The 144179-nt window shown below is 45.4% G+C and overlaps 3 protein-coding genes and 1 pseudogene across 5 annotated transcripts in view; 3 read left to right on the top strand and 1 right to left on the bottom strand.

Moving 5' to 3' along the window:
- The first annotated feature begins 22726 nt into the window (after positions 1–22726).
- LOC115136298 (clathrin interactor 1-like) lies at positions 22727–113177 on the top strand. Its single transcript, XM_065023913.1, has 12 exons — positions 22727–23050; positions 53313–53417; positions 53533–53629; positions 56797–56905; positions 59210–59386; positions 96447–96627; positions 96932–97166; positions 101055–101136; positions 101838–101915; positions 103999–104204; positions 111357–111525; positions 111831–113177. The coding sequence occupies exons 1-12, from the start codon at positions 23010–23012 to the stop codon at positions 112166–112168; spliced, it is 1818 nt and encodes a 605-aa protein (XP_064879985.1). The 5' UTR covers positions 22727–23009; the 3' UTR covers positions 112169–113177.
- A 5353-nt stretch (positions 113178–118530) lies between these two features.
- On the top strand, positions 118531–122592 carry LOC115136297 (transcription factor SOX-30-like; annotated as a pseudogene).
- A 737-nt stretch (positions 122593–123329) lies between these two features.
- On the top strand, positions 123330–139169 carry tcerg1b (transcription elongation regulator 1b (CA150)). 2 transcript variants are annotated; one of them, XM_065023910.1, is made up of 21 exons: positions 123330–123409; positions 124138–124363; positions 124531–124683; positions 124997–125252; positions 125449–125712; positions 126899–126961; positions 129173–129367; positions 129481–129587; positions 129706–129791; positions 130093–130256; positions 130334–130409; positions 131325–131463; positions 132612–132701; positions 132909–133027; positions 136178–136328; positions 136492–136656; positions 136881–137063; positions 137330–137509; positions 137721–137804; positions 138087–138187; positions 138416–139169. In XM_065023910.1, the coding sequence occupies exons 1-21, from the start codon at positions 123363–123365 to the stop codon at positions 138615–138617; spliced, it is 3051 nt and encodes a 1016-aa protein (XP_064879982.1). In that variant the 5' UTR covers positions 123330–123362; the 3' UTR covers positions 138618–139169. The 2 variants fall into 2 exon arrangements, with proteins under 2 accessions (XP_064879982.1, XP_064879983.1); XM_065023911.1 differs by lacking the exon at positions 126899–126961.
- The window catches only part of LOC115136218 (serine/threonine-protein phosphatase 2A 55 kDa regulatory subunit B beta isoform), a 172052-nt gene continuing 167033 nt past the window's right edge, over positions 139161–144179 (bottom strand). For both annotated transcript variants that reach the window (XM_065023912.1, XM_029671794.2), the window contains exons 5-9: positions 142662–142839; positions 141929–142093; positions 140569–140738; positions 140288–140379; positions 139161–140035 (exon numbers count right to left, since the gene is read on the bottom strand). In XM_065023912.1, coding sequence (XP_064879984.1) covers positions 139756–140035; positions 140288–140379; positions 140569–140738; positions 141929–142093; positions 142662–142839 — 885 coding nt within the window. In that variant the 3' untranslated portion in view covers positions 139161–139755. The remainder of the gene's footprint in view (positions 140036–140287; positions 140380–140568; positions 140739–141928; positions 142094–142661; positions 142840–144179) is intronic.

Here is a 144179-nt window from a genome sequence, read left to right as displayed (position 1 = left end):
TATATCTCTCTAGTCACCCCCAAAACCAATTCTTCCTTTGGCCGCCTCTCCTTCCAGTTCTCTGCTGCCAATGACTGGAACGAACTACAACAATCTCTGAAACTGGAAACACTTATCTCCCTCACTAGCTTTAAGCACCAGCTGTCAGAGCAGCTCACAGATTACTACAGCTGTACATAGCCCACCTATAATTTAGCCCAAACAACTACCTCTTTCCCTACTGAATTTATTTTATTTTATTTATTTATTTTGCTCCTTTGCACCCCATTATTTTTATTTCTACTTTGCACATTCTTCCATTCCAGTGTTTTACTTCCTATATGGTATTTACTTCGCCACCATGGCCTTTTTTTTGCCTTTACCTCCCTTATTTCACCTCATTTGCTCACATCGTATATAGACTTGTTTCTACTGTATTATTGACTGTATGATTGTTTTACTCCATGTGTAACTCTGTGTCGTATCGTTGTGTTAATCGGCTTAAAAACGATTGACTCCATCAGATCTGCTGTGAGAGAGATAGAGAGGAGAGCAGAATTGGCATCTATCCAAACACGTGTAGTGTATTTATTAGCTGTAGTCTTACTTGGGTTATGATTAGTAATGCTTGTTGACGGTGCTCTGAGGCACTGTGTTCCCTGTTAGGGTACCATTCTCATCACCATGGCGGCGAGTGGGAGACAGAGAACGCACACGAGGGCCCTGATTGGCCTAGACAGCTGATGCATATGCCACATAAAATATTAATGCTCTGTGAATTCAGTGTTGCCGTAGTTGCTCTTTTTTAGGTTCAAGTTTACTAATGCTGAGAATTACTAACGCTTACTAATGCTGAGAATACAGCAACATCATGTTCTGCAGGGTTGTTTTGGGATTACCGTGGACACCATCAACAAGATACAGTATTTGAAATAAGTTTATTAAGCCCTGTTGACATTGGCAGTTTCAAGTGAATCAAATCCTATTTATTTGTAAATCCGATCTGCGCTACAGACACTGTATCGGTCTGCTAATACAGGACTATTAAAGCTCCACTACTCTTGGGATCAAAACAAAAACACACAACAACAACAAAACTATATAGACTGTATATACATGTTTCTTTTTATGGGCTGCAACATCCTCAGCACCCTTACTTCTCGCAGCTATGCCGTTGTTACTATGACAACTAGCGTAACATTGTAAGCAAATGACTTCTGTCTGAACGCACACAAATCCGATTTGGTCACATGTGACTTGCTGTTTGGCCAGTTAGTATTCCACAACTGATTTGAGCATCACACTGCAGTGTGAACAAGGCCGTCTCTCACCTGCTGGCACTGCCTCAACTGCTGCCAAACATACCCTCCTATCCTACCGATGCCATTTTACAAAATAGTCTCCAACACTCTACTCAGTAAATTGGATGTAGTCTCACAGTGCCATCCGTTTTGTCACCAAAGCACCATATACTACCCACCACTGTGAACAAGGCTTTTCGTCTCTCACTCCTGTCTTATTGTACTAGGCTGACTACTCCGCAAACCTATAAATACCTAGGTGTCTGGCTAGACTGTAAACTCTCCTTCCAGACACACATTAAGCATCTCCAATCCAAAGTTAAATCTAGAATCGGCTTCCTATTTCGCAAACAAAGCCTCCTTCACTCATGCTGCCAAACATACCCTCGTAAAACTGACTATCCTACCGATCCTTGACTTCAGCGATGCCATTTACAAAATAGTCTCCAACACTCCAACTGGCCTACCTGTTCTCAACTGGCCTACCTGTTCTCAACTGGCCTACCTGTTCTCAACTGGCCTACCTGGCCAACTGGCCTACCTGGCCAACTGGCCTACCTGGTTAAATAAAGGTGAAATAAAATACACTTAAAAATAAGTATAAGGCTTAAGCAGACAGGCAGGCAGGCAGACAGACAGACAGACAGACAGACAGACAGGCAGGCAGGCAGACAGACAGACAGACAGACAGACAGACAGGCAGGCAGACAGACAGACAGACAGACAGACAGACAGACAGACAGGCAGGCAGGCAGACAGACAGACAGACAGACAGACAGACAGACAGACAGACAGACAGACAGACAGACAGACAGACAGACAGACAGACAGACAGACAGACAGACAGACAGACAGACAGACAGACAGGCAGACAGGCAGGCAGGCAGACAGACAGACAGACAGACAGACAGACAGACAGACAGACAGACAGACAGACAGACAGACAGACAGACAGACAGACAGGCAGGCAGGCAGACAGACAGAGAACAAGAAGAAGCACAGAGTGATAGTAGAGAAGATGCTGAGACAGACAGACAGACAGACAGACAGACAGACAGACAGACAGACAGACAGACAGACAGACAGACAGACAGACAGACAGACAGACAGACAGACAGACAGACAGACAGACAGACAGGCAGACAGACAGAGAACAAGAAGAAGCACAGAGTGACAGCAAAGAAGATGCTGAGACAGACTAGCACAAAAGGGAGAAAAGACAAATGGCTAAAGCAGAGGCCCAGTTATAGTGGCGAGTTTACGTTTGAATAATTTAGCAGATGCTCTTATCCAGAGCAATTTACAGGAGCAATTAGGTTTAAGTGCCATGCTCAAGGGCACACAGGCATATGTTTCACCTTGTCAGCTCAGGGATACAAACCAGCAATCTTTTTGGTTACTGGCCCAACGATTCTAACCACTAGCCTACCTGTTGCCCTAAACAGTGGTGTTTTTACATATTGCATTTGTTTTAAACATGAGCTGGTTAAAAAAGAGGAGGATGACCACGTCTCACCAGTCACTGGTACAGAAAGGGTGTATGTGTGGGATGGGATGTGTGTGTGTGGCTGGTGGCCTGCCCGGAGGGGGGAGTTGGCAGTTGGCAGTGATGTGGTCTGGTGTGGATAAAATGCCATGACCAAATTCTTGTCTCATACCCCCCCATGATGAAAGTGCTCTCCCTATCTGAACTCCCTGAGCTCCCCTGCTCCGATCACTCCATGGCACTGAGCTCATCAGTCATGCTGCAATGGGATGTGAAGTGGGCGTGTCGGGGACTTGTGATTCCATATGTGAAACAGTTAAACCCCTAACAGCTCTCAGATGGTGAGATGGGGGAGGGGAGATTGCCAAAGGCTCCCTCTCTATCTCCCCCCAAGCTCATTCCGCCATGACACCATCGCAGTCCTTCTGTTACTGTAGTAGTGCCTGGGATACACCATGGAACAGAACCACAGGCTCTGGAGTCCTCACAAACCTCTCACATCTCTCCATAACGGAACATGCAAACACACCGACTGTCCAACGACATAAACCATCACCCCCCCCCCCCCCATCCTCCTTTCTCTCCATCGGCCCTAACCCAACATGAACACACACCACCCCACCGTTTATTCACTATGGCAGGTCTACAACCAAGACGGTAAGCCTTACAGTTTGGCCTGGAGGCATTATCCAATTCTGCACTGTTTCCTATACTAACTGTCAACCCTGAACATTTTCACTTCTTTTTTTTTTGCAATCAAGTACTTTGAGCTTGGTGGTGAAAACCTAGGTATCCTCTGGGGTGCAGTAGGCTGGAGGAAGTGGTTTGAGAGGGTAATTCCAGACGCCCAGCTCCAGTGCCTAAACTGCCATGGTTCCACAAACAACACATTCTCTCCTGGGTTTCTAGTGTTTCACTATGGGACATGTTGGCTCTCGCTCTGCATTTCACTATGGGACATGTTGGCTCTCGCTCTGCATTTCACTATGGGACATGTTGGCTCTCGCTCTGCATTTCACTATGGGACATGTTGGCTCTCGCTCTGTATTTCACTATGGGACATGTTGGCTCTCGCTCTGCATTTCACTATGGGACATGTTGGCTCTTGGTTGACTCTTTCCCTTTCACTTTGTATTTTCCATGTTTCCATCAGTTCCTAAGCTTCTACTCAAACAGCCCAGAACAGAGGAGAACAGAGGAGAACAGAGGAGAACAGCCCAGAACAGAGGAGAACAGAGGAGAACAGAGGAGAACAGCCCAGAACAGAGGAGAACAGAGAACAGCCCAGAACAGAGGAGAACAGAGGAGAACAGAGGAGAACAGCCCAGAACAGAGGAGAACAGAGGAGAACAGAGGAGAACAGGAGGAGAACAGAGGAGAACAGAGGAGAACAGAGGAGAACAGAGTGGTGAAAACATGGGAGTGATGTTTCTGCCGACATGTTTGTCATACTTCTACACTGCTGCTTGTATACATTAGAGCTTTAAATAAATGACATGGATTATATCCAGTGTGTACTGTACAACCAGAGAGTTAGAGTATATAGCTGTATCATATTCAATATACTGTATCCTTACACTCTTAGAAGAAAAGGTGATATGTAGAACCTTAAAAGGTTCTTCGACTGTCCACATAGGAGAACCCTTTGAAGAACCCTTTTTGGTTGCAGGTAGAAAGAACCCTTTTTCGGTTCCCTGTAGATAGAACTTTCTACAAAGGGTTCTACATAGAAACCAAAAAGATTCTACCAGGAACCCCAAAGGGTTCTCCTATTGGGACAGCTGAAGAACCCGTTTGGAACCCTTACAGCAACGCTGTAGCTGTGTCTCTTCTAAGTTCTCAAATAGTCATCATGTCCACGGAATCTGTAGTGTACTGTTGCATCCTGTCCTACTAGAGGTTAAGTGCAGAGTCTATTTAACCTATTACATCTCTCTGTTGTTCCATAGATTTCCTCTCTCCGTCCCTACTTGTATTCATATAGAGCAGGCCCAATGATCTATGAAGTCTGTTTTCCTTTATACTTAATGACAGCTCCTCACATTCCAGAAAATGCACAGGGAAAGATGTTCCTTCAGCAGGCTAAGATTTAAACCTACATAAACACAATCGCCTTAATTTATGTCAAAGGCTCTTTAAGTTGACAGCCTGAAAACAATGAACACCTTTTCTCCAACATGTCTTGCTTTCCCTCTGGCATAAGAAGCAATAATATTTATTTTTGCCTGCAGCGTCATGGGTCACATCAACTCGATTAGAGATTACTGCTCTGGCAAACAGGGTTTTCAACACCTAGTGTGTGCGGTGAGGAACCAGCTTGACAAGGCAGTTAAGAATGTATACTCTCTGCTTTGGGAGAGATGCTGTTTTTTCCTCTCCCGGAGCAATTCCCATGCCTCTGAGGCTGTCTGCCTGCCCGCTTGATGTAAATCGTATGCAGGGAAAACGTCTCTCTGCACAGCGTACAGGCAATGAGACGATGTACACACAAGATATTTAGGAATAGTTTTTCAATGACTTCATTCTAGCTGGTGTTGAATCAAGTTCAATATTACTTGTCTTATCTTTGTATGATGCTGATGTGTAGTATCAATATTTATTTACATTGTAAACTTAGCAAAAAAGGAAACGTCCTCTCACTGTCAACTGCGTTTATTTTCAGCAAACTTAACATGTGTAAATATTTATATGAACATAACAAGGTTCAACAAGTGAGACATGAACTGAACAAGTTCCACAGACATGTGACTAACAGAAATGGAATAATGTGTCCCTGAAAAAGGGGTGGTCAAAATTAAAAGTAACAGTCAGTATCTGGTGTGGCCACCAGCTGCATGAAGTACTGCGTTGCTTCTCCTCCTCATGGACTGCACCAGATTTGCCAGTTCTTGCTGTGAGATGTTACCCCACTCTTCCACCAAGGCACCTGCAAATACCCGGACATTTCTGGGGGGAATATCCCTAGCCGGTGATGTCTGGTGAGGACCTGCCTTACAACAGACCTACAAGCCCTCAGTCCAGCCTCTCTCAGCCTATTGCGGACAGTCTGAGCACTGTTGGAGGGATGGTGCGTTCCTGGTGTAACTCGGACAGTTGTTGTTGCCATCCTGTACCTGTCCCGCAGGTGTGATGTTCGGATGTACCGATCCTGTGCAGGTGTTGTTACACGTGGTCTGCCACTGCGAGGACGATCAGCTGTCCACCCTGTAGCGCTGTCTTAGGTATCGCACAGTACGGACATTGCAATTTATTGCCCTGGCAACATCTGCACTCCTCATGCCTCCTTGCAGCATTCCTAAGGCACGTTGACGCAGATGAGCAGGGACCCTGGGCATCTTTCTTTTGGTGTTTTTCAGAGTCAGTAGAAAGGCCTCTTTAGTGTCCTAAGTTTTCATAACTGTGACCTTAATTGCCTACGGTCTGTAAGCTGTTAGTGTCTTAACGACCATTCCACAGGTGCATGTTCATGAATTGTTTATGGTTCATTGAACAAGCATGGGAAACAGTGTTTAAACCCTTTACAATGAAGATCTGTGAAGTTATTTGGATTTTTACAAATTATCTTTGAAAGACAAGGTCCTAAAAAAAGGTTTGTTTCTTTTTTTGCTGAGTTGATGTTTTACTTACACTCTTATAAAAAAAGGTGATATGATGTATCATGACAACATTGCATTTGGAAGTCATTGTTTATTTTCAGATTTCAATCGCACTGCAATTGAAAGAGAATTCTTGTTCTCCATCTATAACTGAAACCATAAGCCACTGGAGAGAGAAAGTCCACTGTCCACCAGTTTGTTTGTTTTAAATATTGTGATTTCCACAACTAAATCCAGTGGCAGTGGATGATTCTACTCAGTGGATGATTCTACTCAGTGGATGATTCTTATTGCAGACCCACAATCAATGCTTTATCAGTGTTTCAGTCGTGTACATGTACTGGAAACTCTCGGCGGAGGCCAAAAAGGGACTTTTGATAAGTGCCCAGACCTCTAAATTTCATTCACGTGTATTTAACAGCATGTTACACCACTCTTTTAAACAGCTCAGTGTGAGCCAAGAGCATGGTTTTCATAACGAGGCTCCCATAACAGCTCTAATAATCAACGTGGAGTTCATTATTACAGGCTGGTTGGGTTAGCTTACAGCAGGACTCTCCAACCCTGTTCCTGGAGAGCTACCCTCCTGTAGGTTTTCACTCCAACCCTGTTCCTGGAGAGAGACCCTCCTGTAGGTTTTAACTCCAACCCTGTTCCTGGAGAGAGACCCTCCTGTAGGTTTTCACTCCAACCCTGTTCCTGGAGAGCTACCCTCCTCTAGGTTTTCACTCCAACCCTGTTCCTGGAGAGCTACCCTCCTGTAGGTTTTCACTCCAACCCTGTTCCTGGAGAGCTACCGTCCTGTAGGTTTTCACTCCAACCCTGTTCCTGGAGAGCTACCCTCCTGTAGGTTTTCACTCCAACCCTGTTCGTGGAGAGCTACCGTCCTGTAGGTTTTAACTCCAACCCTCTTCCTGGAGAGCTACCCTCCTGTAGGTTTTCACTCCAACCCTGTTCCTGGAGAGCTACCCTCCTGTAGGTTTTAACTCCAACCCTGTTCCTGGAGAGCTACCCTCCTGTAGGTTTAAACTCCAACCCTGTTCCTGGAGAGCTACCCTCCTGTAGGTTTTCACTCCAACCCTGTTCCTGGAGAGCTACCCTCCTGTAGGTTTTAACTCCAACCCTGTTCCTGGAGAGCTACCCTCCTGTAGGTTTACACTCCAACCCTGTTCCTGGAGAGCTACCCTCCTGTAGGTTTACACTCCAACCCTGTTCCTGGAGAGCTACCCTCCTGTAGGTTTACACTCCAACCCTGTTCCTGGAGAGCTACCTTCCTGTAGGTTTTTCAACCCTAATCTAGAGCACCTGATTCTAATAATTATCTGGTTGATAAGTTTAATCAGGTTAGTTACAACTGGGGTTGGAGCGATAACCTACAGGAGTGTAGCTCTCCAGGAGCAGGGTTGGAGAGCCCTGGCCTAGAGCCTACAGCCCAGAGCCCAGTTCCCAGGGCCAGGGGACATAGAGGAGAAAACACAGTGTCCCTGGGGAGCTTTAAGACGACTCTCTCTTTCTTTCTCTCTCGCACACGTTTTCTCTTTCATTCTCCCTTTCTATGTTTTATTCTCTCCATTTCTATGTTTTATTCTCTCCATTTCTATGTTTTATTCTCTCCATTTCTATGTTTTATTCTCTCCATTTCTATGTTTTATTCTCTCCATTTCTGTTTTATTCTCTCCATTTCTATGTTTTATTCTCTCCATTTCTATGTTTTATTCTCTCCATTTCTATGTTTTATTCTCTCCATTTCTATGTTTTATTCTCTCCATTTCTTCCTCTGAGGGACATTAGTTCCTGTGAAACGAGAAGTAGCCCTTTTTGGGAATCTCTAGTCCTACCAGCTGCAGCCTGCTTCTCTCCCATGCTTTTTGTAGCTGGAGAGGATAGACCCATGGACATGAAGCGTAGCATGATATTGCATTTTGGTAGTTGCATGCAAGAGCATTTTTGGCATTGCTCACCATCCCATGGGAGAGGAGATAAAGCCATGAACTGACAGGGCTCTTAAGTGTCTCGCTATAAAATCTGAACTGTCCTTTTTCATCTATCATTCTATAATGGCCTATATTACCCTCTGATGGTTCCTGAGCTGTCTATTCTTCAAACGCGTCTATTCTTTTGAAATGTAAAAAATAAATGAACAAGCTATTGATATTTAGGTGACTGGGGTTCATCTGGGGTTTAATCTTCGCTAACTAAACTGTCAATTAAATTCTGATGTCGGTGTCACAAGTTGTACTGTTTAATATTACGCTTTATTCGCTATAGTCTCAGTCGATTTACAATAGACAAATAATTAGGGTAAAAAAAATCACCACTTATCAGCTTGACTGTGGCACAGACCTGTTTTATCATGCATGTCACGCAGAAAGCTTCTGTCCTTGAAAGTTTCACATTTTCATCCTCTCCTTTCCCTTCATTTCCCACATTAACTGTTAATGACTCCAGATGTTTGGCCTTGTTTTCACTTTCCTTTTCAGCTAAATTGTCCATTGAATCTGGCCATGAAAGAGTAGCTGCTTTTCGGGAACAAAGACAGTGTGTGTCAGGACGGAGAGAGTGACCAGGACAGTGTGTGTCAGGACGGAGAGAGTGACCAGGACAGTGTGTGTCAGGATCGAGAGAGCGACCAGGACAGTGTGTGTCAGGATGGAGAGAGCGACCAGGACAGTGTGTGTCAGGATGGAGAGAGCGACCAGGACAGTGTGTGTCGGGATGGAGAGAGTGACCAGGACCGTATGTGTCAGGATGGAGAGAGCGACCAGGACAGTGTGTGTCAGGATGGAGAGAGCGACCAGGACAGTGTGTGTCAGGATGGAGAGAGCGACCAGGACCGTATGTGTCAGGATGGAGAGAGCGACCAGGACAGTGTGTGTCAGGATGGAGAGAGCGACCAGGACCGTATGTGTCAAGATGGAGAGAGCGACCAGGACAGTGTGTGTCAGGATGGAGAGAGCGACCAGGACCGTATGTGTCAGGATGGAGAGAGCGACCAGGACCGTATGTGTCAGGATGGAGAGAGCGACCAGGACCGTATGTGTCAGGATGGAGAGAGCGACCAGGACAGTGTGTGTCAGGATGGAGAGAGCGACCAGGACAGTGTGTGTCAGGATGGAGAGAGCGACCAGGACCGTATGTGTCAGGATGGAGAGAGTGACCAGGACAGTGTGTGTCAGGATGGAGAGAGCAACCAGGACCGTATGTGTCAGGATGGAGAGAGCGACCAGGACAGTGTGTGTCAGGATGGAGGGAGCGACCAGGACAGTGCGTGTCAGGATGGAGAGAGCGACTAGGACCATATGTGTCAGGATGGAGAGCGACCAGGCCAGCAGGATGAGAGGGGTTGTCCTGGTTCCCACATGACGCTGCAGCTGGCTTTTCACTGCTCTTTACTGACCTCTAAAGTCTCTCCATTCCTTTCTGTTTATTCCATGAGAGCGGATCTCCTCTACCTGTGCCGTTACACTGCTGTCATGAATCTGCATGATGCCAGTTTAGGGTTGTTTACAAAAAGAAAATGGTTGACAGAAGCCATGCTCACAACCCTATTTGCTGGCTGTCCTTCACAGTGTGTGTGTGTGTGTGGCAACGGGGGTGGGGGAGCTTTTTCATCCGCGATAAGAGGCCTGATACAAGTCTTTAAATGCACAGGAGCTCTCCCATGAGGTTATGTCCCAGTGCTCCACGGTTGTTCCTATCCAGATGTGTGCTAAGAATAAGGCCCTTTATTTATCGTTCTCCAGTTTATTTTTGGAACAGCTCTGGAATGTGCTCCTTCTGCCTGTTTGTGCCGAACAGAAAAACGTAAGCATCAGTAAACGCTGCAGCAGCTGATGATAAAGAAACTGCAGCATGTTTGGAGCATGACTGGGACTAGGAGTGGGAGTGGGAGTGGGACTGGGATTAGGACTGGGACTGGGACTGGGACTGGGACTAGGAGTGGGAGTGGGACTGGGAGGAGTGGGAGTGGGACTAGGAGTGGGACTGGGACTAGGAGTGGGAGTGGGACTAGGAGTGGGACTAGGAGTGGGACTGGGACTAGGAGTGGGACTGGGACTAGGACTGGGACTGGGACTAGGACTGGGACTGGGACTGGGACTGGGACTGGGACTAGGAGTGGGAGTGGGACTGGGACTAGGAGTGGGAGTGGGAGTGGGAGTGGGACTAGGACTGGGACTGGGACTAGGACTGGGACTAGGAGTGGGAGTGGGACTAGGAGTGGGAGTGGGACTAGGAGTGGGACTGGGACTAGGAGTGGGAGTGGGACTAGGAGTGGGACTAGGAGTGGGACTGGGACTAGGAGTGGGACTGGGACTAGGAGTGGGACTGGGACTAGGACTGGGACTGGGACTAGGACTGGGACTGGGACTAGGACTGGGACTAGGAGTGGGAGTGGGAGTGGGACTGGGACTGGGAGTGGGAGTGGGACTAGGACTGGGACTGGGACTAGGAGTGGGAGTGGGAGTGGGACTGGGACTAGGGAGTGGGACTAGGACTGGGACTGGGACTAGGACTGGGACTAGGTGGGACTAGGACTGGGACTAGGAGTGGGAGTGGGACTGGGACTAGGAGTGGGAGTGGGACTAGGAGTGGGACTGGGACTAGGAGTGGGAGTGGGACTAGGAGTGGGACTAGGAGTGGGACTGGGACTAGGAGTGGGACTGGGACTAGGAGTGGGACTGGGACTAGGAGTGGGACTGGGACTAGGACTGGGACTAGGAGTGGGAGTGGGACTAGGAGTGGGAGTGGGACTAGGACTGGGACTGGGACTAGGACTGGGACTAGGAGTGGGAGTGGGACTGGGACTAGGAGTGGGAGTGGGACTAGGAGTGGGACTGGGACTAGGAGTGGGAGTGGGAGTGGGAGTGGGACTAGGACTGGGACTGGGACTAGGACTAGGAGTGGGAGTGGGAGTGGGACTGGGACTAGGAGTGGGAGTGGGACTAGGAGTGGGACTGGGACTAGGAGTGGGAGTGGGACTAGGAGTGGGACTAGGAGTGGGAGTGGGACTAGGAGTGGGACTAGGAGTGGGACTGGGACTAGGAGTGGGACTGGGACTAGGAGTGGGAGTGGGACTGGGAGTGGGACTGGGACTAGGAGTGGGACTAGGAGTGGGAGTGGGACTGGGACTAGGAGTGGGACTAGGAGTGGGAGTGGGACTGGGACTAGGAGTGGGAGTGGGACTGGGAGTGGGATTGGGACTAGGAGTGGGAGTGGGACTAGGAGTGGGAGTGGGAGTGAGACTAGGAGTGGGACTGGGACTGGGTCTGGGACTGGGACTAGGAGGGACTGGGACTGGGACTGGCAGTGGGACTGCAGCTTCCCCGTGTAAGGCCCTGTACTGTGTGGCCATACTGGGACTGTAGCTTCCCTCTGTAAGGTCCTGTGCTGTGTCGACATCCTGGGACTGCAGCTTCCCTCTGTAAGGTCCTGTGCTGTGTGGCCATACTGGGACTGGGACTGTAGCTTCCCTCTGTAAGGCCCTGTACTGTGTGGCCATACTGGGACTGTAGCTTCCCTCTGTAAGGCCCTGTACTGTGTGGCCATACTGGGACTGTAGCTTCCCTCTGTAAGGCCCTGTACTGTGTCGACATCCTGGGACTGTAGCTTCCCTCTGTAAGGTCCTGTGCTGTGTGGCCATACTGGGACTGGGACTGTAGCTTCCCTCTGTAAGGCCCTGTACTGTGTGGCCATACTGGGACTGGGACTGTAGCTTCCCTCTGTAAGGCCCTGTACTGTGTGGCCATACTGGGACTGTAGCTTCCCTCTGTAAGGCCCTGTACTGTGTGGCCATACTGGGACTGCAGCTTCCCTCTGTAAGGCCCAGTACTGTGTCGACATCCTGGGACTGTAGCTTCCCTCTGTAAGGCCCTGTACTGTGTCGACATCCTGGGACTGTAGCTTCCCTCTGTAAGGCCCTGTACTGTGTCGACATCCTGGGACTGGGACTGTAGCTTCCCTCTGTAAGGCCCTGTACTGTGTCGACATCCTGGGACTGTAGCTTCCCTCTGTAAGGCCCTGTACTGTGTCGACATCCTGGGACTGGGACTGTAGCTTCCCTCTGTAAGGCCCTGTACTGTGTCGACATCCTGGGACTGGGACTGTAGCTTCCCTCTGTAAGGCCCTGTACTGTGTCGACATCCTGGGACTGTAGCTTCCCTCTGTAAGGCCCTGTACTGTGTCGACATCCTGGGACTGGGACTGTAGCTTCCCTCTGTAAGGCCCTGTACTGTGTCGACATCCTGGGACTGTAGCTTCCCTCTGTAAGGCCCTGTACTGTGTGGCCATACTGGGACTGCAGCTTCCCTCTGTAAGGCCCTGTACTGTGTCGACATCCTGGGACTGGGACTGTAGCTTCCCTCTGTAAGGCCCTGTACTGTGTGGCCATACTGGGACTGGGACTGTAGCTTCCCTCTGTAAGGCCCTGTACTGTGTGGCCATACTGGGACTGTAGCTTCCCTCTGTAAGGCCCTGTGCTGTGTCGACATCCTGGGACTGTAGCTTCCCTCTGTAAAGTCCTGTGCTGTGTGGCCATACTGGGACTGCAGCTTCCCTCTGTAAGGCCCTGTACTGTGTCAACATCCTGGGACTGGGACTGTAGCTTCCCTCTGTAAGGCCCTGTACTGTGTGGCCATACTGGGACTGGGACTGTAGCTTCCCTCTGTAAGGCCCTGTACTGTGTGGCCATACTGGGACTGTAGCTTCCCTCTGTAAGGCCCTGTACTGTGTGGCCATACTGGGACTGTAGTTTCCCTCTGTAAGGCCCTGTGCTGTGTCGACATCCTGGGACTGTAGCTTCCCTCTGTAAAGTCCTGTGCTGTGTGGCCATACTAGGACTGTAGCTTCCCTCTGTAAGGTCCTGTACTGTGTCGACATCCTGGGACTGGGACTGTAGCTTCCCTCTGTAAGGCCCTGTACTGTGTGGCCATACTGGGACTGTAGCTTCCCTCTGTAAGGCCCTGTACTGTGTGGCCATACTAGGACTGTAGCTTCCCTCTGTAAGGCCCTGTACTGTGTGGCCATACTGGGACTGTAGCTTCCCTCTGTAAGGCCCTGTACTGTGTCGACATCCTGGGACTGGGACTGTAGCTTCCCTCTGTAAGGCCCTGTGCTGAGTCGACATCCTGGGACTTCTTATGGCACTAAAAATGGAGGACGTCTTGTGTCCTTTCACCGTTCCCTTGTTCCCTCTCCTCCATGAACAATGACAGGCTCCACCGCAGGCTGAGCCAGAAAGTGGGGTGCACACATTGTTGTTTACCCTCTAGGAATGCACGCTGCCTCTATTGTGGGGGGCAGAAGAACGACAACAGTTTAGACAAAGGATTTTGAAGGGAAAATGAACATTTAAAGTGATTGTGGTGAAGCCAGTTCAAACAGTATATAAAGGAGGCCTCAGATCTGATTTTCTTCATGGGGAGAAACATTGGCAGCATACCCAGATAGCAGAAAATGATCTGCTGGGCAGTATGCCCGCCCACTGAAGTTGGTGAGGGCTCTGGTCCTTCCCAGCCCACACAGGCTTTGTTAGGCCTGATTGGAACCACCACAGTGGACACCATGAACATGACCCAGGTCAAGGTGCATCATCAAACCTGGTAAACATGTGCTGTTCCATCACATAGACAGACAGCTCTCACAATGACAGGAGGTGACTGGTCAGGAGTTGGACTGAACGTTCCCCGAGATGAAAAGGAGCAGACCTGTTTACGCAGCTGAAATTCCCATGACTGATCGTCATCTGCAGTCCTCTCCCACTTCATAGTTTAGCAAAACAAAAAAAGAGCACAAATAAAACAATCCAAATTTCCCATTATTCTTTTTACATATGGATCCAATTAGTTGAAATACTGTGAAACCATGCGAGTGAGTTCTGTTTTTCTTCCATTTCCTTTTCTTTTGAAATACAATGTTCTTTGTTCATTGATTTAGCTCTAATGTTACATACCCATGTCCATGACTTGGTTCTCAGGTTTGTAATCTCTCTGCTGGACGGGATATCTTTCCCTCTCTCCACTGTTTTATTTTGAGTTGTTATTTTTGGCTACCACTACCACAGTCAGACCTTAGGTTCTTTTCCCAAGCGATATACATGTCATACACCCACATACCATACAGCATCTGATCCTGCCCCACATGCAAACCCATTTTCACCACAGCTTCTTTCCCTGGAAAAAATCATATGTAAACAAATAGAAAAAAGGTTTATTCCTGTTTCATGGAAATCTATTTACTTTATGGGACATTTTGTAAGTGGAACGCCATTTTCTACAATGTCTTGATAATCTGTCTTTTATAAATTCCTTAATATTTACACTGAAAACTATAGTCAATAATTGGTTATTTATTACAATTATTATTATTACTATTATATCATAAAATGTTACATATGCTCAAAATAAAAGCTATAAATATATATTATGATTATAGTAGTGACTGTTAAAAGAACTCCCCACTCAAAGAGATTTATCCGTTCTCCTGTTTCCATCCATCACGGTTTATCTGGAGACACAGTGCCACCTATTGGAAAGACAGAATATTACATTTACATTGAAGGATTGTGTAGTGACCAGGGTGAACTGTTGGAAAATATGTCCTGTCAATATTGACCAATCGACTGTTCATACAAGTATGTGGAAATACAATTAAAATGCAATTGTGTGATCATCAGTAATTGGCACAATGAGTATTGGTAGTTTACCGACTCAGAATCGCTTGTACACCTACTCCGTAGCTCCTACCCTCATACACACTTTTGTGGACCTGAAGTTCTGAATTCATAAGGTACAGATCAAAATGTACTGTGGGAGGGAGGGGTCTGGTCCAACTTAAGGTGTCATAAAATGCAAAATAAAAATGCATCCCCCTCACCAACGTAACAAAATATTTTCACATGACACTCCCCCTTGTACTGTAAAATAAATTGAACACCCTTCCCTCTCATAGAATGAACTCTAAATATGGTTAATTATCACAAATAACAATAACTGTAGCGACCCTGTCTTTATATTCATGGATATCGACTTTGCCACTTCAGCTGTTGTGTCACAGTCGATGCAGGGCTAGGGGCCAGAAGGTTGAGGGTTCTCCAACCACTACAGACAGAATCACTCTCATTGCCTGTTTCATTACTGTCCGATTAGAGCCGTCTGCAGACAATGGTCAGCTCGGGGGAAGTCTGATTTAAAGTTATATCAAATATATGCAACACATTTTCCACCAATAGGTTTCTGTGCCAATGCACCACACAACCATTAAACAAAGCATACCGATATGGTTTGTGTTTTCAACACCACAATAAATAGACTGTCAATCTTAACAAACAGAAAACACACCCCTTCCTGCTTTATAGGCTTACCCAGTATCGAATGCTTGGCTTGACAATCTCTGAATGTTATTCAACTTTTGGTGAATTTCCATTTATTAAATTGCCTCTGCACAGTTTGGATTAATTTATTGATTTTCTGTCAGTAAAAAAAACCCACACACATACATATATATATATACACACACACACACACACGCAAATATTTTTTTTCAAGTAAATGTGACTGCACAATAAAGTCAGAGGTGTATTTACATTGTGGTATCTACATTTGCTGCAGCATATGATATAGTAATATAAGGACTGAATGCACATCTAATTTACACATCTCCATCTTGCTTCCGAGAGTCACCTTATTTTTTAACATACATTATATATACAAATGTATGTGGACATCCCTTCAAATGAGTGGATTCTGCTATTTCAGCCACACCCGTTGCTGACAGGTGTATAAAATCGAGCACACAGCCATGCAATCTCCATAGCCAAACATTGCAATCTCTATAGACAAACACGTCTGTCCTCGGTTGCAACACTCACTACCGAGTTCCAAACTGCCTTTGGAAGCAACGTCGGCACAATAACTGTTTGTCTGAAGCTTCATGAAATGGTTTTCCATGGCCGAGCAGCCGCACACAAGCCTAAGATCACCATGCGTAATTCCAAGCGTCGGCTGGAGTGGTGAAGGCTCGCCGCCATTGGACTCTGGAAATGCGTTATCTGGAGTAATAAATCACACTTCACAATCTGGCAGTTCGACGGATGAATCTGGTTGATAAAGAAATGGTTTGTCGAGATCAGTGTGGAAGAACTTGATTAGCCTGCACAGAGCCCTGACCTCAACCCCCTCGAACACCTTTGAGATGAATTGGAACGCTGACTGCGAGCCAGGCCTAATCGCCAAACATCAGTGCCCGACCTCACTAATGCTCGTGGCTGAATGGAAGCAAGTCCCTGCAGCAATGTTACAACATCTAGTAGAAACCCTTCCCAGAAGAGCAGAGGCTGTTATAGCCACAAAGGGAAGACCAGCTCCATATTAATGCCCATACATTTTGGAATGAGATGTTCGACAATGCGTAATAAAATATCTTTAATGTAGGGCTCATAAAATATCTTTAATGTAGGGCTCATAAAATATCTTTAATGTAGGGCTTATAAAATGTATTTCATGTAGGGCTCATAAAATGTCTTTAATGTAGGGCTTATAAAATGTATTTCATGTAGGGCTCATAAAATGTATTTTATGTAGGGCTCATAAAATCTATTTAATGTAGGGCTTATAAAATGTATTTCATGTAGGGCTTATCAGACTCAGGTAGCATCAGACTTTAATTTTCATAGCGATCAAAGCTCTAATCAAACCTAGATATTAATATGCTTTAAAATGATACATACAGTTTGGGCACGAAATATCGGGTTGCCAGTGAGAAAAGTGATTATTCTCTGGATGGAACATTTGTAAAATACTGGGAAAATATTCAATCCTAGTCTGAAGCTTATTCTTTAGATGTTTGTGTGTGCATGTGAACCATGATGTGCAAGCATAATCAGTGACACTGGACCAGCGCACTTTCCAGAATCTTTAGGGTGTCTATAGGTTTCCATCCAATTGGTGACAGATTTTCATGTGAATATTTAAAAATCACCATAAAAACAATATGCATGTTGCGAGGCAGGAAGGACGTACTCCCAAATTCTCTAAAACAACGCTGAAGGCTTCTTATGGTAGAGAAATTAGCATTCCAATTGCACACTCCCTCCCTCAAATCTGTGGCATTGTGTTGTTTGACAACCCTGCACATTTTAGAGTGGACTTTTGTCCCCAGCTCAAGGTGCATCTGTGTAATGGTCATACGGTTTAATCAGCTTCTTGATATGCCACAACTGTCAGGTGGATAGATTATATTGGCAATGGAGAAATGCTCCCTAACAAGAATGTAAACTAATTTGTGTACAAAATTAGAGAAATGTTGGTCCATATGGAACATTTTGGGGAGCTTTTATTTCAGTTTATGAAACCAACACTTTACATGTTGCGTTTATATTTTTGTTCAGCACAGCATTAGTTGGAACTTAATATGGCCAAAGAAAAAGGCTCAACAGAATGAAACGAAATACTTGCAAACTGGTTTAAACCTTCAAATGTTTCCAACAGGCTATATTGCAGCAATTACCAACAAAGGCAAATAATTACCGTACCCAACAAATGACAGAAATAGGCTAATGTTATTTATTTTTTCAACAGACCTACTTATAACCGATCTTTATTTAAAAATGGAGCACACAAGACAGATCGAATTTAATTTAGCAAATGTAAAAATGTCTCAGAATTCAACAAAACAGGTTTGGCCTATTATTAAATAGGCTTACAATAATAACAATGATATACAATAATGATAAAACAAATGATAAATGTAAGTTTCAAAATTGCATCCTGCCTGAATAGAGAGTTGCAGTTACCTGTAATTCTTCTCATCTTAGTCCACTACAATATTAAAACATATAATCAATTCCCCCTGTAGGCTGTTCATTATAGGCATATACTTTTTCCCTCTAACTTTTGTTTACCTCCATTTTAGCAATAAACAATAGCCTAGGCCAAGGCCTCCTCTGTTATGTACCTTCTCTCATGTACCTAATAAAAAAATACAAGTTAAATGGGTTTCCATCCCATTTTCAACTCTAGGCGTAGATGGTTTTGTCCCCCCCAAATATGTTTCCATAGGTATAGCGAATGTGCCCACTTTGGTATTGGGACATGCACTCTAGCCAACAGCTTGCAGTTACAGTGCATGTCCCAATACCAAAGTGGGCACATTCAAGGGTTTTTCTTTATTCTCACTATTTTCTACATACATAATAGTGAAGAATAAAGTACCCCAAAAGTGTTAGAATTTTAGATTCTAGCCACCCATTACCTTGACGACAGCGTCGCAATCTCTTGGCATTCTCTCAACCAGCTTCACCTGGAATGCTTTTCCAACAGTCTTGAAGGAGTTCCCATATTTGCTGAGCACTTGATGGCTGCTTTTCCTGCAATCTGCGGTCCAACTCATCCCAAACCATCTCAGTTGTGTTGAGTGATTGTGGAGGCAAGGTCATCTGATGAAGTATTCCGGCACTCTCCTTGTTGGTCAAATAGACCTTACACAGCCTGGAAGTGTTTTCGGTCATTGTCCTGTTGAAAAGCAAATGATAGTCCCACTAAGAGCAAACCAGATGGGATGGCGTATCGCTGCAGAATGTTGTGGTAGCCATGCTGGTTAAGTATGCCTTGAATTCTAAATAAATCCCTGACAGTGTCACCAGCAAAGCACCCCCACACCTCTCCACCATGCTTCATGACAGGAACCACACATTATCCATTCACCTACTCTGCATCTCAGAAAGTCATGGTGGTTGGAACCAAAAATCTCAGATTTGGACTCATCAGACCAAAGGACAGATTTCCACAGGTGATATACATTGCTTGTGTTTCTTGGCCCAAGCAAGACTCTTCTTATTGGTGTCATTTAGTAGTATTCTTTGCAGCAATTTGACTATGAAGGCCTGATTCACGCAGTCCCCTCTGAACAATTGATGTTGAGTTGTGTCTGTAACTTGAACTCTCTGAAGCATTTATTTGGGCTGCAATCTGAGGTGCAGTTAACTCTAATGAACTTATCCTCTGCAGCAGAGGTAACTCTGGGTCTTCCTTTCCTGTGGCGGTCCTCTTGAAAGCCAGTTTCATCATAGAGCTTGATGGTTTTTGCGACTGCACTTGAAGTAACTTTCAAAGTTCTTGACATTTTACTCATTGACTGACCTTCATGTCCTATAGCAGGGCTGCCCAACCCTCTTCCTGGAGATCTACTGTCCTGTAGGTTTTCAGTCCAACACTAATATAGCATATCTGACTCAGCTAGTTAAACTAATTAGTATAATCAGGTGTGTTAAATTAGGGTTGGACTGGAAACCCACAGGATGGTAGATCTCCAGGAAGAGGGTTGGACAGCCCTGTCTAATAGGAATGATGGACTGTTGTTTCTCTTTGCTTATTTGAGCTGTTCTTGCCATAAAATGGACTTGGTATTTTACCAAATTGGGCTATCTTCTATATCACAATACAACTGATTGGCTCAAACACATTAAGAAGGAAAGAAATTCCACAAATTAACTTTTAACAAGGCACACTTGTTAATTGAAATGTATTCCAGGTGACTACCTCATGAAGCTGGTTGAGAGAATGCCAAGAGTGTGCAAAGCTGTCAAGGCAAAGGGTGGCTACTTTGAAGAATCTCAAATATATTTTGATTTGTTTAACACTTTTTTGGTTACTACATGATTCCATATGTGTTATTTCATAGTTTTGATGTCTTCATTATTATTCTACAATGTAGTAAATAGTACAAATAAAGAAAAACCCTGGAATGAGTAGGTGTGTCCAAACTTTTGACTGGTACAGTATGTGAATGAAAGAGGATACAATTGAATATACATTTATTAATATGTTCAACATTCAACTTCCTTGTATAAAATCCATCCAAACCAGCAATATGAGGTCCTGAGGAGAAATAGTGAAGCCTGAGGTATAGTGAAGGAAGGCGGGGGGGGGGGGGACAGTCAGGAGAGTGAAGTGTTCGATTCATGCCTGATGGCGTTGACAGAACTCAGCACTCCTCTTGGCAGCCCACTGACGTAGTGCATCTAAAATACATTGTTTACTACTTATAGCCTGTCCCTGTGACCTCAACACTCCTGAATACTTTATTAAGAGGCCAGGAACTACTTCGTAAAGAAGGCCCTCTCAATCTCTGCCACTCCTCCGTGTCAAAATGATGAAAAAGTTTTTGAATGTTCTTATTTCTTCTGCAGGCCTGACAGTCTCTGGGCTGCTTCTTCATTGGCCGTTCAGTTTTGATGGGTTGTGAGCTCTCAAAGGGCACAGTACAGATAGGGACAGTGAGTGCTATCTCATGTCATGCTTTGTTTGAATTAAAATCGTCACTTTTTCCCCCCCATCTGTATTCAGAACGTTGTCATTTTTCCCTCTCACTTATTTCCTGTCTATGCTTAGAAGGAGCAGAGGTCCTCTTGCGGTTGAACTGGGTCCCCTGATCATGTCAGGAGCAGACGGTATCCTGAGGATTGACGCCGACGCTGGGACGTCCTGCACAGCTGTCTCCTGTCCGTCATGGAGACCGCCATGATGGATTCAGGATGACAACGTGCGAACTGTGCTTAGGTATGTGCATCAGATCAGGCCTCACTCCTCTGCCAGACTGGATTTGGAGTAAGAGCAATGACGTTGTTGTTGGCTGTCACCACTGTTGTTGAGGACAGCACTCTTCAAGCTGAATGTGTACTCATGCAGATGGCTGCCTGCACCAGAAAATCCCATGACCTTCTCACTTGTCCTCCACAATGAGGTCTCTTCTTGAATCATTTGCCACTGACACGGAGATACATGAGCCTTCAAGATCCAAGGAGGTTGAGGTCCTATAGATCAGTCAATATAGTAATTGTGTATAATAATGATGTAGCGAATGGTGGAGCAGGGAAGCAAACCTGGGTTCACTGGCATGAAAGGCAAACACCCTACGCATCGCACCAATAGGGTGTACCCCACTTAGTAGGAATTGTAACGTGGCTCATTTAGCAAAGATCGCTACACTGCCCCCTCCGAACGGGAAGACACGTCCTTATGCGTCGACCTACCGCAGTCACTCACGGCCGCCACCCACTTTTAACACCAATGTAACAAACAGTGAGGCAGGGAAGCGAACCCGGGCCGCTGGCGTTATAGGCAAACACCCTACACACTGCATGGGAATTGTAACGTGGCTCATATAACAAGGATCGCTCTAATATTTATGTTTAAGCATAATGATGAGTTTATTTGTTTTGGGGCTATTTTTAAATGTCTTTGCAAGTTACAAACGTTTCTTTCTTAGACTGTACAGACAAAGTGGTCTTTGACATATTTTCAGCATGCCTTGCTGTACAAAAACTCCTCCCACTTCCTACCTAACTATTGGTCGCCACACACTTAATTTAATGGCCGGATTCGATTATGCTAAACTACGGGGCACTGGTCGATGGCCCATTCGTCATCGGGCGAAAGCGGGGAGGGGACACGCTGTAATTTTGTCAACAAGGCAGCATGGTGCATCGTCCAGAAACATACATTTCTTTCCATTAAATAAATGTTAGAAAAGCAAACCATTTTGCAAGGGAAAACACAGAATTCTAGTACTTACTACATGTGCTTAATTACGTCCCTTTTGCACCGGCTTCGCCGTGGGCTTTGAACTCACGCCCGGGAAAGCACGCCCGCACGGGTGGGATTAATATAACCCTCTCAATGTAATCAACCAGATCATGTCCACCTAAAAGAGGCTACCCCTTTAAATGCCCCCACTTGCAATCATTAGCCTCTTTCAAACCAAACCAGCATGGAATCCTTGCGATTTGTCATTGACTTTAAATAATCTAAAATATGTTACCTGAATCCATCAATGAAGCCGTAAAGACAAACCTGTTTAAATAAAAGGTCACAGGTCACCCTCTCCTTGTGTTCGTACAGCTGCACCCATCCCTTACTAGTTTCTTTGAGCTATTTTTCCACTTACAAATATACAATCATTCTGATCATGAAAGAAAGAGTCCTCTCAAGACTTTGAAATAAGGTGCAGTCCCATAAATTCAATTTCAACAAGAGAAAGGTGTCAATTGTTTGCCTGAACAGTTTGTGGGGTGTGGCCTAACAGAAAAAAAGCAAACTTGAAAGTAGAGGAAAATAAAAAGGGAAATGCTGCACATTGCACGTTTCCAGGTAGATTTTACTTTGTTGCATTACCACAAGGGACAAAATCTACACAAAACTGTAAAATATAACAATTAACATCTGCATACAAAAAGAAGCAGAGACAGCTATGCAGCCAAACAGCGAACAGTTGTAACTATTCAATTCATAGTTACAACATCAAATCTCATACTTGTGTATTTTACTAAAGAATGATTGGGCTGGCAGAGGTCTAGGAAGTAGGAACATAAAGATACCTCTCCTATGTTCATATGCAGATTGGTTCTGAGAACAGGCATAATGAAGTAGGTGAAATGCTGCTTTCCTTGACCTTTTTAGGCTAAATAAATCCCAAGCACAACCTGTCCGGGTGAAATACACTGACGTTTAGAGGTCTCCCGTAGTAACTTGCCCACAGAGCTGGCTAGCGGAAGGGACTCGGAATTCTGTTGTCGGTGACGCAAGTCCATCTGTGGTTGGAAACGGGACTGGACGACGCATTATTGAGGCGGCGAGCCACTGATAGAGCGTCTACATGCTAAACATGTGGAAAGTCAGGGAAATGGTGGATAAAGCGTGAGTATTCCTGCTGTTTTCGTCCGCTTGTCATTATGTTGCAAGGCCCGTTAACTGGCTAGTTTACATTTGACAACCGACCAGGGAAACACTGATCTCGTGACGTCACGCCGTTTTCAGCCTTGTGTACAAAATGTAACGATATATATATGCATATATATATATATATATATTCCTCTGATCTTTTCTGACATCCTACTGTCCATTATAAACATACAGACTCCAATAATGCAAAGTAACACCCATTTATTCCATAATAGCATTATTTTGGAGGAAAGTATTATTAACCTTAGTCTAGCCAACTAGCTAGTTGTCTTACCCAATAATGACCTCGTATCGTTCAATAACAATACGACGCCCTCGTTAACTCACAGCTAACGTCAGTTAGCTACAAAACTGTCTAACTTAATTTATCATTGTTCGCTCACTAGCTAGCTAACGTTAGCTAACACCACTAAGCTAGCCACAATGTCTGTCAAGACCTTCATCAAACCTGTCATTTGCACTTTTTCGTTTCATTATGTTCATTACAATACTCACTATAGAAGTTGAACTTCATGACCATTTTTATTGTTTTCTGGTTGAAACGTTTTTACACGACCACAATGTAACGTTAGTTAGCTATCTGAGCCATCAACTAGCATTTGTCTGTTCCTGGTTCCCGTTAGACGGAAAACGTTGCCGCAGCGCCTGTCTGCCGAATATTGGTCGTACCAGGCTCGTGCCTCTCATCAAACGCCTGGAATGAAAGGGGACCTGATCCACGACTAATGCAGCATGACATATCTCTTAGCTAGCTAAGTTGGTGTATTGCAAAGGATCTGTATGTGAATGTGTATGGAATTGTTCACTACATCATGTGCATAAGATACATTATTTAAATGGATAGCTCGAAGGTTTTGACGTTTCCATACCCTGGCAACATTTAGTTATTCATGTATCAGTATTGGAAAATTGCACATTTCTTATTACAACCATTTATATAAAGACTGTTATGATAATGAGTGAAAGACGCTGTGTGTGACACACAAGTCTAATAGTTTTCCCGATTTGCAAGCAATGGCAGAAAAAGGTTCCAGCCGAGTGCCTGATTCATGGACAGAGCTTGCAGTCAGGTTGCAGTAACTGATGCTGCCTGAGCCGGTGCCACCTGTTAGGCATGCATGATTTCAGCTGAATAGGGCCTGTTATTGATACAGCTGGCGAGAAGGCCTTCTCCTGCCACCCTGGGCCCAGAGAGCTCCCTGCAGACCCTGAGCTTTTAGAGAATAGACTATGTACCGCCACACCTTGTGGATTGTGTCACTGCCAACAGTTGTTTGGGAGGGACATTGCTTCAGTGGGTTAGCCAGTTGAATGGTATTTTTGGTGGGGACTGGTGTTTTTTCACATGTCTGGCAGAATATGCATTTAGGCTAGATGTATGTTTGGGTATATTGCCCCTCCCATAAGTAAGGAGGAGAACCCATGGTCATCATGGATTGTTCTGTGGCTGATCAATACTAGCTGTCTTGGACTCAAGATCATAGCTGGCTGGGAGGGGCTTTGAGATTGGTCATCTAGTCAAAGCAACCTTTATTTGTCACATGTGCCGAATACAAGTGTAGACCTCACTGTGAAATGCTTACTTACAAGCCCTTAACCAACAGTGCAGTTTAAGAAAAGTTAAGAAAATATTTACCAAATAAAGTAACACAATAAAATAACAATAACGAGGCTATATACAGGGGGCACCGGTACTGAGTCAATGTGCGGGGGTACAGGTCAGTAACGAGGCTATATACAGGGGGTACCGGTACCGAGTCAGTGTGCAGGGGGAACAGGTTAGTTGAGGTAATTTGTACATGTAGGTAGGGGTGAAGTGACTATACATAGATAATAAACAGCAAGTAGCAGCAGTACAAAACAAATGGAGGGGCTGTCAATGTAAATAGTCCGGTGGCCACTTGATTAATTGTTTAGCAGTTTTATGGCTTGGGGGTAGAAACTGTTAAGGAGCCTTGCTGGATGGGAGGGGCTTTGAGATTGGTAGTATTTAGGGATACACAATATATCGGTGAGCATATCGGAATCGGCCGACATTAGCTAAAAATGCCAGCATCGGCCCGATGTCTAGTTTAAAGCCGATGTCAACGCTGACGTGCATACCTATATAATGTAGGTAGATGACGTGCATACCTATATAACGTAGGTAGATGACGTGCATACCTATATAACGTAGGTAGATGACGTGCATACCTATATAACGTAGGTAGATGACGTGCATACCTATATAACGTAGGTAGATGACGTGCATACCTATATAACGTAGGTAGATGACGTGCATACCTATATAACGTAGGTAGATGACGTGCATACCTATATAACGTAGGTAGATGACGTGCATACCTATATAACGTAGGTAGATGACGTGCATACCTATATAACGTAGGTAGATGACGTGCATACCTATATAACGTAGGTAGATGACGTGCATACCTATATAACGTAGGTAGATGACGTGCATACCTATATAACGTAGGTAGATGACGTAATGACGCAACGTAAAATACAGCGCTACACAGAACAAAAGCAGAAAAAAACTAAGCGCTACACTTCCAACAACTGAACAGGTTCAAGTCGATCAGTCATTTGAAAGAGTAAGAAAATTTCAGCGAGACAACTTAGGCGAAATCCCTTAACGCCAAGATAATAGAATTCATTGCCCTTAACAATCAACCGTCCTCTTTCGTGGATGATGTTGGCTTTCGCCGACTGGTCGAGCCCCGGTACACACTATTTTTCAGATGTTGCCCTACCGGAGTTAAACGGTATTGTTGAAACTCACATCCATGAGCTTCACGACTGACATTTAGACCAGCGATGTCAGCCTCATGAGCATTATGAGTCTGACAGCACAGCGGGTCGATGAGGATTTTGTACTGAGGAAAGCCGTATTGCTCAAGAATGTGCTGGGTCTCATACCGCTGCTGCCAATTCAATTGCATTTGAGAATATGTTTGAAACTAGGAAACATGAACGCTCCTTTCAAACAACTGACTGGAGAAATAAGCCCACCTGTGTCTGCAGCAGACGTGATACCCTCTGTCATGGCATTGAAACGCCTGCTCAATAAAACTGCCCACACAGACTGTGGGGTTAAAACTTACAAAAGTACTTTAGGCTGTGAACAAGCGATTCGGTGGCATTCTTTCTGAGCCTCTTTACTGTGTCACAACCATGCTGGATGCTAGGTACAAGGACCGCTACTGATTTATCAGGCATTCTCTCTGAGCCTCTTTACTGTGTCGCCACCATGCTCGATGATTGGTACAGCTACTTCGATGCAGACAAGAAACAGGGTTTACGTGAAATGTTAGACACAGCTGGACAAGATGGAAACGGGCACAGTGAAAGTGCTCACCGAGGAAGAGAGGCCACGGACAGACGGACACAGTGACAGTGCTCACCAAGGAAGAGAGGCCACGGACAGACGGACACAGTGACAGTGCTCACCAAGGAAGAGAGGCCACAGACAGACGAACACAGTGACAGTGCTCACCAAGGAAGAGTGACCACGGACACAGTGACAGTGCTCACCAAGGAAGAGAGGCCACGGACAGACGGACACAGTGACAGTGCTCACCGAGGAAGAGAGACCGCGGACAGACGGACACAGTGATAGTGCTCACCGAGGAAGAGAGGCCACGGACAGACGAACACAGTGACAGTGCTCACCAAGGAAGAGAGACCACGGACAGACAGCTGAAACTTCACTGCTTGACATGCATGATAAAATCCTGGTTGAGAATGAAACAACGAAACAGCACAGCAAGTAAGTGAAAGAAATAGGTTTTGATTATGTTTTACTGGTAATGGGGACACACGTAAATGCCAACAAAGTAACTTTTTTGTGTGTGTAAACTTTATTTAACTTGGCAAATTCTTATTTACAATGACAGCCTACCCCGGTCAAACCAGGGACTGTAGTGATGCTTCTTGCACTGAGATGCGGTGCCGTTGACCGCTGTGTTTGTGTGCGTGTGTGTTAACTATTTAACTGTACTAGAATGCTTAAAAGGCCTCTAAAATTTGAAATATGGGTTATCGGTATCAGTTTTTTTGGCAAGGAAAATATTGGATATTGGTATCGGACAAAAATGTAATGTCGGTGCATCCCTAGTAGTATTCCTATTGCTGGATGGGAGGGGCTTTGGTAGTATTCCTATTGCTGGATGGGAGGGGCTTTGGTAGTACTCCTATTGATGGATGGGAGGGGCTTTGGTAGTACTCCTATTGATGGATGGGAGGGGCTTTGGTAGTACTCCTATTGCTGGATGGGAGGGGCTTTGGTAGTACTCCTATTGATGGATGGGAGGGGCTTTGGTAGTATTCCTATTGCTGTATGGGAGGGGCTTTGGTAGTATTCCTATTGCTGGATGGGAGGGGCTTTGGTAGTACTCCTATTGATGGATGGGAGGGGCTTTGGTAGTACTCCTATTGCTGGATGGGAGGGGCTTTGGTAGTACTCCTATTGATGGATGGGAGGGGCTTTGGTAGTACTCCTATTGATGGATGGGAGGGGCTTTGGTAGTACTCCTATTGATGGATGGGAGGGGCTTTGGTAGTACTCCTATTGATGGATGGGAGGGGCTTTGGTAGTACTCCTATTGATGGATGGGAGGGGCTTTGGTAGTACTCCTATTGATGGATGGGAGGGGCTTTGGTAGTACTCCTATTGATGGATGGGAGGGGCTTTGGTAGTACTCCTATTGATGGATGGGAGGGGCTTTGGTAGTACTCCTATTGATGGATGGGAGGGGCTTTGGTAGTACTCCTATTGATGGATGGGAGGGGCTTTGGTCGTACTCCTATTGCTGGATGGGAGGGGCTTTGGTCGTACTCCTATTGCTGGATGGGAGGGGCTTTGGTCGTACTCCTATTGCTGGATGGGAGGGGCTTTGGTAGTACTCCTATTGCTGGATGGGAGGGGCTTTGGTAGTATTCCTATTGCTGGATGGGAGGGGCTTTGGTAGTATTCCTATTGCTGGATGGGAGGGGCTTTGGTAGTATTCCTATTGCTGGATTGGAGGGGCTTTGGTAGTACTCCTATTGCTGGATGGGAGGGGCTTTGGTAGTATTCCTATTGCTGGATGGGAGGGGCTTTGGTAGTATTCCTATTGCTTGTTTTGAGTTTTGTCATCTACTTGTAGCCTATTAGGTCTGTTCCCATGTCAGTTATTACACAGGAGAGAAGTTAAGAATTGAGAGCCAAATCATGAATTTCTTTGAATGATTACTTTGATTCAAGTCCCACTCCAAATGTAAAGTGGTATCGGCATGAGTTCAGTGGAAGCTTTTTCTCAGTATGATATCATTACATTGTAGTGGCTAACGATGGCCACTCTAAAGGCAGTCTTCATGTCCTGTGTAAGTGTTTGAGTCTTTGGACGTTCTTAGCCAGTTAATGGACTGCAAGTCCCATCAGCCAATGCAGTGAGATCGATATCATGGCTGAATCAATGGCATTGTTTTGAAGAGCTCAGGTGGCGTCACACTGTGGTGAATGAAAATGTCAAACATTGCACTATTATGTGGAAAGATATGATCTGTTGAATGGAGCAGAGGAAACCTGGTCCTGAAGACATGAAAGAAGAGGGACGTTTTGACAACTCTCACTCAGATAAGATCTGAAGACTGGACCCTCTTCTCAAACTCTTGTGAAGACAAATATAAAACAACTTCCTCACCTTGTTAATTTGGCTCCTTGTTAGAAAGGAAATCATTCGTCCAAGTTTACTTCCTTTTATTAGAGGATATGGTAGCATAAATTCTTTAGCTTGCCCTTAGCTGGCCTCACTGTCTAGGCTTACAGCTTTACTATGAACCACGGCTTATTACGGCTTGAATGTCTGAGGCACACGTCTGGGAAATGCTAATTCTGCCTTTAGATTACAGTAATGAGCAGAACTTCAGCTAGTCATTCAGCCAACCTGCAAATCCATGTTCTCAGTAAATGCTCTTCCTAGTAGGCATGACTTCCAGCAGTACGGTATTCTATATCCTCCCAGCACACTGCAGAGCAATCAGCACCACTGGTATAGATTTCTACTCTCTTCTTGTCCCGTGTGTCTTAGTTGGTAGAGCATGGCGCTGGCAATGCCAGGGTTGTGAGTTTAATTCCCACAGGGGACCAGTATATATGCACTCAATACTGTAAGTCGCTCTGGATAAGAGTGTCTGCTAAATTACTTAAATGTAACATGTCTTCTGTGTGAGTAGCTTCAGGAGTAGCTCCTACATCAGCCCGGCTGCCAGCTGTGTCCTCCAGGGCCTCTTCTCCCTGCAAACATCCTCGTCAGACCAGGGCCTCTTCTCCCTGCAAACATCCTCGTCAGACCAGGGCCTCTTCTCCCGTGAACATCCTCGTCAGACCAGGGCCTCTTCTCCCTGCAAACGTCCTCGTCAGACCAGGGCCTCTTCTCCCTGCAAATGTCCTCGTCAGACCAGGGCCTCTTCTCCCCGCGAACATCCTCGTCAGACCAGGGCCTCTTCTCCCCGTGAACATCCTCGTCAGACCAGGGCCTCTTCTCCCTGTTAACATCCTCGTCAGACCAGGGCCTCTTCTCCCTGCAAACATCCTCGTCAGACCAGGGCCTCTTCTCCCTGCAAACATCCTCGTCAGACCAGGGCCTCTTCTCCCTGCAAACATCCTCGTCAGACCAGGGCCTCTTCTCCCTGCAAACATCCTCGTCAGACCAGGGCCTCTTCTCCCTGCAAACATCCTCGTCAGACCAGGGCCTCTTCTCCCTGCAAACGTCCTCGTCAGACTAGGGCCTCTTCTCCCTGCAAACGTCCTTGTCAGACCAGGGCCTCTTCTCCCTGTAAACGTCCTCGTCAGACCAGGGCCTCTTCTCCCCGCAAACATCCTCGTCAGACCAGGGCCTCTTCTCCCCGTGAACATCCTCGTCAGACCAGGGCCTCTTCTCCCTGCGAACATCCTTGTCAGACCAGGGCCTCTTCTCCCCGTGAACATCCTCGTCAGACCAGGGCCTCTTCTCCCCGTGAACATCCTCGTCAGACCAGGGCCTCCTACTTCTAATATGCATCAGTGAGCCCCCTGCCCCTCCTCCCTCGCTGCTGTTGTCCCCTGTGCCCCCTTCATCACCACTATCTCCATCTGAAAACTGACGCCTAGAACCACTGTTCCTCAGAAGCAGGAGGTGGTGTTTTTCTTCTAGTGTAGTAGGAGGGAGAGTGAAAGACTGTTTCATGTGCTTTGACTTTTCAGCAGGCTGCATGTGTAGGTAAGCAGGCTCATCCTCAGTAGTGCAGGAGTAACGCTGCTGTGGCGGGCCTGCACAACAAAGAGGCCCAGGATGCAGACAGTTGGAAGAGAAGCCTGGTCTCTGTCTCTGTTTGAGAGAGTTGGAAGGGAAGTCTGGGTTCTGTCTGTACCTTTCATTCAGACCCACGGCTCATCTTCTTTTGTCTCATCCCCAGCGGAATATTTCACATAGTGGGCCGTTCTGTGTGCCTGTGTTTCCTAGTCTGCTTGACATGTAAGCACATCGCCGGTTCACTTGCCGTTCAAGCCATCTGTTTTTATACACAGATGTCATTCATTATTCAGTGGACTGAGATTTTCCTTAAAATCTTGGAACAGCTTTGCTGTGGAGATCTCATCTTGCTGTCTCTGTCAGTCATACTGCTGCACACCTGGGCAAAAATTACACTGAATAAAAATATAAACGCAACATGGACAGTGTTGGTTTCATGAGCTGAAAAAAAAAGAACCCAGAAATGTTCCATACACACAAAAAGCTTATTTCTCTCAAATTTTGTGGACAAATTTGTTTACAATCCTGTTAGTGAGCAGTTCTCCTTTGCCAAGATAATCCATCAACTTGAAAGGTGTGGCATATCAAGATCATTACACAGGTGCACCTTGTGCTGGGGACAATAACTCCTTGCCACTGTCAGAAACCATCTTTGGGAAGCACATCTGCGTGCTTGTTGTCCTCACACCGTCTTGACCTGACTGCAGTTTGGCGTTGTAACCAACTTCACTAGCCAAAAGCTCACCTTCAATGGCCACTGGCGTGCTGGAGGTGTTTGCTCTTCACGGATAAATCCTAGTTTCAACTGTACCAGGCAGATGGCAGACAGCATGTATGGCATCGTGTGGGTGAGTGGTTTGCTGATGTCAACATTGTGTACAGACTGCCCCCTGGTGGTGGGGTTATGGTATGGGCAGGCATAAACTACGGACAACAAACACAATTTGCGTTATATCAATGGTAATTTGAATGCACAGAGATAACGTGACGAGATCCTGAGGCCCATTGTCATGCCATTCATCCACCGCCATCACCTCATGTTTCCACATGATAATACACGTCCCCATGTCGCAAGGATCTGAACACAATTACTTTAAGCTAAATCAAATCAAATTTTATTTGTCACATACACATGGTTAGCAGATGTTAATGCGAGTGTAGCGAAATGCTTGTACTTCTAGTTCCGACAATGCAGTAATAACCAACGAGTAATCTAACCTAACAATTTCACAACAACTACCTTATACACACAAGTGTAAAGGGATGAAGAATATGTACATACAAATATATGAATGAGTGATGCTACAGAACGGCATAGGCAAGATGCTGTAGATGGTATTGGGTACAGTATATACATATGAGATGAGTAATGTAGGGTATGTAAACATTATATGAAGTGGCATTGATTAAAGTGGCTAGTGATACATTTTTCATCAATTTTTCCATTATTAAAGTGGCTGGAGTTGAGTCAGTATGTTGGCAGCAGCCACTCAGTCTGATGGCCTTGAGATAGAAGCTGTTTTTCAGTCTCTCGGTCCCTGCTTTGATGCACCTGTACTGACCTTGCCTTCTGGATGATAGCGGGGTGAACAGGCAGTGGCTCGGGTGGTTGTTGTCCTTGATGATCTTTTTGGCCTTCCTGTGACATCGGGTGGTGTAGGTGTCCTGGAGGGCAGGGAAGTTTGCCCCCGGTAATCGACCCAGGTTCTTGAGCTTGATGACGAGTTTGGAGGGTACTATGGTGTTAAATGCTGAACTGTAGTCAATGAACAGCATTCTCACATAGGTATTCCTCTTGTCCAGATGGTTTAGGGCAGTGTGGGTGCAATTGGGTCATCTGTGGACCTATTGGGGCGGTAAGCAAATTGGAGTGGGTCTAGGGTGTCAGGTGATATGGTCATTGACTAGTCTCTCAAAGCACTTCATGATGACGGAAGTGAGTGCTACGGGGCGGTAGTCGTTTAGCTCAGTTACTTTAGCTTTCTTGGGAACAGGAACAATGGTGGCCCTCTTGAAGCATGTGGGAACAGCAGACTGGGATAAGGTTTGATTGAATATGACCGTAAACACACCAGCCAGCTGGTCTGCGCATGCTCTGAGGACGCCGTCTGGGCCTGCAGCCTTGCGAGGGTTAACGCGTTTAAATGTTTTACTCACGTCGTCTGCAGTGAACGAGAGTCCTTTTTTGGTAGCGGGCCGTGTCAGTGGCGCTGTATTGTCCTCAAAGCGAGTCTGTCTGGGAGCAAGACATCCTGGTCCGCGACGGGGCTGGTTTTATTTTTGTAATCCGTGATTGACTGTGGACCCTGCCACATACCTCTTGTGCCTGAGCCGTTGAATTGCGACTCTACTTTGTCTCTATACTGACGCTAAGCTTGTTTGATTGCCTTGCGGAGGGAATAGCTACACTGTTTGTATTTGTTCATGTTTCTGGTCACCTTGCCCTGATTTAAAAGCAGTGGTTCGCGCTTTCAGTTACGCGTGAATGCTGCCATCAATCCACAGTTTCTGGTTTGGGAATATTTTAATAGTTGCTGTGGGTACGACATCACCGATGCTGTCCCAGTTATACACCAGATATGTCACCCATTGAGAACGTTTGGGATGCTCTGGATCGACGTGTACATCAGCATGTTCCAGTTCCAGCCAATATCCAGGAACTTCACAGCCCGAGAGGAGCACAAGAGGAGTGGGAGAACATTCCACAAGCAACAGCCTGATCAACTATGCAAAGGAGATATGTAGCGCCGCATGAGGCAAATGGTGGTCACACCAGATACTGACTGGTTTTCTGATCCACGCCCCTACCTTTTTGTTAAAGGTATCTGCGACCAACAGATGCATATCTGTATTCCCAGTCCGGTGAAATCCATAGATTAGGGCCTAATGAATTTATTCAAATTTACAGATTTTTCTTACATGAACTATAGTAAAATCTTTGAAATTGTTGCATGGTGCGTTTTATATTTTTATTCAGTGTAGTTCTATTTTGTAGGTCATTTGAAAATATGAACTTAAAAAATAAAATAAAAATATCTCAGCAGATGTTAGGCAATTAAGGTCACAGTTATGAAAACTTAGGACACTAAAGAGGCCTTTCTACTGACTGTGAAAAACACAAAAAGAAAGATGCCCAGGGTCCCTGCTCATCTGTGTGAACTTGCCTTTGGCATGCTGCAAGGAGGCATGAGGAGTGCAGATGTGACCAGGGCAATAAATTGCAATGTCCGTACTGAGAGACGCCTAAAGACAGCTACAGGGAGACAGGACGGACAGCTGATCATCCTCTCAGTGGCAGACCATGTGAAACAACACCTGCACAGGATCAGTACATCTGAACATTACACCTGCGGGACAGCTGTCCGAGTTACACCAGGAACGCACAATCCCTCCATCAGTGCTCAGACTGTCCACAATAAGCTGAGAGAGGCTGGACCGAGGGCTTGTAGGCCTGTTGTAAGGCAGGTCCTCCCCAGACATCACCGGCAACAACGTCGCATTTGGGCACAAACCCACCGTCGCTGGACCAGACAGGACTGGCAAAAAGTGCTCTTCACTGATGAGTAGCGGTTTGGTCTCACCAGGGGTGATGGTCGGATTTGCGTTTATCGTCGAAAGAATGAGCGTTACACCAAGGCCTGTACTCTGGAGCGGGATTGATTTGGAGGTGGAGGGTCCATCATGGTCTGGGGCAGTGTGTCACACCATCATCAGACTGAGCATGTTGTCATTGCAGGCAATCTCAATGCTGTGCGTTGCAGGGAAGACATCCTCCTCCCTCATGTGGTACCCTTCCTGCAGGCTCATCCTGACATTACACTCCAGCATGACAGTGCCACCAGCCATACTGCTAGTTTCTGTGTGTGATTTCCTGCAAGACAGGAATGTCAGTGTTCTGCCATAGCCAGTGAAGAGCCCGGATCTCAATCCCATTGAGCACGTCTGGGACCTGTTGGATCGGAGGGTGAGGGCTAAGGCCATTCCCCCAGAAATTTGCAGGTGCTTTGGTGGAAGAGTGGGGTAACATCTCACAGCAAGAACTGGCAAATCTGGTGCAGTCCATGAGGAGATGCACTGCAGTACTTAATGCAGCTGGTGGCCACACCAGATACTGACTGTTGCGTTTGATTTTGACCCCCCCCCCCCCTGTTCAGGGACACATTATTCCGTTTCTGTTAGTCACATGTCTGTGGAACTTGTTCAGTTTATGTCTGTTGTTGAATCTTGTTATATTCATACAAATATTTACACATGTTAAGTTTGCTGAAAATGAACACAGTTGACAGTGAGGACGTTTCTTTTTTGCAGAGTTTCCATATACACACACTGAGTATACCAAACGTTAGGAACACCTTCCTAATATTGAGTTGCACCCTTCCCCTTTTGCCCTCAGAACATTCTCAATTCATCTGTGCATGGGACTCTACAAGGTGTCAGAACAGCCTAAATTCATCTGGGCATGGGACTCTACAAGGTTTCAAAAGTGTTCCACAGGGATGCTGGCCCATGTTGACTCCAATGCTTCCCAAAGTTGTTAAATTGGCTGGATTTTCTTTGGGTGGTGGACCATTCTTGATACGCACAGGAAATTTTGGAGCATGAAAAGCCCTGCAAGTTGCAGTTCTTGACACAAACCGGTGCACCTGGCACCTACTACCATTAGCCTGTTCAAAGACACTTGAATACTTAGTCTTACCCATTCACCTTCTGAATGGCACACATACACAATCCATGTCTCAAGGCTTAAAAATCCTTCTTTAAACTGTCTCCTCCCCTTCATCTACTACACTGATTTAAAGTGGATTGAACAAGTGACATTAATAAGAGACTATACCATTCACCTGGTCAGTCTGTCACGGAAAGAGCAGTTGTTCTTAATGTTTTGTATACCCAGTGTAAAATTTCAGGAAAAAAAAAAAAATTAAACTACTGGTCTCATATTGAAAAACAAATATTTGAAAGTATCTTTAATTCCTTTCAGAAAACCAAATAATATTTGAAGTTATTTGAATATTGGGAAGTTATTTGAAACCCCATTTTTTTTGTTGATGGCTGCCAAATATTTGATGAAGAACCAAAAACTACAACAGTCGAATTGTTCATGGTACATGGTTTGGGGGGGGGGGGGGGTCGTAGATATGAATTTTAATATAGCCTGTAGCCTATAGTTAAATACATGGGAGGGAAGCCTGGTCTCTGTTTGGGAGAGTTGGAAGGGAAGTATGGTTCGAATCCAGGCTGCATCACATCTGGCTGTGATTAGGAGTGCACAATTGGACCAGCCTCATCCGGGTTTGGCCAGGGTAGGCCGTCATTATAAATAATAATTTGTCCTTAACTGACTTGCCTAGTTTAAATAGTTTAAATTTAAAAAATAAAAATGAGGAGATTCTCGTTTGGGCAAAAGATCGTCCTCTCTCCTCCATGACCCGGAAACTGATGTGGTCGAGGGGTGTGTCATTTCATTAGTAGACAAATGGAAGTCTCATCCCCTCCTCGATAGCCACCTTTCATCAAGGTTACTCGTGTATTCTACATGGAAGAGTTTAGAAATCTGCCACACCCCCTTTGAATCATCTTTTGTTTGTCAGAGGAGAAAAACATACACACGTTTAAAAACAATGCTACTTAACTGACTTGCCTAGTTAAATAAATAAGAAAAGTAATTATTGTTTTATATATATATATATATATATATATATATAACATGTCATGCTCAACTAACTGAATTTGTTTCAGGCTGTCCCTGACAACAACAAAAAAAGTAATCTGTTATTTCGACCAATCGACTGGTTGAAATGTTTAAACGTGTATTTTTCCGTATATAGACACACCCTATGTGTTTTAATAGAATCAACTATATGTAGGTTACGGAGCTTGTCTGATGCTTTAAGCACACTGTGATTTAAATAATTTAAGGTGCACGAGGGAGTCAAGAGATCAAGATAGGATTTTTGTCTTCTGATCAAGCTGTTCCCGAACCCCCTTCTAGCACTGCTGCTGGCCTTTGCAGATTCTGCCATTACGCTCCCGAAGTTACCGGTAATAGGCTACATCAGGGGGGTTCCATTTGGAGTGCCAATTTATCTTGCCATTTCTTGCCGATCTGCATGCCAGTTATTTACATTTACATTTTACATTTAAGTCATTTAGCAGACGCTCTTATCCAGAGCGACTTACAAATTGGTGCGTTCACCTTATGACATCCAGTGGAACAGCCACTTTACAATAGTGCATCTAAATCTTTTAAGGGGGGTGAGAAGGATTACTTTATCCTATCCTAGGTATTCCTTAAAGAGGTGGGGTTTCAGGTGTCTCCGGAAGGTGGTGATTGACTCCGCTGTCCTGGCGTCGTGAGGGAGTTTGTTCCACCATTGGGGGGCCAGAGCAGCGAACAGTTTTGACTGGGCTGAGCGGGAACTGTACTTCCTCAGTGGTAGGGAGGCGAGCAGGCCAGAGGTGGATGAACGCAGTGCCCTTGTTTGGGTGTAGGGCCTGATCAGAGCCTGGAGGTACTGAGGTGCCGTTCCCCTCACAGCTCCGTAGGCAAGCACCATGGTCTTGTAGCGGATGCGAGCTTCAACTGGAAGCCAGTGGAGGGAGCGGGGTGACGTGAGAGAACTTGGGAAGGTTGAACACCAGACGGGCTGCGGCGTTCTGGATGAGTTGTAGGGGTTTAATGGCACAGGCAGGGAGCCCAGCCAACAGCGAGTTGCAGTAATCCAGACGGGAGATGACAAGTGCCTGGATTAGGACCTGCGCCGCTTCCTGTGTGAGGCAGGGTCGTACTCTGCGGATGTTGTAGAGCATGAACCTACAGGAACGGGCCACCGCCTTGATGTTAGTTGAGAACGACAGGGTGTTGTCCAGGATCACGCCAAGGTTCTTAGCGCTCTGGGAGGAGGACACAATGGAGTTGTCAACCGTGATGGCGAGATCATGGAACGGGCAGTCCTTCCCCGGGAGGAAGAGCAGCTCCGTCTTGCCGAGGTTCAGCTTGAGGTGGTGATCCGTCATCCACACTGATATGTCTGCCAGACATGCAGAGATGCGATTCGCCACCTGGTCATCAGAAGGAGGAAAGGAGAAGATTAATTGTGTGTCGTCTGCATAGCAATGATAGGACAGCCAGTCAATCAATCAAAATCAATCAATCAATCAGTCAATCAAAATGCCAGGACAGCGGAGTCAATCACCACCTTCCGGAGACACCTGAAACCCCACCTCTTTCAGGAATACCTAGGATAGGATAAAGTAATCCTTCTCACCCCCTTAAAAGATTTAGATGCACTATTGTAAAGTGGCTGTTCCACTGGATGTCTTAAGGTGAACGCACCAATTTGTAAGTCGCTCTGGATAAGAGCGTCTGCTAAATGACTTAAATGTAATGTAAATGTAATAGGAGAGACCATGTGAGGTTATGACAGAGCCAAGTGACTTGGTGTATAGCGAGAATAGGAGAGGGCCTAGAACAGAGCCCTGGGGGACACCGGTGGTGAGAGCACGTGGTGTGGAGACGGATTCTCGCCACGCCACCTGGTAGGAGCGACCTGTCAGGTAGGACGCAATCAAAGCGTGGGCCGCGCCGGAGATGCCCAACTCGGAGAGGGTGGAGAGGAGGATCTGATGGTTCACAGTATCGAAGGCAGCCGATAGGTCTAGAAGGATGAGAGCAGAGGAGAGAGTTAGCTTTAGCAGTGCGGAGCGCCTCCGTGATACAGAGAAGAGCAGTCTCAGTTGAATGACTAGTCTTGAAACCTGACTGATTTGGATCAAGAAGGTCATTCTGAGAGAGATAGCGGGAGAGCTGGCCAAGGACGGCACGTTCAAGAGTTTTGGAGAGAAAAGAAAGAAGGGATACTGGTCTGTAGTTGTTGACATCGGAGGGATCGAGTGTAGGTTTTTTCAGAAGGGGTGCAACTCTCGCTCTCTTGAAGACGGAAGGGACGTAGCCAGCGGTCAGGGATGAGTTGATGAGCGAGGTGAGGTAAGGGAGAAGGTCTCCGGAAATGGTCTGGAGAAGAGAGGAGGGGATAGGGTCAAGCGGGCAGGTTGTTGGGCGGCCGGCCGTCACAAGACGCGAGATTTCATCTGGAGAGAGAGGGGAGAAAGAGGTCAGAGCACAGGGTAGGGCAGTGTGAGCAGAACCAGCGGTGTCGTTTGACTTAGCAAACGAGGATCGGATGTCGTCGACCTTCTTTTCAAAGTTATGTTCATATGTACATTTACGTAGAACAGTTTAATTTATTTACGTAATAGTCCTATCTCAAAATCATTGTCATGTGATTAATACAAATTTATATCTCAATGGAAATTATACAAATCTAAAATGAACCTCTATTTCCATTGCCAACGAAGGTAAAAATAGCCTACTTAAAGCCAACAAATAAAAACATAGCAGCGTGCAGGTAGAAAATATCCTATTAAAAAGAAATCGCATTGGCTACACATGACCTCTCTGCAGCTTTGAAACATTGTAACATTGTATCACCCAACAACTTCGTCCAGCCTGAAGCTGGTGCTAACAAACGTGCAACATTTAATCAAATATTCTGCACCCTCCTGAGTTTCCTGAGCCAGTGAGCTCAGGACAGACACAGCTGCAGGGTATTTGCGCAAAGGATACGAAGTTAGGCCTATTTTATGACGTTTTCACAGCATCAGAGCATGACCATTTTTCCCCCTTTTACTCAGTGGTTATGGAAAGGGAGAGAGCTGGAAATATATATTTTTTAAAATAGGCTACATTAAGGAACTATTGTGTTTCTTTAATATAAAAAAAAAAAACTTTGTTTACTTCCTGTTTCAGGTGAAGAGAAAATTACTTTGAGAAGCTCCACAGCTCATTGTTACGACAATCAGACATACTATGAGATCCCCAAATGGTCACATTTATAAGCCTACATTTGCGCGCAGGCCATGTGGCCTAGGACTACTTCTATGCGTAATCAGGTGCGAGTCCTTACTCAACATTGACAGGAGCGCTACAAACAAAACACAATGAATAAATTGACAACTCGTAAATGGAATTAAATAAATCAAAACTTGTTTCTCACAAGTGTAGCCTAGGTTGTGCACTCTGCAAACAACGTGTCCAATCCTACAATGACAACAGTAAAATACATAATATATTGAATGCATTAACAGAAATTACGGGAACAAAACAAACTTTGTGGATGTTTGGATTAGTCCACGAAGACAGGCGTCAATCAAGACGTGCCATAAAACATATATATCATTTTTTTGTTTTGTTTTTTGCTACTGCTCAAAAAAAAATCGACTAAAAGGGTTGACTAAAAGGGTTGACTAAAAGGGTTGACTAAAAGGGTTGACTAAAAGGGTTGAAATGGGTTGACTAAAAGGGTTGACTAAAAGGGTTGACTAAATGGGTTGACTAAATGGGTTGACTAAAAGGGTTGACTAAAAGGGTTGACTAAAAGGGTTGACTAAAAGGGTTGACTAAAAGGGTTGACTAAAAGGGTTGACTAAAAGGGTTGACTAAAAGGGTTGACTAAAAGGGTTGACTAAAAGGGTTGACTAAAAGGGTTGACTAAAAGGGTTGACTAAAAGGGTTGACTAAAAGGGTTGACTAAATGGGTTGACTAAATGGGTTGACTAAAAGGGTTGACTAAAAGGGTTGACTAAAAGGGTTGACTAAAAGGGTTGACTAAAAGGGTTGACTAAAAGGGTTGACTAAATGGGGTTGACTAAATGGGGTTGACTAAATGGGTTGACTAAAAGGGTTGACTAAAAGGGTTGACTAAATGGGTTGACTAAAAGGGTTGATGGGTTGACTAAAAGGGTTGACTAAAAGGGTTGACTAAAAGGGTTGACTAAAAGGGTTGACTAAAAGGGTTGACTAAAAGGGTTGACTAAATGGGGTGAGCCCTAATTAGTTTTGGTCACTTTACAACAACAACAAAAATGCGTGGGGTCCGTTATAGCAATGTAATAGCAGTAAGCTGGTCATTTGCATAAGAAATAGCACTTCCTTACAAATCCCTCTCTTCACATCTCCCCAGAGACGTGACACAACCTAACTAGATCCAGACACAAAAAGAAAACTTTTCCCAGAAGGAAAAGTTTTGTGATTCCCTCTCTTCACATCTCCTAAGAGATGTGACATAAACTAGGCAAGTCAGGCGGAATGGTCCACATGCCCCCTCTTCCCAATTCAGAAGAGGCACGACATAGAATGGAGAAGCTCAAAAAGCAGTAAAAGCAACGGGATCCTCCTCCTCATATTCGGGTTCCGTATCCCCTAAAAGGGGGTACATCTGGGAAGGGCTTGTTGGGTCAATGGCTTTAGTTATAACTCTAGTAGTGAGTGAGCGAATACACAGAATGCAACAGCAGCCGCACAACACTAAAATGGCTGCAAAAACTGAAAGATGGGTCTCATGCTCCATACCGTTATCTCGCACCTGGCTCCTGTTATCTAACAAAAGACCGCTTGTTTTCGCAACCCCACGCTCTGAATGTGCCCTCCCTTCTGTATTTTTCCAGCATGAGAAAGTCCCCTGGCCCTGACACTTTTAACAATGTTTCAAGTCAGCTATGTTGCATAACACTTACATACATCAACACAAGCCAACAGCAGATAATATTCAATCATATATATGGTAATGGCTATAATGTAAAACACAGGATCCAACACTTTACAACAACAACAAAATATTGACTAAAAGGGTTGACTAAAAGGGTTGACTAAATGGGGTGAGCCCTAATTAGTTTTGGTCACTTTACAACAACAACAAAAATGCGTGGGGTCCGTCCACCCCTGTAAACGTCATTTGACTAATAAAGTTGGCGCATTTCCATCCACATTCACTCTTCGCCATCTCTCCTCAATTATCTTTGACCTTTTTAAAAAAGGAGGCGAGCGAGTACGCAGGAGGTGAGAAGAGACCCATGGAATCACCTCAACATTAGAGTAGACACATATTTTCATGAGTGAGACACAAGGTAATACAGCAACACTTTACAACCACTTCGGTAACACTTTACACTCGGGTTCCATTTGTAAAGGATTTATAAAGGGTTTGTAATTACATTATTACGGTTATTTAAGCATTTGTAAATGCATTGTAAAACATTACTAAATTGGTTATAACAAATTGTGTAATATGCAACTGCATTTTCAATGGATGCACAGTTAAACAATAGTTATTTTCTCACTTCTGAGTGTGGTGCATAGTTGCTGTGTCCCAGGAACAGAAATGATTGGTTTTCAGACCAATGGTCAACTCCCATGAGTTGCATGCATCCTTTACATTTTTTTTATTTTTATATATTTTATTAATATCAAATCAATACATAAAGCACATGAGGGAACACAAGCATACATAGATTACAAACAATAGACAATCGAGCTAGGGGCGGGGCTGGGGGCGGGGCTAGGGGGTACAATATCACATTACAATTACACAAGGACCTTAAGGGACATGCATATACTTACAATTCTAACAGCTTTTTTTGTTAGTAGAGCATTTAAGCGTCTTAAAATACAGTTCAATTTATTTTTGTAGGGTACGAAAATGTGGTTTTCTGTTTGTAAATTTACACTTGTGTATATGAAATTTGGCCAAAAGAATAATGAAATTAATTACATAAAAATGATTGCGCTTATTTCTATTGTATGTAAAGAATCCAAACAGTACATCTCTCCACAATAGTGTAAAATCTTCATAAATGTGTTCAATTATAAACCTACTGATGTCTTGCCACAGTTTTCTTACATGCATACAATGCCAAAAAAGATGCACAACTGTTTCTGGGTGGTCATTACAAAAGGAGCAATTTGAGTTGATGTTTTCCTTAAACTTCTTCATATAGTGATTGGCAGGATAATATTTATTAATCATTTTAAAGGAAACTTCCTTAATTTTGTTAACAAGTGTGTGGCAACATCCAAACTTTTTTCCAACAGATATTATCAATAAATCCATTCCAATAAGGTGTAAGGTACAACATCCTGCTGAAACAAGGATCGTATCGCTCTGTTGTTGAATGGACCAAAAGAGAAACAAATCTTTCCTACTGATGAGTCAACAGGGTCAATAGAAGGTAGGCTCTGAGGGTCAGGTCTTGACATGTTCCTGAATAACATAGCAACACCTGAGGGAATGGCATCTAAAACAATTGCAAAATCTTTAGGTGTTACAGGGACCTTGTAAAGTGATAAGAATTCTTTATAACTGAGTAAAAGACCCTCTGGAGTTGCATGCATCTTGCCCCACATTTGAAACCCATGATGATGCGTTGGTACACTTTTTATTTTATTTTATTCCAGGAATGATGGCTTCATCTCAAGCTATATTATTGGTGTGGTTCACTGGTTTCTGAAAAATTCCCGACTTTGTAAGATCTGCAGATCTGATCTGTGAAACGCGCTTGAAATAAAGACGACCGGGAACAGAATGAAGAGTAGACAATGACATGTGACATTGAGTTGAGAAGAATCATGATGGACCTGGCTATGGGAAGTGTGCAAAGGCCAGACAAAGAGATTGCGCGGAAGAAACGTTCACAAGATAAAAATGTTGACAGAGAAGAGATTCTCTATGCAATTTGTTTCACTTTTGAATACAGAAATTCTGCTGTATGATTTTAGTTCTCTGCTCAGCTAGCTAACGTTTGCTAGCACATCTGTCCTACCTCACTAGCTAAGAAACGTTAGCTAGCTAGTATTAGGTAAAACCTCAAATGTATTTTTGAATATATACATTTTGCTATACGATTTAACACAGGATAATATTTGGCATGATATAGCTAACTAGATCACGTTTGCTGGCTAGCTAGTTAGTTTAGCTAGCTAGCAAACATTAGCTGCCTGCTAGCTAGTTAGCTAACATCAACATGACCGTTAGCTTTCTTGCAATTTGTTTAGCTTTTTGGGATTAGAATGCTAGCTAGTTATCTAACCTTTGAACTCTGGTAAAGTCTCTCTCTAGATGGGTTGCTGGTAAACTAACCAGCATCCTTTGTCAACAAACTAACATAAGTGGTTCCAATTTTAAGACTAACTTACTAGCTAGCTAACAAACTAGCTAGTGTATTAACCACAATTGTGATAACCATCTAACCCCTTTCATTTTGTCGTAGCTAGCAAATGAGAAACAGTACCACTGTGAAGTGGCTCGGGCGGTGATGTTGTGTAAGGACAACGACCTCATGCTCAACTCTTCAAAAACCACAGAGATGGCAATACAGGAGAAGAAAGAACCTCAAGGCCCCTGTCATAATCACTGACCAACCAATAACCCTGACAGATTCGTTCAAATTCCTCAGTACTTACATCAGTGGCTCACTGAAATGGGACATCAACTCCAACCACATCATCAAGAAGGACCAGCAGAGACTGCTTTATAAGACAACTGAAAAAGTATAAGGTTAAACAACAGCTGCTTTTTCAGTTTTGTGAGGCTGGGGTATATGTGTATATTAGTCATGTAGGAGCTACCCCATGCTGTACACACCACCGACCTTGGATGCGTGGCAATAAAGTATCTTGTATTTCACTTTTGTTTTTAAATTTTTTTTTTTTTTTAGCAGTTCAATGTTCAACTCAATTATAAATGGTTATAGGTCTGTCACTTTTTAAAATAAGGTGTTTTTGAATTTATAAATGTTTATAGGTATCAAATAATTATTTTGTTATTTGTCACATGCACCGAATAAAACCGGTGTAGACCTTACAGTGAAATGCTTACTTACAGGCCCTTAACCAACAATGAAGTTAAGAAAATGCCTAATAAAAAATAAGTAAGAGATAAGAATAACAAATAATTAAAGAGCAGCAGTAAATAACAATAGCGGGGCTATATACAGGGGGCACCGGTACAGAGTCAATGTGCGGGGGACACTGGTGTCGAGGTAATATGTACATGTAGGTCTGTCACTAAAATAAGATATACTTTTACCATTTATACATATGGGTAAATAATTTATAGATGATTTGAGAGTTCACTCAGAGCGTAGACATACTTATAGGCAGTATTGGGTACTCATCAATACATAAGAGAAGATTCAACACTTTTGTTAAACATATTCAGTCAATGAGTATGAAGTCCAAAACATTTCACGTTGTGAAAGGATACCACCTCCACTGGTATTACTGTTACCATACTTGGGACTATCACAGAGAAGTGATACGTGTTTGTTGATATCATCTGGGAAGGCGTAATGATTGATTGATTAATAACCTGTATGTAAATTTGGCCAGGGCATCAGTGTTTCATCACACGCAAAAGTGAGAGGATAACTATTTGTTCAATAGTGCAACTATTGAAAATATGGATACATGATGATACATAAGGCTTCATCTTAAAAGCATTTAAGTGCATTTATAAATTGTTAAAAACTGGAGGTAAATTTTGGCTCACTATTTTGACAAACACTGACCAGTTATTGCACTATGTAGACCAATGGGATATAACTGTTTATTAATGCTTTATAAGGCATTTACAAATGATTAAATAACATTTAATGTAATTATAGCCTCTTTATAAACCCTTTACAAATGTAACCTTTAATGTGTAGTGTTACCCCTTTGTTACATAGAACTTTGCAAATTTCTTTATAATTGCATAATAATGGAGCTATTCCACATTCTTTATTCCACATAAGTGGAATAAGGAACGGTCGCTATTCCTCTTGTGTAGAGTAGTTAAAAAAAAAAAAACGAATCTTGTTGCTATGCAATTCAACTACAATTAACAAAGTATTATGTGACAAGATGCTAATAAAACGTTGCTCCAAAAGTAACTAGTTTTATTACACTACACCATTTAAAGAGTGTGTGTGTGTGTGTGTTTAAAAAAAAAAATAAGAGCAGTTACCCTCAGATGGACAAAGGGAATCAAAGTTGTTTTTGCTAAGCTTCCAACTTGCTGTTCGCAAATAGCTTTGAATTTAGCTTTGAACTCTGCAGTATTTTCAGGTCTTCTAAAAAATTGATTGCAGCTTTCAACTTTTTCAGTGGAATGTTGAAAGAGTCATACAGTAGTCGATCATCACAACTTATACTTATCTGTACAACATAAAATGGGTCAATTTGGTTTGATTTGATGATGTATACCTGGGCCAATAGGCATTCAGGAGAATGGACGTTTACATGTTCAGATAGATGTATTGTGTAGATCAAATGTGACCGTCAGATTGGAATACTATTGGAGATTGTGTGTTCTATTCATTCTATTTCTGTCTTCAACATGCAGTTCCAGATACAGCCCTCCATTAGGCCTAGTTGAAGGCAGCCAATCTAATAGTTTCAGAAAAGTAGTCACTTCCTGAGATCTGTATTCAAATATATTTTTTAAAGTTGGCATTTTTATATTCAAATAGTTGTAGTCCCCTCCAAAGTAACTATTCCCCCAGAAATATTTACTTTCCACAAAGCGTAGTTAAAACTATAGTTATCTCAGATCAGCACTGAATGTATAGTTTCTTTCTCTGTTTTATGTTAATCTATCCACCATGAAACACACATGCTTCATAGAATTAAAGAAGTATCCTGTTTGGAACAAACCTGTTTGAGTTGTTGCCATTTGTTGATCTTTGTGTAGGCTATGTGTGATCAATTGGCTGTTTTCCTCAGATTTGATATCATTGGCTCATTCATCAGTCTCTGGTCCTGTCTTATTTCTCCAGCTCTGTTCCATTGTCCTTCCATCTGGCCCTCTGTCACTGAGCACTTGACCCTTGACCTCCTAAGGATCTGACCACCTGTCTGTGGTGATGCCCAGGCTAAACCCAGCTGCCATCTGTGGACTAATTAGACCAGTGGTCACACAGGGTCACCTCCACTACTCTAGACTATCTCTGTCCTGTTTTTTTGTGTTTTTTAAATATTTTTTTAGGATTCTTTAGATCTGGTACACTGCATTCTGGCTTAAAACAAACGACTCCAGCCGGCTCAATAGGGGGGGGGGTGTTGTGTGTTCGATTTCCTGGCTAGGTCAATATTAGGGTCAGGAATTCAGTCTCCCTCCCTCTTGTTAACACTCTATAGAGCCATAAGAGTTGGATCACATTGTTTTTGTCATCAACAACATGTGGAAGAAATTGGCAGTGGACTGAAAGTGAACTAATCTGATACATTTTATAGACTTAAGTAGTAGAAGAAGCTGCATTTCCTTCCCAGTGAGAACAGGTGTTCAAGCTTTCAGACCTCACCACCTTTTTCTGTTCCTCTCACTACATCATCCATGGCCCACTGTGGTAATGGCTTCCAGAGCTGCCTGCCTGGCTCTCCTGTCAACCTGCTCTCTCCCTGTGCGGGTGGGTCTGTGGGATTTAGTGAGAGTGGAGGAAGTGTCTGAGTTTTCTGTCAAAATGACATTAGGGATGATTAGTAAAAGTGCTGGCAGCTGCAGGGGAAGGGATAGTCTCTAGAGCAGGGTAGGTAACTAGATTCAGCCTCGGGTCGATTTTTGCCGGAGCGGGTGGTCGGGGGGTTGGAACGTAATTATAATTTGTACACTGCAAATTGACCACAAAGATGTTATTTTCAAATACAATAATTTCATAACTTGATTATATTGACACGAGTGTGTGTGTGTGAGAGTGTGAAAACAGATTTCCTAAATTAACACATTTTTTACTGAATTCCTGGTGATTCTATTTTTTTATTACTAAACTAAAATGTCATTTTTTTCCCCCAACGATCTACACAAAATACTCGTCAAAGTGGAGGAAAAATTGTAATACTTCAAAATAAATAAATAGTGCATTGGGAAAGTATTCAGACCCCTTCCCTTTTTCCATATTTTGTTACGTTACGGCCTTATTCTAAACTGTATTAATAAAAACATTTCATCAATCAAACATCAATCTACATACATAATGACAAAGCTAAAACCGGTTTTTAGAAATGGTTGCACATTTATTACAAATAAAACCCCCAAAAATAACTTATTTACGTAAGTATTCAGACCCTTTGCTATGAGACTCGAAATTGAGCACGCACCTGTCTATATCAGGTCCCACAGTTGACAGTGCATGTCAGAGCAACAGACAGGTGTGTGCCATTCCAAATCATGTCCAATCAATTGAGTTTACCACAGGTGGACTCTAATCAAGTTGTAGAAACATCTCATGGATGGTCATCGGAAACAGGATGCACCTGAGCTCAATTTTGAGTCTCATAGCAAAGTGTCTGAATACTTTTGTTCAAATAAGTTATTTCTGTTTTGTATTTGTAATACATTTGCTAACTTTTCTGAAAACCTGTTTTTTCGCTTTGTTATGGGGTATTGTGTGTAGATTGATAAATTTTAAAAAAAATGCATCCATTTTAGGATAAGGCTGTAACGTAACAAAAGGTGAAGGTGTCTGAATACTTTCCAAATGCACTGGATATATCTTGATTAGATACAGGGCCTTCAGAAAGTATTCACACCCCTTGACTTTTTCAAAATGTTGTGTTACAGCCTGAATTTAAAACGGATTAAATTGATATTTTTTGGGTCACTGCACAAAGCACATTTCTACTCCAGAACTTATTTAGGCTTGCCATAACAAAGGGGTTGAATACTTATTGGCTCAAGATATTTCAGCTTTTCATTTGTAGTACATTTCTAAAAACATAATTCCAGTTGGAGTTTAATGGCTGTGAAAGGAGAAGTGAGGATGGATCAACAACATTGTAGTTTCTCCACAATACTAACCTAATTGACAGGTTGAAAAGGAAGCCTGTATAGAATAAAAAATATTCCAAAACATCCATCCTGTTTGCAACAAGACACTAAAGTAGTACTGCAAAATATGTAGCAAAGCGATTCACTTCTTGTCTTGAATACAAAGTGTTATGTTTGGGACAAATCGAATACAACACATTACTGAGTACCACTCTTCATATTTTCTAGCATAGTGGTGGCTGCATCATGTTATGGGTATGCTTGTAATCGTTAAGAGACCCGGCGCCAGAATGAATCAGTTGGACAGGCCTTTGATTTCCGTAGCGGGGCATATTTTTTTCCATGGGACCCCCTGTGTGCAAGTGCTAGCACATTCACATTTTTTTTTAAAAATTGCTGTAATAGTAGCTTATTAAAGACCATAGGAATTCTTGTGAGGTTCAAGTTGGGTAAAGCTTTTACAATTTTTATCCTACCATTTCTACCAATCTTCATGCAAGTTATGATTATTTTTACATGCACATTTTCGTGGAACAATTTAATTTCAAGAATAGCTCTTTTTGTTTCTGAAAATCATTGTCACATGGTTAATCATAATGTGAAGTAAAATGGTACAAATCTAAAAGTTCAAATCCAATGAACACATTGATACACTGATTCATTGGCAGCTAAAGAAGTCTGAGCACAGAACTCAGATGCAGCAGTGGGCATAACTGTCAACTAAGTCAAATACATAGGCCTAAAGCCCACAAATAAAAACTATAGAAAATATCTGGAATCACATTCATTTCTCTACTCCGCCTGCCTCCCCTTTCTATCTGTCTTGACTTGAGCTATTGCTATTGAAATGCAACATTGTATCAAATCATCCCTTGGTCTGGCCTGAAGATGTTGCTAGCGAACTTGTAACATTGTATCAACTAGCCTATTCCTGGTTCCTGCTCCAGTGAGTTCGGGACATAAATGTTTTTTTTATGATGTTTCCACTGTATATATGGAATCATCAGATCATGATATTTGGCTCTTTCACACTGAGGCTTGGTGATTATCGAGGCCGGGAGTGTTGGAATGATTTTTCAAATACTGAGGAACTATCATTCGCAATGGATGTTTAAAAAAATTAAACATAAACTGACTTTGTTAAATGTTTGACATTTTTCGTTGACTTGTGTGAGGTGAAGAATCAATGAGTGGTGTACTTCGTGAGTTAAGACGATCAGACATTGCCAAATGGACGCACCATATCTTCGCCACACTCCCCTTCTTCTTGATGCAAATTTTAAATGATTTGACTTTTTTTTTTTTTTTAACCTTTTTATTTAACTAGGCAAGTCAGTTAAGAACAAATTCTTATTTACAATGACGATATACCCCGGCCGAACCCGGACGATGCTGGGCCAATTGTGACCCGCCCTATGGGACTCCCAATCACGGCCGGATGTGATACAGCCTGGATACCGAACCAGGGACTGTAGCGACGCCTCCTGCACTGAGATGCAGTGTCTTAGGCCGCTGCGCCACACGGGAACACTAATAATAATACTACTAATAATAATACTACCACTAACACTAATAATAATAATACTCAACTGATTATTTTCACACATTTTAGACTCTTTTCATTTGACAGTCACAACTCAATCAGATCTATTGCCATGTGCACTAGCCAAATTAAATGTTTCGCTGTCCAGACAGCATCAGATACATGGTCTATACATACTGAGACAGATAGGGGGCGCTGTTTCACTGTCCAGACAACATCAGATACATGGTCTATACATACTGAGACAGATAGGGGGCGCTGTTTCACTGTCCAGACCTCATCAGATACATGGTCTATACATACTGAGACAGATAGGGGGCGCTGTTTCACTGTCCAGACCTCATCAGATACATGGTCTATACATACTGAGACCGATAGGGGGCGCTGTTTCACTGTCCAGACCTCATCAGATACATGGTCTATACATACTGAGACCGATAGGGGGCGCTGTTTCACTCGCTCGGATGCTTTAACTGAGATTGTTTCTTTCTGTCGCAGCTTGTATCAATATTTCAATATTTTATTTGGACTGGCAAGGAGGTACGGTAGGGTGGGCTGGTTCCTAGAGGAAAACCTGGTTCAGTCTGCTTTCCACCAGACACTGGGAGATTAATTCACATTTCAGCAGGACAATAACCTAAAACACAATGCCAAATCTACACTGGAGTTAGTTTCCAAGGAGATCGGATATGTTCCTGAGTGGCCGAGTTACAGTTTTGACTTAAATATACTTGAAATCAATGGGAAGACCTGAAAAATGGTTGTATAGCAATGATCAACAACCAACTTGACAGAGCTTGAATAATTTTTAAAAGAATAATGGGCAAAACGCTTGTGCACAAGTGTGGAAAGCTCTTAGACTTACAGTTGAAGTCAGAAGTTTACACTTAGGTTGGAGTCATTAAAACTCGTTTTTCAACCACTCCACAAGTTTCTTGTTAACAAACTATAGTTTTGGCAAGCCGGTTAGGGCATCTACTTTGTGCATGACACAAGTAATTTTTCCAACATATGTTTAAAGACAGATTATTTCACTTATAATTCACTGTATCACAATTCCAGTGGGTCAGAAGTTTACATACGCTAAGTTAACTGTGCCTTTAAACAGCTTGGAGAATTCCAGAAAATGATGTGACTGGCTTTAGAAGCTTCTGATAGGCTTATTGACATAATTTGAGTCAATTGGAGGTGTACCTGTACCTCTTTCCTTGGCATCATGGGGAAATCAGCCAAGAACTCAGAAAACAAATTGTAGACCTCCACAAGTCTGGTTCATCCTTGGGTGCAATTTCCAAACGTCTGAAGGTACCACGTTCATCTGTACAAGCAATAGTACGCAAGTATAAACACCATGTGACCACGCAGCCATCATACCGCTCAGGAAGGAGACACGTTCTGTCTCCTAGAGATGAACGTACTTTGGTGCGAAAAGTGCAAATCAATCCCAGAACAACAGCAAAGGACCATGTGAAGATGCTGGAGGAAACGGGTACAAAAGTATCTTTATCCACAGTAAAACGAGTTCTATATCGACATAACCTGAAAGGCCGCTTAGCAAGGAAGAAGCCACTGCTCCAAAACCGCCATAAAAAAAGCCAGATTACTGTTTGCAACTGCACATGGGGACAAAGATCGTACTTTTTGGAGAAATGTCCTTTGATCTGATGAATCAAAAATACAACTGTTTGGCCATAATGACCATTATGTTTGGAGGAAAAAAAATAGAATTCAGTCTGTAACATAACAAAAATGTGGAATAAGTCAAGGGGTATAAATGCTTTCTGAAGTCACTATCTGTTCAACCCTCTGAGTCAATACATACAGGAATCACCTTTGGCAGGGATCGCAGCTGTACGTTTTTCTGGATAAGTCTCTAAGAGGCGGCAGCGTAGCCTAGTGGTTAGAGCGTTGGACTAGTAACCGGAAGGTTGCGAGTTCAAACCCCCGAGCTGACAAGGTACAAATCTGTCGTTCTGCCCCTGAACAGGCAGTTAACCCACTGTTCCCAGGCCGTCATTGAAAATAAAAATGTGTTCTTAAAAAAAAAAAGCTTTGCACAACTGGATTGTATAATATTTGCATATTCTTTTTTAAACTCTTCAAGCTTCGTCAAGTTGGTTGTTCATTGCTGGACAGTCGTTTTCAAGTGTTGACATAGATTTTCAAGTAGATTTAAGTCAAAACTGTAACTAGGCCACTCAGGAACATTCAATGTCGTCATGGTAAGCAAGTCCAGTGTATATTTGGCCTTGAGTTTTAGGTTATTGTCCTGCTGAAAGGTGAATTTGTCTCCTAGTGTCTGTTGGAAAGCAGACCTGAACCATCTTGGCCAGGTCGCAGTTGCAAATGAGAACTTGTTCTCAATTAGCCTACCTGGTTAAATAAAGGTGAAATAAAACAATAAAAAAAAATGTAAGTCCTTGCAGATGACAAGCAAATCAATAACATGATACAGCCACCACCATGCTTGAAAATATGAAGAGTGAATATGTGCTTGAAATTCACTACTCGACTGAGGGACCTCACAGATAATTGTATGTGTGGGTACGGAGAAGAGTTAGTCATTTAGAAATCATGTTAACCACTAACTATTATAGTCCATGCAACTTATTATGTGACTTGTTAATCCTGCGTTTTACATGTGGGGAATCTCAATAGATGTGACTGGAAACCAGAGCTATTAGCTCCTGCATACCATGAGTTTCTGTTGTCTTTTCATTCCTTTCACTGTTGTACAGTTGATCTGCCATGTTGTTTCAGCCTACATGTTGGCCGACGTTACCATGTTGATCTAATTTATTCCAGAGCATAGCAGTTCTGTCTCCCATTACTCTAACCTTCCATTAGTTACATCTGTCAGGTGCCCCCCCTCCCCCTCCTATCTGGCTCAGCTGAAGTGTGACAGGGGAGGTTAGAACGAATGGTCCATAGGTGTGCTCTCTTGAGTCCCTGGAAACATTGCCTCATGTTTATCACTGATCAGCTGCATTAACCCCAGCTCTGTTTGCCTTTCTTCCTCTCTGTTTTCTCTAATGCATTCTTCTCCTTCTTTCGAGTTCTGTTGTCAGCTGGTTAATCTTTCATCCCTGAATGTTTTTGGGTGTCTCTCTAGTGTTGTCATAATCCGTTTTAAGCTGCTTCTTGAATCAAGATAGATCGTGAGAACCCTTTTTACGCATCAGTCAATTTAATGACTGTCATTATATCCTGTAGTTTCCGCCCGCTATGCCACTCCTGAGAGGAGAAAGTTGAGTAGAGCCCAGCTGTTTCCTGGCACTCTGCTCTGTGACTGGCAGGTCTGCTCTGTGACTGGCAGCTCTGTGACTGGCAGGTCTGCTCTGTGACTGGCAGGTCTGCTCTGTGACTGGCAGGTCTGCTGATGGTGATAGGAGTGAAATGGGGCCTGACAGGAAATGGCTGATTGTTGTGTAGACTCTAGGCTGTAGACTCCACACTGAGCTTTAGGGGCAACAGGAGCCCTCACAACCTGCTCCCAGAACAGGCTCAATCTGGTCAGAGGAGTTCGCCTAGGCCCTTGCTGGACATCTAGGCTAAATCAGAGGTCTGTTAAGACCACTACCTATCCTAACACCACCACTCTAACACTCAAAACACACGGTATAATACCAGGAAGCCATGCCTCATGCAGAATATCCATCTGTGATAGAGGTCATAGTTCACATTGGTTACCCACCAGTGTCATTCAGTGTGTTTTATTAATATGATTCTTGATGTAAGTCTGTGTCGTGTGTTTCTTGCAGCACTAACGTGGTGATGAACTACTCTGATATCGAGTCCAAGGTGCGAGAGGTCACCAACGATGACCCCTGGGGTCCCTCTGGACAGCTCATGGGAGAGATCGCCAAGTAAGGGACAACCACAGCACAACGCTCAGTCCTATCACATTTGCATAACTAGCCTAGTAGTTGTGGCTTTACCAGTACTCTCTAATCCCATCCATATTTCTGATGTTCCTCTCAGATCCACGTTCATGTACGAGCATTTCCCTGAGGTCATGAACATGCTGTGGACCAGAATGCTGAGGGACAATAAGAAGAACTGGAGAAGAGTTTACAAGGTGCCGAGTCTCTGTTCCACTGCTTATGTTTCATTCATACGATCATGTTGCCTGTGGGTAGGAAGCCTAGTGTCATGTTGCCTGTGGAGTGGAAGCCTAGTGCCATGTTGCCTGTGGAGTGGAAGCCTAGTGTCATGTTGCCTGTGGAGTGGAAGCCTAGTGCCATGTTGCCTGTGGGTAGGAAGCCTAGAGCCATGTTGCCTGTGGTGAGGAAGCCTAGTGCCATGTTGCCTGTGGTGAGGAAGCCTAGTGCCATGTTGCCTGTGGGTAGGAAGCCTAGTGCCATGTTGCCTGTGGGTAGGAAGCCTAGTGCCATGTTGCCTGTGGTGAGGAAGCCTAGTGCCATGTTGCCTGTGGGTAGGAAGCCTAGTGTCATGTTGCCTGTGGGTAGGAAGCCTAGTGTCATGTTGCCTGTGGGTAGGAAGCCTAGTGCCATGTTGCCTGTGGTGAGGAAGCCTAGTGCCATGTTGACTGTGGGTAGGAAGCCTAGTGCCATGTTGCCTGTGGTGAGGAAGCCTAGTGTCATGTTGCCTGTGGATAGGAAGCCTAGTGCCATGTTGCCTGTGGGTAGGAAGCCTAGTGCCATGTTGCCTGTGGGTAGGAAGCCTAGTGCCATGTTGCCTGTGGGTAGGAAGCCTAGTGTCATGTTGCCTGGGGTGAGGAAGCCTAGTGTCATGTTGCCTGTGGATAGGAAGCCTAGTGCCATGTTGACTGGGGTGAGGAAGCCTAGTGTCATGTTGCCTGTGGATAGGAAGCCTAGTGTCATGTTGCCTGTGGATAGGAAGCCTAGTGTCATGTTGCCTGTGGATAGGAAGCCTAGTGTCATGTTGCCTGGGGTGAGGAAGCCTAGTGTCATGTTGCCTGTGGATAGGAAGCCTAGTGTCATGTTGCCTGGGGTGAGGAAGCCTAGTGCCATGTTGCCTGTGGGTAGGAAGCCTAGTGCCATGTTGACTGGGGTGAGGAAGCCTAGTGCCATGTTGCCTGTGGGTAGGAAGCCTAGTGCCATGTTGCCTGTGGGTAGGAAGCCTAGTGCCATGTTGCCTGTGGGTAGGAAGCCTAGTGCCATGTTGCCTGTGGTGAGGAAGCCTAGTGCCATGTTGCCTGTGGTGAGGAAGCCTAGTGCCATGTTGCCTGTGGGTAGGAAGCCTAGTGTCATGTTGCCTGTGGGTAGGAAGCCTAGTGTCATGTTGCCTGGGGTGAGGAAGCCTAGTGTCATGTTGCCTGTGGATAGGAAGCCTAGTGTCATGTTGCCTGGGGTGAGGAAGCCTAGTGCCATGTTGCCTGTGGGTAGGAAGCCTAGTGCCATGTTGACTGGGGTGAGGAAGCCTAGTGCCATGTTGCCTGTGGGTAGGAAGCCTAGTGCCATGTTGCCTGTGGGTAGGAAGCCTAGTGCCATGTTGCCTGTGGGTAGGAAGCCTAGTGCCATGTTGCCTGTGGTGAGGAAGCCTAGTGCCATGTTGCCTGTGGTGAGGAAGCCTAGTGCCATGTTGCCTGTGGGTAGGAAGCCTAGTGTCATGTTGCCTGTGGGTAGGAAGCCTAGTGTCATGTTGCCTGTGGTGAGGAAGCCTAGTGCCATGTTGCCTGTGGGTAGGAAGCCTAGTGTCATGTTGCCTGTGGGTAGGAAGCCTAGTGCCATGTTGCCTGTGGAGTGGAAGCCTAGTGTCATGTTGCCTGTGGGTAGGAAGCCTAGTGCCATGTTGCCTGTGGTGAGGAAGCCTAGTGCCATGTTGCCTGTGGGTAGGAAGCCTAGTGCCATGTTGACTGGGGTGAGGAAGCCTAGTGCCATGTTGCCTGTGGGTAGGAAGCCTAGTGCCATGTTGCCTGTGGAGTGGAAGCCTAGTGTCATGTTGCCTGTGGGTAGGAAGCCTAGTGCCATGTTGCCTGTGGGTAGGAAGCCTAGTGCCATGTTGCCTGTGGTGAGGAAGCCTAGTGCCATGTTGCCTGTGGTGAGGAAGCCTAGTGCCATGTTGCCTGTGGTGAGGAAGCCTAGTGCCATGTTGCCTGTGGAGTGGAAGCCTAGTGCCATGTTGCCTGTGGGTAGGAAGCCTAGTGCCATGTTGCCTGTGGGTAGGAAGCCTAGTGCCATGTTGCCTGTGGGTAGGAAGCCTAGTGCCATGTTGCCTGTGGAGTGGAAGCCTAGTGTCATGTTGCCTGTGGGTAGGAAGCCTAGTGCCATGTTGCCTGTGGGTAGGAAGCCTAGTGCCATGTTGCCTGTGGGTAGGAAGCCTAGTGCCATGTTGCCTGTGGTGAGGACGCCTAGTGCCATGTTGCCTGTGGAGTGGAAGCCTAGTGCCATGTTGCCTGTGGATAGGAAGCCTAGTGCCATGTTGCCTGTGGGTAGGAAGCCTAGTGCCATGTTGCCTGTGGGTAGGAAACCTAGTGCCATGTTGCCTGTGGGTAGGAAGCCTAGTGCCATGTTGCCTGTGGTGAGGACGCCTAGTGCCATGTTGCCTGTGGAGTGGAAGCCTAGTGCCATGTTGCCTGTGGATAGGAAGCCTAGTGCCATGTTGCCTGTGGGTAGGAAGCCTAGTGCCATGTTGCCTGTGGGTAGGAAACCTAGTGCCATGTTGCCTGTGGGTAGGAAGCCTAGTGCCATGTTGCCTGTGGTGAGGAAGCCTAGTGCCATGTTGCCTGTGGTGAGGAAGCCTAGTGCCATGTTGCCTGTGGTGAGGAAGCCTAGTGCCATGTTGCCTGTGGGTAGGAAGCCTAGTGCCATGTTGCCTGTGGGTAGGAAGCCTAGTGCCATGTTGACTGGAGTGAGGAAGCCTAGTGCCATGTTGCCTGGGGTGAGGAAGCCTAGTGCCATGTTGACTGGGGTGAGGAAGCCTAGTGTCATGTTGACTGGGGTGAGGAAGCCTAGTGCCATGTTGACTGGGGTGAGGAAGCCTAGTGCCATGTTGACTGTGGTGAGGAAGCCTAGTGCCATGTTGACTGGGATGAGGAAGCCTAGTGCCATGTTGCCTGGGGTGAGGAAGCCTAGTGCCATGTTGACTGTGGGTAGGAAGCCTAGTGCCATGTTGACTGGGGTGAGGAAGCCTAGTGCCATGTTGACTGGGGTGAGGAAGCCTAGTGCCATGTTGACTGGGGTGAGGAAGCCTAGTGCCATGTTGACTGTGGGTAGGAAGCCTAGTGCCATGTTGCCTTTAACAGATGCTCCTCTCCTCCAGGCCTTACTACTATTGGCATATCTCATCAGGAACGGATCGGAGCGAGTTGTCACCAGCGCGAGGGAACACATCTACGACCTTCGCTCCTTAGAAAACTACCATTTTGTTGGTAAGCAATCATTTGGGACTGGTGCTACACAGCAGCACTGAAAGACCCAGAGCAGTGTGAACCCTAAGCCTGGCTATTGATTCATTCCATAACCATCCCCACGCCTCTCTTCTACACCAATCAGGATGTCCTCAGAGATGAGGCTCTTGGTTTCAGATGGAACACCCAGGAGTATTCATTAGTGAGGAAGTTTCCATGGCCACAGCTGGAGTACTGAAGAGTCAGTCAGATGCAAGTCATGTTCTGGTTTTCAACCTGGTATATATGTACATATGTAATGTGCACAAATGAAAAGTATGTAAATGATCAACTTGAGTGGCTCCTTGGATACCAACTGTATGCGTTTGTGATTTGCTATGACAGAGTTGAAAACCTTGGATGGTTTTTGTACATGTTTTGTGTGGCTAGGCCGAGCCTGCATCTGTTTTCAGTGGTACAACAACACATGCTTTGCAGCCTAATGGCATCACAGAAATGTGAGAAACTCTGAAAATGTACGGTGGGGGAAAAAAGTATTTAGTCAGCCACCAATTGTGCAAGTTCTCCCACTTAAAAAGATGAGAGGCCTGTAATTTATCATAGGTACACTTCAACTATGACAGACAAAATGAGAGAGAAAAATCCAGAAAATCACATTGTAGGATGTTTAATGAATTTATTTGCAAATTATGGTGGAAAATAAGTATTGGTCACCTACAAAGAAGCAAGATTTCTGGCTCTCACAGACCTGTAACTTCTTCTTTAAGAGGCTCCTCTGTCCTCCACTCGTTGCCTGTATTAATGGCACCTGTTTGAACTTGTTATCAGTATAAAAGACACCTGTCCACAACCTCAAACAGTCACACTCCAAACTCCACTATGGCCAAGACCAAAGAGCTGTCAAAGGACACCAGAAACACAATTGTAGACCTGCACCAGGCTGGGAAGAATGAATCTGCAATAGGTAAGCACCTTGGTTTGAAGAAATCAACTGTGGGAGCAATTATTAGGAAATGGAAGACATACAAGACCACTGATAATCTCCCTCGATCTGGGGCTCCACGCAAGATCTCACCCCATGGGGTCAAAATGAGCAGAAGAACGGTGAGCAAAAATCCCAGAACCACACGGGGGGACCTAGTGAATGACCTGCAGAGAGCTGGGACCAAAGTAACAAAGCCTACCATCAGTAACACACTACGCCGCCAGGGACTCAAATCCTGCAGTGCCAGACGTGTCCCCCTGCTTAAGCCAGTACATGTCCAGCCCCGTCAGAAGTTTTTGTCACTTCTAGATTAGACTACTGCAATGCTCTACTTTTCGGCTACCCGGATAAAACACTAAATGAACTTCAGTTAGTGCTAAACACGGCTGCTAGAATCTTTACTAGAACCAAAAAAGGCGAAAATTGAAAAAAAAGGAGTAATCCTTAAATATTTGAGTAAGATAACATATTTACTGTAGAGCTGTGTTAATCTTTTTTCATGCTTCGCTCTCAAGAATTAGCATTTGGTGCATGGCATGAGCACTCACTAGGCTCTGTTACATAAAGTCCCCACTGAGACAAATACTCCAGGACAGGCCTGTTGTGGCAGTGAAACAATGGTGCCTGTGTTCAAATAAAGGCCTGGTCCCAAGCTCTACCAGACCCTCATCCAAAGCTCTACCAGACCCTCATCCAAAGCTCTACCAGACCCCCATCCAAAGCTCTACCAGACCCCCATCCAAAGCTCTACCAGACCCTCATCCAAAGCTCTACCAGACCCTCATCCAAAGCTCTACCAGACCCTCATCCAAAGCTCTACCAGACCCTCATCCAAAGTTCTACCAGACCCTCATCCAAAGCTCTACCAGACCCCCATCCAAAGCTCTACCAGACCCTCATCCAAAGCTCTACCAGACCCTCATCCAAAGCTCTAGCAGACCCTCATCCAAAGCTCTACCAGACCCTCATCCAAAGCTGCTTTAGCCTGGAACTGCACTGCACTGTTCTGTTCTTTTTCTCGCTCTCCCTCTCTCTCGCTCTCTTGCTCTCATTCTCTCTCGCTCTTTCTCGTTCTCATTCTCTCTCTCAGCGAAAACAAACGTCACTTTATTTGCTTCAGTGTTGACTTCCCCTTTAACTGCTTAACCCTGTCACTATGGCCAATGAGAGGTCAGGTTTATGGATGGTGTTGATTCTATTGTTAGTTTTCAATTCAAATGACCCCCACCATGGTGTAATGCGGGAAGCCAAAAGTGAAATGATTTCCACACTTTTTTAATTTGGTGAATGCCCGTGTATTAAAGTGTCCAATCGTGTTGTGTTCCTCCCCTCATCGCCAGACGACAATGGGAAGGACCAGGGCGTCAACGTGCGTCAGAAGGTGAAGGAGATGGTGGAGTTTGTTCAGGATGACGACCGGCTCCGGGAGGAGAGGAAGAAGGCCAAGAAAAACAAGGACAAGTATATCGGCGTGTCCTCAGACAGCACTGGAGGAGGAGGATTCAACAAGACCAGCTGTAAGTGTCACCACACGGGAGGGAGAGCAGATTATCTGTGATGCTCTGTTGAGAATGTGTCACTGTCATTTACCTCTAGTCCCTGTCATGTACCTCTAGTCCCTGTCATGTACCTCTAGTCCCTGTCATGTACCTCTAGTCCCTGTCATTTACCTCTAGTCCCTGTCATTTACCTCTAGTCCCTGTCATGTACCTCTAGTCCCTGTCATTTACCTCTAGTCCCTGTCATGTACCTCTAGTCCCTGTCATGTACCTCTAGTCCCTGTCATTTACCTCTAGTCCCTGTCATTTACATCTAGTCACTGTCATTTACCTCTAGTCCCTGTCATTTACCTCTTGTCCCTGTCATTTACCTCTAGTCCCTGTCATTTACCTCTAGTCACTGTCATTTACCTCTAGTCCCTGTCATTTACCTCTAGTCCCTGTCATTTACCTCTAGTCCCTGTCATGTACCTCTAGTCCCTGTCATTTACCTCTAGTCCCTGTCATTTACCTCTAGTCCCTGTCATTTACATCTAGTCCCTGTCATGTACCTCTAGTCCCTGTCATTTACCTCTAGTCCCTGTCATGTACCTCTAGTCCCTGTCATGTACCTCTAGTCCCTGTCATGTACCTCTAGTCCCTGTCATGTACCTCTAGTCCCTGTCATTTACCTCTAGTCCCTGTCATTTACCTCTAGTCCCTGTCATGTACCTCTAGTCCCTGTCATGTACCTCTAGTCCCTGTCATGTACCTCTAGTCCCTGTCATGTACCTCTAGTCCCTGTCATGTACCTCTAGTCCCTGTCATGTACCTCTAGTCACTGTCATTTACCTCTAGTCACTGTCATTTACCTCTAGTCCCTGTCATTTACCTCTAGTCCCTGTCATTTACCTCTAGTCCCTGTCATTTACCTCTAGTCCCTGTCATTTACCTCTAGTCCCTGTCATTTACCTCTAGTGCCTGTCATGTGCATCTAGTCCCTGTCATTTACCTCTAGTCCCTGTCATTTACCTCTAGTCCCTGTCATTTACCTCTAGTCCCTGTCATTTACCTCTAGTCACTGTGATGTACCTCTAGTCCCTGTCATTTACATCTAGTCCCTGTCATGTACCTCTAGTCCCTGTCATGTACCTCTAGTCCCTGTAATTTACCTCTAGTCCCTGTCATTTGCCTATAGTCCCTGTCATTTACCTCTAGTCCCTGTCATTTACCTCTAGTCACTGTCATTTACCTCTAGTCCCTGTCATTTACCTCTAGTCCCTGTCACTGTCATTTACCTCTAGTCCCTGTCATTTACCTCTAGTCCCTGTCACTGTCATTTACCTCTAGTCCCTGTCATTTACCTCTAGTCCCTGTCACTGTCATTTTCCTCTAGTCCCTGTCATTTACCTCTAGTCCCTGTCATGTACCTCTAGTCACTGTCATTTACCTCTAGTCCCTGTCATTTACCTCTAGTCCCTGTCATTTACCTCTAGTCACTGTCATTTACCTCTAGTCACTGTCATTTACCTCTAGTCCCTGTCATTTACATCTAGTCCCTGTCACTGTCATTTACCTCTAGTCCCTGTCATTTACCTCTAGTCCCTGTCATTTACCTCTAGTCCCTGTCATGTACCTCTAGTCACTGTCATTTACCTCTAGTCACTGTCATTTACCTCTAGTCCCTGTCACTGTCATTTACCTCTAGTCCCTGTCATTTACCTCTAGTCCCTGTCATTTACCTCTAGTCCCTGTCATTTACCTCTAGTCCCTGTCATTTACCTCTAGTCCCTGTCATTTACCTCTAGTCCCTGTCATGTGCATCTAGTCCCTGTCATGTACCTCTAGTCCCTGTCATTTACCTCTAGTCCCTGTCATTTACATCTAGTCCCTGTCATTTACCTCTAGTCACTGTCATTTACCTCTAGTCCCTGTCATTTACCTCTAGTCCCTGTCACTGTCATTTACCTCTAGTCCCTGTCATTTACCTCTAGTCCCTGTCACTGTCATTTACCTCTAGTCCCTGTCATTTACCTCTAGTCCCTGTCACTGTCATTTTCCTCTAGTCCCTGTCATTTACCTCTAGTCCCTGTCATGTACCTCTAGTCACTGTCATTTACCTCTAGTCCCTGTCATTTACCTCTAGTCCCTGTCATTTACCTCTAGTCCCTGTCATTTACCTCTAGTCCCTGTCATTTACCTCTAGTCACTGTCATTTACCTCTAGTCACTGTCATTTACCTCTAGTCCCTGTCATTTACATCTAGTCCCTGTCACTGTCATTTACCTCTAGTCCCTGTCATTTACCTCTAGTCCCTGTCATTTACCTCTAGTCCCTGTCATGTACCTCTAGTCACTGTCATTTACCTCTAGTCACTGTCATTTACCTCTAGTCCCTGTCACTGTCATTTACCTCTAGTCCCTGTCATTTACCTCTAGTCCCTGTAATTTACCTCTAGTCCCTGTCATTTACCTCTAGTCCCTGTCATGTGCATCTAGTCCCTGTCATGTGCATCTAGTCCCTGTCATTTACCTCTAGTCCCTGTCATTTACATCTAGTCCCTGTCATTTACCTCTAGTCCCTGTCATTTACATCTAGTCCCTGTCATTTACCTCTAGTCCCTGTCATTTACCTCTAGTCCCTGTCATTTACCTCTAGTCCCTCTCATTTACCTCTAGTCCCTGTCATGTACCTCTAGTCCCTGTCATGTACCTCTAGTCCCTGTCATGTACCTCTAGTCCCTGTCATTTACCTCTAGTCCCTGTCATTTACCTCTAGTCCCTGTCATTTACCTCTAGTCCCTGTCATGTACCTCTAGTCCCTGTCATTTACCTCTAGTCCCTGTCATGTACCTCTAGTCCCTGTCATTTACCTCTAGTCCCTGTCATTTACATCTAGTCACTGTCATTTACCTCTAGTCCCTGTCATTTACCTCTAGTCCCTGTCATTTACCTCTAGTCCCTCTCATTTACCTCTAGTCCCTGTCATTTACCTCTAGTCCCTGTCATGTACCTCTAGTCCCTGTCATGTACCTCTAGTCCCTGTCATTTACCTCTAGTCCCTGTCATGTACCTCTAGTCCCTGTCATGTACCTCTAGTCCCTGTCATGTACCTCTAGTCCCTGTCATGTACCTCTAGTCCCTGTCATGTACCTCTAGTCCCTGTCATTTACCTCTAGTCCCTGTCATTTACCTCTAGTCCCTGTCATGTACCTCTAGTCCCTGTCATGTACCTCTAGTCCCTGTCATGTACCTCTAGTCCCTGTCATGTACCTCTAGTCCCTGTCATGTACCTCTAGTCCCTGTCATTTACCTCTAGTCCCTGTCATTTACCTCTAGTCCCTGTCATGTACCTCTAGTCCCTGTCATTTACCTCTAGTCCCTGTCATATACCTCTAGTCCCTGTCATGTACCTCTAGTCCCTGTCATTTACCTCTAGTCCCTGTCATTTACCTCTAGTCCCTGTCACTGTCATTTATCTCTAGTCCCTGTCATTTACCTCTAGTCCCTGTCATTTACCTCTAGTCCCTGTCATTTACCTCTAGTCACTGTCATTTACCTCTAGTCCCTGTCATTTACCTCTAGTCCCTTTCATTTACCTCTAGTCCCTGTCATGTACCTCTAGTCCCTGTCATTTACCTCTAGTCCCTGTCATTTACATCTAGTCCCTGTCACTGTCATTTACCTCTAGTCCCTGTCATTTACCTCTAGTCCCTGTCATTTACCTCTAGTCCCTGTCATTTACCTCTAGTCCCTGTCACTGTCATTTACCTCTAGTCCCTGTCACTGTCATTTACCTCTAGTCCCTGTCATTTACCTCTAGTCACTGTCATTTACCTCTAGTCCCTGTCATTTACCTCTAGTCCCTGTCATTTACCTCTAGTCCCTGTCATTTACCTCTAGTCACTGTGATGTACCTCTAGTCCCTGTCATTTACATCTAGTCCCTGTCATGTACCTCTAGTCCCTGTCATGTACCTCTAGTCCCTGTAATTTACCTCTAGTCCCTGTCATTTACCTCTAGTCCCTGTCACTGTCATTTATCTCTAGTCCCTGTCATTTACCTCTAGTCCCTGTCATTTACCTCTAGTCCCTGTCATTTACCTCTAGTCCCTGTCATTTACCTCTAGTCCCTGTCACTGTCATTTACCTCTAGTCCCTGTCATTTACCTCTAGTCCCTGTCACTGTCATTTTCCTCTAGTCCCTGTCATTTACCTCTAGTCCCTGTCATTTACCTCTAGTCCCTGTCATGTACCTCTAGTCACTGTCATTTACCTCTAGTCCCTGTCATTTACCTCTAGTCACTGTCATTTACCTCTAGTCCCTGTCATTTACCTCTAGTCCCTGTCATTTACCTCTAGTCACTGTCATTTACCTCTAGTCACTGTCATTTACCTCTAGTCCCTGTCATTTACATCTAGTCCCTGTCACTGTCATTTACCTCTAGTCCCTGTCATTTACCTCTAGTCCCTGTCATTTACCTCTAGTCCCTGTCATGTACCTCTAGTCACTGTCATTTACCTCTAGTCACTGTCATTTACCTCTAGTCCCCGTCACTGTCATTTACCTCTAGTCCCTGTCATTTACCTCTAGTCCCTGTCATTTACCTCTAGTCCCTGTCATTTACCTCTAGTCCCTGTCATTTACCTCTAGTCCCTGTCATGTGCATCTAGTCCCTGTCATGTACCTCTAGTCCCTGTCATTTACCTCTAGTCCCTGTCATTTACGTCTAGTCCCTGTCATTTACCTCTAGTCCCTGTCATTTACATCTAGTCCCTGTCATTTACCTCTAGTCCCTGTCATTTACCTCTAGTCCCTGTCATTTACCTCTAGTCCCTCTCATTTACCTCTAGTCCCTGTCATGTACCTCTAGTCCCTGTCATGTACCTCTAGTCCCTGTCATGTACCTCTAGTCCCTGTCATTTACCTCTAGTCCCTGTCATTTACCTCTAGTCCCTGTCATGTACCTCTAGTCCCTGTCATTTACCTCTAGTCCCTGTCATGTACCTCTAGTCCCTGTCATGTACCTCTAGTCCCTGTCATTTACCTCTAGTCCCTGTCATTTACATCTAGTCACTGTCATTTACCTCTAGTCCCTGTCATTTACCTCTAGTCCCTGTCATTTACCTCTAGTCCCTGTCATTTACCTCTAGTCCCTGTCATTTACCTCTAGTCCCTGTCATTTACCTCTAGTCCCTGTCATGTACCTCTAGTCCCTGTCATTTACCTCTAGTCCCTGTCATTTACATCTAGTCCCTGTCCCTGTCATGTACCTCTAGTCCCTGTCATTTACCTCTAGTCCCTGTCATGTACCTCTAGTCCCTGTCATGTACCTCTAGTCCCTGTCATGTACCTCTAGTCCCTGTCATGTACCTCTAGTCCCTGTCATGTACCTCTAGTCCCTGTCATTTACCTCTAGTCCCTGTCATTTACCTCTAGTCCCTGTCATGTACCTCTAGTCCCTGTCATGTACCTCTAGTCCCTGTCATGTACCTCTAGTCCCTGTCATTTACCTCTAGTCCCTGTCATGTACCTCTAGTCCCTGTCATTTACCTCTAGTCCCTGTCATATACCTCTAGTCCCTGTCATTTACCTCTAGTCCCTGTCACTGTCATTTATCTCTAGTCCCTGTCATTTACCTCTAGTCCCTGTCATTTACATCTAGTCCCTGTCCCTGTCATGTACCTCTAGTCCCTGTCATTTACCTCTAGTCCCTGTCATGTACCTCTAGTCCCTGTCATGTACCTCTAGTCCCTGTCATGTACCTCTAGTCCCTGTCATGTACCTCTAGTCCCTGTCATGTACCTCTAGTCCCTGTCATTTACCTCTAGTCCCTGTCATTTACCTCTAGTCCCTGTCATGTACCTCTAGTCCCTGTCATTTACCTCTAGTCCCTGTCATATACCTCTAGTCCCTGTCATGTACCTCTAGTCCCTGTCATTTACCTCTAGTCCCTGTCATTTACCTCTAGTCCCTGTCACTGTCATTTATCTCTAGTCCCTGTCATTTACCTCTAGTCCCTGTCATTTACCTCTAGTCCCTGTCATTTACCTCTAGTCACTGTCATTTACCTCTAGTCACTGTCATTTACCTCTAGTCCCTGTCATTTACCTCTAGTCCCTTTCATTTACCTCTAGTCCCTGTCATGTACCTCTAGTCCCTGTCATTTACCTCTAGTCCCTGTCATTTACATCTAGTCCCTGTCACTGTCATTTACCTCTAGTCCCTGTCATTTACCTCTAGTCCCTGTCATTTACCTCTAGTCCCTGTCATTTACCTCTAGTCCCTGTCATTTACCTCTAGTCCCTGTCATTTACCTCTAGTCCCTGTCACTGTCATTTACCTCTAGTCCCTGTCACTGTCATTTACCTCTAGTCCCTGTCATTTACCTCTAGTCACTGTCATTTACCTCTAGTCCCTGTCATTTACCTCTAGTCCCTGTCATTTACCTCTAGTCCCTGTCATTTACCTCTAGTCACTGTGATGTACCTCTAGTCCCTGTCATTTACATCTAGTCCCTGTCATGTACCTCTAGTCCCTGTCATGTACCTCTAGTCCCTGTAATTTACCTCTAGTCCCTGTCATTTGCCTCTAGTCCCTGTCATGTACCTCTAGTCCCTGTCATGTACCTCTAGTCCCTGTCATTTACCTCTAGTCCCTGTCACTGTCATTTATCTCTAGTCCCTGTCATTTACCTCTAGTCCCTGTCATTTACCTCTAGTCCCTGTCATTTACCTCTAGTCCCTGTCATTTACCTCTAGTCCCTGTCACTGTCATTTACCTCTAGTCCCTGTCATTTACCTCTAGTCCCTGTCACTGTCATTTTCCTCTAGTCCCTGTCATTTACCTCTAGTCCCTGTCATGTACCTCTAGTCACTGTCATTTACCTCTAGTCCCTGTCATTTACCTCTAGTCACTGTCATTTACCTCTAGTCCCTGTCATTTACCTCTAGTCCCTGTCATTTACCTCTAGTCACTGTCATTTACCTCTAGTCACTGTCATTTACCTCTAGTCCCTGTCATTTACATCTAGTCCCTGTCACTGTCATTTACCTCTAGTCCCTGTCATTTACCTCTAGTCCCTGTCATTTACCTCTAGTCCCTGTCATGTACCTCTAGTCACTGTCATTTACCTCTAGTCACTGTCATTTACCTCTAGTCCCTGTCACTGTCATTTACCTCTAGTCCCTGTCATTTACCTCTAGTCCCTGTCATTTACCTCTAGTCCCTGTCATTTACCTCTAGTCCCTGTCATTTACCTCTAGTCCCTGTCATGTGCATCTAGTCCCTGTCATGTACCTCTAGTCCCTGTCATTTACCTCTAGTCCCTGTCATTTACATCTAGTCCCTGTCATTTACCTCTAGTCCCTGTCATTTACATCTAGTCCCTGTCATTTACCTCTAGTCCCTGTCATTTACCTCCTAGTCCCTCTCATGTACCTCTAGTCCCTGTCATGTACCTCTAATCCCTGTCATGTACCTCTAGTCCCTGTCATGTACCTCTAGTCCCTGTCATTTACCTCTAGTCCCTGTCATTTACCTCTAGTCCCTGTCATGTACCTCTAGTCCCTGTCATTTACCTCTAGTCCCTGTCATGTACCTCTAGTCCCTGTCATGTACCTCTAGTCCCTGTCATTTACCTCTAGTCCCTGTCATTTACATCTAGTCACTGTCATTTACCTCTAGTCCCTGTCATTTACCTCTAGTCCCTGTCATTTACCTCTAGTCCCTGTCATTTACCTCTAGTCCCTGTCATTTACCTCTAGTCCCTGTCATGTACCTCTAGTCCCTGTCATGTACCTCTAGTCCCTGTCATGTACCTCTAGTCCCTGTCATTTACCTCTAGTCCCTGTCATTTACCTCTAGTCCCTGTCATTTACATCTAGTCCCTGTCCCTGTCATGTACCTCTAGTCCCTGTCATTTACCTCTAGTCCCTGTCATGTACCTCTAGTCCCTGTCATGTACCTCTAGTCCCTGTCATGTACCTCTAGTCCCTGTCATGTACCTCTAGTCCCTGTCATTTACCTCTAGTCCCTGTCATTTACCTCTAGTCCCTGTCATTTACCTCTAGTCCCTGTCATGTACCTCTAGTCCCTGTCATGTACCTCTAGTCCCTGTCATGTACCTCTAGTCCCTGTCATGTACCTCTAGTCCCTGTCATTTACCTCTAGTCCCTGTCATTTACCTCTAGTCCCTGTCATTTACCTCTAGTCCCTGTCATGTACCTCTAGTCCCTGTCATTTACCTCTAGTCCCTGTCATATACCTCTAGTCCCTGTCATTTACCTCTAGTCCCTGTCATTTACCTCTAGTCCCTGTCATTTACCTCTAGTGCCTGTCACTGTCATTTATCTCTAGTCCCTGTCATTTACCTCTAGTCCCTGTCATTTACCTCTAGTCCCTGTCATTTACCTCTAGTCACTGTCATTTACCTCTAGTCCCTGTCATTTACCTCTAGTCCCTTTCATTTACCTCTAGTCCCTGTCATGTACCTCTAGTCCCTGTCATTTACCTCTAGTCCCTGTCATTTACATCTAGTCCCTGTCACTGTCATTTACCTCTAGTCCCTGTCATTTACCTCTAGTCCCTGTCATTTACCTCTAGTCCCTGTCATTTACCTCTAGTCCCTGTCATTTACCTCTAGTCCCTGTCATTTACCTCTAGTCCCTGTCACTGTCATTTACCTCTAGTCCCTGTCACTGTCATTTACCTCTAGTCCCTGTAATTTACCTCTAGTCACTGTCATTTACCTCTAGTCCCTGTCATTTACCTCTAGTCCCTGTCATTTACCTCTAGTCCCTGTCATTTACCTCTAGTCCCTGTCATTTACCTCTAGTCACTGTGATGTACCTCTAGTCCCTGTCATTTACATCTAGTCCCTGTCATGTACCTCTAGTCCCTGTCATGTACCTCTAGTCCCTGTAATTTACCTCTAGTCCCTGTCATTTGCCTCTAGTCCCTGTCATGTACCTCTAGTCCCTGTCATGTACCTCTAGTCCCTGTCATTTACCTCTAGTCCCTGTCATTTACCTCTAGTCCCTGTCACTGTCATTTATCTCTAGTCCCTGTCATTTACCTCTAGTCCCTGTCATTTACCTCTAGTCACTGTCATTTACCTCTAGTCCCTGTCATTTACCTCTAGTCCCTTTCATTTACCTCTAGTCCCTGTCATGTACCTCTAGTCCCTGTCATTTACCTCTAGTCCCTGTCATTTACATCTAGTCCCTGTCACTGTCATTTACCTCTAGTCCCTGTCATTTACCTCTAGTCCCTGTCATTTACCTCTAGTCCCTGTCATTTACCTCTAGTCCCTGTCATTTACATCTAGTCCCTGTCACTGTCATTTACCTCTAGTCCCTGTCACTGTCATTTACCTCTAGTCCCTGTCACTGTCATTTACCTCTAGTCCCTGTCATTTACCTCTAGTCACTGTCATTTACCTCTAGTCCCTGTCATTTACCTCTAGTCCCTGTCATTTACCTCTAGTCCCTGTCATTTACCTCTAGTCACTGTGATGTACCTCTAGTCCCTGTCATTTACATCTAGTCCCTGTCATGTACCTCTAGTCCCTGTCATGTACCTCTAGTCCCTGTAATTTACCTCTAGTCCCTGTCATTTGCCTCTAGTCCCTGTCATTTACCTCTAGTCCCTGTCATTTACCTCTAGTCACTGTCATTTACCTCTAGTCCCTGTCATTTACCTCTAGTCCCTGTCACTGTCATTTACCTCTAGTCCCTGTCATTTACCTCTAGTCCCTGTCACTGTCATTTACCTCTAGTCCCTGTCATTTACCTCTAGTCCCTGTCATGTACCTCTAGTCACTGTCATTTACCTCTAGTCCCTGTCATTTACCTCTAGTCCCTGTCATTTACCTCTAGTCCCTGTCATTTACCTCTAGTCCCTGTCATTTACCTCTAGTCCCTGTCATTTACCTCTAGTGCCTGTCATGTGCATCTAGTCCCTGTCATTTACCTCTAGTCCCTGTCATTTACCTCTAGTCCCTGTCATTTACCTCTAGTCCCTGTCATTTACCTCTAGTCACTGTGATGTACCTCTAGTCCCTGTCATTTACATCTAGTCCCTGTCATGTACCTCTAGTCCCTGTCATGTACCTCTAGTCCCTGTAATTTACCTCTAGTCCCTGTCATTTGCCTATAGTCCCTATCATTTACCTCTAGTCCCTGTCATTTACCTCTAGTCACTGTCATTTACCTCTAGTCCCTGTCATTTACCTCTAGTCCCTGTCACTGTCATTTACCTCTAGTCCCTGTCATTTACCTCTAGTCCCTGTCACTGTCATTTACCTCTAGTCCCTGTCATTTACCTCTAGTCCCTGTCACTGTCATTTTCCTCTAGTCCCTGTCATTTACCTCTAGTCCCTGTCATGTACCTCTAGTCACTGTCATTTACCTCTAGTCCCTGTCATTTACCTCTAGTCCCTGTCATTTACCTCTAGTCACTGTCATTTACCTCTAGTCACTGTCATTTACCTCTAGTCCCTGTCATTTACATCTAGTCCCTGTCACTGTCATTTACCTCTAGTCCCTGTCATTTACCTCTAGTCCCTGTCATTTACCTCTAGTCCCTGTCATGTACCTCTAGTCACTGTCATTTACCTCTAGTCACTGTCATTTACCTCTAGTCCCTGTCACTGTCATTTACCTCTAGTCCCTGTCATTTACCTCTAGTCCCTGTCATTTACCTCTAGTCCCTGTCATTTACCTCTAGTCCCTGTCATTTACCTCTAGTCCCTGTCATGTGCATCTAGTCCCTGTCATGTACCTCTAGTCCCTGTCATGTACCTCTAGTCCCTGTCATTTACATCTAGTCCCTGTCATTTACCTCTAGTCACTGTCATTTACCTCTAGTCCCTGTCATTTACCTCTAGTCCCTGTCACTGTCATTTACCTCTAGTCCCTGTCATTTACCTCTAGTCCCTGTCACTGTCATTTACCTCTAGTCCCTGTCATTTACCTCTAGTCCCTGTCACTGTCATTTTCCTCTAGTCCCTGTCATTTACCTCTAGTCCCTGTCATGTACCTCTAGTCACTGTCATTTACCTCTAGTCCCTGTCATTTACCTCTAGTCCCTGTCATTTACCTCTAGTCCCTGTCATTTACCTCTAGTCCCTGTCATTTACCTCTAGTCACTGTCATTTACCTCTAGTCACTGTCATTTACCTCTAGTCCCTGTCATTTACATCTAGTCCCTGTCACTGTCATTTACCTCTAGTCCCTGTCATTTACCTCTAGTCCCTGTCATTTACCTCTAGTCCCTGTCATGTACCTCTAGTCACTGTCATTTACCTCTAGTCACTGTCATTTACCTCTAGTCCCTGTCACTGTCATTTACCTCTAGTCCCTGTCATTTACCTCTAGTCCCTGTAATTTACCTCTAGTCCCTGTCATTTACCTCTAGTCCCTGTCATGTGCATCTAGTCCCTGTCATGTGCATCTAGTCCCTGTCATGTGCATCTAGTCCCTGTCATGTACCTCTAGTCCCTGTCATTTACCTCTAGTCCCTGTCATTTACATCTAGTCCCTGTCATTTACCTCTAGTCCCTGTCATTTACATCTAGTCCCTGTCATTTACCTCTAGTCCCTGTCATTTACCTCTAGTCCCTGTCATTTACCTCTAGTCCCTCTCATTTACCTCTAGTCCCTGTCATGTACCTCTAGTCCCTGTCATGTACCTCTAGTCCCTGTCATGTACCTCTAGTCCCTGTCATTTACCTCTAGTCCCTGTCATTTACCTCTAGTCCCTGTCATGTACCTCTAGTCCCTGTCATTTACCTCTAGTCCCTGTCATGTACCTCTAGTCCCTGTCATGTACCTCTAGTCCCTGTCATTTACCTCTAGTCCCTGTCATTTACATCTAGTCACTGTCATTTACCTCTAGTCCCTGTCATTTACCTCTAGTCCTCTCATTTACCTCTAGTCCCTGTCATTTACCTCTAGTCCCTGTCATTTACCTCTAGTCCCTGTCATGTACCTCTAGTCCCTGTCATGTACCTCTAGTCCCTGTCATTTACCTCTAGTCCCTGTCATGTACCTCTAGTCCCTGTCATGTACCTCTAGTCCCTGTCATGTACCTCTAGTCCCTGTCATGTACCTCTAGTCCCTGTCATGTACCTCTAGTCCCTGTCATTTACCTCTAGTCCCTGTCATTTACCTCTAGTCCCTGTCATGTACCTCTAGTCCCTGTCATGTACCTCTAGTCCCTGTCATGTACCTCTAGTCCCTGTCATGTACCTCTAGTCCCTGTCATGTACCTCTAGTCCCTGTCATTTACCTCTAGTCCCTGTCATTTACCTCTAGTCCCTGTCATGTACCTCTAGTCCCTGTCATTTACCTCTAGTCCCTGTCATATACCTCTAGTCCCTGTCATGTACCTCTAGTCCCTGTCATTTACCTCTAGTCCCTGTCATTTACCTCTAGTCCCTGTCACTGTCATTTATCTCTAGTCCCTGTCATTTACCTCTAGTCCCTGTCATTTACCTCTAGTCCCTGTCATTTACCTCTAGTCACTGTCATTTACCTCTAGTCCCTGTCATTTACCTCTAGTCCCTTTCATTTACCTCTAGTCCCTGTCATGTACCTCTAGTCCCTGTCATTTACCTCTAGTCCCTGTCATTTACATCTAGTCCCTGTCACTGTCATTTACCTCTAGTCCCTGTCATTTACCTCTAGTCCCTGTCATTTACCTCTAGTCCCTGTCATTTACCTCTAGTCCCTGTCACTGTCATTTACCTCTAGTCCCTGTCACTGTCATTTACCTCTAGTCCCTGTCATTTACCTCTAGTCACTGTCATTTACCTCTAGTCCCTGTCATTTACCTCTAGTCCCTGTCATTTACCTCTAGTCCCTGTCATTTACCTCTAGTCACTGTGATGTACCTCTAGTCCCTGTCATTTACATCTAGTCCCTGTCATGTACCTCTAGTCCCTGTCATGTACCTCTAGTCCCTGTAATTTACCTCTAGTCCCTGTCATTTACCTCTAGTCCCTGTCACTGTCATTTATCTCTAGTCCCTGTCATTTACCTCTAGTCCCTGTCATTTACCTCTAGTCCCTGTCATTTACCTCTAGTCCCTGTCATTTACCTCTAGTCCCTGTCACTGTCATTTACCTCTAGTCCCTGTCATTTACCTCTAGTCCCTGTCACTGTCATTTTCCTCTAGTCCCTGTCATTTACCTCTAGTCCCTGTCATTTACCTCTAGTCCCTGTCATGTACCTCTAGTCACTGTCATTTACCTCTAGTCCCTGTCATTTACCTCTAGTCACTGTCATTTACCTCTAGTCCCTGTCATTTACCTCTAGTCCCTGTCATTTACCTCTAGTCACTGTCATTTACCTCTAGTCACTGTCATTTACCTCTAGTCCCTGTCATTTACATCTAGTCCCTGTCACTGTCATTTACCTCTAGTCCCTGTCATTTACCTCTAGTCCCTGTCATTTACATCTAGTCCCTGTCATGTACCTCTAGTCCCTGTCATGTACCTCTAGTCCCTGTAATTTACCTCTAGTCCCTGTCATTTGCCTCTAGTCCCTGTCATGTACCTCTAGTCCCTGTCATGTACCTCTAGTCCCTGTCATTTACCTCTAGTCCCTGTCATTTACCTCTAGTCCCTGTCACTGTCATTTATCTCTAGTCCCTGTCATTTACCTCTAGTCCCTGTCATTTACCTCTAGTCCCTGTCATTTACCTCTAGTCACTGTCATTTACCTCTAGTCCCTGTCATTTACCTCTAGTCCCTTTCATTTACCTCTAGTCCCTGTCATGTACCTCTAGTCCCTGTCATTTACCTCTAGTCCCTGTCATTTACATCTAGTCCCTGTCACTGTCATTTACCTCTAGTCCCTGTCATTTACCTCTAGTCCCTGTCATTTACCTCTAGTCCCTGTCATTTACCTCTAGTCCCTGTCATTTACATCTAGTCCCTGTCACTGTCATTTACCTCTAGTCCCTGTCACTGTCATTTACCTCTAGTCCCTGTCACTGTCATTTACCTCTAGTCCCTGTCATTTACCTCTAGTCACTGTCATTTACCTCTAGTCCCTGTCATTTACCTCTAGTCCCTGTCATTTACCTCTAGTCCCTGTCATTTACCTCTAGTCACTGTGATGTACCTCTAGTCCCTGTCATTTACATCTAGTCCCTGTCATGTACCTCTAGTCCCTGTCATGTACCTCTAGTCCCTGTAATTTACCTCTAGTCCCTGTCATTTGCCTCTAGTCCCTGTCATTTACCTCTAGTCACTGTCATTTACCTCTAGTCCCTGTCATTTACCTCTAGTCCCTGTCACTGTCATTTACCTCTAGTCCCTGTCATTTACCTCTAGTCCCTGTCACTGTCATTTACCTCTAGTCCCTGTCATTTACCTCTAGTCCCTGTCATGTACCTCTAGTCACTGTCATTTACCTCTAGTCCCTGTCATTTACCTCTAGTCCCTGTCATTTACCTCTAGTCCCTGTCATTTACCTCTAGTCCCTGTCATTTACCTCTAGTGCCTGTCATGTGCATCTAGTCCCTGTCATTTACCTCTAGTCCCTGTCATTTACCTCTAGTCCCTGTCATTTACCTCTAGTCCCTGTCATTTACCTCTAGTCACTGTGATGTACCTCTAGTCCCTGTCATTTACATCTAGTCCCTGTCATGTACCTCTAGTCCCTGTCATGTACCTCTAGTCCCTGTAATTTACCTCTAGTCCCTGTCATTTGCCTATAGTCCCTGTCATTTACCTCTAGTCCCTGTCATTTACCTCTAGTCACTGTCATTTACCTCTAGTCCCTGTCATTTACCTCTAGTCCCTGTCACTGTCATTTACCTCTAGTCCCTGTCATTTACCTCTAGTCCCTGTCACTGTCATTTACCTCTAGTCCCTGTCATTTACCTCTAGTCCCTGTCACTGTCATTTTCCTCTAGTCCCTGTCATTTACCTCTAGTCCCTGTCATGTACCTCTAGTCACTGTCATTTACCTCTAGTCCCTGTCATTTACCTCTAGTCCCTGTCATTTACCTCTAGTCACTGTCATTTACCTCTAGTCACTGTCATTTACCTCTAGTCCCTGTCATTTACATCTAGTCCCTGTCACTGTCATTTACCTCTAGTCCCTGTCATTTACCTCTAGTCCCTGTCATTTACCTCTAGTCCCTGTCATGTACCTCTAGTCACTGTCATTTACCTCTAGTCCCTGTCATGTGCATCTAGTCCCTGTCATGTACCTCTAGTCCCTGTCATGTACCTCTAGTCCCTGTCATTTACATCTAGTCCCTGTCATTTACCTCTAGTCACTGTCATTTACCTCTAGTCCCTGTCATTTACCTCTAGTCCCTGTCACTGTCATTTACCTCTAGTCCCTGTCATTTACCTCTAGTCCCTGTCACTGTCATTTACCTCTAGTCCCTGTCATTTACCTCTAGTCCCTGTCACTGTCATTTTCCTCTAGTCCCTGTCATTTACCTCTAGTCCCTGTCATGTACCTCTAGTCACTGTCATTTACCTCTAGTCCCTGTCATTTACCTCTAGTCCCTGTCATTTACCTCTAGTCCCTGTCATTTACCTCTAGTCCCTGTCATTTACCTCTAGTCACTGTCATTTACCTCTAGTCACTGTCATTTACCTCTAGTCCCTGTCATTTACATCTAGTCCCTGTCACTGTCATTTACCTCTAGTCCCTGTCATTTACCTCTAGTCCCTGTCATTTACCTCTAGTCCCTGTCATGTACCTCTAGTCACTGTCATTTACCTCTAGTCACTGTCATTTACCTCTAGTCCCTGTCACTGTCATTTACCTCTAGTCCCTGTCATTTACCTCTAGTCCCTGTAATTTACCTCTAGTCCCTGTCATTTACCTCTAGTCCCTGTCATGTGCATCTAGTCCCTGTCATGTGCATCTAGTCCCTGTCATGTGCATCTAGTCCCTGTCATGTACCTCTAGTCCCTGTCATTTACCTCTAGTCCCTGTCATTTACATCTAGTCCCTGTCATTTACCTCTAGTCCCTGTCATTTACATCTAGTCCCTGTCATTTACCTCTAGTCCCTGTCATTTACCTCTAGTCCCTGTCATTTACCTCTAGTCCCTCTCATTTACCTCTAGTCCCTGTCATGTACCTCTAGTCCCTGTCATGTACCTCTAGTCCCTGTCATGTACCTCTAGTCCCTGTCATTTACCTCTAGTCCCTGTCATTTACCTCTAGTCCCTGTCATGTACCTCTAGTCCCTGTCATTTACCTCTAGTCCCTGTCATGTACCTCTAGTCCCTGTCATGTACCTCTAGTCCCTGTCATTTACCTCTAGTCCCTGTCATTTACATCTAGTCACTGTCATTTACCTCTAGTCCCTGTCATTTACCTCTAGTCCCTCTCATTTACCTCTAGTCCCTGTCATTTACCTCTAGTCCCTGTCATTTACCTCTAGTCCCTGTCATGTACCTCTAGTCCCTGTCATGTACCTCTAGTCCCTGTCATTTACCTCTAGTCCCTGTCATGTACCTCTAGTCCCTGTCATGTACCTCTAGTCCCTGTCATGTACCTCTAGTCCCTGTCATGTACCTCTAGTCCCTGTCATGTACCTCTAGTCCCTGTCATTTACCTCTAGTCCCTGTCATTTACCTCTAGTCCCTGTCATGTACCTCTAGTCCCTGTCATGTACCTCTAGTCCCTGTCATGTACCTCTAGTCCCTGTCATGTACCTCTAGTCCCTGTCATTTACCTCTAGTCCCTGTCATTTACCTCTAGTCCCTGTCATGTACCTCTAGTCCCTGTCATTTACCTCTAGTCCCTGTCATATACCTCTAGTCCCTGTCATGTACCTCTAGTCCCTGTCATTTACCTCTAGTCCCTGTCATTTACCTCTAGTCCCTGTCACTGTCATTTATCTCTAGTCCCTGTCATTTACCTCTAGTCCCTGTCATTTACCTCTAGTCCCTGTCATTTACCTCTAGTCACTGTCATTTACCTCTAGTCCCTGTCATTTACCTCTAGTCCCTTTCATTTACCTCTAGTCCCTGTCATGTACCTCTAGTCCCTGTCATTTACCTCTAGTCCCTGTCATTTACATCTAGTCCCTGTCACTGTCATTTACCTCTAGTCCCTGTCATTTACCTCTAGTCCCTGTCATTTACCTCTAGTCCCTGTCATTTACCTCTAGTCCCTGTCACTGTCATTTACCTCTAGTCCCTGTCACTGTCATTTACCTCTAGTCCCTGTCATTTACCTCTAGTCACTGTCATTTACCTCTAGTCCCTGTCATTTACCTCTAGTCCCTGTCATTTACCTCTAGTCCCTGTCATTTACCTCTAGTCACTGTGATGTACCTCTAGTCCCTGTCATTTACATCTAGTCCCTGTCATGTACCTCTAGTCCCTGTCATGTACCTCTAGTCCCTGTAATTTACCTCTAGTCCCTGTCATTTACCTCTAGTCCCTGTCACTGTCATTTACCTCTAGTCCCTGTCACTGTCATTTACCTCTAGTCCCTGTCATTTACCTCTAGTCACTGTCATTTACCTCTAGTCCCTGTCATTTACCTCTAGTCCCTGTCATTTACCTCTAGTCCCTGTCATTTACCTCTAGTCCCTGTCATTTACCTCTAGTCACTGTCATTTACCTCTAGTCCCTGTCATTTACCTCTAGTCCCTGTCATTTACCTCTAGTCCCTGTCATTTACCTCTAGTCACTGTGATGTACCTCTAGTCCCTGTCATTTACATCTAGTCCCTGTCATTTATCTCTAGTCCCTGTCATTTACCTCTAGTCCCTGTCATTTACCTCTAGTCCCTGTCATTTACCTCTAGTCCCTGTCATTTACCTCTAGTCCCTGTCACTGTCATTTACCTCTAGTCCCTGTCATTTACCTCTAGTCCCTGTCACTGTCATTTTCCTCTAGTCCCTGTCATTTACCTCTAGTCCCTGTCATTTACCTCTAGTCCCTGTCATGTACCTCTAGTCACTGTCATTTACCTCTAGTCCCTGTCATTTACCTCTAGTCACTGTCATTTACCTCTAGTCCCTGTCATTTACCTCTAGTCCCTGTCATTTACCTCTAGTCACTGTCATTTACCTCTAGTCACTGTCATTTACCTCTAGTCCCTGTCATTTACATCTAGTCCCTGTCACTGTCATTTACCTCTAGTCCCTGTCATTTACCTCTAGTCCCTGTCATTTACATCTAGTCCCTGTCATGTACCTCTAGTCCCTGTCATGTACCTCTAGTCCCTGTAATTTACCTCTAGTCCCTGTCATTTGCCTCTAGTCCCTGTCATGTACCTCTAGTCCCTGTCATGTACCTCTAGTCCCTGTCATTTACCTCTAGTCCCTGTCATTTACCTCTAGTCCCTGTCACTGTCATTTATCTCTAGTCCCTGTCATTTACCTCTAGTCCCTGTCATTTACCTCTAGTCCCTGTCATTTACCTCTAGTCACTGTCATTTACCTCTAGTCCCTGTCATTTACCTCTAGTCCCTTTCATTTACCTCTAGTCCCTGTCATGTACCTCTAGTCCCTGTCATTTACCTCTAGTCCCTGTCATTTACATCTAGTCCCTGTCACTGTCATTTACCTCTAGTCCCTGTCATTTACCTCTAGTCCCTGTCATTTACCTCTAGTCCCTGTCATTTACCTCTAGTCCCTGTCATTTACATCTAGTCCCTGTCACTGTCATTTACCTCTAGTCCCTGTCACTGTCATTTACCTCTAGTCCCTGTCACTGTCATTTACCTCTAGTCCCTGTCATTTACCTCTAGTCACTGTCATTTACCTCTAGTCCCTGTCATTTACCTCTAGTCCCTGTCATTTACCTCTAGTCCCTGTCATTTACCTCTAGTCACTGTGATGTACCTCTAGTCCCTGTCATTTACATCTAGTCCCTGTCATGTACCTCTAGTCCCTGTCATGTACCTCTAGTCCCTGTAATTTACCTCTAGTCCCTGTCATTTGCCTCTAGTCCCTGTCATTTACCTCTAGTCCCTGTCATTTACCTCTAGTCACTGTCATTTACCTCTAGTCCCTGTCATTTACCTCTAGTCCCTGTCACTGTCATTTACCTCTAGTCCCTGTCATTTACCTCTAGTCCCTGTCACTGTCATTTACCTCTAGTCCCTGTCATTTACCTCTAGTCCCTGTCATGTACCTCTAGTCACTGTCATTTACCTCTAGTCCCTGTCATTTACCTCTAGTCCCTGTCATTTACCTCTAGTCCCTGTCATTTACCTCTAGTCCCTGTCATTTACCTCTAGTCCCTGTCATTTACCTCTAGTGCCTGTCATGTGCATCTAGTCCCTGTCATTTACCTCTAGTCCCTGTCATTTACCTCTAGTCCCTGTCATTTACCTCTAGTCCCTGTCATTTACCTCTAGTCACTGTGATGTACCTCTAGTCCCTGTCATTTACATCTAGTCCCTGTCATGTACCTCTAGTCCCTGTCATGTACCTCTAGTCCCTGTAATTTACCTCTAGTCCCTGTCATTTGCCTATAGTCCCTGTCATTTACCTCTAGTCCCTGTCATTTACCTCTAGTCACTGTCATTTACCTCTAGTCCCTGTCATTTACCTCTAGTCCCTGTCACTGTCATTTACCTCTAGTCCCTGTCATTTACCTCTAGTCCCTGTCACTGTCATTTACCTCTAGTCCCTGTCATTTACCTCTAGTCCCTGTCACTGTCATTTTCCTCTAGTCCCTGTCATTTACCTCTAGTCCCTGTCATGTACCTCTAGTCACTGTCATTTACCTCTAGTCCCTGTCATTTACCTCTAGTCCCTGTCATTTACCTCTAGTCACTGTCATTTACCTCTAGTCACTGTCATTTACCTCTAGTCCCTGTCATTTACATCTAGTCCCTGTCACTGTCATTTACCTCTAGTCCCTGTCATTTACCTCTAGTCCCTGTCATTTACCTCTAGTCCCTGTCATGTACCTCTAGTCACTGTCATTTACCTCTAGTCACTGTCATTTACCTCTAGTCCCTGTCACTGTCATTTACCTCTAGTCCCTGTCATTTACCTCTAGTCCCTGTCATTTACCTCTAGTCCCTGTCATTTACCTCTAGTCCCTGTCATTTACCTCTAGTCCCTGTCATGTGCATCTAGTCCCTGTCATGTACCTCTAGTCCCTGTCATGTACCTCTAGTCCCTGTCATTTACATCTAGTCCCTGTCATTTACCTCTAGTCACTGTCATTTACCTCTAGTCCCTGTCATTTACCTCTAGTCCCTGTCACTGTCATTTACCTCTAGTCCCTGTCATTTACCTCTAGTCCCTGTCACTGTCATTTACCTCTAGTCCCTGTCATTTACCTCTAGTCCCTGTCACTGTCATTTTCCTCTAGTCCCTGTCATTTACCTCTAGTCCCTGTCATGTACCTCTAGTCACTGTCATTTACCTCTAGTCCCTGTCATTTACCTCTAGTCCCTGTCATTTACCTCTAGTCCCTGTCATTTACCTCTAGTCCCTGTCATTTACCTCTAGTCACTGTCATTTACCTCTAGTCACTGTCATTTACCTCTAGTCCCTGTCATTTACATCTAGTCCCTGTCACTGTCATTTACCTCTAGTCCCTGTCATTTACCTCTAGTCCCTGTCATTTACCTCTAGTCCCTGTCATGTACCTCTAGTCACTGTCATTTACCTCTAGTCACTGTCATTTACCTCTAGTCCCTGTCACTGTCATTTACCTCTAGTCCCTGTCATTTACCTCTAGTCCCTGTAATTTACCTCTAGTCCCTGTCATTTACCTCTAGTCCCTGTCATGTGCATCTAGTCCCTGTCATGTGCATCTAGTCCCTGTCATGTGCATCTAGTCCCTGTCATGTACCTCTAGTCCCTGTCATTTACCTCTAGTCCCTGTCATTTACATCTAGTCCCTGTCATTTACCTCTAGTCCCTGTCATTTACATCTAGTCCCTGTCATTTACCTCTAGTCCCTGTCATTTACCTCTAGTCCCTGTCATTTACCTCTAGTCCCTCTCATTTACCTCTAGTCCCTGTCATGTACCTCTAGTCCCTGTCATGTACCTCTAGTCCCTGTCATGTACCTCTAGTCCCTGTCATTTACCTCTAGTCCCTGTCATTTACCTCTAGTCCCTGTCATGTACCTCTAGTCCCTGTCATTTACCTCTAGTCCCTGTCATGTACCTCTAGTCCCTGTCATGTACCTCTAGTCCCTGTCATTTACCTCTAGTCCCTGTCATTTACATCTAGTCACTGTCATTTACCTCTAGTCCCTGTCATTTACCTCTAGTCCCTCTCATTTACCTCTAGTCCCTGTCATTTACCTCTAGTCCCTGTCATTTACCTCTAGTCCCTGTCATGTACCTCTAGTCCCTGTCATGTACCTCTAGTCCCTGTCATTTACCTCTAGTCCCTGTCATGTACCTCTAGTCCCTGTCATGTACCTCTAGTCCCTGTCATGTACCTCTAGTCCCTGTCATGTACCTCTAGTCCCTGTCATTTACCTCTAGTCCCTGTCATTTACCTCTAGTCCCTGTCATGTACCTCTAGTCCCTGTCATGTACCTCTAGTCCCTGTCATGTACCTCTAGTCCCTGTCATGTACCTCTAGTCCCTGTCATGTACCTCTAGTCCCTGTCATTTACCTCTAGTCCCTGTCATTTACCTCTAGTCCCTGTCATGTACCTCTAGTCCCTGTCATTTACCTCTAGTCCCTGTCATATACCTCTAGTCCCTGTCATGTACCTCTAGTCCCTGTCATTTACCTCTAGTCCCTGTCATTTACCTCTAGTCCCTGTCACTGTCATTTATCTCTAGTCCCTGTCATTTACCTCTAGTCCCTGTCATTTACCTCTAGTCCCTGTCATTTACCTCTAGTCACTGTCATTTACCTCTAGTCCCTGTCATTTACCTCTAGTCCCTTTCATTTACCTCTAGTCCCTGTCATGTACCTCTAGTCCCTGTCATTTACCTCTAGTCCCTGTCATTTACATCTAGTCCCTGTCACTGTCATTTACCTCTAGTCCCTGTCATTTACCTCTAGTCCCTGTCATTTACCTCTAGTCCCTGTCATTTACCTCTAGTCCCTGTCACTGTCATTTACCTCTAGTCCCTGTCACTGTCATTTACCTCTAGTCCCTGTCATTTACCTCTAGTCCCTGTCACTGTCATTTATCTCTAGTCCCTGTCATTTACCTCTAGTCCCTGTCATTTACCTCTAGTCCCTGTCATTTACCTCTAGTCACTGTGATGTACCTCTAGTCCCTGTCATTTACATCTAGTCCCTGTCATGTACCTCTAGTCCCTGTCATGTACCTCTAGTCCCTGTAATTTACCTCTAGTCCCTGTCATTTACCTCTAGTCCCTGTCACTGTCATTTATCTCTAGTCCCTGTCATTTACCTCTAGTCCCTGTCATTTACCTCTAGTCCCTGTCATTTACCTCTAGTCCCTGTCATTTACCTCTAGTCCCTGTCACTGTCATTTACCTCTAGTCCCTGTCATTTACCTCTAGTCCCTGTCACTGTCATTTTCCTCTAGTCCCTGTCATTTACCTCTAGTCCCTGTCATTTACCTCTAGTCCCTGTCATGTACCTCTAGTCACTGTCATTTACCTCTAGTCCCTGTCATTTACCTCTAGTCACTGTCATTTACCTCTAGTCCCTGTCATTTACCTCTAGTCCCTGTCATTTACCTCTAGTCACTGTCATTTACCTCTAGTCACTGTCATTTACCTCTAGTCCCTGTCATTTACATCTAGTCCCTGTCACTGTCATTTACCTCTAGTCCCTGTCATTTACCTCTAGTCCCTGTCATTTACCTCTAGTCCCTGTCATGTACCTCTAGTCACTGTCATTTACCTCTAGTCACTGTCATTTACCTCTAGTCCCCGTCACTGTCATTTACCTCTAGTCCCTGTCATTTACCTCTAGTCCCTGTCATTTACCTCTAGTCCCTGTCATTTACCTCTAGTCCCTGTCATTTACCTCTAGTCCCTGTCATGTGCATCTAGTCCCTGTCATGTACCTCTAGTCCCTGTCATTTACCTCTAGTCCCTGTCATTTACGTCTAGTCCCTGTCATTTACCTCTAGTCCCTGTCATTTACATCTAGTCCCTGTCATTTACCTCTAGTCCCTGTCATTTACCTCTAGTCCCTGTCATTTACCTCTAGTCCCTCTCATTTACCTCTAGTCCCTGTCATGTACCTCTAGTCCCTGTCATGTACCTCTAGTCCCTGTCATGTACCTCTAGTCCCTGTCATTTACCTCTAGTCCCTGTCATTTACCTCTAGTCCCTGTCATGTACCTCTAGTCCCTGTCATTTACCTCTAGTCCCTGTCATGTACCTCTAGTCCCTGTCATGTACCTCTAGTCCCTGTCATTTACCTCTAGTCCCTGTCATTTACATCTAGTCACTGTCATTTACCTCTAGTCCCTGTCATTTACCTCTAGTCCCTGTCATTTACCTCTAGTCCCTGTCATTTACCTCTAGTCCCTGTCATTTACCTCTAGTCCCTGTCATTTACCTCTAGTCCCTGTCATGTACCTCTAGTCCCTGTCATGTACCTCTAGTCCCTGTCATTTACCTCTAGTCCCTGTCATTTACATCTAGTCCCTGTCCCTGTCATGTACCTCTAGTCCCTGTCATTTACCTCTAGTCCCTGTCATGTACCTCTAGTCCATGTCATGTACCTCTAGTCCCTGTCATGTACCTCTAGTCCCTGTCATGTACCTCTAGTCCCTGTCATGTACCTCTAGTCCCTGTCATTTACCTCTAGTCCCTGTCATTTACCTCTAGTCCCTGTCATGTACCTCTAGTCCCTGTCATGTACCTCTAGTCCCTGTCATGTACCTCTAGTCCCTGTCATTTACCTCTAGTCCCTGTCATGTACCTCTAGTCCCTGTCATTTACCTCTAGTCCCTGTCATATACCTCTAGTCCCTGTCATTTACCTCTAGTCCCTGTCATTTACCTCTAGTCCCTGTCACTGTCATTTATCTCTAGTCCCTGTCATTTACCTCTAGTCCCTGTCATTTACATCTAGTCCCTGTCCCTGTCATGTACCTCTAGTCCCTGTCATTTACCTCTAGTCCCTGTCATGTACCTCTAGTCCCTGTCATGTACCTCTAGTCCCTGTCATGTACCTCTAGTCCCTGTCATGTACCTCTAGTCCCTGTCATGTACCTCTAGTCCCTGTCATTTACCTCTAGTCCCTGTCATTTACCTCTAGTCCCTGTCATGTACCTCTAGTCCCTGTCATTTACCTCTAGTCCCTGTCATATACCTCTAGTCCCTGTCATGTACCTCTAGTCCCTGTCATTTACCTCTAGTCCCTGTCATTTACCTCTAGTCCCTGTCACTGTCATTTATCTCTAGTCCCTGTCATTTACCTCTAGTCCCTGTCATTTACCTCTAGTCCCTGTCATTTACCTCTAGTCACTGTCATTTACCTCTAGTCCCTGTCATTTACCTCTAGTCCCTGTCATTTACCTCTAGTCCCTTTCATTTACCTCTAGTCCCTGTCATGTACCTCTAGTCCCTGTCATTTACCTCTAGTCCCTGTCATTTACATCTAGTCCCTGTCACTGTCATTTACCTCTAGTCCCTGTCATTTACCTCTAGTCCCTGTCATTTACCTCTAGTCCCTGTCATTTACCTCTAGTCCCTGTCATTTACCTCTAGTCCCTGTCATTTACCTCTAGTCCCTGTCACTGTCATTTACCTCTAGTCCCTGTCACTGTCATTTACCTCTAGTCCCTGTCATTTACCTCTAGTCCCTGTCATTTACCTCTAGTCCCTGTCATTTACCTCTAGTCCCTGTCATTTACCTCTAGTCCCTGTCATTTACCTCTAGTCCCTGTCACTGTCATTTACCTCTAGTCCCTGTCACTGTCATTTACCTCTAGTCCCTGTCATTTACCTCTAGTCCCTGTCATTTACCTCTAGTCCCTGTCATTTACCTCTAGTCCCTGTCATTTACCTCTAGTCACTGTGATGTACCTCTAGTCCCTGTCATTTACATCTAGTCCCTGTCATGTACCTCTAGTCCCTGTCATGTACCTCTAGTCCCTGTAATTTACCTCTAGTCCCTGTCATTTGCCTCTAGTCCCTGTCATGTACCTCTAGTCCCTGTCATGTACCTCTAGTCCCTGTCATTTACCTCTAGTCCCTGTCATTTACCTCTAGTCCCTGTCACTGTCATTTATCTCTAGTCCCTGTCATTTACCTCTAGTCCCTGTCATTTACCTCTAGTCCCTGTCATTTACCTCTAGTCCCTGTCATTTACCTCTAGTCCCTGTCACTGTCATTTACCTCTAGTCCCTGTCATTTACCTCTAGTCCCTGTCACTGTCATTTTCCTCTAGTCCCTGTCATTTACCTCTAGTCCCTGTCATGTACCTCTAGTCACTGTCATTTACCTCTAGTCCCTGTCATTTACCTCTAGTCACTGTCATTTACCTCTAGTCCCTGTCATTTACCTCTAGTCCCTGTCATTTACCTCTAGTCACTGTCATTTACCTCTAGTCACTGTCATTTACCTCTAGTCCCTGTCATTTACATCTAGTCCCTGTCACTGTCATTTACCTCTAGTCCCTGTCATTTACCTCTAGTCCCTGTCATTTACCTCTAGTCCCTGTCATTTACCTCTAGTCACTGTCATTTACCTCTAGTCACTGTCATTTACCTCTAGTCCCTGTCACTGTCATTTACCTCTAGTCCCTGTCATTTACCTCTAGTCCCTGTCATTTACCTCTAGTCCCTGTCATTTACCTCTAGTCCCTGTCATTTACCTCTAGTCCCTGTCATGTGCATCTAGTCCCTGTCATGTACCTCTAGTCCCTGTCATTTACCTCTAGTCCCTGTCATTTACATCTAGTCCCTGTCATTTACCTCTAGTCCCTGTCATTTACATCTAGTCCCTGTCATTTACCTCTAGTCCCTGTCATTTACCTCTAGTCCCTCTCATGTACCTCTAGTCCCTGTCATGTACCTCTAATCCCTGTCATGTACCTCTAGTCCCTGTCATGTACCTCTAGTCCCTGTCATTTACCTCTAGTCCCTGTCATTTACCTCTAGTCCCTGTCATGTACCTCTAGTCCCTGTCATTTACCTCTAGTCCCTGTCATGTACCTCTAGTCCCTGTCATGTACCTCTAGTCCCTGTCACTGTCATTTACCTCTAGTCCCTGTCATTTACCTCTAGTCCCTGTCACTGTCATTTTCCTCTAGTCCCTGTCATTTACCTCTAGTCCCTGTCATGTACCTCTAGTCACTGTCATTTACCTCTAGTCCCTGTCATTTACCTCTAGTCACTGTCATTTACCTCTAGTCCCTGTCATTTACCTCTAGTCCCTGTCATTTACCTCTAGTCACTGTCATTTACCTCTAGTCACTGTCATTTACCTCTAGTCCCTGTCATTTACATCTAGTCCCTGTCACTGTCATTTACCTCTAGTCCCTGTCATTTACCTCTAGTCCCTGTCATTTACCTCTAGTCCCTGTCATGTACCTCTAGTCACTGTCATTTACCTCTAGTCACTGTCATTTACCTCTAGTCCCTGTCACTGTCATTTACCTCTAGTCCCTGTCATTTACCTCTAGTCCCTGTCATTTACCTCTAGTCCCTGTCATTTACCTCTAGTCCCTGTCATTTACCTCTAGTCCCTGTCATGTGCATCTAGTCCCTGTCATGTACCTCTAGTCCCTGTCATTTACCTCTAGTCCCTGTCATTTACATCTAGTCCCTGTCATTTACCTCTAGTCCCTGTCATTTACATCTAGTCCCTGTCATTTACCTCTAGTCCCTGTCATTTACCTCTAGTCCCTCTCATGTACCTCTAGTCCCTGTCATGTACCTCTAATCCCTGTCATGTACCTCTAGTCCCTGTCATGTACCTCTAGTCCCTGTCATTTACCTCTAGTCCCTGTCATTTACCTCTAGTCCCTGTCATGTACCTCTAGTCCCTGTCATTTACCTCTAGTCCCTGTCATGTACCTCTAGTCCCTGTCATGTACCTCTAGTCCCTGTCATTTACCTCTAGTCCCTGTCATTTACATCTAGTCACTGTCATTTACCTCTAGTCCCTGTCATTTACCTCTAGTCCCTGTCATTTACCTCTAGTCCCTGTCATTTACCTCTAGTCCCTGTCATTTACCTCTAGTCCCTGTCATGTACCTCTAGTCCCTGTCATGTACCTCTAGTCCCTGTCATGTACCTCTAGTCCCTGTCATTTACCTCTAGTCCCTGTCATTTACCTCTAGTCCCTGTCATTTACATCTAGTCCCTGTCCCTGTCATGTACCTCTAGTCCCTGTCATTTACCTCTAGTCCCTGTCATGTACCTCTAGTCCCTGTCATGTACCTCTAGTCCCTGTCATGTACCTCTAGTCCCTGTCATGTACCTCTAGTCCCTGTCATTTACCTCTAGTCCCTGTCATTTACCTCTAGTCCCTGTCATGTACCTCTAGTCCCTGTCATGTACCTCTAGTCCCTGTCATGTACCTCTAGTCCCTGTCATGTACCTCTAGTCCCTGTCATGTACCTCTAGTCCCTGTCATTTACCTCTAGTCCCTGTCATTTACCTCTAGTCCCTGTCATGTACCTCTAGTCCCTGTCATTTACCTCTAGTCCCTGTCATATACCTCTAGTCCCTGTCATGTACCTCTAGTCCCTGTAATTTACCTCTAGTCCCTGTCATTTACCTCTAGTGCCTGTCACTGTCATTTATCTCTAGTCCCTGTCATTTACCTCTAGTCCCTGTCATTTACCTCTAGTCCCTGTCATTTACCTCTAGTCACTGTCATTTACCTCTAGTCCCTGTCATTTACCTCTAGTCCCTTTCATTTACCTCTAGTCCCTGTCATGTACCTCTAGTCCCTGTCATTTACCTCTAGTCCCTGTCATTTACATCTAGTCCCTGTCACTGTCATTTACCTCTAGTCCCTGTCATTTACCTCTAGTCCCTGTCATTTACCTCTAGTCCCTGTCATGTACCTCTAGTCCCTGTCATTTACCTCTAGTCCCTGTCATGTACCTCTAGTCCCTGTCATGTACCTCTAGTCCCTGTCATTTACCTCTAGTCCCTGTCATTTACCTCTAGTCCCTGTCATGTACCTCTAGTCCCTGTCATTTACCTCTAGTCCCTGTCATGTACCTCTAGTCCCTGTCATGTACCTCTAGTCCCTGTCACTGTCATTTACCTCTAGTCCCTGTCATTTACCTCTAGTCCCTGTCACTGTCATTTTCCTCTAGTCCCTGTCATTTACCTCTAGTCCCTGTCATGTACCTCTAGTCACTGTCATTTACCTCTAGTCCCTGTCATTTACCTCTAGTCACTGTCATTTACCTCTAGTCCCTGTCATTTACCTCTAGTCCCTGTCATTTACCTCTAGTCACTGTCATTTACCTCTAGTCACTGTCATTTACCTCTAGTCCCTGTCATTTACATCTAGTCCCTGTCACTGTCATTTACCTCTAGTCCCTGTCATTTACCTCTAGTCCCTGTCATTTACCTCTAGTCCCTGTCATGTACCTCTAGTCACTGTCATTTACCTCTAGTCACTGTCATTTACCTCTAGTCCCTGTCACTGTCATTTACCTCTAGTCCCTGTCATTTACCTCTAGTCCCTGTCATTTACCTCTAGTCCCTGTCATTTACCTCTAGTCCCTGTCATTTACCTCTAGTCCCTGTCATGTGCATCTAGTCCCTGTCATGTACCTCTAGTCCCTGTCATTTACCTCTAGTCCCTGTCATTTACATCTAGTCCCTGTCATTTACCTCTAGTCCCTGTCATTTACATCTAGTCCCTGTCATTTACCTCTAGTCCCTGTCATTTACCTCTAGTCCCTCTCATGTACCTCTAGTCCCTGTCATGTACCTCTAATCCCTGTCATGTACCTCTAGTCCCTGTCATGTACCTCTAGTCCCTGTCATTTACCTCTAGTCCCTGTCATTTACCTCTAGTCCCTGTCATGTACCTCTAGTCCCTGTCATTTACCTCTAGTCCCTGTCATGTACCTCTAGTCCCTGTCATGTACCTCTAGTCCCTGTCATTTACCTCTAGTCCCTGTCATTTACATCTAGTCACTGTCATTTACCTCTAGTCCCTGTCATTTACCTCTAGTCCCTGTCATTTACCTCTAGTCCCTGTCATTTACCTCTAGTCCCTGTCATTTACCTCTAGTCCCTGTCATGTACCTCTAGTCCCTGTCATGTACCTCTAGTCCCTGTCATTTACCTCTAGTCCCTGTCATTTACCTCTAGTCCCTGTCATTTACATCTAGTCCCTGTCCCTGTCATGTACCTCTAGTCCCTGTCATTTACCTCTAGTCCCTGTCATGTACCTCTAGTCCCTGTCATGTACCTCTAGTCCCTGTCATGTACCTCTAGTCCCTGTCATGTACCTCTAGTCCCTGTCATGTACCTCTAGTCCCTGTCATTTACCTCTAGTCCCTGTCATTTACCTCTAGTCCCTGTCATGTACCTCTAGTCCCTGTCATGTACCTCTAGTCCCTGTCATGTACCTCTAGTCCCTGTCATGTACCTCTAGTCCCTGTCATGTACCTCTAGTCCCTGTCATTTACCTCTAGTCCCTGTCATTTACCTCTAGTCCCTGTCATGTACCTCTAGTCCCTGTCATTTACCTCTAGTCCCTGTCATATACCTCTAGTCCCTGTCATGTACCTCTAGTCCCTGTCATTTACCTCTAGTCCCTGTCATTTACCTCTAGTGCCTGTCACTGTCATTTATCTCTAGTCCCTGTCATTTACCTCTAGTCCCTGTCATTTACCTCTAGTCCCTGTCATTTACCTCTAGTCACTGTCATTTACCTCTAGTCCCTGTCATTTACCTCTAGTCCCTTTCATTTACCTCTAGTCCCTGTCATGTACCTCTAGTCCCTGTCATTTACCTCTAGTCCCTGTCATTTACATCTAGTCCCTGTCACTGTCATTTACCTCTAGTCCCTGTCATTTACCTCTAGTCCCTGTCATTTACCTCTAGTCCCTGTCATTTACCTCTAGTCCCTGTCATTTACCTCTAGTCCCTGTCATTTACCTCTAGTCCCTGTCACTGTCATTTACCTCTAGTCCCTGTCACTGTCATTTACCTCTAGTCCCTGTAATTTACCTCTAGTCACTGTCATTTACCTCTAGTCCCTGTCATTTACCTCTAGTCCCTGTCATTTACCTCTAGTCCCTGTCATTTACCTCTAGTCCCTGTCATTTACCTCTAGTCACTGTGATGTACCTCTAGTCCCTGTCATTTACATCTAGTCCCTGTCATGTACCTCTAGTCCCTGTCATGTACCTCTAGTCCCTGTAATTTACCTCTAGTCCCTGTCATTTGCCTCTAGTCCCTGTCATGTACCTCTAGTCCCTGTCATGTACCTCTAGTCCCTGTCATTTACCTCTAGTCCCTGTCATTTACCTCTAGTCCCTGTCACTGTCATTTATCTCTAGTCCCTGTCATTTACCTCTAGTCCCTGTCATTTACCTCTAGTCCCTGTCATTTACCTCTAGTCACTGTCATTTACCTCTAGTCCCTGTCATTTACCTCTAGTCCCTTTCATTTACCTCTAGTCCCTGTCATGTACCTCTAGTCCCTGTCATTTACCTCTAGTCCCTGTCATTTACATCTAGTCCCTGTCACTGTCATTTACCTCTAGTCCCTGTCATTTACCTCTAGTCCCTGTCATTTACCTCTAGTCCCTGTCATTTACCTCTAGTCCCTGTCATTTACATCTAGTCCCTGTCACTGTCATTTACCTCTAGTCCCTGTCACTGTCATTTACCTCTAGTCCCTGTCACTGTCATTTACCTCTAGTCCCTGTCATTTACCTCTAGTCACTGTCATTTACCTCTAGTCCCTGTCATTTACCTCTAGTCCCTGTCATTTACCTCTAGTCCCTGTCATTTACCTCTAGTCACTGTGATGTACCTCTAGTCCCTGTCATTTACATCTAGTCCCTGTCATGTACCTCTAGTCCCTGTCATGTACCTCTAGTCCCTGTAATTTACCTCTAGTCCCTGTCATTTGCCTCTAGTCCCTGTCATTTACCTCTAGTCCCTGTCATTTACCTCTAGTCACTGTCATTTACCTCTAGTCCCTGTCATTTACCTCTAGTCCCTGTCACTGTCATTTACCTCTAGTCCCTGTCATTTACCTCTAGTCCCTGTCACTGTCATTTACCTCTAGTCCCTGTCATTTACCTCTAGTCCCTGTCATGTACCTCTAGTCACTGTCATTTACCTCTAGTCCCTGTCATTTACCTCTAGTCCCTGTCACTGTCATTTACCTCTAGTCCCTGTCATTTACCTCTAGTCCCTGTCATTTACCTCTGTCACTGTCATTTACCTCTAGTCCCTGTCATTTACATCTAGTCCCTGTCACTGTCATTTACCTCTAGTCCCTGTCATTTACCTCTAGTCCCTGTCATTTACCTCTAGTCCCTGTCATGTACCTCTAGTCACTGTCATTTACCTCTAGTCACTGTCATTTACCTCTAGTCCCTGTCACTGTCATTTACCTCTAGTCCCTGTCATTTACCTCTAGTCCCTGTCATTTACCTCTAGTCCCTGTCATTTACCTCTAGTCCCTGTCATTTACCTCTAGTCCCTGTCATTTACCTCTAGTCCCTGTCATTTACCTCTAGTGCCTGTCATGTGCATCTAGTCCCTGTCATGTACCTCTAGTCCCTGTCATTTACCTCTAGTCCCTGTCATTTACATCTAGTCCCTGTCATTTACCTCTAGTCCCTGTCATTTACATCTAGTCCCTGTCATTTACCTCTAGTCCCTGTCATTTACCTCTAGTCCCTCTCATTTACCTCTAGTCCCTGTCATGTACCTCTAGTCCCTGTCATGTACCTCTAGTCCCTGTCATGTACCTCTAGTCACTGTCATGTACCTCTAGTCACTGTCATGTACCTCTAGTCACTGTCATGTACCTCTAGTCCCTGTCATGTACCTCTAGTCACTGTCATGTACCTCTAGTCACTGTATCTCTAGTCCCTGTCACTGTAATTTACATCTAGTCACTGTATCTCTAGTCCCTGTCACTGTAATTTACATCTAGTCACTGTATCTCTAGTCCCTGTCACTGTCATTTACCTCTAGTGCCTGTCATGTACCTCTAGTCCCTGTCATTTACCTCTAGTCCCTGTCATTTACCTCTAGTCCCTGTCATGTACCTCTAGTCCCTGTCATGTACCTCTAGTCCCTGTCATGTACCTCTAGTCACTGTCATTTACCTCTAGTCACTGTCATTTACCTCTAGTCCCTGTCATTTACCTCTAGTCCCTGTCATTTACCTCTAGTCCCTGTCATTTACCTCTAGTCCCTGTCATTTACCTCTAGTCCCTGTCATTTACCTCTAGTCCCTGTCATTTACCTCTAGTCCCTGTCATGTACCTCTAGTCCCTGTCACTGTCATTTACCTCTAGTCCCTGTCATTTACCTCTAGTCCCTGTCACTGTCATTTTCCTCTAGTCCCTGTCATTTACCTCTAGTCCCTGTCATGTACCTCTAGTCACTGTCATTTACCTCTAGTCCCTGTCATTTACCTCTAGTCCCTGTCATTTACCTCTAGTCACTGTCATTTACCTCTAGTCACTGTCATTTACCTCTAGTCCCTGTCATTTACATCTAGTCCCTGTCACTGTCATTTACCTCTAGTCCCTGTCATTTACCTCTAGTCCCTGTCATTTACCTCTAGTCCCTAGTCCCTGTCACTGTCATTTTACTCTAGTCACTGTCATTTACCTCTAGTCACTGTCATTTACCTCTAGTCCCTTTCAGTCTGTCATTTACCTCTAGTCCCTGTCATTTACCTCTAGTCCCTGTCATTTACCTCTAGTCCCTGTCATTTACCTCTAGTCCCTGTCATTTACCTCTAGTCCCTGTCATCACTGTCATTTACATCTAGTCCCTGTCATTTACCTCTAGTCCCTGTCATTTTTACCTCTAGTCCCTGTCATTTACCTCTAGTCCCTGTCATTTACCTCTAGTCACTGTCATTTACCTCTAGTCCCTGTCATTTACCTCTAGTCCCTGTCATTTACCTCTAGTCCCTGTCATTTACCTCTAGTCCCTGTCATTTACCTCTAGTCCCATTTACCTCTAGTCCCTGTCATTTACCTCTAGTCCCTGTCATTTACCTCCCTGTCATTTCCTCTAGTCCTGTCATTTTCCTCTAGTCCCTGTCATTTACCTCTAGTCCCTGTCATTTACCTCTAGTCTGTCATTTACCTCTAGTCCCTGTCATTTACCTCTAGTCCCTGTCATTTACCTCTAGTCCCTGTCATTTAGTCCTCTCATTTACCTCTAGTCCCTGTCATTTACCTCTAGTCCCTGTCATTTACCCTCTAGTCCCTGTCATTTACCTCTAGTCCCTGTCATTTTACCTCTAGTCCCTGTCATTTACCTCTAGTCCCTGTCATTTACCTCTAGTCCCTGTCATTTACCTCTAGTCCCTGTCATTTTACCTCTAGTCCCTGTCATTTACCTCTAGTCCCTATTTACCCTAGTCCCTGTCATTTACCTCTAGTCCCTGTCATTTACCTCTAGTCCCTGTCATTTACCTCTAGTCCCTGTCATGTACCTCTAGTCCCTGTCATTTACCTCTAGTCATTTACCTCTAGTCCCTGTCATTTACCTCTAGTCCCTGTCATTTACCTCTAGTCCCTTTGTCATTTACCTCTAGTCCCTGTCATTTACCTCTAGTCCCTGTCATTTACCTCTAGTCCCTGTCATTTACCTCTAGTCCCTGTCCCTGTCATTTTTACCTCTAGTCCCTGTCATTTACCTCTAGTCCCTGTCATTTCTACCTCTAGTCCCTGTCATGTACCTCTAGTCCCTGTCATGTACCTCTAGTCCCTGTCATGTACCTCTAGTCCCTGTCATTTACCTCTAGTCCCTGTCATTTACCTCTAGTCCCTGTCATTTACCTCTAGTCCCTGTCATTTACTCTAGTCATTTACCTCTAGTCCCTGTCATTTACCTCTAGTCCCTGTCATTTACCTCTAGTCCCTGTCATTTACCTCTAGTCCCTGTCATTTACCTCTAGTCCCTGTCATTTACCTCTAGTCCCTTTACCTCTAGTCCCTGTCATTCTAGTCCCTGTCATTTACCTCTAGTCCCTGTCATTTACCTCTAGTCCCTGTCATTTACCTCTAGTCCCTCTAGTCCCTGTCATTTACCTCTAGTCATGTCATTTACCTCTAGTCCCTGTCATTTACCTCTAGTCCTGTCATTTACCTCTAGTCCCTGTCATTTACCTCTAGTCCCTGTCATTTACCTCTAGTCCCTGTCATTTACCTCTAGTCCCTGTCATGTACCTCTAGTCCCTGTCATTTACCTCTAGTCCCTGTCATTTACCTCTAGTCCCTGTCATTTACCTCTAGTCCCTGTCATTTTCTAGTCCCTCTAGTCCTCTGTCATTTTACCTCTAGTCCCTGTCATTTACCTCTAGTCCCTGTCATTTACCTTCATTTACCTCTAGTCCCTGTCATTTACCTCTAGTCCCATTTACCTCTAGTCCCTGTCATTTACCTCTAGTCCCTGTCATGTACCTCTAGTCCCTGTCATTTACCTCTAGTCCCTGTCATTTACCTCTAGTCCCTGTCATTTTTACCTCTAGTCCCTGTCCCTGTCATTTACCTCTAGTCCCTGTCATTTACCTCTAGTCCCTGTCATTTACCTCTAGTCCCTGTCATTTACCTCTAGTCCCTGTCATTTACCTCTAGTCCCTGTCATTTACCTCTAGTCCCTGTCATTTACTGTCCCTCATTTACCTCTAGTCCCTGTCATTTACCTCTAGTCCCTGTCATTTACCTGTCCCTGTCATTTACCTCTAGTCCCTGTCATTTACCTCTAGTCCCTGTCATTTTACCTCTAGTCCCTGTCATTTACCTCTAGTCCCTGTCATTTACCTCTAGTCCCTGTCATTCATTTACCTCTAGTCCCTGTCATTTACCTCTAGTCCCTGTCATTTACCTCTAGTCCCTGTCATTTACCTCTAGTCATGTCATTTACCTCTAGTCCCTGTCATTTTACCTCTAGTCCCTGTCATTTACCTCTAGTCCCTGTCATGTTTACCTCTAGTCCCTGTCATTTACCTCTAGTCCCTGTCATGTTTACCTCTAGTCCCTGTCAGTCCTCTAGTCATGTCATTTACCTCTAGTCCCTGTCATTTACCTCTAGTCCCTGTCATTTACCTCTAGTCCCTGTCATTTACCTCTAGTCCCTGTCATTTACCTCTAGTCCCTGTCATGTACCTCTAGTCCCTGTCATTTACCTCTAGTCCCTGTCATTTACCTCTAGTCCCTGTCATTTACCTCTAGTCCCTGTCATGTCATTTACCTCTAGTCCCTGTCATTTACCTCTAGTCCCTGTCATTTACCTCTAGTCCCTGTCATGTACCTCTAGTCCCTGTCATTTACCTCTAGTCCCTGTCACTGTCATTTACCTCTAGTCCCTGTCATTTACCTCTAGTCCCTGTCATGTCATTTACCTCTAGTCCCTGTCATTTACCTCCCTGTCACTGTACCTCTACCTCTAGTCCCTGTCATTTACATTCTAGTCCCTGTCATTTTTACCTCTAGTCCCTGTCATTTACCTCTAGTCCCTGTCACTGTCATTTACCTCTAGTCCCTGTCATTTACCTCTAGTCCCTGTCATTTACCTCTAGTCCTGTCATTTACCTCTAGTCCCTGTCATTTACCTCTAGTCCCTGTCATTTACCTCTAGTCCCTGTCATTTACCTCTAGTCCCTGTCATGTGCATCTAGTCCCTGTCATTTACCTCTAGTCCCTGTCATTTACCTCTAGTCCCTGTCATTTACCTCTAGTCCTGTCATTTACCTCTAGTCCCTGTCATTTACCTCTAGTCCCTGTCATTTACCTCTAGTCCCTGTCATTTACCTCTAGTCCCTGTCATTTACCTCTAGTCCCTGTCATGTCAGTCCCTGTCATTTACCTCTAGTCCCTGTCATGTACCTCTAGTCCCTGTCATTTACCTCTAGTCACTGTCATGTACCTCTAGTCACTGTCATGTACCTCTAGTCCCTGTCATTTACCTCTAGTCCCTGTCATTTACTCTAGTCACTGTCATTTACCTCTAGTCACTGTCATTTACTCTAGTCCCTGTCACTGTCCCTGTCATTTACCTCTAGTCCTGTCATTTATCTAGTCCCTGTCCTCTACCCTGTCACTTACTGTCATGTACTTCCCTGTCATGTACCTCTAGTCCCTGTCATCTAGTCCCTGTCATTTACACCCTGTCATCTCTAGTCCCTGTAACTCTAGTCACTGTCACTGTAATGTACCTCTAGTCCCTGTCTCTGTGAGTCTTGTTGCAGGTCTCTGTCTGCAGTCTCAGAAGGCTTCCAGAATATCGCTCCTCTATGCCTTCCTCTATTCCCCACAGGCCTCTTCCTCCTCATCACTGATCTTTTGATTAGAGCGATTTTCAATCCAGGGCAAATCATGTCTTCTCACATCTTCATCAGTGAGATTTCTGATCATGTTTGTACGAGGAAAAACCTCAACACCCTCACTATGTAACAGAACATATCTTCCCCATATCTGTTTTTGATTCGCTCCTTTCTGATCTGCTCTTCCGATATCTAATCGTCGGGCGAGTCCCTTGCCATTTCATTAGGATTCGGTTGGAGAAACAACTGATTGAAAGGCTTTATTTTCATGCTCCATTAATTTCTCCCTTTTGATTCCTGATATCTTTGATTTGCTGCTGTGATTTCCCACTTCATTAGTCAAACCAGAGTTCCCATTTTGTCAGTTAATGATGTGGCAGGGGGGGGGAATTATTTTTGTCGCACAGGATCAAAATAACACTGCGATGGCGACATTCACATAGAGATGCTCGCTCTGTTTCAGCAGACACACTGTAGCTGTGCAGTGCTTGTGTTGTCAATGGGCCCATCCATTTTCAATGCAGAATAACCAATTATCTGTTGCACATCTTAATTGGCATTCCAGATAGATGCAGTGCAGTCCCACAACGGCTCTCATTATGTTAGTGAAGTGAGGCTCACTCAGCATAGCTACAAAACACGTTAATGGTACCAAACCACACTTGATTTTTCAGCATAAACCTGTAACCCTGTTTCCCCCCTCTCTGCCCCTCTCCTCCCCCTCAGCGGGGGAAATGTTTGACACCGAGCCCAAGGGGAAGTGGGATGAGGACTGGGACAAGAGCAAAGGAGCCTTCCCCTTCAGTGAGAAGCTGGGAGAAATCAGCGACAAGATCGGCAGCACCATCGACGACACTATCAACAAGTTCCGCAAGAATGAGAGGGATGACTCGCCCGACAGAATCAGGTATTCCTGAGTGTGTTGAAGTGCAAAAGGCCAAAAACGGAGATGGACATTTCCCAAACACGGTCCCGGTGACCCCAGGGGGTGCACATTTTGGTTTTTGCCCCAAAAACTACACAGCTGATTCAAATGATCAACTCATCAGGCTTTGATTGTCTGAATCAGCTGAGTAGTGCGAAAAAACTAAACGTGGACCCCCTGAGGTCCCCGGGACCGAGTTTGGGAAACGCTGGCTTAAGGCAATACATCTATTTAATGACAGAGCATTTCTTTCATGTGTGTGTTGTTGTTCTCTTTCTCCCCCCAGTGACAACGAGGAGGACAAGGTATCGCAGAACGGCCGGCCGGTGTCGGGGTCAGGGAAGCTGTCGGAGTTCAGAGACGAGGAGGAGACTGTTACGACCACGAGCATCCAGATCAGCCATGCAACGGAGACCACCACCACACGCAAACGTGGCGGCATCCGCTCCAAGACCGTGGACCTAGGGGCCGCTGCTCACTACACAGGGGACAGGGGCAGGCTGGACGCAGACAACGGAAAGGTACCTCTGACCTCCCTGTGTCTCACTCTGACCTCCCTGTGTCTCACTCTGACCCCTGACCTCCCTGTATCTCACTCTGACCTCCATGTGTCTCACTCTGACCCCTGACCTCCCTGTGTCTCACTCTGACCCCTGGCCTCCCTGTGTCTCACTCTGATCTCCCTGTGTCTCACTCTGACCTCCCTGTGTCTCACTCTGACCTCCCTGTGTCTCACTCTGACCTCCCTGTGTCTCACTCTGACCTCCCTGTGTCTCACTCTGACCCCTGACCTCCCTGTGTCTCACTCTGACCTCTGACCTCCCTGTGTCTCACTCTGACCTCCCTGTGTCTCACTCTGACCTCCCTGTGTCTCACTCTGACCTCCCTGTGTCTCACTCTGGCCTCCCTGTGTCTTACTCTGACCTCCCTGTGTCTCACTCTGACCTCCCTGTTTCTCACTCTGACCTCCCTGTTTCTCACTCTGGCCTCCCTGTATCTCACTCTGACCTCCCTGTGTCTCACTCTGGCCTCCCTGTGTCTCACTCTGACCTCCCTGTGTCTCACTCTGACCTCCCTGTGTCTCACTCTGACCTCCCTGTTTCTCACTCTGGCCTCCCTGTGTCTCACTCTGGCCTCCCTGTGTCTCACTCTGACCTCCCTGTGTCTCACTCTGGCCTCCCTGTTTCACACTCTGGCCTCCCTGTATCTCACTCTGACCCCTGACCTCCCTGTATCTCACTCTGACCTAGTGATCCTGCACGTCAATGTAGGTCAATAGGCTGTGTAGACTCAACAGAACCTTCTTTTGAAGCCTATAGAGACACTGTTGAGTTGTCTGCGGAATCTATTTTAATCTTTGAGTTTTTCTAGAGACTGAAACACAAGATGGTTATCTCCCGTGGGACAGAAGAAAGCTGTGTTTCATCTCTTCTGACTGTCTAATGACATGATAGAAACGGATGGCAGCAGGACCAGAGAACAGGAGGAGCTCCTGGGCTGCCTTGTTCAAACTGTTTCTAGACTAAATGACATGGCAGCAGGACCAGAGAACAGGAGGAGCTCCTGGGCTGCCTTGTTCAAACTGTTTCTAGACTAAATGACATGGCAGCAGGACCAGAGAACAGGAGGAGCTCATGGGCTGCCTTATTCAAACTGTTTCTAGACTAAATGACATGGCAGCAGGACCAGAGAACAGGAGGAGCTCCTGGGCTGCCTTGTTCAAACTGTTTCTAGACTAAATGACATGGCAGCAGGACCAGAGAACAGGAGGAGCTCCTGTGCTGCCTTATTCAAACTGTTTCTAGACTAAATGACATGGCAGCAGGACCAGAGAACAGGAGGAGCTCCTGGGCTGCCTTGTTCAAACTGTTTCTAGACTAAATGACATGGCAGCAGGACCAGAGAACAGGAGGAGCTCCTGGGCTGCCTTGTTCAAACTGTTTCTAGACTAAATGACATGGCAGCAGGACCAGAGAACAGGAGGAGCTCCTGGGCTGCCTTATTCAAACTGTTTCTAGACTAAATGACATGGCAGCAGGACCAGAGAACAGGAGGAGCTCCTGGGCTGCCTTGTTCAAACTGTTTCTAGACTAAATGACATGGCAGCAGGACCAGAGAACAGGAGGAGCTCCTGGGCTGCCTTATTCAAACTGTTTCTAGACTAAATGACATGGCAGCAGGACCAGAGAACAGGAGGAGCTCCTGGGCTGCCTTGTTCAAACTGTTTCTAGACTAAATGACATGGCAGCAGGACCAGAGAACAGGAGGAGCTCCTGGGCTGCCTTATTCAAACTGTTTCTAGACTAAATGACATGGCAGCAGGACCAGAGAACAGGAGGAGCTCCTGGGCTGCCTTGTTCAAACTGTTTCTAGACTAAATGACATGGCAGCAGGACCAGAGAACAGGAGGAGCTCCTGGGCTGCCTTGTTCAAACTGTTTCTAGACTAAATGACATGGCAGCAGGACCAGAGAACAGGAGGAGCTCATGGGCTGCCTTATTCAAACTGTTTCTAGACTAAATGACATGGCAGCAGGACCAGAGAACAGGAGGAGCTCCTGGGCTGCCTTGTTCAAACTGTTTCTAGACTAAATGACATGGCAGCAGGACCAGAGAACAGGAGGAGCTCCTGTGCTGCCTTATTCAAACTGTTTCTAGACTAAATGACATGGCAGCAGGACCAGAGAACAGGAGGAGCTCCTGGGCTGCCTTGTTCAAACTGTTTCTAGACTAAATGACATGGCAGCAGGACCAGAGAACAGGAGGAGCTCCTGGGCTGCCTTGTTCAAACTGTTTCTAGACTAAATGACATGGCAGCAGGACCAGAGAACAGGAGGAGCTCCTGGGCTGCCTTATTCAAACTGTTTCTAGACTAAATGACATGGCAGCAGGACCAGAGAACAGGAGGAGCTCCTGGGCTGCCTTGTTCAAACTGTTTCTAGACTAAATGACATGGCAGCAGGACCAGAGAACAGGAGGAGCTCCTGGGCTGCCTTATTCAAACTGTTTCTAGACTAAATGACATGGCAGCAGGACCAGAGAACAGGAGGAGCTCCTGGGCTGCCTTGTTCAAACTGTTTCTAGACTAAATGACATGGCAGCAGGACCAGAGAACAGGAGGAGCTCCTGGGCTGCCTTATTCAAACTGTTTCTAGACTAAATGACATGGCAGCAGGACCAGAGAACAGGAGGAGCTCCTGGGCTGCCTTGTTCAAACTGTTTCTAGACTAAATGACATGGCAGCAGGACCAGAGAACAGGAGGAGCTCCTGTGCTGCCTTATTCAAACTGTTTCTAGACTAAATGACATGGCAGCAGGACCAGAGAACAGGAGGAGCTCCTGGGCTGCCTTGTTCAAACTGTTTCTAGACTAAATGACATGGCAGCAGGACCAGAGAACAGGAGGAGCTCCTGGGCTGCCTTGTTCAAACTGTTTCTAGACTAAATGACATGGCAGCAGGACCAGAGAACAGGAGGAGCTCCTGGGCTGCCTTATTCAAACTGTTTCTAGACTAAATGACATGGCAGCAGGACCAGAGAACAGGAGGAGCTCCTGGGCTGCCTTGTTCAAACTGTTTCTAGACTAAATTACATGGCAGCAGGACCAGAGAACAGGAGGAGCTCCTGGGCTGCCTTATTCAAACTGTTTCTAGACTAAATGACATGGCAGCAGGACCAGAGAACAGGAGGAGCTCCTGGGCTGCCTTATTCAAACTGTTTCTAGACTAAATGACATGGCAGCAGGACCAGAGAACAGGAGGAGCTCCTGGGCTGCCTTGTTCAAACTGTTTCTAGACTAAATGACATGGCAGCAGGACCAGAGAACAGGAGGAGCTCCTGGGCTGCCTTATTCAAACTGTTTCTAGACTAAATGACATGGCAGCAGGACCAGAGAACAGGAGGAGCTCCTGGGCTGCCTTGTTCAAACTGTTTCTAGACTAAATGACATGGCAGCAGGACCAGAGAACAGGAGGAGCTCCTGGGCTGCCTTATTCAAACTGTTTCTAGACTAAATGACATGGCAGCAGGACCAGAGAACAGGAGGAGCTCCTGGGCTGCCTTATTCAAACTGTTTCTAGACTAAATGACATGGCAGCAGGACCAGAGAACAGGAGGAGCTCCTGGGTTGCGTTGTTCAAACTGTTTCTAGACTAAATGACATGGCAGCAGGACCAGAGAACAGGAGGAGCTCCTGGGCTGCCTTATTCAAACTGTTTCTAGACTAAATGACATGGCAGCAGGACCAGAGAACAGGAGGAGCTCCTGGGCTGCCTTGTTCAAACTGTTTCTAGACTAATGCTGCTCTCTTGTGGCAGCTTTAGGAAGTGTAGCACCATTTGTTATTCCAACTCAAATTAAAAGTGAACAGCTTGTGTGTGTGTCCTTATCTCATTCTCTGTGCCCTCTTCAGACGTCTGCTAGCCAGTCTTCAAGCAGTGGCCCTGCAGACCTTCTTATGGTGGACGCTGAGTCCAGTCAGACTGCACCAGCAGGTGAGACCTATCACTCACTCATCTAATGAGCCAGTCAGCCACAGTGCTACACACATTGAGAAGAGGTCGCTATATATAAAGTGATAGCACTCTAAAGTAAGGTGTCTTAAAGCCATAGAGATGTAGCTCCTCCAGAATCACCACAGACAAGAGGGGAGGGAGCAGGCAGCCTAAGATGCCAATATGTCAGACCAGTGTTGAGGAGAGGAGAGGAGAGGAGAGGAGAGGAGAGGAGGAGAGAGAGGAGAGAGAGGAGCAGGCAGCCTAAGATGTCAGACCAGTGTTCCAGACAGCATAGGGAGAGGAGAGGAGAGGAGCAGGCAGCCTAAGATGTCAGACCAGTGTTCCAGACAGCGTAGGGAGAAAACGGGAGGGGAGGGAAGGGAAGAAGAGTAGAGGAGAGGGAGGAAGAGCATGGCATGGCCAGCTGTGTGAGACTGAGCCAGTGTTTGCTGGGGAGTAAATGCTGCATGTTCACACACAGAGAGCTGCTGCGGTCCCTCGTGACGTTGCCTTCTCCATCCAAAAGAGCTCGGGCCTGTCTCTCACGCTCAGCCATATACTGGGAGAGAGGGAGGGGAGACGACATCCTCATCTCCTCCACTGATACTGTTCTCTCTGTGTGTGTGTGTGTGTGTGTGTGTGTGTGTGTGTGTGTGTGTGTGTGTGTGTGTGTGTGTGTGTGTGTGTGCACCATCCAGGTGGAAGTTCAGACCTCATCTGTGATTTTGCTGACTTCTCCTCCCCAGCTGCCTCAGCCAGTCTCCCTTCATCAGCCGGTACGTCTGTGCTTCCCCTCTCCATCGTCTGAACCCTATCCCTCTCCATCGTCTGAACCCTATCCCTCTCCATCGTCTGAACCCTATCCCTCTCCATTGTCTGAACACTATCCCTCTCCATCGTCTGAACCCTATCCCTCTCCATCGTCTGAACGCTATCCCTCTCCATCGTCTGAACGCTATCCCTCTCCATCGTCTGAACACTATCCCTCTCCATCGTCTGAACGCTATCCCTCTCCATCGTCTGAACCCTATCCCTCTCCATCGTCTGAACACTATCCCTCTCCATCGTCTGAACCCTATCCCTCTCCATCGTCTGAACGCTATCCCTCTCCATCGTCTGAACCCTATCCCTCTCCATCGTCTGAACCCTATCCCTCTCCATCGTCTGAACGCTATCCCTCTCCATCGTCTGAACACTATCCCTCTCCATCGTCTGAACCCTATCCCTCTCCATCGTCTGAACACTATCCCTCTCCATCGTCTGAACGCTATCCCTCTCCATCGTCTGAACCCTATCCCTCTCCATCGTCTGAACCCTATCCCTCTCCATCGTCTGAACCCTATCCCTCTCCATCGTCTGAACCCTATCCCTCTCCATCGTCTGAACGCTATCCCTCTCCATCGTCTGAACGCTATCCCTCTCCATCGTCTGAACCCTATCCCTCTCCATCGTCTGAACACTATCCCTCTCCATCGTCTGAACACTATCCCTCTCCATCGTCTGAACGCTATCCCTCTCCATCGTCTGAACGCTATCCCTCTCCATCGTCTGAACCCTATCCCTCTCCATCGTCTGAACCCTATCCCTCTCCATCGTCTGAACACTATCCCTCTCCATCGTCTGAACACTATCCCTCTCCATCGTCTGAACACTATCCCTCTCCATCGTCTGAACACTATCCCTCTCCATCGTCTGAGCACTATCCCTCTCCATCGTCTGAGCACTATCCCTCTCCATCGTCTGAACACTATCCCTCTCCATCGTCTGAGCGCTATCCCTCTCCATCATCTGAACCCTATCCCTCTCCATCGTCTGAACCCTATCCCTCCATCGTCTGAACCCTATCCCTCTCCATCGTCTGAGCGCTATCCCTCTCCATCGTCTGAACCCTATCCCTCTCCATCGTCTGAACCCTATCCCTCTCCATCGTCTGAACCCTATCCCTCTCCATCGTCTGAACGCTATCCCTCTCCATCGTCTGAACGCTATCCCTCTCCATCGTCTGAACCCTATCCCTCTCCATCGTCTGAACCCTATCCCTCTCCATCGTCTGAACACTATCCCTCTCCATCGTCTGAACGCTATCCCTCTCCATCGTCTGAACGCTATCCCTCTCCATCGTCTGAACCCTATCCCTCTCCATCGTCTGAACCCTATCCCTCTCCATCGTCTGAACGCTATCCCTCTCCATCGTCTGAACCCTATCCCTCTCCATCGTCTGAACGCTATCCCTCTCCATCGTCTGAACGCTATCCCTCTCCATCGTCTGAACCCTATCCCTCTCCATCGTCTGAACACACTCTGCTGTCTGTATTACAGCTTCAATCTGAGGCAGGCCACTTCCCAATAACTCCAGCAGAAAACCTTTTCATAAACCTGGTAGCAGGGGAAAACTGAAGAGGTGAACAGCCATGCCACAGAGGTGTTTAGGGGGAGTCCCTCTCTTGTCCCCCTCCGGTCCCCCTGTGGTCCCGTGCAGTACCCTGTGGTCCCGTGCAGTACCCTGTGGTCCCGTGCAGTACCCTGTGGTCCCGTGCAGTACCCTGTGGTCCCGTGCAGTACCCTGTGGTCCCGTGCAGTACCCTGTGGTCCCGTGCAGTACCCTGTGGTCCCGTGCAGTACCCTGTGGTCCCGTGCAGTACCCTCTGGTCCTGATGAGTGATCCCACTGGGCTGTGTGTGCTGGTACTCCCCTTGGGGCGATCTCTGTTACCTCCACTGTTCACCTGCTGCCTGACAGGGTGAAAGACGTCCCCCTTACAGAAGAACAGGACATGCCTCATGCCTTGTTCATTTCTCTACACCTTTTTGCAAATGCTGAACACTGTGGATAATGAAATCTTCCCTCTTCACTCCTTAGGGTCAGGGTCCAGTGGGAAGGGTGAGTTTGGGGATTGGAATGCGTTCTCCAGTCCGCCGGCCCCCACCCCACCCTCAGTTGACTTATTTGACCTGATTGGCTCCAATCACACCTCCCTCACCGCCTCCCAAAGCATGACCTTCTCCATGTGTGGTACCCAGAGTGTGGGTGTCGCCAACACCGACCTGCCCATCTCCAGATCACAGGTACATGTGGCTCACAGGACTCCTCCTCACTACATGAAACATTGTTATAGATGGAAGTGCCTCATTATCGTGGAAGAGGTCTACGTTGTGAATATAAAGGATGTACTTTTGTATATATAGTGTATGTGGACACCCCTTCAAATGAGTGGATTCTGCTATTTCAGCCACACCCGTTGCTGACAGGTGTATAAAATAGAGCACACAGCCATGCCATCTCCACATATTAACATTAGCAGTAGAATGGCCTTACTGAAGAGCTCAGTGATTTTCAACGTGGCACCGTCATAGGATGTCACCTTTCAGTTCGCCAAATGTCTGTCCTGCTAGAGCTATCCCGGTCAACTGTAAGTACTAGAGGTCGACCGATTAATCAGAATGGACGATTAATTAGGGCCCATTTCAAGTTTTCAGAACAATCGGTCATTTTGGATGCCGATTATGCCGATATTAAAAAATATTTTTACACCTTTATTGAATCTTTATTTAACTAGGCAAGTCAGTTAAGAACACATTCTTATTTTCAATGACGGCCGAGGAACGGTGGGTTAACTGCCTCGTTCAGGGGCAGAACAACAGATTTTTACCTTGTCAGCTCGGGGATTCAATCTAGCAACCTTTCAGTTAACTAGTCCAACGCTCTAACCACTAGGCTTGCTGCCTCTAACCACTAGGCTAGCTGCCTCTAACCACCTGCCTCTCATTGCACTCTACGAGGAGCCTGCCTGTTACGCGAATGCAGTAAGAAGCCAAGGTAAGTTGCTAGCTAGCATTAAACTTAATCAATCATAATCACTAGTTATAACTACACATGGTTGATGATATTACTAATTTATCTAGCGTGTCCTGCGTTGCATATAATCGATGCGGTGCGCATTCGTGAAAAAGGACTGTCGTTGCTCCAACGTGTACCTAACCATAAACACCAATGCCTTTCTTAAAATCAATACACAGAAGTATATCTTTTTAAACCTGCATATTTAGCTAAAGGAAATCCAGGTTAGCAGGCAATATTAACCAGGTGAAATTGTGTCACTTCTCTTGCGTTCATTGCACACAGAGTCAGGGTATATGCAACAGTTTGGGCCGCCTGGCTCATTGCGAACTAATTTGCCAGAATTTTACGTAATTATGACATAACATTGAAGGTTGTGCAATGTAACAGGAATATTTAGACTGATGGATGCCACCCGTTAGATAAAATATGGAACGGTTCCGTATTTCACTGAAAGAATAAACGTCTTGTTTTCGAGATGATATTAATGACCTAATGATACCATATTAATGACCTAAGGCTCGTATTTCTGTGTGTTATGTTATAATTAAGTCTATGATTTGATAGAGCAGTCTGACTGAGTGATGGTAGGCAGCAGCAGGCTCGTAAGCATTCATTCAAACAGAACTTTTGTGCATTTTGCCAGCAGCTCTTCTGTTTATGACTTCAACCCTATCAACTCCCGAGATTAGGCTGGTGTAACGATGTGATATGATATGGCTAGCGGGGTGCGCACTAATAGCGTTTCAAACGTCACTCGCTCTGAGACTTGGAGTAGTTGTTCCCCTTGCTCTGCATGGGTAACACTGCTTCAAGGGTGGCTGTTGTCGTTGTGTTCCTGGTTCGAGCCCAGGTAGGAGCGAGCAGAGGTACGGAAGCTATACTGTTACACTGGCAATACTAAAGTGCCTATAAGAACATCCAATAGTCAAAGGTATATGAAATGCAAATGGTATAGAGAGAAATAGTCCTATAATTCCTATAATAACTACAACCTAAAACATCTTACCTGGGAATATTGAAGACTCATGATAAAAAGAACCACCAGCTTTCATATGTTCTCATGTTCTGAGCAAGGAACTTAAACGTTAGCTTTCTTACATTACATTTACATTTACATTTAAGTCATTTAGCAGACGCTCTTATCCAGAGCGACTTACAAATTGGTGCTTTCACCTTATGACATCCAGTGGAACAGCCACTTTACAATAGTGCATCTAAATCTTTTAAGGGGGGTGAGAAGGATTACTTTATCCTATCCTAGGTATTCCTTAAAGAGGTGGGGTTTCAGGTGTCTCCGGAAGGTGGTGATTGACTCCGCTGTCCTGGCGTCGTGAGGGAGTTTGTTCCACCATTGGGGGGCCAGAGCAGCGAACAGTTTTGACTGGGCTGAGCGGGAACTGTACTTCCTCAGTGGTAGGTAGGCGAGCAGGCCAGAGGTGGATGAACGCAGTGCCCTTGTTTGGGTGTAGGGCCTGATCAGAGCCTGGAGGTACTGAGGTGCCGTTCCCCTCACAGCTCCGTAGGCAAGCACCATGGTCTTGTAGCAGATGCGAGCTTCAACTGGAAGCCAGTGGAGAGAGCGGAGGAGCGGGGTGACGTGAGAGAACTTGGGAAGGTTGAACACCAGACGGGCTGCGGCGTTCTGGATGAGTTGTAGGGGTTTAATGGCACAGGCAGGGAGCCCAGCCAACAGCGAGTTGCAGTAATCCAGACGGGAGATGACAAGTGCCTGGATTAGGACCTGCGCCGCTTCCTGTGTGAGGCAGGGTCGTACTCTGCGGATGTTGTAGAGCATGAACCTACAGGAACGGGCCACCGCCTTGATGTTAGTTGAGAACGACAGGGTGTTGTCCAGGATCACGCCATGGTTCTTAGAGCTCTGGGAGGAGGACACGATGGAGTTGTCAACCGTGATGGCGAGATCATGGAACGGGCAGTCCTTCCCCGGGAGGAAGAGCAGCTCCGTCTTGCCGAGGTTCAGCTTGAGGTGGTGATCCGTCATCCACACTGATATGTCTGCCAGACATGCAGAGATGCGATTCGCCACCTGGTCATCAGAGGGGGGAAAGGAGAAGATTAATTGTGTGTCGTCTGCATAGCAATGATAGGAGAGACCATGTGAGGTTATGACAGAGCCAAGTGACTTGGTGTATAGCGAGAATAGGAGAGGGCCTAGAACAGAGCCCTGGGGGACACCAGTGGTGAGAGCGCGTGGTGAGGAGACAGATTCTCGCCACGCCACCTGGTAGGAGCGACCTGTCAGGTAGGACGCAATCCAAGCATGGGCCGCGCCGGAGATGCCCAACTCGGAGAGGGTGGAGAGGAGGATCTGATGGTTCACAGTATCGAAGGCAGCCGATAGGTCTAGAAGGATGAGAGCAGAGGAGAGAGAGTTAGCTTTAGCAGTGCGGAGTGCCTCCGTGATACAGAGAAGAGCAGTCTCAGTTGAATGACTAGTCTTGAAACCTGACTGATTTGGATCAAGAAGGTCATTCTGAGAGAGATAGCGAGAGAGCTGGCCAAGGACGGCACGTTCAAGAGTTTTGGAGAGAAAAGAAAGAAAGGATACTGGTCTGTAGTTGTTGACATCGGAGGGATCGAGTGTAGGTTTTTTTCAGAAGGGGTGCAACTCTCGCTCTCTTGAAGACGGGAGGGACGTAGCCAGCGGTCAGGGATGAGTTGATGAGCGAGGTGAGGTAAGGGAGAAGGTCACCGGAAATGGTCTGGAGAAGAGAGGAGGGGATAGGGTCAAGCGGGCAGGTTGTTGGGCGGCCGGCCGTCACAAGACGCGAGATGTCATCTGGAGAGAGGGGAGAAAGAGGTCAGAGCACAGGGTAGGGCAGTGTGAGCAGAACCAGCGGTGTCGTTTGACTTAGCAAACGAGGATCAGATGTCGTCGACCTTCTTTTCAAAATGGTTGACGAAGTCATCTGCAGAGAGGGAGGAGGGGGAGGGGGAGGAGGATTCAGGAGGGAGGAGAAGGTGGCAAAGAGCTTCCTAGGGTTAGAGGCAGATGCTTGGAATTTAGAGTGGTAGAAAGTGGCTTTAGCAGCAGAGACAGAGGAGGAAAATGTAGAGAGGAGGGAGTGAAAGGATGCCAGGTCCGCAGGGAGGCGAGTTTTCCTCCATTTCCGCTCGGCTGCCCGGAGCCCTGTTCTGTGAGCTCGCAATGAGTCGTCGAGGTACGGAGCGGGAGGGGAGGACCGAGCCGGCCTGGAGGATAGGGGACATAGAGAGTCAAAGGATGCAGAAAGGGAGGAGAGGAGGGTTGAGGAGGCAGAATCAGGAGATAGGTTGGAGAAGGTTTGAGCAGAGGGAAGAGATGATAGGATGGAAGAGGAGAGAGTAGCGGGGGAGAGAGAGCGAAGGTTGGGACGGCGCGATACCATCCGAGTAGGGGCAGTGTGGGAAGTGTTGGATGAGAGCGAGAGGGAAAAGGATACAAGGTAGTGGTCGGAGACTTGGAGGGGAGTTGCAATGAGGTTAGTGGAAGAACAGCATCTAGTAAAGATGAGGTCGAGCGTATTGCCTGCCTTGTGAGTAGGGGGGGAAAGGTGAGAGGGTGAGGTCAAAAGAGGAGAGGAGTGGAAAGAAGGAGGCAGAGAGGAATGAGTCAAAGGTAGACGTGGGGAGGTTAAAGTCGCCCAGAACTGTGAGAGGTGAGCCGTCCTCAGGAAAGGAGCTTATCAAGGCATCAAGCTCATTGATGAACTCTCCGAGGGAACCTGGAGGGCGATAAATGATAAGGATGTTAAGCTTGAAAGGGCTGGTAACTGTGAAAGCATGGAATTCAAAGGAGGCGATAGACAGATGGGTAAGGGGAGAAAGAGAGAATGACCACTTGGGAGAGATGAGGATCCCGGTGCCACCACCCCGCTGACCAGAAGCTCTCGGGGTGTGCGAGAACACGTGGGCGGACGAAGAGAGAGCAGTAGGAGTAGCGGTGTTGTCTGTGGTGATCCATGTTTCCGTCAGTGCCAAGAAGTCGAGGGACTGGAGGGATGCATAGGCTGAGATGAACTCTGCCTTGTTGGCCGCAGATCGGCAGTTCCAGAGGCTACCGGAGACCTGAAACTCCACGTGGGTCGTGCGCGCTGGGACCACCAGATTAGGGTGGCCGCGGCCACGCGGTGTGGAGCGTTTGTATGGTCTGTGCAGAGAGGAGAGAACAGGGATAGACAGACACATAGTTGACAGGCTAGAGAAGAGGCTACGCTAATGCAAAGGAGATTGGAATGACAAGTGGACTACACGTCTCGAATGTTCAGAAAGTTAAGCTTACGTAGCAAGAATCTAATTGACTAAAATGATTAAAATGATACAGTACTGCTGAGGTAGGCTAGCTGGCAGTGGCTGCGTTGTTGACTTTGTAGGCTAGCTGGCAGTGGCTGCGTTGTTGACACTACACTAATCAAGTCGTTCAGTTGAGTGTAAAGTTTCTACAATGCTGCTATTCGGGGCTAGCTGGCTAGCTAGCAGTGTTGATTACGTTACGTTGCGTTAAAAGAACGACAATAGCTGGCTAGCTAACCTAGAAAATCGCTCTAGACTACACAATTATCTTTGAAACAAAGACGGCTATGTAGCTAGCTATGTAGCTAGCTACGATCAAACAAATCACACCGTTGGGACTGTAATGAAATGAAATGAAAATGTGATACTACCTGTGGAGCGAAGCGGAATGCGACCGGAATGCGAAAGTTCTATTCAGTAGACGTTGGCTAGCTGTTGGCTAGCTAGGAGTGACTCCTACGTTAAGGACGACAAATAGCTGGCTAGCTAACCTCGGTAAATTAAGATAATCGCTCTAAGACTACACACTCTAAACTACACAATTATCTTGGATACGAAGACAGCAAAGACAACTATGTAGCTAGCTAACACTACACTAATCAAGTCGTTCAGTTGAGTGTGATAGTTACTACAGTGCTACGGTAGACGGTGAACGTTAGCTAGCTGGCTAGCTGCTGGGCAGATAGGAGGACGACGAAATACGATAATTACGCAATTATCTTTGATACAAAGACGGCTATGTAGCTAGCTAAGAAGAAATTGCTAAGATTAGACAAATCAAACCGTTGTACTATAATGAAATGGCACATATTGCACTTTTACTTTGTTTTTGCATTATTTAAACCAAATTGAACATGTTTCATTATTTATTTGAGTCCAAATTGATTTTATTGATGTATTATATTAGGTTAAAATAAGTGTTCATTCAGTATTGTTGTAATTGTCATTGCCTCCCCCCCATTTTAAAAATCGGCCGATTAATCGGTGGCGGCTTTTTTTTGTCCCACAATAATCGGTATCGGCGTTGAAAAATCATAATCGGTCGACCTCCAGTAAGTACTGTTATTGTTAAGTGTAAATGTCTAGGAGCATCAATGGCTCAGCCGTGAGTTGGTAGGCCACACAAGCTCATAGAACGGGACCGTCTGTCCTCGGTTGTAACACTACTGGGTTCCAAACTGCCTCTGGAAGCAACATCAGCACTGTTCGTCGGGTGCTTCATGAAATGGGTTTTTATGGCCGAGCAGCCGCACACATACCTAAGATCAACAAGTGTCGACTGGTGGTGTAAAGCCCGCCGCCATTGGACTCCAGTGCACCTGGAGCAGTGGAAACGCATTCTCTGGAGTGATCAATCACGCTTCACCATCTGGCAGTCCGACGGTCAAATCTGGGATTGGCGGATGCCAGAAGAATGCTACCTACCCCAATGCATAGTTCCAACTGTAAAGTTTGGTGGAGGAGGAATAATGTTCCGGGGCTGTTTTTCATAGTTCCGGTGAACTAGTGAAGGAAAATCCAGTGAAGGAAAATCTAAACACTACAGCATACGATTCTGTGCTTCCAACTTTGTGGCAACAGTTTGGGAGAGACCCTTTCCTGTTTCAGCTTGACAATGCCCCCTTGCACAAAGCAAGGTCCATACAGAAATATTTTTTGGAGATTGGTGTGGAAGAACTTCACTGGCCTGTACAGTACCCTGACCTCAACCCCATCGAAACACATTTGGGTTGAATTGGAACGCCAACTGCGAACCAGGCCTAATCTCCTAACATCAGTGCCGACCTCACTAATGCTCTTGTGGCTGAATGGAAGCAAGTCCCCACAGCAACATTCCAACGTCTAGTGGAAAGCCTTCCCAGAAGAGTGGAGGTTGTTATAGCAGCAAAGGAGGGGGACCACCTCCATATTAATGCCCATGATTTTGGAATGAGATGTTGGACTAGCAGTTGTCCACATACTTTTGGTCATGGTAGTGTAGCATCTATGGGCTTTCATATTTTCATGTAGTGTGATTTGTAGGATAGATGACTGTGATAACCTGGCCTGTATTTTTGTGTTGTCTCTTCTTTGGGTTGTTGTAGAACTTTGGACCAATGCAAGGGGACTTATTGCCCCAGCACGTGGAGCTCCAGAAGCCCTGCCTCCCCACCACATGGTCAGACCCCAGCGTCAACATCAGCCTGGACTTCCTGTCTCCTGGTATGCAGATGACCACCTGCAAGCCCAGCCTCAACAACATGTTACAGCAAGGTCTGTTATTAACTCACTGTCATCACGTATTTCTCTGTGTTGACCGTCAACTGGGGCGGCAGGGTAGCCTAGTGGTTAGAGCGTTGGACTAGTAACCGGAAGGTTGCAAGTTCAAACCCCCGAGCTGACAAGGTCGTTCTGCCCCTGAACCTGTAGTTAACCCACTATTCCCCGGGAGGCCGTCATTGAAAACTGACTTGCCTAGTTAAATAAAGGTTAAAAAACAACCACTTGTAATGTCAATGTCTATGTGTCCTTGCAAGAAGGTCTAACTGACAGTAATATCACCATATTTGTCATTTCAGATCCCCTGCTTTCAGGAGTCCAGCCGCCCATCAACCTGACTCAGAGGTTTGGAGGCCTGAATCTGAACCAGGCCACACCCATCAGACTTTCCACCAACCCCATGATGCCCGCCAGTGCCATGGGCCTAGGCATGCCTCCCACCATGGCAACGGGTACCATGGGGATGGGCGCCATGCGAATGGGAGGAGTGCCTGTCAATCAGGGAATTATGGGAGTGAACATGGTTGTGGGCACCCTGGGTATGCCAGGGATGGGCATAGGGCAGCCCATGGTCAACCCTGCCATGGTGCAACCCAAACAAGATGCCTTCGCGAACTTCGGCAACTTCGGGAAATGAGAGAGCTGAAGGATTTGTGTGGAAGAGTTTTGTTCAGAACACACCATTATGAACGGAAAGCTGCATACGCGGAGCAGACTACTTGAGAAATATCTAATGGTGTTTCCCTTCAATCCATTCTCTTTATATACACTGAGTGTACAAAACATTAGGAACACCTTCATAATATTGACTTGCGCTCCCTTCTGCCCTCAGAACAGCCTCAGTTTGTCGGGGCATGGACTCTATAAGGTGTCGAAAGCTTTCCACAGGGGATGCTGTTGACTCTAATGCATCCCACAGTTGTGTGAAGTTGGCTGGATGTTCTTGGTGGATCATTCTTGATACACAGGGGAAACTGTTGAGCATGAAAAGCCCAGCATCGTTACAGTTCTTGACACAAACCAGTGCGCCTGGCACAAACTACTATGCCCTGTTCACTTAACACCCTATGAATGGCACACTTACACAATCTATGTCTCAAGACATCCTTTAACCTGGCTCCTCCCCTTCATCTATCTGATGGAAGTGGATTTAAGTGACATCATTAAGGGATCATAGTTTTCACCTGGATTCAGCTGGTCAGTCTGTCATGGAAAGAGCAGGTGTCCTTCATATTTTGTACATTCAGAGTGTGTGTGTAATCAAGAGTTTGAATTAGTTTTTGGGCGGGAAGGGCTTATCTAACATTACATTTTGTATATGGTTGAAAGCATATACATTCTACTTTCTTGGTGTTTCTACCAACACCAGATAAATACTTCAGAAAACATGTTAAGTGTGTTGTTACTGTGTCCCTTTTCTACTTTCGTGTTGTCATGTTTCTGTTTTCAAACATGTCAGAAGAATGTTCAGGAATTACCTCACATTGACCCTACTTCATGCCGGGACTCAGAACAGGAATGGCAAAATATGTCAATATATTTTTGGTGTGCAAAAACAAGTATTATTGCGCTATTAAAGATGTCTTGGAAAGTATGGGCTTAAAGAACAAAAGTCCCCCAAGTGATTAAATTCCTCTGTTACATTGTTTGTGTTTTCATGTAACATTTATATCTCAAACCTACACTAGTAACAGACTGTATGTTTAAACTGCACTTTCTACGGTCTTAGTGGGTTAACCATCTGAATCAAGGTTAATATTATTAGTTAACGACAAAGCTGGTGACCACAAGCAGCAGCAGCTACTGTTCTGCTTCCCAAATGGCACCGTAAAGGTAACTGGTTCCATTTGGGCACTATGAAGGTAACTGGTTCCATTTGGGCACTATGAAGGTAACTGGGTTCCATTTGGGCACCATGAAGGTAACTGGGTTCCATTTGGGCACCATGAAGGTAACTGGGTTCCATTTGGGCACCATGAAGGTAACTGGGTTCCATTTGGGCACCATGAAGGTAACTGGGTTCCATTTGGGCACTATGAAGATAATAGGGTTCCTGCCTGCTGCTATTCCTGAGCAAGCACTGTACTGGTGATGCCCCAATCCCGCAGCTGAATCAAATGTATGAGACGGTCCTGGCGCTTGCTGGACTTTCTTGGGCGCCCTGAAGCCTTCTTCACAAGAATTGAACAACTCTCCTTGAAGTTCTTGATGGTCCGATAAATGGTTGATTTGGGTGCAATCTTACTGGCAGCAATATCCTTTCCTGTGAAGCCCTTTTTGTGCAAAGCAATGATGACGGCATGTGTTTCCTTGCAGGTAACCATGTTTGACAGAGGAAGAACAATGATTCCAAGCACCACCCTCCTTTTTAAGCTTCCAGTCTATTATTCAAACTCAATCAGCATGACAGAGTGATCTCCAGCCTTGTCCTCGTCAACTCTCACACCTGTGTTAACGAGAGAATCATTGACATGATGTCAGCTGGTCTTTTTGTGACAGAGCTGAAATGCAAAGGAAATGTTTTTTGGGATTCAGTTTATTTTCATGGCAAAGAGGGATTTTGCAATTAATTGCAATTCATCTGATCACTCTTCATAACATTCTGGAGTATATGCAAATTGCCATCATACAAATTGAGGCAGCAGACTTTGAAAATTAGTATTTGTGTAATTCTCAAATCTTTTGGCCACAACTGTACATACAGTTAGGTTGGAGTCATTAAAACTCGTTTTTTCACTCCACAAATTTCTTGTTAACAAACTATAGTTTTGGCAAGTCAGTTAGGACAACTACTTTGTGCATGACAAGTCATTTTTCCAACAATTGTTTAGACAGATTATTTCACTTGTATCACAATTCCAGTGGGTCAGAAGTTTACATACACTAAATTGACTGCCTTTAAACAGATTGGAAAATTCCAGAAAATTATGAAGCTTCTGATAGGCTAATTGACATCATTTGAGTCAATTGGAGGTGTACATGTGGATGTATTTCAATGCCTACCTTCAAACTCAGTGCCTCTTTGCTTGACATCCTGGGAAAATCAAAAGAAATCATCCAAGACCTCAGAAATAAAATTGTTGACCTCCACAAGTCTGGTTCACCCTTGGGAGCAATTTCCAAATGCCTGAAGGTACCACGCTCATCTGTACAAACAATAGTACGCAAGTATAAACACCATGGGACCACACAGCCATCATACTGTTCAGGAAGGAAATGCGTTCTGTCTCCTAGAGATGAACGTACTTTGGTGCGAAAAGTGCAAAATAATCACAGAACAACAGCAAAGGACCTTGTGAAGATGCTGGAGGAAACAGGTACAAAAGTATCTATATCCACAGTAAAACGAGTCCTATATCGACATATCCTGAAAGGCTGCTTAGCAAGGAAGAAGCCACTGCTCCAAACCGCCATAAAAAAGCAAGACTACGGTTTGCAACTGCACATGGGGACAAAGATCGTACTTTTTGGAGAAATGTCCTCTGGTTTGATGAAACAAAAATATAACTGTTTGGCCATAATGACCATCGTTATCTTTGGAGGAAAAGGGGGAGGCTTGCAAGCCGAAGAACACCATCCCAACTGTGAAGCACGGGGGTGGCAGCATCATGTTGTGTGGGTGCTTTGCTGCAGGAGGGACTGATTCACTTCACAAAATAGATGGCATCCTGAGGGAAGAAAACTATGTGGATATATTGAAGCAGCATCTCAAGACATCAGTCAGGAAGTTAAAGCTTGGTCGCAAATGGTCTTCCAAATGGACAATGACCCCAAGCATACTTCCAAGGTTGTGGCAAAATGGCTTAACGACAACAAAGTCAAGGTATTGAAGTGGCCATCACAAAGCCCAGACCTCAATCCTATAGAAAATTTGTGAGCAGAACTGAAAAAGCTTGTGCGAGCAAGGAGGCCTACAAACCTGACTCGGTTACACTAGCTCTGTCAGGAGGAATGGGACAAAATTCACCCAACTTATTGTGGGAAGCTTGTGGAAGGCTTCCCGAAACGTTTGACCCAGGTTAAACAATTTCAAGGCAATGCTACCAAATACTAATTGAGTGTATGTAAACTTCTGACCCACTGGGAATGCGACAAAATAAATAAAAGCTAAATTAAATAATTATTTCTACTATTATTCTGAAATTTCACATTCTTAAAATGAAGTGGTGATCCTAACTGACCTAAAACAGGATTAAATGTCAGGAATTGTGAAAACTGAGTTAAAATGTATTTGGCTGAGGTGTATGTAATCTTCTGACTTCAACTGTACTTTTTCGATTGTACTCAATAGTATTTTCTGTATTTCATGAAACAGTTCATTAAATCATGACTAAAAGGACATTTTTGTGCAGAACTTTTATTTTAAGTTATTTTCTGTTTTGAGCTTAAAGGGATGCTCATTGACAAACCTAATGGCACATCAACAGTCACTTTGCTTGTACAGTGTAATTTTCATCATATCCATTTTTGGTCCCAAATTGGATGCAAATGAAGTCTGTGGTTGAACCAGAGAGTGAAGGAGGTGGGACAGCAAGGCATGAAAGTGATTTGTTAGTAACAAGATTGTGGATAATGAAAGCATGTGTTTTAGGGGAACTCTGATTGGTTTTTCAGTCACTTCAAAGGCCCTGGCACCTTTTGGCTAGAGCGCTGAGATGTCAGGGATACCAGTTTACAGGATGCCCAATGTGCCGTGACAGGGTGGGCATCCTGGTATCTGTTCAGTCAGAGAGCAGAGGAGAGTCACCTGTACTTGTTCTTCCTGAACATGTTGGCAGTGCTAACACACTGAAGACACCGGCGGCGAGGAGTAGTTTATTATTTTACACTAGCTAGTCACACCGAAACCTCTGCCAGCTGCTGCTTTTGTCATCTTGCACTTACTGCCTTCATCTCCCATGATGTTATGCAGGAGATGGCAATCTTTACATGAGAAGAAATCATTAGAATGCTCTTCCTGTGGCCACTGCTATGTTCTCTATTCTTTAAACAAGGTCACTGCAGTACAGTAGACACATCATTTGGACAGATTATTATTATTATTCGTTTTCATTATCACTACTACTTGGAATAACGTCTCTGATCTCTCAAACAACAGAGTAGAGAAGTGACTTTGCTGTGGGCACTGGGAAGAGGAGACTGGGGCCTTACTTGAACATGAGAGTGCTCATTGAAGTTGTCAGAAGAGAGGCTTTCAAAAGAGGAAGGGAGACTGCAGAGAGTTGGAGCACCTTTGCAGATGTTTGTCTTGAAAATAAATCTCCAAGCGTGTGTGTGTTTAAGGACGTGACCGTATTCTAATGAGTCCTGCGTTGTTCTGCAGAGCTCTTGAAGTGTGTCAGTGAAGCTGGGGAACAGATGTCCCCTGGGATTCCTCCGCTGCCTCTCCCCTGAGCCGCCAGCAACACAAGTAAGGGCCTCCACTTTCTTCTCCCTGTTGGGCTTTGGCACACACTACAATGAACAGGAACTATATATAACCCTTTAAATATATAATTGCAGTTGTGGATCCTTTCACCTTTATGAAATGCAGACAGTATTTTGCATAATTACAGACAGATGATGAATATTTTTGTAGGGAGGATTGTGTAACATGCAGGGTTAGAACACAACTTATTGTCAGATTTGAAACCAGCCCAGTTAGATACCCATGTTCACTTCAGCCAATTTGTCTTTTCACTATTCCACCATAGTGGGGGTTTAACTGCCTATTACCTATGAATTAAGAATGCTTTTGACTGCGTACTGATGTTGGCTATCCTATCACTGAAGGCAAGTTTGAGGGAGGTAGTTGTTGAATTCCACGAGATGGACCAGAATTCCATGAGACGGACCAGAATTCCACGAGATGGACCAGAATTCCACGAGATGGACCAGAATTCCACAAGATAGCCCCTTTTGAAAGCCCTCGGTCGAGGTAGAATACAAAGGTGCATTTTAGAAATGTGGTTGTACACTGATAGTTAATTAGCCCATCAACTAACTTTTTTAAATTTATTGCTAATTTAGTTTAGCGGCCAGCTATCTAAACTTGTTATCATGGTCGAATTACTGTCTGGGGGGCCCCCATTGATTATGTTAGTCAGTCTCACTCAGATATATTAAAAACTGGAAACATTTCTCTCCACCCTAAGGCAAAATGTGTCAAATTGCAGGAAATCGTCTGTAAAACAGTTAATTTTCCTCTCCGTCCCATGGTAAATTAGTAGAATTGCATGAAATTAGTTATAAAATTGCTAAATATTCTCTGCACCCCATGGCAAAACTCTACACCCCTCCAACAAAGATGCCCATCCCTGAGATAGACAAAAAATAGCTATAGTATGTTTGGGGATAATGTGCACAGTAAAATGTAATCACAATCAGAAATGTAAAAAGAAACAATGGCATCTGAATGTTATTTACAATTCAGCAGCTTAATAATTCATGTTGACCATATGTATGTGATAATAAAAGTGATAAAAGATGGCATGCTCACTGCAATTTCCATTTTGCCTAATGTATTATTAGTCTAATGTCGCCATCTAGTGGGTAGTCGTAGAACAGTGGCGGGTACTGCACACATTCTGTGGTTATAGGTCATACGGTCATTGTCATTTGTTTATGACAGTTTTATGCAGGATTTAGGACGGGAGATTGGTGAAAAATGTTATGATAATGGGAAACTAACCATTGCCTTGTTTTTCTATGACAAAACTGCTTGTTTTGTCGACACTTTTTTTTGTTGTTGTATTTTTAGGGTGTATAAATCATTGTGACAAGTAAAGAGAAGTTCCTTTCAATGCCAAACAATTATTTATTTATGACAAATCCCACCCAATTGTTGTGGTTTTTAACAATGCTGCTCGCACAACAATTGAAATTGTTCCCAAACATTCCATGACGATTTGTTTATTGATTGTAACAACCAACAATCAATCAGTAGTTTTTTTGGGGGGGGGTTGATGTCTGTCCAAAGGTTTTCTCTCAAATTGAGCCAGCTTGCTAATATTTGCAACAATGGATAAGCATTCCAAGCGAAGAGCTCAAATTATATTCAAGAAAAGTGAACAAAGTAAACACAAAGATGACAGTAAGAAAAATGCCAATGAAAGAGAGGACCCTGCATCTTCAGCAGTGAAGCATGGAGGTGGTGGGGAACAGAAGAGACCGATGGGTAGGCCTAAAGGCTGTGGCAGTTCTGGAAATAGTTACGCGGTTCCGGTCAGGCCTAAAGGCTGTGGAAGTTCTGGAAATAGTTACGCAGTTCCGGTCAGGCCTAAAGTTATTTCCAAAGCTGATAACTGTGGTGGTAGTGATGGGTATCTAATGCCCACAAGTCCAACACACCTCAAGGTCGACCAGTTACATTTGAAAAGGAGAGGGCATCATCATCATCATCATCATCATCAGCCAGTAAACAGAGTAAAGCCAAATCTGATCATCCCGTGAACTCTCAAGTGCAGGTCATCAAGGGGAAGATCCTCACACCAGCTCCAGGTCAGGCCAAGGTAAAAGTTGTTTGAGAACCAACGCCGCATCGTCAAGGATGTCCACCTGCAGCTCCCACTATAGACTTTTCCAAACCGATCCATGTTGTTCACGAAAATGGGACGACCTTCACAGTATTGGATGGTAAAGCCATAACGCTCAGTAAAGTTCCACATCCACCAGCTGTTCATGTGAGTGGTCCACCACCTCCAGTAAAGGTGAACACTAGAGGGATGAATCTCACCATGTCAACAGCAGACGCAAGTATGAGTACGAGCTTACCTAAATTATACATACGGATGTTTTATACTTTTCAGCACATCATTTTCACCTAATTGAGTTCATTCACAAACCAATAAACTATGTGAACATTTTCCTTCTAGAAAATCTGGAAGTAACATGGAGAACGGACAGAAATGGCTATATCAAGAGGCCTATGAATGTGTTCATGGTCTGGGCGAGAGTCCACAGGCCTGTCCAAGTCCAACCCAACAGCCAACAATGCAGACGTCAGTGTGCAGCTAGGAGCAGAGTGGAGCAGGCCTATGAATGTGTTCATGGTCTGGGCGAGAGTCCACAGGCCTGTCCAAGTCCAACCCAACAGCCAACAATGCAGACGTCAGTGTGCAGCTAGGAGCAGAGTGGAGCAGGCCTATGAATGTGTTCATGGTCTGGGCGAGAGTCCACAGGCCTGTCCAAGTCCAACCCAACAGCCAACAATGCAGACGTCAGTGTGCAGCTAGGAGCAGAGTGGAGCAGGCCTATGAATGTGTTCATGGTCTGGGCGAGAGTCCACAGGCCTGTCCAAGTCCAACCCAACAGCCAACAATGCAGACGTCAGTGTGCAGCTAGGAGCAGAGTGGAGCAGGCCTATGAATGTGTTCATGGTCTGGGCGAGAGTCCACAGGCCTGTCCAAGTCCAACCCAACAGCCAACAATGCAGACGTCAGTGTGCAGCTAGGAGCAGAGTGGAGCAGGCCTATGAATGTGTTCATGGTCTGGGTGAGAGTCCACAGGCCTGTCCAAGTCCAACCCAACAGCCAACAATGCAGACGTCAGTGTGCAGCTAGGAGCAGAGTGGAGCAGGCCTATGAATGTGTTCATGGTCTGGGTGAGAGTCCACAGGCCTGTCCAAGTCCAACCCAACAGCCAACAATGCAGACGTCAGTGTGCAGCTAGGAGCAGAGTGGAGCAGGCCTATGAATGTGTTCATGGTCTGGGTGAGAGTCCACATGCCTGTCCAAGTCCAACCCAACAGCCAACAATGCAGACGTCATTGTGCAGCTAGGAGCAGAGTGGAGCAGGCTCACTGAGGAAGAGAAGAGGCCCTACTATGAGAAAGCACGTCAACATAGCCCAGGCTGTCTACTTACTCACACCATTCAAGTCCATTTAAACATGTATAATTATTGTTTCATATATTTATCATATTTCAAAATTCATATAACTAACCTTTACTTGCATCTCAATTGTGTATTCAAAATCTTCACCCATAATCATCACAGGTTGGATCTATCAGCTCAGACCTGGAAAAAGAAAGTGTTACGCTTCTGTGATGTTCTTCACCCTTCAACGGTCCTGCTGCTCTGCAGGGACAAGTGTTCCTGGGGGCGTAGTCTTGTCCCATGACCGTGATGACAATGGTCACCAATACACACCAGCTCCTCTTGCATACACACGGGCTGCAGATAAAGCAATAGCTCACTGTCTGGCTATCCCTCACCAGACACTTTCAGTTAGTGCACAAATATATAAAAACATAAACCTACAGATTTTAGTCTCTCCATACATCAAATACACAGACTACAAAAACACACTTTTATCAACATGACAAATCTAAAACTACAGTTCATGTTTTAATAGAGATGGATGGCATTATTTACAAAAAAAAACATTTTATTTAACTAGGCAAGCCAGTTGATAATATATTCTTATTTACAATAACGGCCTACCCCAGACGATGCTGGGCCAATTGTGCGCCGCCCTATGAGACTCCCAATCACGGACGGATGTGATACAGCCTGGATTTGAACCAGAGACTGTAGTCACACCTCTTGCACTGAGATGCAGTGCTTTAGACCACTGCGCCACTCAGGAGCCACAGTATCTGCTATAACAGTAAACTGGAATAATACATTGCAGTATGAAGCTTAATACAGTAGTTGTTTTGGTTTGGTCTTTGCCCAGGCTCTAATGTCCAGGGTGATGCAGCAGCAGCCTCTCAGAGTACCAGTCTCCATATTCTCCCAGACTACTGCCTGCCCACATCCCCACCCAACAGTCACTACCTCTGGTGGTAAGCCTGGAGAACGCAAGCGTGAAGCCAGACACTCTGGCAGCAACCTTGAAGAAGCTCTTAAACCCAGGAAAATCAGCAGTCAACAGGCATACTACAATTCTGCCAGTGTGATTCCCTCTACAATCATGCCATCCAGCACCAGATGTCTCCAAATACCCTGTTTTACCCAGACATGTAATCCTCCATCTCCCATGCCACATCCGGTGGGCCTCTTCCCCACCCCTCGCTTCCCATTTGCTCCGCCCTACTTCATGTCTGGACCCCAGTTTATCCACCAGGGTAAGCAATGCATGCTGTTTCATGTTGAATACCAATTAAGTACTACAGTATGTAAGTATGCTGTTTGATGTTTTATAATTGTGCAGGTTAGTGGTGAAAATGGAACTATGGTCATTTGAAACGCCATCATCCCGAGATTGTCTTTTTTTCCATATTATACCCTTACCCACACTCCCATACTCCATACTCCCATACTCCATACTCCCTTACTCCCATACTCCCTACTCCATACTCCCTACTCCCTACTCCCATACTCCCATACTCCCATACTCCATACTCCCATACTCCATACTCCCATACTCCATACTCCACACTCCCATACTCCACACTCCCATACTCCATACTCCATACTCCCATACTCCATACTCCCATACTCCATACTCCCATACTCCACACTCCCATAATCCGTTACTCCCATACTCCACACTCCCATACTCCATACTCCGTACTCCCATACTCCGTACTCCATACTCCAATACTCCATACTCCCATACTCCACACACCCATACTCCCATACTCCACACTCTATACTCCCATACTCCACACTCCCGTACTCCCATACTCCGTACTCCCATACTCCGTACTCCATACTCCAATGCTCCATACTCCACACTCCCATACTCCATACTCCCATACTCCAATACTCCACACTCCCATACTCCCATACTCCATACTCCCACACTCCCATACTCCTACCCAGGTCTCCAACCCCATGATTAATCCTATGTCTAATCCGGACTACCCCTATGAGGACAACTACCATCAGCATGAGTCCACGTTCTCCCTTCCCAACAGAGACTAACCATTTCGGCAGAGGGGGTGGGGGGGGCAAGAGATGTCAAGGTCAAGGGTAGACCCCCACTACCTCTGAGCTCCTGGGTTAGGCCCCACCACTGGATGTGCATGACCTGGAGAACGTCTTCACCAATTCTGCGCCAGAGAACCCTGCCAGTGTCTAAGAGGTCCGAGTCACCGACGACGAGGACGGGGAAGACGTGATGAGAATTTTCTAGGGTCAAACCGAAGTGACATCCTTTAGTAAAATCCATGATAGAGACGATTTGTTGATTCAGTGAATCAGTAGTTTGTGTTGTATATAAACACCAAATAAAGTGTTGATCTAAAAATGTATTAATAGTTACTGTTATTCTGAAGTCATTTGTTTTTAAAGATGAATACTGTTTTATGAGATCGATACTGGTACATATTGCAGTATTTTTAAGGTGTTTGATAGGAAGTCTATTTATTTATGTATTTTTTGTTCTACAAATACCTAGTTTATAAGGAGAAGGGGGTGCTTTGCAGGTTTTATGCAGACTGAAAGTCCAGGCATAGACATAGGTACTACTGGCCTATTCAGAGTACTGTGCTCTTTGTATAGAAATCAGATACAAATGCCGATGAACCAATAATACATGCGGAGTGGCCATTTTTACACAAGTACTGCAAATACTGTACATCCAACGTTGTTAATAACTTGCATGTAACTATGGAATTATGTATTTTTCTTAGTAAATGTAAATTAGGTTGTGGTACAGTTGCCTGTCTGGCCATCTGTTTTGAAATTGTTATCCATCAATAGTTAGGAAAGTCCTAACTGAACAAAGACATCACAGTTGGCTGGACGGAGAGCCCCCTGGGCAGACGATGGCGACTATTTTGTCATCCAATCAGATTTTCTAAACGACGGGCGTATAGTGTGATCGATGCGCCATTTGGCCAATGTTGTGTAAAAGTTTGTGTGCGGAGGCGTTTCCAGGAAGAGTCGTTTCATTTTTCTGTAATGGCGGACCACGGAGACGGTGAAAGTATTGTGTTTAACGACAACAGGTGAGGTGATCGCGAATAAGGCCAAGTGAAACATATTTTTCCAGAAGTACTGTTTTCTACGGTTGTTAGCTAGTTTGACATGAATGTGAACATGTCCTCACAATGTCTGATTTGTTACATGCGCTGCAGATTAGTAGTGTATTCAGTGTGGCCACGCTAGCAGCTAACATCATTAGCTAGACTCCCTCCCGACTCGTGGATTTACCTAAACTATGATGCTATTTAGCTAGCTGCGCGTCTATTTAAATTGCATAACATTAGCAGCCTATCTAGTTATCGTAACTAACGTTACATTAGGTAGCTAACTAACTAGTGTACACATTCGCTAGCTACCCCCACTGTGTTGATGTGCGTTTTACCAGTACACATTTGCTAGCTACGGTTAGTGTGTTCATGTGGGTATTAGCAGTTTATGTAGGTAGCTAGCTAAAGTTAGTCAGTGAGACTGTCAAATTTAACTTAACTTAGGATCATAACTTGATGGCATCGTTTGATCCCAACAAGTGATGTATAGCTAGTTAGACTGTAACACAATTTAGCTAGCTAACGTTAGCCTGATAACAACGAATCATGATTTTGTGTGGGGTCACTAACGTTATCCCGTGTTGCAAACAATCAGCTGGGAAAGGGGAAGATAGCAAGCGAGTAGATATAGCAACTCGATGTTGTGTAGTTCGATCGTTATTTTGATTTGGTTCATGAGTCAGGTCCATTTGTTTTGTTTCTAGGATGGCGCAGCAGCAGACGCTGCGTTTCCGCGGCCCTGCTCCTCCTCCGACCCCAGTGATGCGTGGTCCACCCCCACTGCTCAGACCCCCACCTCCCCCCTTCGGTATGATGAGAGGGCCTCCACCACGAGGGCCACTGTTTGGGCGTCCGCCGTTTGACCCCAGCATGCCACCCATACCCCCACCAGGAGGCATGCCCCCACCACTCGGACCCCCTCACCTACAGGTAGACCAGTCAGAGATGAAAGGAATAATTTCTGCCATTGGCTCCATCCATCTTTTCTATAGAATGTGACTGTTACACATTTGGTTTGTCAGAGGTATGAATGCATTGAGAGCCTGAAAATCTTAGACTGCATTGCAAGTATTAAAGGCTTGATATTTGTATTTCAGAGACCTCCTTTTATGCCCCCGCCGATGGGCAGCATGCCCCCGCCCCCAGGGATGCTATTTCCCCCTGGGATGCCCCCAGTCCCTGCTGCTGGAGCTCATACTCTGCCCCCTACTGATGAGATCTGGGTGGAGAACAAGACACCTGAGGGAAAGGTAGAGAATGGCCTCTTACTTAAAGGAAAGATTGACCCATTTGAATGTTTGTTTTTGTGCATCTTTGAGTGATTTCATGTTTTCATGTGTATTGGAGCTATTGCCGTTCAAGCAAGCAGCAATACAGCCGGTATGTCTAGTTTTGCATCCCGGCTGTATTTCTGCCTGCTTGAACGGCCAATAGATGAGCATCACTTAGAGATGCACAGGAACTATATAACATTCACAATGGGTAAATTTTTCCTTTAATTGAGATGTTATGGTAGTTCTCTATTAGAACCTATCTGAATGAATATTTTCTTGTTTCCCCCAGGCGTACTACTACAACGCCAGGACTCGAGAGTCAGCCTGGAGCAAACCTGAAGGGGTAAAGGTGATCCAGCAGTCAGAACTCAACCCTATGATGGTGACCCCGGCTGGAACAGGAGCCTCCTCCAATAGCAGCACTGCAGCCAGCACTACAGCTGCCACACCCTCTCCAGTGTCCACACAGGCACCTTCCCAGTCTCATACCATGAGTACCAGCCCAGACACCAACACCACCTCTTCTTTGTCCCAGACCATCACTAGTGAGTACAGCTCTGGGAAAGGGAAATCTGGATTTTGTTTTAGTTCTCTGGACAGGTGTGATGGTTAGAATTCTTCTTAGTATGACAAAAGAAGACTGATTTAGTGAAGTTGGAAATGAGTAGTTTTCTGCTTGTCTATTGTTAGTTTTACTGTATGTCCAGACTGTGGTGTAACACTCTGCTGGTCTTTGTCCAGCTTCTGCTGCTACAGATCTGCAGCCTGTGGCCTCCGTCCCCTCGAGTGTGGGAGTGACCCCGATGGCAGTGGTCAGTGTAACCACAGTGCCATCCTCAGTGACACCAGTCCAGACTATGTCCCTGTTGCCCCAAAGTCTCCCGACTGGCCTGCCCCACCACACCATGTCCCAGCCTCACACCACAGCCACTATCCCAGGCTTCCCCCCAGGGGTCATGCACCCCTTCAGGGTGCCTCTACCAGGCATGCATATCCCACTGCCCGGTAAGACATGGTCTGCTCTCTCCTCATCCCAAACCTCTCTACCTCCCTTAACATTACTGACACTCCACCCCTTTCCATACTGTCATTAGTCATCTCTTCATTTGTTTGTCATCTTAACGTTAGGCCTTATTTTTATTCCTGTACATTTTATATTTTAGTCATTTTAGCAGACACTCTTATCCAGAGCGACTTACAGTAGTGAGTGCATTCAGTTTAATCTATTAAAAGTAATAGATTAAACTAATAATTGTGGAGGTAGAATGGTTTCGGTCATGGTTGGAGAGAGAAATAAGCAAATCAGAACTTGTATTTGTAGTTTTTTTTTCTTTTTCTTGAAACTTATTCCACACAACTCCACATTCAGCTGTTTGACATTTTGTTTGTTCTTGCACTGTAGTTATTGGAGAAACGAGTCACTTTTAGTCCTGTAGATAGATGGCAGCATTGCCCATGTTCAGAAAAGGGTCAGCTAGTTGTCTGGAGAAAACAAATGCAGGAGAAAATTCAAATGCCTTTGAGACAATGTCCTATGAAGAAATAGGGCGTTTTTGTTGACTCACTTTTTATTAATTTAAAGGTGCAATATGCAGAAAACTCTCCCGCCATTTCCTGGTTGCTAAAATTCTAATAGTTTGCCTAATTTCAGTTTGTGACAAAACAAGCAATGTATATTTCTGAGAGTCAATGTACCATCTAAACCGCTGTGAAATGTCTTTTCAACAACCCAAAATATTATCTTTTCAACTGTTTGAAACTGGTGGTGAAAACCGAAAGTAAAAGGTGCAAAAACCACACTTAAGAACGGGAAGCGTAGAAATAACACACACAGAACAGATCTACTGGTTTGACTTGCTTTCAATGAGAATTTTAGATCTATATCTCATATTTCTATGTGAATTTGGTTGGGTCATCCAAAAAGTTGCACATTGCAGCTTTAAATGTTTCGTAAAAAAAATATATATATATTTAATTTGAATTCAATACTCTGCACATCTACAAAACCTAATCAGCACTTTATTCATCCATCTAGTTGTTACCAGGAAGATAATACTACCTGTTGTTATCGAAGTTATAGTTGTTGTGGGCCTAGTTTTAATGTGTTGTTGAAATCTGTGTGATCTGCCTTGGCAGCTTGCACCTCTCTCCTCATGTGTCCAATACAATGCTTGCTTGTCCGTTCTTGCAGGTGTAGCAATGATGCAGATAGTAGGCGGTCCCTATATAAAGACAGTCTCCCCCAACCATAACGGTAATTCTTTCAAACATCTCCAGTCAGTATTCTGTTAGATGGCATGTTAGAGATTTGTTGTGAAAATTATGCTTATATTTTTTGGGCTCTTTTGGCATCGCAAACCATGCGGAGTATTACTGTTTATTTGTTTATTCAACATTGAGTTAGACATATTTTAGGACTTGTGTTAAATGCATTTTTTTAAAGAGGAGATTTGGGAAGGAGGCATTTTGGAATAGTGTTGATCAACCAATAGCTGTTTGTACAAAACCGCAATGTGGACTTGTCAGTACTGTCTCCGTTGTACTGTTTTTAGCTAGGTTACTTTTAGCAGGGTTTGATTTTTGAGTGGTAATTTAGTCACTGGTATATAGGTCCTTGTTTTGACAGGCAACACACCTATTTTAGGTTATTTTCCCTTTTTATTACAGGAAATTCACATTTGATTAATGTTGTATGGTCATTTGATAATAATTTTCTTCTTGTGGCATGCCTTGGTGTGTTTTTGTTAACATCTCAGTGGCTCAGTTTTTGATGTTACCTGTGTACTCATGGCTGAGAAGGCTCTATATTTACAATTCGAAAATTAGGTGTTGGAACTAAGACCTTTTTATATTTCAGGTGAATTCTTATGTCCTCTAAACTACATGCAGCGCATTCGGAAAGTATTCAGATCCCTTTACTTTTCCAAATGTTGTTACATTACAGCCTTAATCTAAAATGTATACAAAAACGGGTTTTCTGAAAATTTAGCAAGAAAAAAAAAAGATGGCACATTTACACATCATGCTACAAGCTTGTCACACCTGTATTTGGGGAGTTTCTCCCATTCTTCTCTGCAGATCCTCTCAAGCTCTGTCAGGTTGGATGGGAAGCGTTGCGACACAGCTATTTTCAGGTCTCTACAGAGATGTTCAATCGGGCTCAAGTCCGGGCTCCGGCTGGACTACTCAAGGACATTCAGAGACTTGTCCCGAAGCCAATCCTGTGTTGCCTTAGCTGTGTGCTTAGGGTCGTTGTCCTGTTGGAAGATGAACCTTTGCCCCAATCTGAGGTCTGGAGCAGGTTTTCATCAAGGATCTCACTACTTTACTCCGTTGATCTTACCCTCACGCCTGACTCGTCTCCCAGTCCTTGCCTCTGAAAAACATCCCCACAACATGATGCTGCCAGGTTTCTTCCAGACGTGACGCTTGGCATTCAGGCCAAAGAGTTCATTCTTGGTTTCATCAGACCAGAGAATCTTGTTTCTCATGGTCCGAGTGTCTTTAGGTGCCTTTTGGCACCTCCAATTGGGCTGTCGTGCCTTTTATGGAGGAGTGGCTTCCGTCTGGCCACTCTACCACAAAGGCCTGATTGGTGAAGTGCTGCAGAGATGGTTGTCCTTCTGGAAGATTCTCCCATCTCCACAGAGGAACTCTAGAACTCTGTCAGAGTGACCATCGGGTTCTTGGTGAACTCAGTTTGGCCAGGCGGACAGCTCTAGGAAGAGTCCTGGTGGTTCCAAACTTCTTCCATTTAAGAATGATGGAGGCCACTTTTCTTGGGGGTCTTCAATACTGAAGAAATGTTTTGGTACCCTTCCCCAGATCTGTGCCATGACACAGTCCTGTCTCGGAGCTCTACGGACAATTCCTTCGACCTCGTGGCTTGTTTCTTTGCTCTGACATGCACTGTCAGCTGTGGGACCTTATATAGACAGGTGTGTGCCTTTCCAAATCATGTCCAATCAATTGCATTTACCACAGGTGGACTCCAAGTTGTAGAAACATCTCAAGGATGATCAATGGTAACAGGATGCACCTGAGCTCAATTTCCAGTCTCATAACAGGGTCTGAATACTTGTAATATGTAAATAACGTAATTTGTAAACATTTCTTAATCTTTTCTTTTATATGGTATTGTGTGTAGATTGCAAACTATATGTATATTTAATACATTTTAGAATAAGACTGTAACGTAACAAAATGTGGAAAAAGTCAAGGGGTCTGAATACTTTCAGGATACTTTCAGGAGGCACTGTAAGTCCTCAGAACTTTTCAAGAATGAGTGACACAAGCTCTAGCAAAAGTGTCAATAACACGGCATCTATTACCTTTTGGACCCTTTTCCCCAAATGGAAGTAGATGCCCTACCCGCCCCCTGCTTTGTTTAGATGTGCAGTAGAATGGCTTTATCAGACAGGAGTGTGTCTTAACAACTATTCTGTGTGTATTTGACCTTCCACAGGTATGCTGCCTGGCATGGGCCCTCCTCTTGTTCCCATGATGCACCACCCTCAGTTGGCCCTGGCGGCGCCTGCCTTGTCAGGCCTCCAGTTCCCAGAGTGGTCCGAGTACAAAACGGCCGACGGGAAAACCTACTACTACAACAACCGCACACTGGAGTCCACCTGGGACAAACCCCAGGAACTGCGGGAGAAAGGTTGATCTACTTAAAACTTTGGATTTCTCCAACCAGCTAGCATTCATGCTCCACTGGTTAAGTGAGATTTTAGATGTTGCATATCTAATGTGTGAATTTTTCCTCTCCTGTAGAGAAAGAGGCAGAGAAGGCCAAAGAGAGACAGCAGGCCCTGGAGGAGGAGGCTATGGAGATGGAGGATGAACAGCCTAAAATAGAGCTCCCCAAGGAGGTGAAGGAGGTGAGAGGAAAACTGGAGCCATCTACTAGTCACATCATTCTGGCCTGCATTTGATCATTTCAAACGGTGTGTTATTGTCATCTACCTTGATAAAAGTTGTATTCCTTTCATTGAGCAGGTGAAGGAGGAGGAGATGACTGAAGAGGAGAAAGCAGCACAGAAGGCCAAGCCTGTGGCCACTAACCCAATACCTGGCACTCCCTGGTATGTAACAGAAAGCCCGTGGCCACTAACCCAATACCTGGCACTCCCTGGTATGTAACAGAAAGCCAGTGGCCACTAACCCAATACCTGGCACTCCCTGGTATGTAACAGAAAGCCCGTGGCCACTAACCCAATACCTGCCACTCCCTGGTATGTAACAGAAAGCCCGTGGCCACTAACCCAATACCTGGCACTCCCTGGCATGTGCCACTGATGGTAACAGAGCTATGTGCTGTTGTCTGGAGGCTGAACTTGCATCAGTCACACGTCCTGGTGCCCTATTGAACTTGTGTGTGTTTAGGTGTATTGTGTGGACCGGTGACGAGCGGGTGTTCTACTACAACCCCACCACGCGTCTCTCCATGTGGGACCGGCCAGAGGAGCTGGTGGGACGGGCCGACGTTGACAAGAACATCCAGGAACCACCTCATAAGAGAGGCTTGGAGGACGCCACCAGGAAGCTGGGTACGACCACACACAGGCACACTCATCCTGCCTCTGTAGGTGTTCATGACGATGGCCTCATCACTTCTCTCCCTCAGGAATCAGCAAAGAGGAGCTGGAGCAGGCAGCAGAGGAAGCTCTGGAAGATGAGCCTGTGAAGGCCAAGAAGAGGAAGTAAGTCCCCAGTCCTCTCCACCTAAGGGCCCAGCACACTTTACTAGGGGCCAGTAACAGCATGACGAGGCACTCAGTCATTCTTCATCGTCTGAACAGATTAAACAGAATGTACAAATTGAAATCAACCCATGATGTACTCTGGATAAAAAATATCTCAATTCTTAGTTTAAGGTTTAGTTGGGGTGTTTGGTCGCGAACCCTAAATTGCTTGATTTTTGTATTTTTCTCTGGGGGTGGAGGGACTAACTCTGTGGGGGGTAGTTTTTAACCCAGCTTGTACTGACTTAGTAAAGCCTATGATGTCTTCACTGGTTCTGTTGAAGTGGTCAATCGATGGTCACTGTCCAGGTTACCCAATCAGTCACTGTTTCCCCATCAGTGCCCTCCAAGCCTGCCTCTCCCGCTACCCTAAACACTGCTCCCGTTGCACAAGAGACTATTTTTCAGGGAAAAGGCCTGTAGAACACATGGTGATGCCAACATGGGCCTCCAAGGTAACCACCTTGCTTGACCTTCTTCTAGAACTACTGCTTTAGGAACCCCAATGAGCAAATGAAGACGTTCCCCGCCCCGTCTCGCCATAGCTATATCTGATAACGGAACACTGAATACAAATCCAAGGCCGTGAATATCAGTGGTCAGGTATTTGACAAATCCTCCCCCTCTCAATCTTTAAAAGCTGTAGGACCTGTGCAACACCCAACTTGTATCATTTGGAGTCCACTCATTTGGTAGAGATGGCTGATAATTGATCAGTCAAGTATAGCAGAACACCTGGGTAGAGAACATAGAAGAACATACTGTATCATTTCCCCAATTGAAGAAGTAAAGTTGCACCCCAGGCCAGCCCCCCCCGGTCTATCACTAACCCTCCCCTGTGCCTGGGTCTTGATGTCTTCCCTCTGCTTGCAGGAAGGAGGAAGTGATGAAAGAGGCGGACTCTGAGAAAGAGGCAGCCATGGAGGCAGAGCTGAAGGCGGCCCGAGAGCGGGCCATCGTGCCCCTGGAGAAGCGCATGACACAGTTCAGGGACATGCTGCTGAAGAGAGGGGTAAAACACTTCAATCCAACGCAATACTGTAACGTTAGACACATTAATCTGAATGGAAGCCCACCAAGGTACACTCTTAAGTTAATTCTCCTTGTCTTTGGTATTTTATTTATGTTCTTCCTGACTCTATCCTTGACTTCTATCTTATGCCTAGTTGATTGACAAGTACATTTCTGCTTATGTTTTGGTAATAGTTCAAAAAGTACATTCATAAAAGTTAAACATGTTATGTACATATCTATAATAGTGTTGAATTGTAATGATAGACTAAGAATTTAACATTTCACTATTCTTTGTAGGGAAGAAATAATTTGATATCTATTTATTGTACATAATGGTGACTTTCTTTGAAAATGACATGCACATGCTGTACTGGATCAGTGTTCGGTTTTTCCAATACATTCATCAGATCTATATGTCTTCAGGACTACTCTGCCAATGGCGGGGTCGTCCTTGACAAACTGGCATGCAGAGTAGATAATAGCTTGATGTCATTATGTTGTCATCTCCTCTGATTTGGGATCAGATTTCAGAGTAGATAATGTCATTGTGTTGTCATCTCCTCTGATTTGGGATCAGATTTCAGAGTAGATAATGTCATTGTGTTGTCATCTCCTCTGATTTGGGATCAGATTTCAGAGTAGATGATGTCATTGTGTTGTCATCTCCTCTGATCTGGGATCAGATTTCATGTGTTCAGCTTCCTGTTTCTGTATTACATGAATGATGTATCAACTATCCTAGAAAGAGTTGTTCAGAACCAAAACAGGCATATTGCAACTCTGACGCATCCAAAGCAGAGTTTTTAAAAAACAACTAATTGGATTGTAAAATGTATTAAACTTCCCCAGCAGGGGAGTTATTGGTGCTGCTGTCTGGAGCCTTTTCCAACAGCACCACCAGGCGTGATGCAGGCCTTTATGGCACATTGCTCTGCTGTCATTGTATTGTTCCTTTGGGTGTCATTAGTTTCAGGAGTAAAACGTGACTCATTCCTTTTAGATTTGAGGGGGATTGATTGGGCCGACGGGGGATTGTTTTCCCTCGAAGGAAATCAATTTGACTGATGACTGAAAGTGTTATGTGAATGTTGTTGAAGCCCACCTTGATTGGCCTGGTCTCACGCCCTCTAAACCCCGCGCCCACAGGTCTCAGCGTTCTCTACGTGGGAGAAAGAGCTGCACAAGATAGTTTTTGATCCGCGATACCTGCTGCTTAACCCTAAAGAGAGAAAGCAGGTATTGTACACTAACAGAACTCATTTATCAATTTAGATTTGATTTGTTTCCATATTCAGTCATATTATGATATGAGCTGTTTCCCCCAATGGGGGAAAGGTCAGAGCTCTACAATCAGGTAATATATGTATTTCCCAAGGGGTTATCTGTCAGTTGTGTGTTTATTTATGCTAACTGTTGTTCCATGTGTCTGCTGGTCTTGTGCAGGTGTTTGACCAGTATGTGAAGACCCGAGCTGAGGAGGAGAGGAAAGAGAAGAAGAATAAACTGATGCAGTCTAAGGATGAGTTCAGGAAGATGATGGAGGAGGCCAAGCTCACAGCCAGGTCAGACCTCATTACAAACACTAGTTAATACGGTACCAGGTACCAGCCAGGTCAGACCTCACTACAACCACTAGTTAATACGGTACCAGCCAGGTCAGACCTCATTACAAACACTAGTTAATACAAACACTAGTTAATATGGTACCAGGTACCAGCCAGGTCAGACCTCATTACAAACACTAGTAACCACTAGTTACAAACACTAGTTAATACGGTACCAGCCAGGTCAGACCTCACTACAACCACTAGCCAGGTCAGACCTAACAAACACTAGTTAATAGGTACCAGCCAGGTCAGACCTCACAAACTCTACAACCACTAGACCTCATACAAACTCTACGGTACCAGTTAATACGGTACCAGCCAGTCAGACCTCACTATAACCACTAGTTAATACGGTACCAGACCTCACTATAAACACTAGTACCAGCCAGGTCAGACCTCACTACAACCACTAGTTAACCCAGCCAGGTCAGACCTCATTACAAACACTAGTTAATACGGTACCAGGTACCAGCCAGGTCAGACCTCACTACAACCACTAGTTAATACGGTACCAGTTAATACGGTACCAGCCAGGTCAGACCTCACTATAACCACTAGTTAATACTACCAAGGTCCACTAGTTAATACGGTACCAGCCAGGTCAGACCTCATTACAAACTCTAGTTAATACGGTACCAGCCAGGTCAGACCTCACTACAACCACTAGTTAATACGGTACCAGGTACCAGCCAGGTCAGACCTCATTACAAACACTAGTTAATACGGTACCAGCCAGGTCAGACCTCATTACAAACACTAGTTAATACAGTACCAGCCAGGTCAGACCTCACTACAACCACTAGTTAATACGGTACCAGCCAGGTCAGACCTCACTACAAACACTAGTCACTACAAACACTAGTTAATACGGTACCAGGTACCAGCCAGGTCAGACCTCACTACAAACACTAGTTAATACGGTACCAGCCAGGTCAGACCTCATTACAAACACTAGTTAATACGGTACCAGCCAGGTCAGACCTCACTACAAACACTAGTTAATACGGTACCAGCCAGGTCAGACCTCACTACAAACACTAGTTAATACGGTACCAGGTACCAGCCAGGTCAGACCTCACTACAAACACTAGTTAATACGGTACCAGGTACCAGCCAGGTCAGACCTCACTACAAACACTAGTTAATACGGTACCAGGTACCAGCCAGGTCAGACCTCACTACAAACACTAGTTAATACGGTACCAGCCAGGTCAGACCTCACTACAAACACTAGTTAATAGCCAGGTCAGACCATTACAAACACTAGTTAATACGGTACAGGTCAGACCTCACTACAAACACTACTACCAGCCAGGTCAGACCTCATTACAAACACTAGTTAATACGGTACCAGGTACCAGCCAGGTCAGACCTCACTAGCACTAGTTAATCAGACCTCCAGCCAGGTCAGACCTCAACAACACTAGTTAATACGGTACCAGTCAGGTCAGACCTCACTATAACCACTAGTTAATACGGTACCCAGCCAGGTCAGACCTCACTACAAACACTAGTTAATACGGTACCAGTCAGGTCAGACCTCACTATAAGCACTAGTTAATACGGTACCAGGTACCAGCCAGGTCAGACCTCACTACAAACACTAGTTAATACGGTACCAGTCAGGTCAGACCTCACTATAACCACTAGTTAATACGGTACCAGGTACCAGCCAGGTCAGACCTCACTACAACCACTAGTTAATACGGTACCAGTCAGGTCAGACCTCACTATAACCACTAGTTAATACGGTACCAGGTACCAGCCAGGTCAGACCTCACTACAAACACTGGTTAATACGGTACCAGGTACCAGCCAGGTCAGACCTCATTACAAACACTAGTTAATACGGTACCAGCCAGGTCAGACCTCAGCAGTACCAGCCAGGTCAGACCTCAGACCTCATACAAACACTAGTTAAGTACGGTACCAGGTACCAGCCAGGTCAGACCTCACTACAAACACTAGTTAATACGGTACCAGCCAGGTCAGACCTCAGCTATTACAAACACTAGTTAATACGGTACCAGCCAGGTCAGACCTCACTACAACCACTAGTTAATACGGTACCAGGGTACCAGCCAGGTCAGACCTCACTACAACCACTAGTTAATACGGTACCAGCCAGGTCAGACCTCACTACAAACACTAGTTAACCACTAGCCAGGTCAGACCTCACTACAAACACTAGTTAATACGGTACCAGCCAGGTCAGACACTACAAACACTAGTACCCAGTCAGGTCAGACCTCACTACAAACACTAGTTAATACGGTACCAGGTACCAGCCATGTCAGACCTCACTACAACCACTAGTTAATACGGTACCAGCCAGGTCAGACCCAGCCAGGTCACTACAAACCACTAGTTAATACGGTACGGTCACCAGCACAGGTCAGACCTCACTACAACCACTAGTTAATACGGTACCAGCCAGGTCAGACCTCATTACAAACACTAGTTAATACGGTACCAGGTACCAGCCAGGTCAGACCTCACTATAACCACTAGTTAATACGGTACCAGTCAGGTCAGACCTCACTATAACCACTAGTTAATACGGTACCAGCCAGGTCAGACCTCACTACAACCACTAGTTAATACGGTACCAGCCAGGTCAGACCTCATTACAAACACTAGTTAATACGGTACCAGGTACCAGCCAGGTCAGACCTCACTATAACCACTAGTTAATACGGTACCAGTCAGGTCAGACCTCACTACAACCACTAGTTAATACGGTACCAGGTACCAGCCAGGTCAGACCTCACTACAACCACTAGTTAATACGGTACCAGGTACCAGCCAGGTCAGACCTCACTACAACCACTAGTTAATACGGTACCAGCCAGGTGGTTTAGTTAATACGGTACCAGCCAGGTGGTTTAGTTAATACGGTACCAGCCAGGTGGTTTAGTTAATACGGTACCAGCCAGGTGGTTTAGTTAATACGGTACCAGCCAGGTGGTCTAGTTAATACGGTACCAGCCAGGTGGTCTAGTTAATACGGTACCAGGTACCAGCCAGGTGGTCTAGTTAATACGGTACCAGCCAGGTGGCTAGTGTCTCTCAGGGAACTAAGAGTTGCTGTGTTGTTTGTTTCAGGACAACGTTCAGTGAGTTTGCATCCAAGCACGCCAAGGACCCACGGTTCAAGGCCATAGAGAAGATGAAGGACCGGGAGGCCATCTTTATCGAGTTCATGACCGCTCTCAAGAAGAAAGAGAAGGAGGACTCCAAGAACAGAGGAGAGAAGGTGAGCGCTGGTCTGGAAACCTCCATGGCCACTGAAAACAGTAGCCTGAGGAACTGCTGGACAGGTAACTACATACCTGGATGGTGTGCTTAGTGAAGCCTGGAGACATTTGGAGTATCTGATCGTGTGTATGTCCCTATTGTAAACCTGGTCTCTGTCCCAGGTGAAGCAGGACTTCTTTGAGTTGCTTGGCGACCACCAGCTGGACGGAGGGCAGCGCTGGAGCAAGGTGAAGGACAGGCTGGAGGGAGACCCTCGCTACAAGGCGGTGGAGAGCTCCAACACCAGAGAGGAACTCTACAAGCAGTATGTGGACAAGCAGGCCAAGGTGGGAGGAACAGGATATTACATCAGAGGCTGCCCTTCCTGCTCATATACCCATTGACTCCAGCTTGTCATCTGACATTTAACCCAGCCCAATTCAGTGCCACAATCTTAGTATGTTTAGCCTCTTGGCGTGATGGGTGTCATGATGCCTGTAATGATTGCATGCCTCTGTGTATATGATGATGCTGCCAGAACATGTATTTGATGGTGTGTCTCTGCTGCCAGAACATGGACTCTGATAAGGAGAAGGAGATGGAGCGAGCAGCCAGGATAGAGGCCAGTCTGAGGGAGAGGGAGCGCGAGGTGCAGAAGGCCCGCTCTGAGCAGACCAAGGAGATCGACAGAGAGCGGGAGCAGCACAAGAGGGAGGAAGCCATCCAGCACTTCAGAGCCCTCATGTCAGACATGGTGAGCTCACACCATCCGCTGAAGTTGGTTTCCCCAATAAGGCACCGACAGGACTACATTTGTAGCTGAGAACTTAGGTGAACCAAACATTTATTTAGATTAAACCCAGTTTGATATGGCCACTGGAAGATCGTCTCAGCCGGGCAGATCAGAGACAAGACAGGAACCTTTGTTTTCAGATTGACCTTGTTAATGCCCAGACTTGTATTATGTGGATGAGGAACCATGTGCCAGGTCTTAATGCTGCTGGTGTGTGTTGTGATCAGGTGAGGTCGTCTGACGCGTCGTGGTCAGACACCCGCCGTAACCTGCGTAAGGACCACCGCTGGGAGTCCGCCTCTCTGTTGGAGAGAGACGAGAAGGAGAAACTGTTCAACGAACACGTTGAGGCGCTCTCCAAGAAGAAGAAGGAGAACTTCAGACAGCTACTGGACGAGACCGTCATGGTGAGAGACAACGTTTGGGCTGGGCTTACGCTCTCATTGCAGGGCACATATGTACACCAACACAGCTGCATTAAATGTAAACTCACCGCAGTCCATCTGTGTATTAACGTGTCACCATAAAGGTGGTACTGTAAACCTGCATGTCATTCAGATAAGAGTATTATCCTGTGACGGATGACTTGGTAGTGCTTTGATTGAGTGTTTGCCACAGATCACACTGACCACCACGTGGAAGGAGGTGAAGAAGATCATTAAAGAGGATCCTCGCTGTATCAAGTTCTCCAGTAGTGACAGAGTAAGACCTTTCTCTTTTACCTTGCTGTGTTCTACTGGTTGAGTCAGCCACACGTACTCTGTTCTACTGGTTGAGTCAGCCACCCACGTACTCTGTTCTACTGGTTGAGTCAGCCACCCATGTACTCTGTTCTACTGGTTGAGTCAGCCACCCATGTACTCTGTTCTACTGGTTGAGTCAGCCACCCATGTACTCTGTGGCCTACTGGTTGAGTCAGCCACCCATGTACTCTGTTAACACCAGGCAAAGACGCTGAGCGGTTAGTCTTCTTTTGGTTTGTAGAAAAAACAGAGGGAGTTTGAAGACTACATCAAAGACAAGTACATCACAGCCAAAGCTGACTTCAGAACGCTTCTGAAAGAGACCAAGTTCATCACGTACAGGTGAGTACAGCAACGGGCTGGATAAGTGACATTCTTTCATTGGTAGCTGGGTGAATATGTATCACAGGTTGGATCATTTTAATGGCATTTATTCTTGTGTAGATTAGGTGTACTTAAAGCTGGAGTTAAAAAAATAAAATAAAAATATTAGATCAATTGAGTCAGGAGGAGGTGCTATTGGTCCATCTGCATTACATCTGCACCCCCCCCATGTTGTCGTCCTCTCAGGTCGCGGAAGTTGCTCCAGGAGTCTGACCAGCACCTGAAGGATGTGGAGAAGGTTCTGCAGAATGACAAGCGTTACCTGGTGCTGGACTGTGTCCCGGATGAGAGGAGAAAACTCCTCATGTTCTACATTGAGGATCTGGACCGCCGGGGTCCCCCTCCTCCCCCCACTGCCTCGGAGCCAACACGCCGCTCCACCAAGTGACCACAGACTGCTAGAAACCCTGAGCATGAACCAGCCCTGCACCTATTCTAGTGCAGTATTAAACTGTAATGTCCTAATGCCTTGTGGTAAACCTGGAACATCCATCCCTGTATTTATTCAAGTATCAGTAGTGCAGAGCTCTGGCTCTCCTCTCCTGCCTACAGGGCCTGATGATGTGCCACTGCTCTGACCCCTGACATCTGACCTTTGGCTCAGCTGAGGTCAAAGGGATCGGCGTAGTAGTACATCTGCAGCCACCTATGACGTTAGACAACTGTAAATGATGAACTCTGCTGTTTCTGTGACTCAAGGCATTGCAGGCCTTAGTAACTGTTTTTAGGGTGTCGTTGACGTCGACCGACTCACAGTACAGTTGAATGTTAACGTTTCTTCTCAGTGGTTTCATTTTGATGCGTTGCTTTTTCTGTACATGTTTACTGGAATAAAGACAACTTTTCTTTTTTTAACAATGCAGTCCTGTGATATGTTAATAGTTAAATGTTTAAACTCAGGATCACTGAGCCCATAATAAAGACATGAATATTTAATGTACCTATTATTATTTTTTATTTGACATTTTGTAAAGTTCTTTAAAAAATTGGAACAAAAAGCTTGCTACATTGTTTTAGTCAATACTACCCGGTAACATCGCTTCCTCTGCATGTTTTAACCTTCATGAAGATAAATAAATAAATGAAACGGAAGGGGCAGGAGAGGTCAGAGGGCGTCAAGAGCACACCATCTCAGTAGTGTCTAGGCATGTCATCAGGGATGCAAAGGTTATGAGTTTGTAGAGCCAGTCTCTTCAGTTCATCTCCCCAAAGCAAAGCTTCTAAGGAACAAAAAAGTATCGTCCCTGCATTTATGTGCATAACCTTAAACTACAGCAACAACTTAAGAGGGTGAACATTTTTAAAATGGACAAACAAACATGTTGACAGCCATCGTTCTTCAGTGTTCTGGATGCAAGTCTGAGATGGAGCGAAAGAAGAGAACTGCAAAGCTGTCAGTGTCTCTTCACAAGTTGCAGTGCGGCCAGAGATTCCCAGCCTTGCGGCCCCTCTCCCAGGTGAGTGTGATCAGCCAGTCAGGGGGCGCTATGCTGGTCTGTGTTGCTCTCCATCCATCCATCCATCCATTAGTTGACCTTGTCTTGGAATATGTAGAGGTTGTTGGTGGCGGCCACAGCGATGATGTTCTCAGAGGGGTGCCAGGCGCTGTGCAGGATCTTCTTGCTGAAGTCCAGGCTGTCCACGCTGATCTCGTCCTTGCGTCTCTTGCCCCCTACACACACCTTCCTGGGCTTCAGGATGGCCCGGGGCTTGCTGTTCTCCCTCGATGCCTCCAGGGTCACGTCACGCTTGGTGTTGCGGTCGAACATGCGGAAGAAGTTGTTGTACGAGCCGGTCATGATCACACTGCGGAGAGAAGGGAGGGGGGGACACACATCAATCTCATTTATCTCAATGTGATTTTCTGGACTTTTTTCCCTCATTTTGTCTGTCATAGTTGAAGTGTACCTATGATGAAAATTACAGGCCTCTCATCTTTTTAAGTGGGAGAACTTTGGCACAATTGGTGGCTGACTAAATACTTTTTTTGCCCCACTGTAGATGTGAACTATGAGTAGATCCAGTCCCACTGATCCTAATACAGTGGCTGTGACTGACCTGTCAGACCCGTTCCAGACACACTCAAACTTGTCGAAGATGCAGTCGTTCTCATACAGGGAGCACAGCTTACTCCTCAGGTAGTCGTGGACCTGGAAGAGAAAATCCATTTTCCAGAGTCGTATGTTCAGATACATGTATGGTTCTGGTAGTTTCCAATGTATCATTTCTTTGGTGCCCAGCAAGAATGTGCAGAAATCATTGAAAACGATGTTATCTATGGCGTATCAAGGTCTTGACGCTTACAGAGAAAAGTGACGAGAGAGAGTGCTATTCTCTACCTGGTAGGTCTCCAGAGGTTTGCTCTCCATGTTGAGGTCCCACACCTTGACCGTGAGGTAGTCCCGTGTCATCAGGTAGCGCCCGCTGTGGCTGAACTTCACGTCTGAGATGGACGATATGATCTCGGAGAAGAAGGAGCGGTTACTGGGGTCCTCTGGCTCCTCGAACACTGCAGGGGGAACAGACAGAGGACCAGGCCGCGTTAACATCTGTCCCAAAAACACTGGAGGAGCAACTCTCTCTGGCTTCCAGATTCAGTTGATTGATGGATCACTTTCACACTGCACCAGATATTGTATGCCGTTGGCTGGCTCTGCTAAACAACTGCTACATATGCAAAGGAAAAAGAGAGGAATTATGAGTCTAAATAGTTGCAGAGAACCATTTCTCAGGCCAGCAGACATTTATTCCTCAGTAATAAAGTAATTAATGGTTGTATTTTTCAATGCAAACACATTAATACATCATTATTCACTTATGGGAACTGATACTCCATGTAACTTATTTACGAGTCGATCCATATCCACTGGGGCCTCTCAAACAGGCTGATAACTGCAGCTTTTAACAGGCAATAGTTGAACACACATACTGCGAGCTTATGGAAGATATTAAATGCAAGACATGTGCCATTGAAGAATTATAATAAGGCTGTGTGTTTGTTCCCCGAATAAACCCCTGTCTGTCTTTGATCTGACAATGTGTTCAGCAGGGTGGAAAATGATGATTTGGGGATGGTGCCTTGACTGACCTTGAAACATCAATATCACTGTGGGTGTGTGTGTGGCTACTGGTGGGGATTTGGATGAACTCAGAGCCATGAAGGAATACAAACGGCCTCCTGTGGACTTGGATCCACCATTTAAATAGAACTAGTCCATGGAAAGATGGCAAAAACCACTGGAGAGAGAGAAAAAAATGGATAAAATCTCCCTTGGCCTCATTGTGCTCCCTGTTTCCCTCCATTTCCACCTCAACAATCTTCTTTTCCAATAATATCTACAGAAACAAGTCCACCTGCAGCTTAATATCGGTTCAACTAAATATAGCAAGACATTACGTTCCCAACCACGGTGCCAGCACTCAGCTGGGTCCCGTCACACAAATACTCATTAGATCACTGTGAGGCAAATGACTACGTGGAACAGTAGCAATTAACAGGAGACACGGGAGGCTTCAGAGCCTACGATAGACACAGTGCTTATGCTTAGGGCGAGGAGTTTTTCTGATCATGTGACCTGACCAGTACAGGGACAACTGTCCAGAGGTGTTCCTAGTCAACTAAACACTCCTGGCCCTTATAATAGAGCCTGCTGGCAATATTCAGTATATGAGTGGTTTGGGATGTGGCTGACTCCTTACATTTGGAGTGGTTGTCACACAATGCTGAGGCCCTCATGTCACACAGCCGGATGGAACCCTTGCTGCTGCTGTAAACGAAGGTATTACACTGGCTGGGTTGGAACTCTGCTGCTGTGATCACCTCCGTCAGCATCTCCATGTTAGCCGGCTTGATGTCCACGATGTCTGAGGTGTTGGGGTGAAGGAACTCCACCCACATAGAGGAGTACTGGATGTAATTCACAGCGTACAGTTTGAGACTTTAAAGTAACTATTGGACAAGAGAAGGAAAGGACCATAGCAACACATTAGAAGCAAAAAAATAAGGAAATTAAAACAATAAAACAGCTTGAGATAAATGAACAGCAAAAGACAACGCTGGTCCGAGTGAGGGAAATGACAGCAGGTCCCTCAGTGAGAACTCAGGAGAGCCTGGTCAGCCAGCAGCACTGTGATTGATAGAGTAACGAGGCTCAGTAAATAAGAAGCTCAATATGTGCCCAGGGCCCCAAAGCTCAGTCATCCAATCTGCTGTCCATAGGGCATCTCATCTGTGATCCACAGGGAACCTCAAAGTGAAAATCAATGTTGATCGATGGGGATGTGTTCCTGTTTTAAGATGACCTCGTTGGCTTCTGGGAGGGGATGCAGATGACAGACAGAAGAAAGAAATCAAATCCAGTGAGACAACCTCTTAATATGAGCTCCTTATAGCCATCAGTCTAGCAGTCTATGTTTGTTGAGAGAAGGATACTGAAACTTCGGTTGGTGATCTCCAGGTTCCACAGGTTAATTCTCAGGTCATCTGTGGACATGTAGGTCTCGTAGTCACTGTTCACAGAGATGGAGTTGATGTGGTACGTGTGGGCATTGGAGAATACTCGCCTGGGAGTGGCTTCCACCATCAGGTCCATGGGCTGCAGCACTGGTACCTGGAAGAGAGAGAGAGAGAGAGAGAGAGAAGAGAGAGAGAGAGAGAGAGAGAGAGAGAGAGAGAGAGAGAGAGAGAGAAGAGAGAGAGAGAGAGAGAGAGAGAGAGAGAGCGAGAGCGAGAGAGAGAGAGAGAACCAGTATTTCAGTATTGGCTGTTCATGTCTCAGACTGAGCTCCTACAGCCATAATGAGTAGCCCCATGTTGTCACAGGGAGTAGGGGCCCTTAATGACGGCAAATCTCAGCCGGGGCCCCTACACACCCGCCACACGGCAGGGGGCCCCCACAGAGACCCAGACCCCCACTGCGCAGTGCCTTGTCTGCCACACACACACAGTTCATGGGCTCATTCCTCTACAAATGTTCCAGACTTTTCCTCGAATGCTCCTCGCAATTTAGATGAATGTAACGCCAACTCAGGGGAATAAGCAGGAGGCTTGATGCCACATGATCCTATATACGCATCAACAAGCACAGCTAATGAAGTCACTGAAACCCTCAACAAAGAGTTGGAGTCTGTTTTGGAATACACTGGTCCTGAACATCTCTAAAACTAAGAACATTGTATTTGGTACAAATAATTCCTTAAGTGCTAGACCTCAGCTGAATCTAGTAATGAATGGTGTGGCTGTTGAATAAGTTGAGGAGACTAAATTACTTTGCCTTACCTTAGATTGTCATGGTCAAAACATATTGATTCAATGGTTGTAAAGATAGGAAGAGGTCTGTCCATAATAAAGAGATGCTCTGCTTTGTTGACACCAGACTCCAAAAAGCAAGTTCTGCAGGGTCTGGTTTTGTCTCATCTTGATTATTGTCCAGTCGTGTGGTCCAGTGCTGCCCGGAAAGAACTAGTTCAGCTGCAGCTGGCCCAGAACAGAGCAGGATGTTTTGCTCTTAATTGTAATCAAAGGGCTGATATAAATACTATGCATGCCAGTCTCTCTTGGCTAAGAGTTGAGGAGAGACTGACTGCATCACTTCTTCTTTTTATAAGAAACATTAATGTGTTGAAAATCCCACACTTATACCATCAGACATGCCACCAGGTTGTCTTTCATAGTCCCCCAAATCCAGAACAAAGTGAAGAAAAGGTACAATATTATTTAGAGCCCTTATTGCATGGAACTTCCTTCCATCTCATATTGCTCAAATAAACAGCAAACCTGGTTTCAAAAAACAGATAAAGCAACACCTCTCCCCTCACAACGCCTCTCCCCTATTTGACCTAGATAGTTTGTGTGTCTGCATTGATATGTAGGCTACGTCTTGCCTTTTTAAAGATGTATGTAGTTCTGTCCTGTTCTTGTCTAATGATGTTCTGTATTATGTCATTCTGT

The sequence above is a fragment of the Oncorhynchus nerka genome, linkage group LG10 (assembly GCF_034236695.1).
Source record: "Oncorhynchus nerka isolate Pitt River linkage group LG10, Oner_Uvic_2.0, whole genome shotgun sequence".
Classification (NCBI taxonomy): Eukaryota; Metazoa; Chordata; class Actinopteri; order Salmoniformes; family Salmonidae; genus Oncorhynchus; species Oncorhynchus nerka.
This window is presented reverse-complemented; position numbering and strand designations above follow the sequence as displayed.

What these genes read in the sequence shown, in the direction of transcription:
- tcerg1b (XM_065023910.1), top strand. Translation starts at nt 123,363, where the DNA reads ATGGCGGACCACGGAGACGGTGAAAGTATTGTGTTTAACGACAACAG. An exon ending in TTTGTCCCAGACCATCACTA is followed by an intron (nt 125,253 to 125,448) that starts GTGAGTACAGCT and finishes GTCTTTGTCCAG; the next exon opens with CTTCTGCTGCTACAGATCTG. An exon ending in GAGGCCAAGCTCACAGCCAG is followed by an intron (nt 133,028 to 136,177) that starts GTCAGACCTCAT and finishes TGTTTGTTTCAG; the next exon opens with GACAACGTTCAGTGAGTTTG.
- LOC115136298 (XM_065023913.1), top strand. Translation starts at nt 23,010, where the DNA reads ATGCTAAACATGTGGAAAGTCAGGGAAATGGTGGATAAAGC. An exon ending in AGGGAAATGGTGGATAAAGC is followed by an intron (nt 23,051 to 53,312) that starts GTGAGTATTCCT and finishes TGTTTCTTGCAG; the next exon opens with CACTAACGTGGTGATGAACT. An exon ending in AGAAAACTACCATTTTGTTG is followed by an intron (nt 56,906 to 59,209) that starts GTAAGCAATCAT and finishes CCTCATCGCCAG; the next exon opens with ACGACAATGGGAAGGACCAG.